Source organism: Salmo salar, chromosome 16, assembly GCF_965601325.2.
Source record: "Salmo salar chromosome 16, fSalSal1, whole genome shotgun sequence".
Taxonomy (NCBI): Eukaryota; Metazoa; Chordata; class Actinopteri; order Salmoniformes; family Salmonidae; genus Salmo; species Salmo salar.
Genome location: NC_138306.1, coordinates 4898776 through 5017238, shown reverse-complemented (window position 1 = coordinate 5017238; position 118463 = coordinate 4898776). Strand labels below are relative to the sequence as shown.

At 42.4% G+C, this 118463-nt stretch overlaps 2 protein-coding genes and 1 long non-coding RNA gene across 8 annotated transcripts; 2 read left to right on the top strand and 1 right to left on the bottom strand.

Annotated features, from left to right (window-relative positions):
• Positions 1 to 18984: 18984 nt before the first annotated feature.
• Positions 18985 to 82960, top strand: LOC106573057 (cyclin-dependent kinase 17). 2 transcript variants are annotated; one of them, XM_014147707.3, is made up of 16 exons: positions 18985 to 19369; positions 41212 to 41360; positions 54271 to 54444; positions 54756 to 54889; positions 74681 to 74806; positions 75828 to 75884; positions 76914 to 77123; positions 77502 to 77564; positions 77899 to 78022; positions 78297 to 78417; positions 78743 to 78840; positions 79377 to 79482; positions 80221 to 80263; positions 80699 to 80789; positions 81127 to 81204; positions 81432 to 82960. In XM_014147707.3, the coding sequence occupies exons 1-16, from the start codon at positions 19314 to 19316 to the stop codon at positions 81467 to 81469; spliced, it is 1668 nt and encodes a 555-aa protein (XP_014003182.3). In that variant the 5' UTR covers positions 18985 to 19313; the 3' UTR covers positions 81470 to 82960. The 2 variants fall into 2 exon arrangements, with proteins under 2 accessions (XP_014003182.3, XP_014003184.3); XM_014147709.3 differs by having other exon boundaries at positions 18985 to 19381.
• A 327-nt stretch (positions 82961 to 83287) lies between these two features.
• On the bottom strand, positions 83288 to 94896 carry elk3 (ELK3, ETS-domain protein). Of its 3 annotated transcripts, none has more exon segments than NM_001140444.1 (5): positions 83288 to 84319; positions 85647 to 85769; positions 87262 to 88119; positions 88781 to 88989; positions 94536 to 94649. In NM_001140444.1, coding segments are annotated over 4 exon segments (1287 nt in total). In that variant the 5' UTR covers positions 88988 to 88989; positions 94536 to 94649; the 3' UTR covers positions 83288 to 84220.
• Positions 94897 to 100152: 5256 nt separating this feature from the next.
• On the top strand, positions 100153 to 110494 carry LOC106573147 (uncharacterized). 3 transcript variants are annotated; one of them, XR_014380830.1, is made up of 5 exons: positions 100153 to 102725; positions 103463 to 106225; positions 106708 to 106726; positions 107444 to 107546; positions 108609 to 110494. It is a non-coding gene; the product is annotated as an uncharacterized LOC106573147 (long non-coding RNA). The 3 variants fall into 3 exon arrangements; XR_014380832.1 differs by having other exon boundaries at positions 107897 to 110494; XR_014380831.1 differs by having other exon boundaries at positions 107892 to 110494.
• The last annotated feature ends 7969 nt before the right edge of the window (positions 110495 to 118463 follow it).

Genomic DNA, 118463 nt, shown 5'->3' with positions numbered 1-118463 from the left:
CAATGCTGCAGAAATGTTTTGGTACCCTTCACCAGATCTGTGCTTCGAGACAATCCTGTCTCTGAGAATTCCGACAATTCCTTCAACCCCATTGCTTGGTTGTTGCTCTGACATGCACTGACATGCACTCTCAACTGTGGGACCTTATATAGACAGGTGTGTGCCTTTCCAAATCATATCCAATCAATTGAATTTACCACAGGTGGACTCCAAGTTGTAGAAACATCTCAAGGATGATCAATGGAAACAGGATGCACCAGAGCTCAATTTTTTGTCTGATAGCAGATGTTAAGATATTTCTGTTTTTTATTTTTAATACATTTGCAAAAAATGTTAAACCTGTTTTCACATTGTCATTATGGGTATTGTGTGTGGATTGATGAGGAAAATGTTTTATTTAATAAATTTTAGAATAAGGCTGTAATGTAACAAAATGTGGAAAAAGACAAGGGGTCTGAATACTTATATCATCAGCTCTTGAAGAGTATAGTCAGAACTACAAATGTCTGATTATTACATGCAAAACACTTGCACATATTTATCTCTATCAGAGTTATACAGGAACTAACTGCATGCTTTTCATGATCATTAAACATCAATTTATAATTTCTTTTCAGATAAGCGACAGTAGCCTATCCATTTGGTATATGGCATGAAGCTAGCTAAACAAACGATATGTCATTTAGCTTTTGGAAGAGTTTGACATTGGCAAGTCCTCATCCTGGTAAAGTTTTCAGTCAGACAACTGTCATTGGTATTTTATATTTTATTAGGAACCCATTAGCTGTTGCGAAAGCACGAGCTACTCTTCCTGGGGTCCACACAAAACATAAAACTTGACATAATACAGACATTTAATAAACAAGAACAGCTCAGAACTACATAAATAAAAAAACAGCACAATTAGCTTACATATCAATACATACAAACAACATATCTAGGTCAAATAGGTGAGAGGCGTTGTGCCATGAGATGTTGCTTTATCTGTTTTATGAAACCAGGTCTGCTGTTCACTTGAGCAATATCAGCTGGAAGGGAGTTTCATGAAATAATGTCTCTATATAATACTTTACGCTTTCTTAAATTTCTTATGGATTTGGGGACTGTGAAAAGACCCCTGGTGGCATGTCTGGTGGGGTAAGTGTGTGTGTCAGAGCTGTGTGTAAATTGACTATGTAAACTATTTGAAATTTTCAACAAATGAATGTTTCTTATAAAAGAAAAAGTGATAAAGTCAGTCTCTCCTCAACTCTGAGCCAAAAGAGACTGGCATGCATAGTATTTACATTAGCCCTCTGGTTACAATGACGAGGAAGACGTGCCGCTCTGTTCTGGGCCAGCTGCAGTTTAATAACCTGAAACAGATTACAGGCACTAGTCATCACCACTATAGATGGCAAGCAGATCAAATAATATTTGTTTATCCCCTGAAAGTTAACTTGTTAACTAGCCATATTGACGTGATCTGTTATTAGCCAGCTAGCCAATTTGACATAACTTGTTAGTCAATCAATCAATGTAGCCTATCATGTCTGACAGCAGAAATCGTGATTAAACACTCTTAAAAACAATTTTGAAAAGGGAATAACATTAGCTAGCTTAGCAAGGTATGCCTACGTTAGTTGGAGAAAAAAGTACATTAGGTCTGCTTACCACTATGTTTAGTCAACTGTATAAAGTTTCTACCGGTATCTTGCTAAGTAAACATTATCAGCTTGTACATCAGCAAATGCGCCCTTTGGCTTCTTGACAGGCATAGCCCACAAAGGATGGGAAATTAACCTAAACCACTCATACTTCTGAGGTATCGTTCACTTTTATTTTATATCACTCAAATATCCAATTTATGGTGGCCAATATTGAGATATATTGTGTGTCGGTGTCACGTTCGACGTAATGATTGGACCAAGCCGCAGCGTGAGTAGTGTTCCACATCTTTATTATAACGTGAAACTTCAGCAAAATACAAAAAAACTATAAATGATAAAACGAACCGTGAAGACAGTGAAGTGCAAATAGGCACCTACACAAAAACAAGATCCCACAAAACACAGTGGGGAAATGGCTGCCTAAATATGATCCCCAATCAGAGACAACACTAAACAGCTCCCTCTGATTGGGAACCATACCAAGCACACCAACATAGAAATAAACAACATAGAACACCCCCAGTCATTCCCTGACCTACTATACCACAGAGAACCAAGGGCTCTCTATGGTCAGGGCGTGACAGTCGGCTATCCTCACGTATCTGAAATTACATCATCAGTTGATGTTTACTGATCATTAAAAGCATGCAGTTACTCTGATAATAGAGTTAAAAATGCGCAATTGTTTTGCATGGAATAATTGGACATTTATAGTTCTGACTATGCTCATCAAGAGATGATGATATTACAACCAAATAGTTACCATTTATTTAACAATCCATTGGAAATGGCACATAGTTGTCAATGGTTTTAGAGGAGCTGGGGGTCTCCTTGCCCCACAGCAGGCAAATCCAAGGCTCTGCACCTTATCGTGATGTTTTATTGATAATGACCTATATAGCCCCAAAAAGGGTTGAATTCATCTCCCAGTTTTTGTACTCTGTACAGGCTTCTTACTCTGTCAATTAGGTTAGTATTTTGGAGTAACTACAATGTTGTTGATACATAAACACGGGCACTCTCATAGATATCATCCTGACCAACCTGCCCTCTAAATACACCTCTGATGTCTTCAACCAGGATCTCAGCGATCACTGCCTCATTGCCTGCGTCCGTAATGGGTCTGCGGTCCAATAACCACCCCTCATCACTGTCAAACGCTCCCTAAAACACTTCAGCGAGCAGGCCTTTCTAATCGACCTGGCCCGGGTATCCTGGAAGGATTCCGTCAGTAGGGGATGCCTGGTTATTCTTTAAAAGTGCTTTCCTCACCATCTAAAATAAGCATGCCCCATTCAAAAAATGTAGAACCAGGAACAGATATAGCCCTTGGTTCACTCCAGACCTGACTGCCCTTGACCAGCACAAAAATATCCTGTGGCGTACTGCATTAACATCATATAGCCCACACGATATGCAACTTTTCAGCGAAGTTAATAACCAATATACACAGGCAGTTAGGAAAGCAAAGGCTAGCTTTTTCAAACAGAAATTTGGATCCTGTAGCACAAAGTCAAAAAAGTTCTGGGACATTGTAAAGTCCATGGAGAATAAGAGCACCTCCTCCCAGCTGTCTACGTGACTGAGGCTAGGAAACACTGTCACCACCGATAAATCCACTATAATCGAGAATTTCAATAAGCATTTTTCTACGGCTGGCCAAGCTTTCCACCTGGCTACCCCTACCCCGGTCAACAGCTCTGCTCCCCCCACAGCAACTTGCCCAAGCCTCCCCCACTTCTCCATCACCCAAATCCAGACCGCTGATGTTCTGAAATATCTGAAAAATCTGGACGTCTACAAATCAGCTGAGCTAGACAACCTAGACCCTCTCTTTCTAAAATTATCCACCGCAATTGTTGCAACCCCTATTACTAGCCTGTTCAACCTCTCTTTCGCATCGTCTGAGATCCCTAAAGATTGGAAAGCTCTTCAAAGGGGGAGACACTTTAGATGCAAACTGTTACAGACCTATATCTATCCTACCCTGCCTTTCTAAAGTCTTCGAAAGCAAAGTTAACAAACAGATCAATGACCATTTCGAATACCACCGTACCTTCTCCGCTATGCAATCTGGTTTCCGAGCTGGTCATGGGTGCACCTCAGCCACGCTCAAGGTCCTAAACGATATCATAACCGTCATTGATAAAAGACAATATTGTGCAGCTGTCTTCATCGACCTGGCCAAGGCTTTCGACTCAATAGCCTTGGTTTCTCAAATGACTGCCTTGCCTGGTTCACCAACTACTTCGCAGACGGAGTTCAGTGTGTCAAATCGGAGGGCCTGTTGTCCGGACCTCTGGCAGTCTCTATGGGGCTGACACAGGGTTCAATTCTCGAGCCGACTCTTTTCTCTGTATACATCAATGATGTTGCTCTTGCTGCTGGTGATTCGCTGATCCACCTCTATGCAGACGACACCATTCTGTATACTTCTGGCCCTTCCTTGGACACTGTGTTAACAAACCTCCAGACGAGCTTCAATGCCATACAACTCTCCTTCCGTGGCCTCCAACTGCTCTTAAATGCAAGTAAAACTAAATGCCTGCTCTTCAACCGATCGCTGCCCGCACCCACCCGCCCATCTAGCATCACTACTCTGGACGGTTCTGACTTAGAATATGTGGACAACTACAAATACCTAGGTGTCTGGTTAGACTGTAAACTCTCCTTCCAGACTCACATTAAGCATCTCCAATCCAAAATTAAATCTAGAATCGGCTTCCTATTTCACAACAAAGCATCCTTCACTCATGCTGCCTAACATACCCTTGTAAAACTGACTATCCTACCGATCCTTGACTTCAGTGATGTCATTTACAAAATAACCTCCAACACTCTACACAGCAAATTGGATGTAGTCTATCACAGTGCCATCCTTTTTGTCACCAAAGCCCCATATACTACCCACCACTGTGACCTGTATGCTCTCAATGGCTGGCCCTCACTTAATTTTTTGTTGCCAAACCCACTGGCTCCAGGTCATCTGTAAGTCTTTGCTAGGTAAAGCCTCGCCTTATCTCAGCTCACTGGTCACCATAGCAGCACCCACCCGTAGCACACGCTCCAGCAGGTATATTTCACTGGTCATCCCTAAAGCCAACTCCTCCTTTGGCCGCCTTTCCTTCCAGTTCTCTGCTGCCAATTACTGGAACGAATTGCAAAAATCACTGAAGCTGGAGTCTTATATCTCCCTCACTAACTTTAAGCATCAGCTGTCAGAGCAGCTTACCGACCATTGCACTTGTACACAGCCCATCTGTAAATAGCCCACCTAACTACCTCATCCCCATATTGTTATAATTTTTTTTGCTCATTTGCACCCCAGTATCTCCACTTGCACATTCGTCTTCTGCACATCTATCACTCCAGTGTTAATGCTATATTGTAATTATTTCGCCACTATGGCCTATTTACTGCCTTACCTCCCTAATCTTACTACATTTGCACACACTGTATATAGATTTTTCTATTGTGTTATTTACTGTACGTTTGTTTATCCCATGCGTAACTCTGTGTTGTTTGTGTCGCACTGCTTTGCTTTATCTTGGCCAGGTCACAGTTGTAAATGAGAACATGTTCTCAACTGGCCTACCTGGTTAAATAAGGGTGAACAAAAAAAAAACATCCTCAGTTTTGTCCTATCACAGCCATTAAACTTTGTAAATGTTTTAAAGTCACCATTGGCCTCATGGGGAAATCCCTGAGCGGTTTCCGTCCTCTCCGGCAACTGAGTTAGGAAGGACGCCTTTATCTTTGTAGTGACTGGGTGTATTGATACACCAACCAAAGTGTAATTTATAACTTTACCATGCTCAAAGAGATATTCAATTATTAATATCATTATCTTATTTTTACCCATCTACCAATAGGTGCCCTTATTTACAAGGCATTGGAAAACCTCCCTGGTCTTTGTGGTTGAATCTGTGTTTGAAATTCACTGCTCGACTGAAGGACCTCACAGATAATTGTATGTGTGGGGTACAGAGATGAGGTAGTCATTAAAAAGTCATGTTAAACACTATTATTCCACACAGAGCGAGTCTCTGCAACTTATGTGACTTAAGCAAATGTTTACTCCTGAACTTATTTAGGCTTTCCATTACAAAGGGGTTGAATACTTATTGACTCAAGACATTTCAGCGTAACAATTAAAAAAAAAAATGCACTACTGTTCAAAAGTTTGGGGTCACTTAGAAATGTCCTTGTTTTCCATGAAAACATATATGAAATGAGTTGCAAAATGAATAGGAAATACAGTCAAGATGTTGACAAGGTTATAAATAATGATTTGTTTATTGAAATAATAATTGTGTCCTTCAAACTTTGCTTTGTCAAAGAATCCTCCATTTGCAGCAATTACAGCCTTGAAGACCTTTGGCATTCTAGTTGTCAATTTGTTGAGGTAATCTGAAGAGATTTCATCCCATGCTTCCTGAAACTCCTCCCACAAGTTGGATTGGCTTGATGGGCACTTCTTACGTACCATACGGTCAAGCTGCTCCCACAACAGCTCAATAGGGTTGAGATCCGGTGACTGTGCTGGCCACTCCATTATAGACAGAATACCAGCTGACTGCTTCTTCCCTAAATAGTTATTGCATAGTTTGGAGCTGTGCTTTGGGTCATTGTCCTGTTATAGGAGGAAATTGGATCCAATTAAGCACTGTCCACAGGGTATGTCATGGCATTGAAAAATGGAGTGATAGCCTTCCTTCTTCAAGACCCCATTTACCCTGTACAAATCTCCCACTTTACCACCACCAAAGCACCCCCAGACCATCACATTGCCTCCACCATGCTGACAGATTGCGTCAAGCACTCCTCCAGCATCTTTTCATTTTTTCTGCGTCTCATGAATGTTCTTCTTTGTGATCCGAACACCTCAAACATAGATTTGATAGCACTTTTTTCCAATCTACCTCTGTCCAGTGTCTGTGTGCTTTTGCCCATCTTAATCTTTACTTTTTATTGGCCAGTCTGAGATATGTATTTTTCTTTGCAACTCTGCATCCCGGAGTCGCCTCTTCACTGTTGACGTGGAGACTGGTGTTTTGTGGGTACTATTTAATGAAGCTGCCATTTGAGGACTTGTGAGGTGTCTGTTTCTCAAACTAGACACGCTAATGTACTTGTCCTCTTGCTCAGTTGTGCACCAGGGCCTCCCACTCCTCTTTCTATTCTGGTTAGAGCTAGTTTGCGCTGTTCTGTGAAGGGAGTAGTACACAGTGTTGTACGAGATCTTCAGTTTCTTGGCAATTTGTCGCATGGATTGCCTTCATTTCTCAGAACAAGAATAGACTGACGAGTTTCAGAAGAAAGTTATTTGTTTCTGGCCACTTTGAGCCTGTAATCGAACACACAAATGCTGATGCTCCAGATACTGAACTAGTCTAAAGAAGGCTTCTTTAAATCAGCAAAACAGTTTTCAGCTGTGCTAACATAATTGCAAAAGGATTTTCTAATGATCACTTAGCCTTTTTAAAATTATAAACTTGGATTAGCTAACCCAACGTGCCATTGGAACACCGGATTGATGGTTGCTGATAATGGGCCTCTGTACGCATATGTAGATACCCTATTAAAAGTCAGCTGTTTCCAGCTACAATAGTCATTTACAACATTAACAATGTCTACACTGTATTTCTGATCAATTTGATGTTATTTTAATGGATAAAACATTTGCTTTTAAAAAACAAGAAGATTTCTAAGTGACCACAAACTTTTGAACGGTAGTGTAATTCCACTTTAACATTATGGGGTATTGTGTGTAGGCCAGAGACCAAAAATCTCAATTTTAATTCAGGCTGTAACACAACAAAATGTGGAAAAAGTCAAGGGGTGAGAATGCTTTCTGAAGGCACTGTATACAGTGCCGTGAAAAAGTATTTGCCTCCTTTCTAATTTTGAATATTTTTGATACTGAATGTCAGAACAGATCTTCAACCAAAGCCTAATATTAGATAAAGGGAACCTGAGTGAACAAATAACAACAATTACACACTTATTTCATTAACAAAGTTATACAACACTCAATGCTACTGTGTGAAAATGTAATTGCCCCCTATAGTCAATAACTGGTTGTGCCACCTTTAGCTGCAATGACTCCAACCAAACACTTCCTGTAGTTGTTGATCAGTCTCTCATGTCGCTGTGGAGGAATTTTGGCCCTCTCTTCTATGCAGAACTGCTGTAACTCAGCAACATTTGTGGGTTTTCAAGCATGAACTGCTCGTTACAAGCACATCTCAATAGGGATTAGGTCTGGACTTCGACTAGACCATGCCAAAACTTGAAAGGTATTGCTTTTTAGCCATTTTCATGTAGACTTGATTCTGTGTTTTGGATCATTGTCTTGCTGCATGACCCAGCTGCACTTCAGCTTCAGCTCAGACAGACTGGCCTGACATTCTCCTGTAGAATTCTCTGATACAGAGCAGAATTCATGGTTCCTTGTATTAAGGTAAGTTGTTCAGGTCCTGAGGCAGCAAAGCATCCTAAAACCATCCCACTACCACCACCGTGCTTGACTGTTGGCATGAAGTTCTTACTGGGGAATGCAGTGTTTGATTTTCACCAGGCATAATTGGATCCATATCGTCCAAAAAGTTATACTTTCAAATCATGTCCATAGAACATTCTTCCAAGAGTCTCGATGATCATCCAGGTGCTTTTTTGGCAAACTTGAGTCAACTTTTTGGACGACATGGTCCCATTATGTCTGGTGAAAACCAAACACTGCACTCCACAGTAAGAACCTCATACCAACGGTCAAGCACGGTGGTGGTAGTGTGATGGTTACGGGACTGCCCCATGACACAGAGGTGGAGGTGTTTATAAAATTATTGTAATATTTACCACAGTAGCAGTTGAAATGGCATTTTAAACAAATAGGAGAATGGTGAAAATATCATTATTTAGAGACCCCCCCCCCCAAAAGTTGGACTTTGTTGCATTTAGGGGGACTCACGTCTCATTCATCGTGTCTGAGACCCCTCTGGCCCCCCTGTCATTTGCACTCTGATTACTGGTCATGGACACATGCAGTCAGGTGGCACAAGGAGAGGTGGACTCGGTGGAGCTCATGACATGGGCCTCATGGGTCCATGAGTTCAATAACTACAGGCAGATGTGAGATGCAGCAGGATGGCAATCTTCTCATACTGAGTAGCCTACAGAGTAATATCAGAAGAATGCAGTTGCTGAACATACGTAGATAGTCTAAACAAAGTGTTTTGATAACTTTCAAGTATAACAGTTCCATGAAGAATAAACCATCCTTCACATACTACAACTGTAGAAGCAGTGTGCTAATATAACGTGCAAATATTACTCTTGTCTTTCATCTTCTATTGTCATTAACAGCCGATACAGATACTGTACCTGCTGTATCAACATTTTGTCTGGTGGTGCTAGGGCTACCTTGCCGAATATGTTAGTCGTCATACCTTCCTGTAGGGTATGTGTCCCGTCCCCCCATTGATAGTACCATTCGATTTAATAATAACAAAATACAATAAACATTAATAATGTGTTTCTTATCATTTTTATGCTGAGTAGAAGGTCTTTCCCAATTCAGGAGTTGATGAGTGAAACATGTATTGAAAGGGTGGTGTTATCTTGTCCTATATTTAGTTTTTGTCCGTCTGCAAACTCTGCTTATTGTGGCAGCACTATTTTCCTGTATATGCAAATGTATTTGGCCAAAAAAAGGTGATTCTGATATTACTAAATCATTCTGATATTACTAAACACTTGTGATGACCTCTCTTATTAGTAATCCCATTTGTCCCTTCTGAGGTGTTTGCCAGTGCCAGTAGATCAGCTAGGGGGAAATGCAGGTTTTAACTAATTAAATAACAAAGAAAGTGATCTAAACTCAGCAAAAAATAAACATCCTTTTTCAGGACCCTGTCTTTCAAAGATAATTTGTAAAAATCCAAATAACTTCGCAGATCTTCATTGTAAAGGGTTTAAACACTGTTTCCCATGCTTGTTCAATGAACCATAAACAATTAATGAACATGCACCTGTGGAACGGTCGTTAAGACACGAACAGCTTACAGACGGTAGGCAATTAAGGTCACAGTTATAAAAACTTAGGACACTGACTCTGAAAAACACCAAAAGAAAGATGCCCAGGGTCCTTCCTCATCAGGCGTGAACATGCCTTAGGCATGCTGCAAGGAGGCATGAGGACTGCAGATGTGGCCAGGGCAATAAATTGCAATGTCCGTACTGTGAGACGCCTAAGACAGTGCTACAGGGAGACAGGACGGAGAGCTGATCGGCCTGTTGGAAAACGAAGAGGTAGGCCTGTTGTAAGGCAGGTCTTCACCAGACATCACCGGCAACAACGTCACCTATGGGCACAAACCCACCGTCGCTGGACCAGACTGGACTGGCAAAAAGTACTCTTCACTGACGAGTCGCGGTTTTGTCTCACCAGAGGTGATGGTCAGATTCGCCTTTATAGTCAAAGGAATGAGCGTTACACCGAGGCTTGTACTCTGGAGCGGGATCGATTTGGAGGTGGAGGGTCTGTCACGGTCTGGGGCGGTGTGTCACAGCATCATCGGACTGAGCTTGTTGTCATTGCAGGCAATCTCAACACTGTGTGTTACAGGGAAGACATCCTCCTCCCTCATGTGGTACCCTTCCTGACATGACCCTCCAGCATGACAATGCCACCAGCCATACTGCTCATTCTGTGCGTGATTTCCTGCAAGACAGGAATGTCAGTGTTCTGCCATGGCCAGTGAAGAGCCCGGATCTCAATCCCATTGAGCACGTCTGGGACCTGTTGGATCGAAGGGTGAGGGCTAGGGCCACTCCACCCAGAAATGTCCGGGAACTTACAGGTGCCTTGGTGGAAGAGTGGGGTAAAATCTCACAGCAAGAACTGGCAAATCTGGTGCAGTCCATGAGGAGGAGATGCACTACAGTACTTAATGCTGCTGGTGGCCACACCAAATACTGACTGTTACTTTTGATTTTGACCCCCCCCCCCTTTGTTCAAGGACACATTATTCAATTTCTGTTAGTCACGTCTGTGGAACTTGTTCAGTTTATGTCTCAGTTGTTGAATCTTGTTATGTTCATACAAATATTTACACATGTTAAGTTTTCTGAAAATAAACGCTGTTGACAGTGAGAGGACGTTTCTTTTTTTGCTGAGTTTACATGCTCAGTCTATGTGTGCAAAATAAAAAGTGCTTAATGTGAACCTAATTCACGGCGAAAAAATTTTAAGAAAGCAAACCAATGTTATTTGTTGCCTAAACTTGACAGCAAATGACACTCAAGTCTTGAGAAAAAAACAATACACTAATATTGCAGTTAGGCATGACAGCCTTTATAATAGAATGCTTGTGACCACACACACATCTAAATATTGCACTTGGGAAAAAAACATCTTAAAGTAGAAATAGAATGAAACAAACAGGCCTTCTATTTTTGCTCTATTATAGTGGTCGCTATAGTAGACATCGATCAAGTGCACAAAAATTATGTTCACCAAGTAAAAACAATTACAATCCCCCCCACACACAAGTGGTACTGTCAAGTTCAATACAGCAAAAGCAATATTTTGGGGCTACACTGCAGGTTATTACATTATACACTTTTTGCCAGTGGACATCGGTTCTACAATGTGCCAGCAGCATAGTATGAGACCCTTTGTTGGCATAATTGATCTCTTTCAGGCAGAGAACACCTTTTATCCACTGTATTGAAAAAGTGAGAAAGAGGGAAAGTGTGTTGTGTTCCATTCCACTATATTGTGGCATCCATCTTAAGCCAGGCCCAGCTCCAGCTACACTTGATCCCAGAATCCACTTGTTTAACAAGCAATGCCTCATTTTCACCTAATTCTCTCATTCGGAAAATTAACCACATATTGTAGAGGGAAAACATTAGTTCACTGATAATAGTTAGTTCATTAGCTAGTTAACTAGTCAACATTTCACAGATTGCCAGGGTCCAGTAAGCAACTAACGTTAACGTGTTATAACTTGAGGAACGGCAATGAGTAGTAACGTTATACCAGTTAATACTATAGCGAATTGGTTAGGTTACTAATGTCAGCTCATCTGATGTTGTAACGTTAGCTAGCTAAAGTTAGCTGTCTGACTTTATTAGCCAACTCGTTTTCACAACACGAACTCAATTATTTGATCAGTTAAGTTTGCTAATGTTGCTCAACATTTCTCTGGCTAACTAACGGATAATTCGATCCAGGAAGCAAGATAACGTTACTTCATTTCGGTTACACCTCATGAACCATTGTTTTTCGGTTACACCTCATGAAGTGCGCTTCATCACCTTCTCAGTCAGGCTTCTCACCTACCTCTTCGTTTTCCTTCAGGGGACGTGCTGCTGTAAATGGCAAACTGCATTTCTACTGTCTTTCAAAAGCAAAAGACAAAAGTCTTTCAAAAGAGAAATGAGCAATTTTATGACAAATTTAATTTCTGATTTTAGCATTTGGAATATACATGTTTTTTTCTGTTTTACAGCTACTTTCCTGCAATTCTACCCGTTTTTCCATTGGGTGGAGAGAAATCTTTACAGTTTTAAAGGTACAATTCAGACGTTTTTATCTCAATATCAAATCATTTTTGTGTAACATTAAACGCCCACACTAGTAGAAATCCACATTTTCGAGCTGAAAGACGATGACTAGAGCTTACCCATGATTTTCCACAACTATTTAAATCAGTAAGTCATAGATTTAGTCAAAGTACGATATATTTGGCCTTGAAGTGACACATCCAAACTGCCCACTTCGTGCAAATCTGTGTGAATATTGTGTCTTTTCTTATGATATTCTTTTCAGTCAAACGTTTTGTTTCAGGGCTGGGTTTTATTTGAATGTTACCACCCACTAGCTAGTATGTTATTGTTTATTAATCAGAAACAACTGTAAACATAGTCACTTGAAATTGTACTACTTTGTTAAAAAGTGGTTTGAAATGTTCTGGTATAATGGTATAAAAAAACAAGTTTATAGGTCTAACTTCATTAGATTATATACATACAGTACCAGTCAAAAGTTTGGACACACCTCCTCATTCAAGGTTTTTTCTTTATTTTTACTACATTGTAGAATGTATTGTAGAATAATAGTGAAGACATCAAAATGATGAAATAGAAATCATGTATTAACCAAAAAAGTGTTAAACAAATCAAAATATATGTTATATTTGAGATTCTTCAAAGTAGCCACACTTTGCCTTGTTGACAGCTTTGGACACTCTTGGCATCATAAAAAAAAAGTAATTTAACTAGGCAAGTCAAAGTATGGCCTACCCTGGACGACTCTGGGCCAATTGTGCACCGCCCTATGGGACTCCCAATCACAGCCAGATGTGATACAGCCTGGATTCATACCAGGGACTGTAGTGACACCTCTTGCACTGAGATGCAATGCCTTAGACCGCTGTGCTTCTCGGGAGCCCCACATAACGCTTTCGACATAAAGGGGTTTCTATGAGAATTACAGGAAGGGGACGTTTAACCCCAAATTACCCCAAATTGAGATCCCTACTGAGATCCCCCCCCCAAAAAAAAAAAAAAATATATGTATTGTTTCTTTTATATGTTTGTCACTGGCCCTGTCAGTGTCGATACTTATATGCTGGAAAGAAAAGCAGCGCTGCTCTCGGATCAGCTGTCACGCCCTGGCCTGAGAGAGCCTTTTTATGTCTCTATTTAGGTTTGGTCAGGGTGTGATTTGGGTGGGCATTCTATGTCCTTTTTTCTATGTTTTGGTATTTCTTTGTTTTGGCCTGGTATGGCTCTCAATCAGGGACAGCTGTACATCGTTGTCGCTGATTGGGAGCCATACTTAGGCAGCTTGTTTCCTTTGAGGTTTTGTGGGTAGTTGTTTTCTGTCTTGTGTGTTCACCTGGCAGAACTGTTGACTTTTGTTTTCTTGTATAATTTAAAGTGATTCATTAAAGTTAATATGAGCACTTACCATGCTGCATCTTGGTCCCCTCTTTCAGATGATCGTTACATCAGCTTTCAACATTCAAATCTCACTTTAACATTACTCCACAATACTGACGACGGATTAGCATCAACTCGTAGATCTAGAGAGATAATAAACTACCGCCTATATAACCCTGTTTCCATCCACAGTTTTTATGCAAGTAGTCATACCATATCAAAAAATCACCACAGCTGTGATGGAAATAGGAAGTTTTGGGACACATTTATAAATGCCTACAGATAATTTGTTGGTGGAATCTTTTTGTGTCTGTAAAATTAATTATGGCTGTGGAAACTTCTTTAAGCGCAAATATTGATATTGTTGCGACCTTAACCCAACACCTAGTGACCTCGTCAAAAGATTTGGACTTCTTGGCATAGCGATAAAGGTGTTGGTTTGACAGTCGCTGGAACTGGGTTTGAGTCCCGGTCGGGGCTATCCCCTGCATTTGCTACAAAACAAAAACCTTTTTATCGAAGTTAACTTGGAGTCATGAGATGATATGGCGTGTGGTCCTCCCACTACGACTCAGGAAACCATACAGATTATTAGGCTACAGATAAAATAACATGATGAACTTCACAGGGTGGTGAAAGCGCATGGTGAACTTGATGCTCCATTCCAATAAATATCAGCCACTTGCTGACAAATAAAAATATTATCTTCCATGATAATCTTATCATGTAGACTAGAGCGCAGGTGCCAAGACCAGAGTAGGCACATTTGCTATTTAACGCAACAGTTTTTGTGAGAAAACTGACCGAGGTAAAGTTGGTTTTATATTCACACATTCGAACATTCAACAGACATTCAACCGACATTCATCAGACATTCGCCAAAAGACATTTATTTATTAGGTACAACCTCCTTTGCATCTGGAACAGCGTGAATTCAAAAATTGTTGATGAAACTCGGAAAGGAGATAGACTGTTCAAGTTTTTAAGTCCAGTTGGAGTTTATTATTGTCAGTACAAGCTGAGTGTTGGAATTATTAGAAAACAGTTTTGAAACTTTTCTGAATTACAAAAGACCATCACAGACCGTGCTGTCATTTTGCACATTCTAAAGTTCAAACAAACTGTAACAGAATACCTGAATACTTCTCTGCATGCTTTAGTGTCTAGCAAGCCAAGACCTCTGGACTTGGTATATGAAGAATCAACTTATTTTCGTTAATAGGGTGGTGAACCTAATAAAGTGGCAACTGAATGTAGATATCACAAACAACTCCTTTTGAGCAGTTGATGAACGGGTATAATGGTAAATCTGATCCCCAAGGTCCTCATATGCTCACTTTGATATATAGAGTTGGAGGTAAAGAAAAAAATATGAAACTAGGACATTAAAACACTGGAAGAATTCTTTCATCCACATCCATTCACATAAAATATGTATTTTAAAGTATAAATACCCTTCTTAGACCACTGTCTTTCTGGATGTTTTAAAAGATTTGCTAATAGTTATTTTTGCAAGGAATGTGAATTGAAAGGGATATGGTAATACCTATGTAGGTGACATAGTTTCTACACTGGTATAGTGGGTATAATGTGTAGAAGTTGCACACCTCCCTGCTGTTATTATGTAGAGCTGATTTGGGACAGTTTATATATTTTTTCAGCATCTTTTGTAAAAAAACTGCGGCTTTGTGCTAGCAGTTGAAAAGAGAAAAAGAGAGCAAATAGCATAGGGACAGCCTAGATGAAGTCCTAGTTTTTAATGGTTAGTGGCAGTAGCTTGCGGAGGGGTTGCGGAGGCAAATCATAATGTACAGCCGTGGCCAAAAGTTTTGAGAATGACACAAATATTAATTTTCACAAAGTCTGCTGCCTCAGTTTGTATGATGGCAATTTGCATATACTCCAGAATGTTATGAAGAGGGATCAGATGAATTGCAATTAATTGCAAAGTCCCTCTTTGCCATGCAAATGAACTGAATCCCAAAAAACATTTCAGCCCTGCCAGAAAAGGACCAGCTGACATGTCATTGATTCTCTCGTTAACACAAGTGTGAGTATTGACGAGTACAAGGCTGTTTTACCTAAGAACACAGCCATGAATAAAGAATGGTACCAACTTGTGGTCAATCCTCAAGAGGCGGGTGGACAAACAAAACCCACAAATTCTGACAAACTCCAAGCATTGATTATGCAACAATGGGTTGCCATCAGTCAGGATGTGGCCCAGAAGTTAATTGACAGCATGCCAGGGCAGATTGCAGAGGTCTTGAAAAAGAAGGGTCAACACTGCAAATATTGACTCTTTGCATCAACTTCATGTAATTGTCAATAAAAGCCTTTGACACTTATGAAATGCTTGTAATTATACTTCAGTATTCCATAGTAACATCTGACAAAAATATCTAAAGACACTGAAGCAGCAAACTTTGTGAAAATTAATATTTGTGTCATTCTCAAATCTTTTGGCCACGACTGTATACATTCAGCCCAAAAACCAAACATGTACCGTCTACTTCTTATATTATTGCTTTTTTTTGTTATCCACCCTCTGGTATCTTTCAATTCCCATGCTAATATATATATATATATATATATATATATATATATATATATATATATATACAGAATATACATATATTATGGTTCACTCTTACTTTTCCTTATCTCCACTGTGGAATGTCCATGTTGATCCTCTTGGTTATCTTGGTCCTCTTGATCCATCCACCTGTCTTCTTCGTTAGTCAGGCCTGACCCCTTCGTCCCATAGTTTTTTCCTGTAATCTAATTTAAAATGACTGAAGATGTCAAATCTTCTGCCAGGCCCCTTCTAATAGGGTATAACAGACTTGTTAGAACCTTGACCACATGCCCTCTAGACAGACTACATGCCCTCTATAAAAAAACTGAAATTTTTCCTCAAACCAAAGGTTGTAAAAGTTTTGCTAGACATTTATAGAGTAAATCATACCTAGTTTGATGTTGCTGTGACAAACAGTGAATTTGTTATTGATTTATACCGCTTTAAATTGCATCTTATAGATTTTATGTATTTATATCAAATAAAAACTGGAATTTGTCATCAAAACAAAGGTTGTAAGAGTATGCTAGACATTTATAGAATAAACCATACCTAGTGTCACGTCCTGACCTTAGAAAGCTGTTATTTTCTATGGTAGAGTAGGTCAGGGCGTGACAGAGGGGTTTTCTAGTTTAGTTTTTCTATTTTGTCAGGTTCTAGTTTTGTATTTCTATGTTGGGTGTTTGGGATGATCTCCAATTAGAGGCAGCTGGTCCTCGTTGTCTCTAATTGGAGATCATACTTAAGTAGGGTTTTTTTTCCACCTGGGTTTGTGGGAGATTGTTTGTTGAGTAGTGTATGTTTCAACTCTACGTCGCGGTTTGTTGTTTTGTTCTTCAGTTTATGTATTGCATAGTTTCACAGTGTGAATAAAATGTGGAATGACACACATGCTGCACTTTGGTCCGCTCCTCCTTCCTACGACAGCCGTGACACCTAGTTTGATGTTTCTGTGACAATCAGTGAATTAGTTATTGATTTATACTTCTTTAAATGGCATTTTATAGATATGTATTTCTATAAAATCTAAACTGGAATTTGTCCTCAAAACAAAGGTTGTAAAAGTATGATAGACATTTATATAAAAAATCATATATAGTTTGATGATCCTGTGACAAACGAACAAAAGTTAGTGATTTTTAAATGGCTTTTGGCAAACGTCTGAATGTCTGTTAAATGTCCGAATGGGTGACTATAAAACCAACAGAAAAACCAAAAAACCAACAAAACTCAGAAAGAAGTCGACCAAAAATAGAAATTGTTACCAACAAGTGAAGAATACAAAGACGCTTCCAATGAAAACCCAGATGACTGCATTTAAAACCCAGATGACTGCATCTAAACTTCAATGTGTTTCCATTGGAAGCGTCTTTGTATTCTTCACTTGTTGGTAACAATTTGTATTTTTGGTCGACTTCATTCTGAGGTTATTTGCTGTCAGTCAGAGGAGGTCTTCTGTGACTAAAAGTGACGTTGACGAGCAAAGAAGCATCTAATGACCAGTGGTGGAAAAAGTACCCAATTGTTATACTTGAGCAAAAGTAAAGATACCTTAATAGAAAATGACTCAAGTAAAAGTCACCCAGTAATTTACTACTTGAGTAAAAGTCTACAAGTATTTGGTTTTAAATATACTTAAGTATCAAAAGTAAATGTAATTGCTCAAATATACTTAAGTCTCAAACGTAAAAATCACTTCACATTCTTTGTTAAGCAAACCAGACGGCACCATTTTAATTGTTTACATTTTTTTAGTCTGTCAGATCAGAGGCAGTAGGGATGACCAGGAATGTTCTCTTGAGACGTACATTATCGTTCAAAAGTTTGGGGTCACTTAGAAATGTCCTTGTTTTTGAAAGAAAAGCATTAAAATAACATCAAATTGATCAGAAATATCTACATAGGCGTACAGAGGCCCATTATCAGCAACCATCACTCCTGTGTTCAGATGACACGTTGGGTTAGCTAATCCAAGTTTATCATTTTAAAAGGCTAATTGATCATTAGAAAAACATTTTTCAATTGTTAGCACAGCTGAAAACGGTTGTCCTGATTAAAGAAGCAATAAAACTGGCCTTCTTTAGACTAGTTGAGTATCTGGAGCATCAGCATTTGTGGGTTCGATTACAGGCTCAAAATGGCCAGAAACAAAGAATTTTGTTCTGAAACTCATCAGTCTATTCTTGTTCTGAGAAATGAAGGCTATTCCATGTGGGAAATTGGCAAGAAACTGAAGATCTCGTACAACACTGTGTACTACTCCCTTCACAGAATAGCACAAATTGGCTCTAACCAGAATAGAAAGAGTGGGAGGCCCCGGTGCACAACTGAGCAAGAGGACAAGTACATTAGAGTGTCTAGTTTGAATAACAAACGACTCACAAGTCCTCAAATGGCAGCTTCAATAAATAGTACCCGCAAAACACCAGTCTCAACGTCAACAGTGAAGAGGCGACTCCAGGATGCTGGCCTTCTAGGCAGAGTTGCAAAGAAAAAGCCATATCTCAGACTGGCCAACAAAAATAAAAGGTTTAACATGGGCAAAAGTACACAGACACTGGACAGAGGAACTCTGCCTAGAAGGCCAGCATCCAGGAGTTGCCTCTTCACTGTTAACTTTGAGACTGTTGTTTTGCGGATACTATTTAATGAAACTGCCAGTTTAGGATTTGTGAGGCGTCTGTTTCTCAAACTAGATTTTTTTTTTTGAAACAGTTCGGTAATTTAATGAAGTTTCTAACAATGAACTGGCGATCATAGCGAAGTGGGTGGCGCTATTTCCCCTAGTGATCAGGGTTGAAATTCTTCTGTCGGAAAAAAATACGTTCGATGACAAGCCGGTGGCGGCACCGTCAGCAAGCAGTAGCCAGGCAGGCACACACAGCTGAGCTCGCACCCCTCAAGACCGATCCATCGTCGTCATCGGTTTCTCACGCTGGCATGTTCTCCAACCGAAAAGGGAACAGTTCACTCGCTACTGCCCCCCACCCCCCCATAAAGGTTCTAACTTCGAATCCTCGATAGCCATGGTGGGAGCAACATCCTCGCGGATTTAGGTGACATTATTGGAGATAAGAAACTACTACATCGAGACAACAAAGCATTCCTCTTTTTACATCGGGACGGCATCCGGCATGAAAAGAAGCTCCGGGGACGGGGACACCGGTCGGAACAACGCACATCGTTTCTGGTGAGCGCTATGGTAAAAAAAATTCGGATGGGTCCTTAGGAAATTGACGCAAATGCATATACTGTGCAAGTGGCTTGATGATAGCAACCAGTTGTGGCGGCCACAACAAGACACATTCCACCCCGCGTTGTCACAAAATGGGGTAACAATGTTGCAATGTTTACTTCACAGCGCTCCCCTATGTATGTGTGTGTGTGTGTGTGTGTGTGTGTGTGTGTGTGAATTGCTTTCTATCGTGGGGGACAAGCTGTTTCTATTCAAATTGGCGTTGTCCCGGCCTGCCTATTAGGCTGTGGAAGGTAAACTGGATACTCTTCACACAGAATAATGAAACATTTAAAAGGTACACAGACAGGAGCTAAGCCACTGCTGTCATGTTTAAAAATATATATATATGGGATAGATAAGCGTGCGCTATTTGGAAGTGCTGAATTCGCAGAAATACTGTATGTTGTCGTTTAATGAGGAAACAACAGGGTTTAAGAGGAACTAAACGAAACTATTAGTTGAAAATAGTAACACCACATTGTCCCTACTAGTTATTGTACACTACAGTATGCAGGCTTATGTATGATTGTATCGACTTGGCTTGTATTCCCTATTGTAAAGTGATACCCCAAATTAATTTACTGACCTACATTTCAAATCCATCTACATGTTTGTGTTTTCCAAAACATTTCTAGAACAAAGTAATCTCTGCTGTAAACCAGGCTTGGAATATTTTTAAGTTACATAATGGGGGGGATTTGAATGAATTAATATTACATTTGACCCATAGTATATATCCCCATATATCCCCAAAAGGATTTACTAGTTAACATATCACAGGAAGCTATCACAGTGGTATTCAATGGATTGCAACCAGTATCCATGTATTTATTCCTTGTGTTATTATTTTTATATTTATTGTTGGGAAGGGCCTGTAAATAAGTATTTGAAATAGTAGTGATTCATTTGACTTGAAAACCTTTGAATTCTATTTGGCGTGAAGGAGCCTTGCCATTTGGCAGACAGAACCCTGTAGAGCAGGTTTACAGCAGACTACAGGAAAGTGTTTGTGGGTTCAAGGGTGACGCAAGTGGTAGTCAGTTGTTTTCATGGTATTCCTTCCTTTTGGTGGGATTCCTCTTCCTTTAATGGTTACTGTTTGACTGTGCTTAACCCGTTATACGACCCTCTCTGTGTGTGTGTGTGTGGGGGGGGGGAGGGGGGGGGGGTTGTCCGGATGTCCTGAAGGAAGACGTCATTGTTCTGAATGCGAGCTCACTCAGCCTGAGGAACAGTACACACACGAACAGACTGCTGACCCAGAGCAGCCACTAGCTGCAAGTTTAGTTTAGCCTGGAGCTGATCATTATAGTGTTATTGATTACCGGCATTGTAGAGTTGTAATAACCAATGTGTATATAGTTGTAGTCCTTCTCAGTGGCTGGTTGCAGTGGAAGTTGTAGTTTCTCTCATGTCAGCCTGTGATTCAAACGTTAACTCATGTTTAGATCTGGTTGTGGGGCTGTTTCTTCTTTTTGGTTCAGAAATGTCAAGCTTTTGTGTGTAAATACCCCTGTGTGTTACATGGTGCCCCACTGAGGTTGTAAGGAGATGGTTACCACCAAGGTGGAGTTGAGTCTTTCCTGTGTGTGTGTGTGTGTGTGTGTGTGTTTGATGTCGTTGTATTACCTTGGTGAAGACCTTTGGGATGGTGGTGGAATTGTAAGGCACGCTAACATGACATTCTGTGAAACAGCTGTAGCCACGCAGCACTGATCCCCACAGGGTAGGGTAGGATATATCAGATGGCTTGTGAAGGTGTGTATGCCATCACACTTGTTTTTTAAGTAATGTAAAAATACAAATCTGAGCGGTAGATCTCGGCTTGCATTTTGACTCAAAGTGATGTTGACTCAGAAAAGGTTGGTGACTACTGTTTTCGAGTTTTCCCTATTAACACTATCGACGTTTTCCTTCGGTAATTGTGATCGAATCAATGCAATATTAGGCACTTTCAATGCAACATACCGAAACAAAACAAACTGTGCAAGAGATGTTGTAGGCAGAACGTATAGGAGTGGGATTTAAGATGGCGCCGGAGCAGAAGGCAAGACGTTTTACGTGCCCCCAACCGATTGTGTTTTTTCTGTTCGTTTACCTGCGTTGTTTGTAACTGAATTTTTTTACTCATTTTGTACATAATGTTGCTGCTACCGTATCTTATGACCGAAAATAACTTTTCTAGATGTCAGGACTGCGATTACTTACCATGAACTAGCAGAATCCTTTTTCTTCTTTCACGACTCTGACGAGCCCGAGGCGGAGGATATAGGGCTCCCTCGGGAACAGGCCTCGACCCCCGTGATCTGTGTGAAGAGGAGGCGGAGAAAGAGAGGCCGGAGGGCGGGCTGCCTTTTGAGAATTCGTTGGCGATCGCATAAACCCCCACTTCCCTCAATTCTGCAAGCAAACATGCAATCTTTGGACAATGAAATCGACGAGTTACGGGGAAGATTAAACTACCAACAGGTCATTAAAAACTAACATCTTATGCTTCACGGAGTCGTGGCTGAATGACGACAATATCAACATATAGCTGGCTTGTTATACGATGTACCGTCAGGATAGAACAGCGTCGTCTGGTAAGACAAGGGGCGGCAGACTATGTATTTTTGTAAATAACAGCTGGTGCACTATACCTAAGGAAGTATCGAGCTATTTCTTGCCTGAGGTTGAGTATATCATGATAAGCTGTAAACCACACTTTCTACCGAGAGAGTTCTCATCTGTATTCTTCAAAGCTGTTTACATACCACCTCAGTCAGAGGTTGGCACTAAGATAGCATTGAATGAGCTGTATTCCGCCATAAGCAAACAAGAAAACGCTCACCCAGAGGCGGCTCTCATAGTAGCCGGAGACTTTAATGCAGGGAAACTTAAATCAGTTTTACCAAATTTCTATCAGCATGTTAAATGTGCAGCCAGACGGAAAAGATTTCTGGACCACCTATACTCCACACACAGAGACGCATACAAAGCTCTCCCTCGCACTCCATTTGGCAAATCTGACCATAAATCCATCCACCTGATTCCTGCTTACAAGCAAAAATTAAAGCAGGAAGCACCAGTGACTAGATCAATAAAAAAGTGGTCAGATTAACCTGTTAGGGCTAGGGGGCAGTATTGACACGGCCGGATAAAAAACGTACCCGTTTTAATCTGGTTACTACTCCTGCCCAGTAACTAGAATATGCATATAATTATTGGCTTTGGATAGAAAACACCCCAAAGTTTCTAAAACTGTTTGAATGGTGTCTGTGAGTATAACAGAACTCAAATGGCAGGCCAAAACCTGAGAAGATTCCATGCAGGAAGTGGCCTGTCTGACAAGTTGTGTTTCATCTTGGCTCTTTTTATTGAAGACTGAGGATCTTTGCTCTAACGTGACACTTCCTACGGCTCCCATAGGCTCTCAGAGCCCGGGAAAAAGCTGAACGATATCGAGGCAGCCTCTGGCTGAAACACATTATCGCTTTTGGCAAGTGGCCGATCAGAGTACTATGGGCTTAGGTGCGTGCCCGAGTCGACCCCATGCTTTATTTTCTTTCGTCTGTTTACCTAAACGCAGATTCCCGGTCGGAATATTATCGCTTTTTTATGAGAAAAATGGCATAAAAATTGATTTTAAACAGCGGTTGACATGCTTCGAAGTACGGTAATGGAATATTTAGAATTTTTTTGTCACGAATTGCGCCATGCTCGTCACCCTTATTTACCCTTTCGGATAGTGTCTTGAACGCACGAACAAAACGCCGCTGTTTGGATATAACTATGGATTATTTTGAACCAAACCAACATTTGTTATTGAAGTAGAAGTCCAGGGAGTGCATTCTGACGAAGACAGCAAAGGTAATAACATTTTTCTTATAGTAAATCTGACTTTGGTGAGTGCTAAACTTGCTGGGTGTCTAAATAGCTATCCCTGTGATGCCGGGCTATCTACTGAGAATATTGCAAAATGTGCTTTCACCGAAAAGCTATTTTAAAATCGGACATATCGAGTGCATAGAGGAGTTCTGTATCTATAATTCTTAAAATAATTGTTATGCTTTTTGTGAACGTTTATCGTGAGTAATTTAGTAAATTCACCGGCAGTGTTCGGTGGGAATGCTAGTCACATGCTAGTCACATGCTAATGTAAAAAGCTGGTTTTTGATATAAATATGAACTTGATTGAACAAAACATGCATGTATTGTATAACAATGTCCTAGGGTTGTCATCTGATGAAGATCATCAAAGGTTAGTGCTGCATTTAGCTGTGGTTTGGGTTTATGTGACATTATATGCTAGCTTGAAAAATGGGTGTCTGATTATTTCTGGCTGGGTACTCTGCTGACATAATCTAATGTTTTGCTTTCGTTGTAAAGCCTTTTTGAAATCGGACAGTGTGGTTAGATTAACGAGAGTCTTGTCTTTAAAATGGTGTAAAATAGTCATATGTTTGAAAAATTGAAGTTTTTGCATTTTTTTGGTTTTTGAATAACGCACCATGGGATTACACTGGCTGTTACGTAGGTGGGACGATTTGGTGCCACCTACCCTAGAGAGGTTAAGCAGATGTTACAAGACTGTTTTGCTAGCACAGACTGGAATATGTTCCGGTATTCCTCCAATGGCATTGAAGAGTACACCACATCAGTCATTGGCTTAATCAATAAGTGCATCGATGACATCGTCCCCACAGTGACCGTACATACCCCAACCAGAAGCCATGGATTACAGACAGCATCCGCACTGTGCTAAAGGCTAGAGCTTCCGCTTTCAAGGAGCAGGACTCCAACCCGGAAGCTTACAAGAAATAATGCTATGCCCTCTGACGAACCATCAAACAGGCAAAGATTGAATACAGGACTAAGATCGAATCATACTACAACGGCCCTGATGCTCGTCGGGCTTGCAAACCATTAGACTACAAAGGGAAGCACAGCTGAGAGCTGCCCAGTGACACGAGCCTACCAGACGAGCTAAACTACTTCTATGCTCGCTTCGAGGCAAATAACACTGAAATATGCATGAGAGCACCAGCTGTACCAGAAGACTGTGTGATCACGCTCTCCGCAGCCGATGTGAGTAAGACCTTTAGACAGGTCAACATTCACAAGGCCGAAGGGTCAGGTGGATTACCAGGACGTGTTCTGCGAGCATGCGCTGACCAACTAGCAAGTGTCTTCACTGACATTTTCAAACTCTCCCTGTCCGAGTCTGTAGTACCAACATGTTTTAAGCAGACCACCATAGTGCCTGTGCCCAAGAACACTAAGGTAATCTGCCTAAATGACTACCGACCCATAGCACTCACGTCTGTAGCCATGAAGTGCTTTGAAAGGCTGGTCATGGCTCACATTAACACCATCATCCCAGAAACCCTAGACCCACTCCAATTTGCATACCGCCCCAACAGATCCACAGATGATGCAATCTCTATTGCACTCCACATTGCCCTTTCCCACCTGGACAAAAGGAACACCTATGTGAGAATGCTATTCATTGACTACAGCTCAGTGTTCAACGCCATGGTGCCCTCAAAGCTCATCACTAAGCTAAGGACCCTGGGAGTAAACATCTCCCTCTGCAACTGGATCCTGGACTTCCTGACGGGCTTCTGTGGATCTGTAGCACTTCATGGCTACGGACGTGAGTGCTACGGGTCTGTAGTCATTTAGGGAGGTTGTCTTTGTTCTTGGGCACAGGGACTATGGTGGTCTGTTTGTAACATGTTGGTATTACAGTCTCAATAAGGGACAGGTTGAAATGTCAGTGAAGACACCTGCCAGTTGGTCAGCACATGCCCAGAGCACACGTCCTCGTAATCCGTCTGGCCCCGCAGCCTTGTGTATGTTGACCTGTTTAAAGGTGTTACTCACGTTGGCTACGGAGAGCATGATCACACAGTCGTCCGGAACAGCTGATGCTCTCATGCATGCCTCAGTGTTGCTTGCCTCGAAGCGAGCATAGAAGTGATTTAGCTCATCTGGTAGGCTCGTGTCACTGGGCAGCTTGCGGCTGTGCTTCCCTTTGTAGTCTGTAATAGTTTGCAAGCCCTGCCACATAAGACGAGCGTCGGAGCCGGTGTAGTATGATTCCATCTTAGCCCTGTATTGACACTTTGCCTGTTTGATGGTTCGTCGCAGGGCATAGCAGTATTTCTTGTAAGCTTCCGGATTAGAGTCCCGCACCTTGAAAAGTGGCAGCTCTACCCTTTAGCTCAGTGCGAATGTTGCCTGTAATCCATGGCTTCTGGTTGGGGTATGTACGTACAGTCACTGTGGGGACGACGTCCTCGATGCACTTATTGATAAAGCCAGTGACTGATGTGGTGTACTCCTCAATGTCATCGGAAGAATCCCGGAACATGTTCCAGTCTGTGATAGCAAAACAGTCCTGTAGTTTAGCATCTGCTTCATCTGACCACTTTTTTATAGACCGTGTCACTGGTGCTTCCTGCTTTAATTTTTGCTTGTAAGCAGGAATCAGGAGGATAGAGTTTTGGTCGGATTTACCAAATGGAGGGTGAGGGAGAGCTTTGTACGCGTCTCTGTGTGTGGACTACAGGTGATCTCTAATTTTTTTCCCTCTGGTTGCACATTCAACATGTTGATGGATATTTGGTAGAACTGATTTAAGTTTCCCTGCATTAAAGTCTCTGGCCACTAGGAGCTCCGCCTCTGGGTGAGTGGTTTCCTGTTTGCTTATTTCCTTATACAGCTGACTGGGTGCAGTCTTAGTGACAACATCTGTCTGTGGTGGTTAATAAACAGCCACGAAAAGTATAGCTGAGAACTCTCTAGGCAAGTAGTGTGGCCTGCAATTTATCACAATATACTCTACTTCAGGCGAGCAAAATCTAGATACTTCCTTAGATTTTGTGCACCAGCTATTGTTTACAAATATGCACAGACCGTCCCCCCCCCCTCGTCTTACCGGAGTGTGCTGTTCTATATTGCCGGTGCAGCGTGTATCCCGCTAGCTGAATATCCATGTCGTCATTCAGCCAAGATTCCTTGAAACATAGGATATTACAGTTTTTTATGTCCCTTTGGTAGGATATTCGTGATCGTACCTCATCTAGTTTATTGTCCAATGATTACACGTTGGCGAGTAATATTGACAGTAACGGCAGCTTTCCCAGTCGCCTTTTCTGGGTCCTGACCAGGCATCCGGCTCTTCGTCCTCTGTACCTGCGTCACCCCCTCTTGCAAATAAGGGGGATGTTGGCCCTGTCGGGTGTTTGGAGAATGACCAAGGCCCTTCTCCCCCGATTGTTCAGTTTGGCCAGGCGGCAAGGTCTGTGGGACCTTAATATAGATAGGTGTGTGCCTTTGCAAATTATGTCCAATCAATTGAATTTATCACAGGTGGACTCCATTCAAATTGTAGAAACATCTCAAGGATGAACAATGGAAACAGGATGCACCTGAGCTCAATTTCAAATTGAATAGCAAAGGGTCTGAATTCTTATGTAATAAGGTATTTCAGTTTTTTTAAAAAATATAAATTAGCAAACATTTCTAAGAACCTGTTTTTGCTTTGTCATTATGGGGTATTGTGTGTAGATTTATGAGAAAAAAAATTATTGAATCAATTTTAGAATAAGGCTGTAACGTAACAAAATGTCGAAAAAGTCAAGGGGTCTGAATACTTTCCGAATGCACTGTATGCAAATAGACCATTGCCATATATGGAGCTGTGCCATTTACTTTGAACTGGACTGTGTTTACAGAATGATTGTGCTTGTTTTGAGATCAAATGTGCTTGTTTTGAGATCAAAGCGAGAGCTGCATGTAGCCACGTGTAGACATTTTGTGGATGTCCTTTGCTAGTTAGTGAGATATTAGTCCAGTTATAGATCATTTGTACTTAGGGGAATGATTGCTTCTTACAAGAGCACAAAACGTGTACATTTCTAGACATATTTGAAAAGCAAGTCATGTAAAGAGATTTTGGTTTTTGTCTTAAAGGGGCAGTGTTGTATTTTGAGACAGTCTTGAATAAGCTAAATAGGCAGTGGGTAGAATAATTTGTCTGATTCTCTGTAATAATGGTATGGGAATAATGCATTTTATTTTGTAAAGTGTTTTTTTGCATCAAACAACACAACATGTTCAGTCACCTCCTTGTCTGAAGGACAAGTGGATAAACAGGTTAATGTCAAGCCCTATATTTAAAAAAAAAAGTCTCATGGAATGTAGGCCTGCATTGAACACCACACATTGGCTGCTACTGTAGGCTGAATGATAGAACAGCTATTTCCATGTTAAAATGTTATGGGATGCATTTTCTTCAGATTATTTTCTGGTAGGCCACTCTAGTAGGCCTACATTATGATCAAATAGCCACAGAAGCCATTTGGCCACGGTTAAAACTGTAACTTAAAGCGGGTACATCCTCAGTGTTCACAGTAAACACACAATGTTCAAGTTTGCGCTCAGCAGACCTGAAATTTGCTCGGTGCCTAATTTTATTTTAGGGAACTGTGTGTGTGTGTGTGTGTGTGTGTGTGTGTGTGTGTGTGTGTGTGTGTGTGTGTGTGTTGAAATGCCAGCAGTAAGTGCATATATGCATTCTGTGAATGCATGTTTGGGTACCTTCCTGTGTGTGTATGAGCATAACCGTGGGGGTGTGTGTGGTGGACAGGGCTCATGTTTAAGCGACCAGGCCAAGGACAGCTGGCTGAAGGTTAGTGTCCGCCTCTCCCTAGTCCTCACTGAGCAGCTGCCATGAAACACACTCACACAGAATCCACACCACACACTCCCCCGTCCCGTAACTCTGGTCTATACATAGCCATTCATACAAACTCTTCCTCTTTCTCTACGGTATTAACATAGGAATTCTGACACTCATGCTCCGAAAGCAGCCCCTCTTGAAATGCAGTTGCGATAGACAACACATGCTAGTGTAAGCAAAATTTGTTTGCTGGCCTAATAGTGGCCTCCCGAACTCTCACCGAACTCTTTTTTTTTTCTTCTCACTTTACAGTCAGGCTGAAAGTCTCACTCAGCATACAGCAGCCACCCAGCAGTCGGAGGGTTAGGCTTCGGGGTGAAGTTTCCCCTTAAGTACAGATCTAGGATTAGCATTCCCTCTGTCAATTCTCACCTGAAGCATTATTGGGGGAAATGGAAAACTGACCCAAGAACAGCGTTTAAGGATAACTGCACCCTACACCGAGTGTCAGCTGATTAAGACCCTATTTGGTTAGGGAGGTTAGATGGATGAATGTAGACATTACACTCAATGATTCTAAGGTATTATTACATGTTAATAATATAGATATTGTCTATGGTTAATATAATATTGTTTACACTATTGTAAATACAGTGTTACTACACAGGTACAAGAGTGCAGTGTTAGCCTTTCCACTGTTTTTGCACAAGCATTAAGTATGCATCCCAAATGGCATCCCAAATGGCACCCTATATAGTGCATTACCTTTTATCACATCGCTATGGGCCCTGGGCAAAAGTAGTGCACTACATGTACATAGAGAATAGGGTGACATTTTGGACACAGACTAAGTGATCATGCAATGTATGACTTTTATTTATATATATATATAAATAAATATAAATAATGAAGTCGGAAGCTTACATACACTTAGGTTGGAGTCATTAAAACTCGTTTTTCAACCACTCCACAAATTTCTTGTTAACAAACTATAGTTTTGGCAAGTCAGTTAGGACATCTACTTTGTGCATGACACAAGTAATCTTTCCAACAATTGTTTACAGACAGATTATTTCACTTATAATTCACTGTATCACAATTCCAGTGGGTCAGAAGTTTACATACACTAAATTGACTGTGCCTTTAAACAGCTTGGAAAATTCCAGAAAATGATGTCATGGCTTTAGAAGCTTCTGATAAATTATGTCAATTAGCCTGAGTCAATTGGAGGTGTACCTGTGGATCTATTTCAAGGCCTACATTCAAACTCAGTGCCTCTGCTTGACATCATGAGACAATCAAAAGAAAGACCTCAGGAAAAAATATTGTAGACATCCACAAGTCTGGTTCATCCTTGGGAGCAATTTCCAAATGCCTGAAGGTACCACGCTCATCTGTACAAACAATAGTACGCAAGTATAAACACCATGGAACCACGCAGCCATCATACCGCTCAGGAAGGAGACGCGGTCTGTCTTCTAGAGATGAACGTACTTTGGTACGAAAAGTGCAAATCAATCCCAGGACAACAGCAAAAGTGTGAAGATGCTGTGAAGATGCTGGAGGAAACTGGAGGAAACAGGTACAAAAGTATCTATATCCACAGTAAAACGAGTCCTATATCGACATAATCTGAAAAGCCGTTCAGCAAGGAAGAAGCCACTGCTCCAAATCCCACCATAAAAAAAGCCAGACTATGGTTTGCCACTGCATATGGGGACAAAGATCGTACTTTTTGGAGAAATGTCCTCTGGTCTGAGGAAACAAAAATAGAACTGTTTGGCCATAATGACCATTGTTATGTTTGGAGGAAAAAGGGGGAGGCTTGCAAGCCGAAGAACACCATACCAACCGTGAAGCATGGGGGTGGCAGCATCATGTTGTGGGGGTGCTTTGCTGCAGGAGGGACTGGTGCACTTCAAAATAGATGGCATCATGAGGAGGGAAAATTATGTGGATATATTGAAGCAACATCTCACGACATCAATCAGGAAGTTAAAGCTTGGTCGCAAATGGGTCTTCCAAATGGACAATGACCCCAGGCATACTTCCAAAGTTGTGGCAAAATGGCTTAAGGCCAACAAAGTCAAGGTATTGGAGTAGAGGTCGACCGATTAATCGGAATGGCCGATTATTTGGGGCCGATTTTCAAGTTTTCATAACAATCGGTTATCTGCATTTTTGGACCTTGATCATGGCCGATTACATTGCACTCCACGAGGAGACTGCGTGGCAGGCTGACTACCTGTTATGCGAGTGCAGCAAGGAGCCAAGGTAAGTTGCTAGCTAGCATTAAACTTAACTTATAAAAAACAATCAATCTTAACATAATCACTAGTTAACTATACATGGTTGATGATATTACTAGTTTATCTAGCTTGTCCTGCGTTGCATATAATCAATGCGGTGCCTGTTAATTTATCATTGAATCACAGCCTACTTCGACAAACGGGTGATTTAACAAGCGCATTCGCAAAAAAAGCACTGTCGTTGCACAAATGTGTACCTAACCATAAACATCAACACCTTTCTTAAAATCAATACACAAGTATATATTTTTAAACCTGCATATTTAGTTAATACTGCTAACATGAATTTCTTTTAACTAGGGAAATTGTGTCACTTGTCTTGCATTCTGTGCAACAGAGTCAGGGTATATGCAGCAGTTTGGGCCGCCTGGCTCGTTGCGAACTGTGTGAAGACTATTTCTTCCTAACAAAGACAGCCAACTTTGCCAAACGGGGGATGATTTAAAAAAGCGCATTTGCGAAAAAAGCACAATCGTTGCACGACTGTACCTAACCATAAACATCAATGCCTTTCTTAAAATCAATACACAGAAGTATATTTTTTTAAACCTGCATATTTAGTTAAAAGAAATTCATGTTAGCAGGCAATATTAAACTAGGGAAATTGTGTCACTTCTCCTGCGTTCATTGCACGCCGAGTCAGGGTATATGCAACAGTTTGGGCCGTCTGGCTTGTTGCGAACTAATTTGCTAGAATGTTACTTAATTATGACATAACATTGAAGGTTGTGCAATGTAACAGGAATATTTAGACTTAGGGATGCCACCCGTTAGATAAAATACGGAACGGTTCCATATTTCACTGAAAGAATAAACGTTATGTGTTCAAAATGATAGTTTCCGGATTTGACCATATTTATGACCTAGGGCTCGTAATTCTGTGTGTTATTATAATTAAGTCAATGATTTGATAGAGCAGTCTGACTGAGCGGTGGTAGGCAACAGCAGGCTCGTAAGCTTTCATTCAAACAGCACTTTACTGCGTTTGCCAGCAGCTCTTTGCAATGCTTCAAGCATTGCGCTGTTTATGACTTCAAGCCTATTTACTCCCGAGATTAGGCTGGCAATACTAAAGTACCTATTGGAACATCCAATAGTCAAAGGTATATGAAATACAAATGGTATAGAGAGAAATAGTCTTATAATAACTACAACCTAAAACTTCTTAGCTGGGAATATTGAAGACTCATGTTAAAAGGAAGCACCAGCTTTCATATGTTCTCATGTTCTGAGCAAGGACACGTTGCTTTTTTACATGGCACATATTGCACTTTTACTTTCTTCTCCAACACTTTGTTTTTGCATTATTTAAACCAAATTGAACATGTTTCATTATTTATTTGAGACTAAATAGATTTTATTCATGTATTAAGTTAAAATTAAAGTGTTCATATCTATCTATCTATCTATCTATCTATCTATCTATCTATCTATCTATCTATCTATCTATCTATCTATCTATCTATCTATCTATCTATCTATCTATCTATCTATCTATCTATCTATCTATCTATCTATCTATCTATCTATCTATCTATCTATCTATCTATCTATCTATCTATCTATCTATCTATCTATCTATCTATCTATCTATCTAATCATAATCGGTCGACCTCTATATTGGAGTGGCCATCACAAAGCCCTGACCTCAATCCTATAGAAAATTTGTGGGAGGAACTGAAAAAGCGTGTGAGAGCAAGGAGGCCTACAAACCTGACTCAGTTACACCAGCTCTGTCAGGAGGAATGGGCCAAAATTCACCCAACTATTGTGGGAAGCTTGTGGAAGGCTACCTGAAACGTTTGACCCACAGTTAAACAATTTAAAGCAATGCTACCAAATACTAATTGACTGCATGTAAAATTCTGACCCACTGGGAATGTGATGAAAGAAATAAAAGCTGAAATAAATAATTATCTCTACTATTATTCTGACATTTCATATACTTAAAATATAGTGGTGACCTAACTGACTTAAGACAGCGAATTTTTACTAGGATTAAATGTCAAAAATTGTGAAAAACTGAGTTTTTAAATGTATTTGGCTAAGGTTTATGCAAACTTCAACTGTATATTTGATCGTTAAGCCTGTCATCTACCTCTGTAAAGTCCAAAGCATTAGTCTGCATAGCTGGTCATATTAGGATGCTTTGGTGTAGTTACTTGTTTTTACGCCTAAGTACTTAGTAATTACATAATAATACCAAGACAAAGTCAGTGTGCTCTGGTTATTAGTGGAAACTGGAATCCCCTTCTCAGAGTGACTCATCAGGTTCTGTGTAATAATGGATCAGAATGTAGAACCTAGAACCGTGCCAGCTACACAGCGCTGGTATTGTGTAGCCGACTGTAGTAACAACCAGAGAGGAGTTATATTATCTAACTACTGTGTAAGTAACAGTATTGATGTATTGATCTTATACAATGTAGGCTTATTTCATCAGGGGTGAATGTAATGGAAAATGAATGTAGAAACTAGACCCATGCCGACTTGGGTTGGGCGATGTCTGGAATGACATCGTCCTATTGTCCTGTTCAAACAGCGTTGATATACGATTGTATCGTGAACATTTTTTGGGGGGGGATGCGGTTTTGTGAGGAGATGTCAATTGGATGGAAGAACACAGTATAAAGGATTTGTCTTTATACAGATTCAGGATGTCATTACATATCTTGGACCTGCCTATGAGGTATCCAGAGACAGCTATGGTGGTTACAGACAGTGTTGTCATGGCCATGGCTATTGGCCCACTGCTGGAGCTGTGTCTGTCTTCTCTGATAGTAGAAGTCTGGTTGAAGACCCTCTGACCGATGGTGTTACTAGGTCACAAAGGATGGCTTGAGAGCGAGGAAGAGAGAGAGCAGTCTGTGTCCAGACAGGCGACCCTAGCTGTCACTCAAAGTGGCCATTGTCATGGCAGCGGTGTTAAATCAACGTTGAGTCTTATTGTGTTTGATGTTCGTATAGAACCCTGTCTGTCATCATCTGTCCTGCTGGCCACACACGCATGGGTGCTCTCTCAGGTGCCTACTGTCATCCAATTTTTGCCAAAACATCAGCACGCTTAAGCACGCTCAAGTACAATAAACATACATAGTATTTATTGTCCCCTGAAACTCATTCAGTATTGGGACACTGTAGCAGTACAAACAGAGGTTGTTGTTCATCTCCAGTCAAGCTCCTTGATTACCCTCACTTCATGCGCAATGCCAAGCGTTGGCTGGAGTGGTGTAAAGCTCGCGGCCATTGAACTCTGGAGCAGTGGAAACACGTTCTCTGGAGTGATGAATCACGCTTCACCATCGAAGTCCGACAGGTGAATCTGGATTTGGCGGATGCCAGGAGAACGCTACCTGCCCCAGTGCACAGTGCCAACTGTAAAGTTTGGTGGGGGAGTAATAATGGTCTGGGCCTGTTTTTAATGGTTCGGGCTAGACCCCTTACTTCAAGTGAAGGTAAATCTTAACATTACAATATACAATGACATTCTAGACAATTCTGTGCTTCCAACTTTGTGGGAACAGTTTGGGGAAGGCCGTTCGACGAGAATGTGTCAACATACTTTTGGACATGTGTGTGTGTACTAGCTTATATGGAGCAAGTAATTTCTATGTAAAAGCACCCATGAGCACTAAGTTAAGTTTATAGGAGCATATCAAATTTGGTTTCAAATGAGAGCTAGGAGTCTATTTTTGGGAAATTAAATCATTGATACATTTTTCAACCATTTCCAACCTAAAAATGTGGAATAAACAAAGGCTTTGATTTCTGGTCACACAGATGGAAAAAGGTTGTTAAAAAACGTCTCCTAGAAAAAGTATTATGATATTATAAATGCATCAAAATACAATAATGTTGAACATTTCTATTTAGTTTTGCAGATAATGAAAAGTTCACAGAAGTAAGAAGTTAAGGTAGACCTACCAATTAGTTACTGTTTTTATTCATAACAATTTTGTTTATTGTACCATGTGCTTAGCATGGAACACCAACAACCCAACTGACCACTGGGACTAGATTCGGGAAGAACAGTAATGAGATTAGCATAGAAAGATTAGACTAAAGACCGAGATATAAAGTTTAGAGAGAGTGCTAATGCTGGCATGTTTATTTTATAATAAAATAAATTGTAGTTCTCAACAACAAATTCACAATAATAGTATTTCACAATAAATAAGCTCAGTAATCTATGGATCTATTTCAATACCTCAGGTAAAATCAGTTCTACCTTCTATAGTATCAATTATCACCAGTAAAGTTCAATTCAGAAAACAAAATTACATTCGAATACAGATTCAATATTTCACAGTTGGGGGTGATCAGTCCCAACAAACACAGTAAAGCTGTGGAGAATAGTGTATTTAAGTGTCCTTCAAGAAAAGGTCCTCTTGAAGAGATTTTACAAAAGGAACACCTATGTGAGAATGCTATTCATTGACTACAGCTCAGCGTTCAACACCATAGTACCCTCAAAGCTCATCACTAAGCTAAGGATCCTGGGACTAAACACCTCCCTCTGCAACTGGATCCTGGACTTCCTGACGGGCCACCCCCAGGTGGTGGGGGTAGGTAGCAACACATCTGCCACGCTGATCCTCAACAATGGAGCCCCCCAGGGGTGCGTGCTCAGTCCCCTCCTGTACTCCCTGTTCACCCACGACTGCACGGCTAGGCACGACTCCAACACCATCATTAAGTTTGCAGACGACACAACAGTGGTAGGCCTGATCAATGACAAGACAGCCTATAGGGAGGAGGTCAGAGACCTGGCCGGGTGGTGCCAGAATAACAGCCTATCCCTCAACGTAACCAAGACTAAGGAGATGATTGTGGACTACAGGAAAAGGAGGACCGAGCATGCCCCCATTCTCATTGACGGGGCTGTAGTGGAGCAGGTTGAGAGTTTCATGTTCCATGTGTCCACATCAACAACAAACTATCATGGTCCAAACACACCAAGACAGTTGTGAAGAGGGCACGACAAAGCCTATTCCCCCTCAGGAAACTAAAAAGATTTGGCATGGGTCCTGAGATCCTCAAAAGGTTCTACAGCTGCAACATCGAGAGCATCCTGACTGGTTGCATCACTGCCTGATGCGGCAATTGCTCGGCCTCTGACCACAAGGCACTACAGAGGGTAGTGCGTACGGCCCAGTACATCACTGGGGCTAAGCTGCTTGCCATCCAGGACCTCTACACCAGGCGGTGTCAGAGGAAGACCCCAAAAATTGTCAAAGACCCCAGCCACCCCAGCCATAGACTGTTTTCTCTATTACTGCATGGCAACTCTCTGTTTATCATATATGCATAGTCACTTTAACTATACATTCATGTACGTACTACCTCAATTGGCCCGACCAACCAGTGCCCCCGCACGTTGGCTAACCAGGCTATCTGCATTGTGTCCCGGGACCCACCACCCACCAACCCCTCTTTTACATTACTGTTACTCTCTGTTCATCATATATGCATAGTCACTTTAACCATATCTACATGTACATACTTCCCACGCCTGACTAACCGGTGTCTGTATGTAGCCTCACTACTGTATATAGCCTCGCTACTGTATATAGCCTCGCTACTGTTATTTTTCACTCTGTTTTTACTGTTGTTTTTATTTCTTTACTTACCTAATGTTCACATAATACCTTTTTTGCACTGTTGTTTAGAGCCTGTAAGTAAGCATTTCACTGTAAGGTCTACACCTGTTGTATTTGACGCACATGACAAACAAACTTTGATTTGATTTGAAATGCATCTTTAGTGTTACAATATTGTTCACGTGGAAAAAGTTTTTTTACTTCTACAAAAGTTTGCTTAGCAATTAGCATAAATGGCACAATTTATATTCACTAACATATAGAAAAGTTAGCATTGGACTGCTAATGCAGCGCTAATACAGTGGCTTCAGTCATGAAAAATACATCTCACCAAGTAAATGGTCCATCAACCCATTCAACCGCTTCTCAAGACGATGCGATGAATGGACCATCAATTGTCAGTGTTTCTCTGAAGATATGTCTAGCTTTTATTTCTAGCTTTAGCGCCGTTTTCTGACTTCACAACCAGGAGAAAGTTTGTCATAAAAATGCCGCTTCCTCTAGAAGGCTTGCTCGAGATTGCAACGATTGAACCGTCGAAGGCGGGACCTAAAGGATTTGTGCACTTTTGATTGGCTGATATTCTAGTTGGTCGTTTCTCTCACATTTCACACGATTTTTAACCCATTTCTTGACCTGGGTTACATGATCAATTATTAAGTGATTAAAACGCGTCGCTCTGCTACCACATCGGTAACAGAGTTCCAAAAAAATCACTACCAGAATGACTTCAATTGAATTGGCCACATCGAGAAGTCATAGTAGTCACAAACCACTGTTGCAGTAGAGCACAGTACAGTAGAGAACAGAAAAGTAGTGTATAGTTCAGTAACGTAGAGTACACATGAGTAAAGTACAATATAATACTACTCTACTGGACTTTTCTGTACTGAACTATACTTTTCTGTACTGTGCTCTACTGTACTATATTCTACTGTATGGAAATATACTATTTTCTTTGCTGTAGTCTACTGTACTGAACTATACTATACTTTTCGCTACTGTGTTGTATTGTGATGTCCAAACTTGTGAAACATAGACATCTATGATTGGTACAGATTTGTTCTGGTCCGGACCAACCAAATTTGGTCTTGTTTGGGGTGGAGCTCATTAGAATAATAGCCAGTGTGTAGAATAATACTCCAGTATGCATTTCTGTAGATCAGGGACCCATGATGTCATTCTGTTACCGGGTGTTGATCCACTTCACTAACTGTATATATACTTTTTGTGTTCTTTTGTTCTACTGTATTATTGACTGTAGGTTTTGTTTATTCCATGTGTAACTCTGTGTTGTTGCATGTGTCGAATTGCTATGCTTTATCTTGGAAATGTCGCAGTTGCAAATGAGAACTTGTTTTCAACTAGCCTACCTGGTGAAATAAAAAAATAAATAAAAAAACTGTAGTTTAATAACCCAAAGAAAAAAATGTTTTACTCAAAGGGTCATATCATAGCCGACACACCATTCTTTCTGCAGACATCTTTTAGTCTTAACTCGAAGTAGATATGTAAGTGTTTTTGGAAAACGGGGTCATATAAAAAAACGTAGGGAGATTTTACTGTCATTCCGTTACTAAACTTTGCATCTGCACTATTCTTCAAGTTAATGTTTGAGTAAAATGTCCAGTGGAAATTGTTAAAAGTAGACTTCTGCATATAGGTGTATGGTTTGTTAAACTTTGCAATCAATGGTTTTTGCTTGTCATACATTTTAAAGTGAGTCTCCGCGTCACTCTGTTACCTTGGAATTGCCCGACTTGCACTATATATGGTGATGCTGTTATGTTTGAGATGCAAGACAAATTTCCTGAAAGGGACACAGTAAAAATAATAGTTGTGTGCCTGGTGGCAAGTTTACGTACCACATATTTGTCGCGTAAGGCCCGGTCTTATTGAGCTGCTTAACCTACTTCTACTCTCTGCTTACATCCTCTTCTTCCTCCTCTCCCTCCTTTACCCTGCTTTTCTTAGTCTTTCCCCTACCCCCTCCTATCCCCACTGTCCATGCCAGCCACACTTATGTGTAAAATGCAATTTTGCATACAGCTGGAACTATCAGTTTGTCCATCTGGGGAAATCATGGTTAACTATGTGTGTGACCACAGACTGTAGTGTGTGTGTGTGTGTGTGTGTGTGTGTGTGTGTGTGTGTGTGTGTGTGTGTGTGTGTGTGTGTGTGTGTGTGTGTGTGTGTGTGTGTGTGTGTGTGTGTGTGTGTGTGTGTGTGTGTGTGTGTGTGTGTGTGTGTGTGTGTGTGTACCGTAAGCCAGGTGGTTTGATAAAAAGAGACAGAGTATCATCCTATCCTCCCGCAGGGACTTTACATTTAGACATTGGGGGAAGAATGTTGCCTCGGCAACAAATCCGAATCAGTGCTTGAATGTGACTACTTCTTTGACCTTAACCCAGTGGATCTGGAGCCCAGTCCTCTGCACGGCCTACTTACTCATGGGAGCAGGGATCACATCCAACTCTCCAGGGCTCCAGACTAGATCACAGAGCCAAGCCATTGAAAGGGGACAGAATGGGCTGGGGGGATGGGGGGGGGGGGGGGGGGGCGCGAACAAGGACGGGATGGGTTAGAAACTGCCATCAAAACTCTAGTCAAATTCATTCATTTACTCTGGTGAAATTCTTTCATTCATCCAGCCATTTATTCTTCCGCCCTTCATCCATCCATCCATCCATCCATTCATTCTCCATGGAACACAGTGTGCTCCGAGGCTGAGCTGTACCCTCAACTGTACAAATGAGAAGAAGGCTATGAGCTGTTCTGTTGGCAGTGATGACTCCAGAGTCCGACCGACTCCCTCATCTCCTCTCCGCTGTCCTAAAATGGCCTAAAATGACCGGAGGAGCTGGCTGTAACATTCCAGAAGAGTTGTCAGAGCTAAATCATGGAGCAATAGAATGCGGAAGAAGGGCAGGAATCGTCACCGACTATCCCTGATCAGTGAATGAATGGGGAGCTATGTGTCAGACAGTGAAAAGATGGTAGCTTAGTTTAGTAGCTCTGCTCTTTCCTTCAAAACAACTTCCCCCCCCCCCCCCCTGCCTTACTGACATCTCTCTCCAGCTCCTGAGCGATGTTTGGGAAGACAAAGGCTTGTAATGGAGAGCGTTAGTCAGACAGACAGACCTTCAGGGCCTAACTCATGTGGCTTCATGTCTCTTATTACTCATCCCCAGCACAGACAGACAAACAGACACATGTCCATATCTGTAAAAGTGTGGTAGTGTTGTAATCTCCCCCTCACTAAGGTCAGATAACATTGGCAGGGAGGGCGATATCTGAAACAGCAGGTTGAAAGACAACCTCATTTACTTCTCTCTCACCAGTGTGTCCTTTCTTTTCCACTCCCTTCTCTGTCAATTGTTTTCTCTCCCAGTCTTTTGCTTTCACTTTCTCTCACACAAATACACTTGAATTCTTTCCGCTCGCTCTCGCTCTCTCTCTCACACTGAATGGTGATGCAATGTGACTTGAACTGGATGCAGCCTATGCTAGTTCTGTTCTCCATTCTCTCATAAATCCCCTGCTTTACCATCTGCTAACACAGTTCATATGGACTGTGCCATCACTCCATCCATCTCTTCAAATACATCACGTTTTTCCAGTGTAGGAAATTCATTAGGCTATTTTACTAATGTCAAAATTATGTATTTTCCCTGAATGTTGATAGGTTCTTTCTTGTTCGCTCCAGTTCACATTAATTCCATCCCCTATGAATAAAACATATATCTCTCCCAATACATCATGTTTTTCCACCGTTGGAAATAAGTTACGAGGACTGTTATACACTGAGTGTACAAAACATTAGGAACATCTTCCTAATATTGAGTTGCACCCCCATTTGCCCTCAGAACAGCCTCAATTCGCCAGGGCATGGACTCCACAAGTTGTCGATAGCGTTCCACAGGGATGCTGGCCCATGTTGACTCCAATGCTTCCCACAGTTGTCAAGTTGGATGGATGTCCTTTGGTGCGTTGCAGTTCTTGACACACTCAAACCAGGCACCTACTACCATACCCCGTGCAAAGGCACTTAACATATTTTTCTTTCCCATTCACCCTCTGAATGGCACACACACACAATTCATGTCTCTGTTATCTCAAGGATTAAAAATCCTCCTTCAACCGGTCTCCTCCCCTTCATCTACACTGATTGAAGTGGATTTAACAGGTGACATCAATAAGGGATCATAGCTTTCACCTGGTCAGTCTATGTCATGAAAAGAGCAGGTGTTCCTAATGTTTTGTACACTCAGTGTATCGCTGGTCTAAATGACGTGTGTATGTTTTGATCTCTGGGTTCTTCTTCACACTAGATTAGTTCCGTCCCGGAGCTACGTGAATGATTATCTCCCCCAATACATTGTTTTTCCAGCGTGGGAAATTCATTAGGCTCTATATTACTGACTCCTAAATTAGGCCTGTTTCCTTGAGTGTTGATAGGTTCTTGTGTTCGCTCCAGTCAGTAGCTATAAATTTTGTGTCCTGCAATGTCTTCTTTTTGTCTTCATTTAACTATAGATGTGGGATTGCTAGGATATTTATCTTGAGGTAGTTTGACGGTTATTATTTTTAATAAACTCATTTTACTATAGATATGGAATTAGTATGTATAGCTTGAGGTGTGTTTGATGGCTGTACTCGTTGTGAAATCTTTGAAAGCTATATTTATTAGGGGACCTGCCCAGGAACATGCTGGGACCTGCTCAGACCGCACTCACACAGGGAGTGCTTTTCAAAAGAAGCACACCTTTTGACACGCACACTTGTATTACAAGATACACATATTTGTCACGCTTTCTCAACCACAAGTAGTACTGGCAGTTATCGTCAAAGAAAGACACACTGTTTACCCTCTGGTTCGCTTTTGAAGGCCTTATATCATGTTCCAGGGCTGATCAAGAAGAACTCCCAGCCATATGTATTCTAATACTTTATCGTCCCTCTTTTTTTGAGAGTGTGTCCTCAGTAGCTTTTCTTCACTGCCTCTCTGTGTCCGACTCCTCTCTCCGCGTTAACATTCCAGTCAACAAAATAAACAGTGGGACCATTTAACAGTAACGGTGTGTGGGGTATCATTTTCCTCTTTGATGAATCTGGCCTCTCCCAAGGCCTGGTGTGTGTGTGTGTGTGTGTGTGTGTGTGTGTGTGTGTGTGTGTGTGTGTGTGTAACTGACTGTCCCCTCTTCTCTCCATCCCCAGGCCTCCCCTTCCCGAGAGCTCCATGGAGAAGATGAAGCGGTTTAGAAGGAGGCTGTCCCAGACTCTGAGAGGTAGTCAGACCATCGATGAGTCTCTGTCTGAACTGGCTGAACAGATTACTATAGAGGAGAACGGCATCAAAGACAGCGGTGAGGGGGTGTGTGTGTGTGTGGGGGGGGGGGATTGAGTGAGGGAGAGAGTGTATATGTATGAATGTGTGGTTATGTGGATGTAATGTACAGTGCATTTAGAAAGTATTCAGACGCCTTCACTTTTTCCACATTTTGTTACGTTACAGCCTTATTCTAAAATGTATGAAATCGTTTTTTCTCCTTATCAATCAATCAAATGTATTTATAAAGCCCTTCTTACATCAGCTGATATCTCAAAGTGCTGTACAGAAACCCAGCCTAAAACCCCAAACAGCAAGCAATGCAGGTGTAGAAGCACGGTGGCTAGGAAAAACTCCCTAGAAAGGCCAAAACCTAGGAAGAAACCTAGAGAGGAACCAGGCTGTGAGGGGTGGCCAGTCCTCTTCTGGCTGTGCCTACACACAATACCCCATAATGACAAAGCAAAAACAGGTTTTTAGACATTTTTGCAAATATTCAGACATTTACTCGCACCTTTGGCAGTGATTACAGCCGTGAGTCTTCTTGGGTATGACACTACAAGCTTGGCACACCTGTATTTGGGGAGTTTCTCCCATTCTTCTCTGCACATCCTCTCAAGCTCTTTCAGGTTGGATGGGGAGCAGGTTTTCATCAAGTATTTTGCTCTGTTCATATTTCCATTCATTTCTGACTAGTCTCCCAGTCCTTGTCGGTGAAAGACATTGCCACAGTATGATACCGCCACCACCATGCTTCACTGTAGGGATGTTATTGACCAGGTGATGAGCGGTGCCTGGTTTCCTCCAGACGTGATGCTTGGCATTCAGGCCAAAGAGTTCAATCTTGGTTTCATCAGACCAGAGAATCTTGTTTCTCATGGTCTGAGAGTTCTTTAGGTGACGTTTGGTAAACTCCAATTGGCCTTCATGTGCCATTTACTGAGGAGAGTCTTCCGTCTGTACCATCAAGGCCTGATTTGGTGGAGTGCTGCAGAGATGCTTGTCCTCCTGGAAGGTTCTCCCATCTCCACAGAGGAACTCTGGAGCTCTGTCAGAGTGACCATCGGGTTCTTGGTCACCTCCCTGACCAAGGCCCTTCTCCCCCGATTGCTCACTTTGGCCCGGCGGCCAACTTTAGGAAGAGTGTTGATGGTTCCGATCTTGTTTCATTTATGAATGATGGAGGCCACTGTGTTCTTGGGGACCTTCAATGCTGCAGAAATGTTTTGGTACCCTTCCTCAGATCTATGCTTCGACACAATACTGTCTCGGAGTTCTACTGATAATTCCTTTGACCTCATGTCTTGGTTTTTGCTCTGACATGCAGTGTCAACTGTAAGACCTTTATATAGACAGGTGTGTGCCTTTCCAAATCAAATCCAATCAATCCATTTTAAGTCTCAGAGCAAATGAGTTATTAAATAAGTCATTTCAGTTTTTTTGTTGTCTAAAAACCTGTTTTTACTTTGTCATTATGGGGTATTGTGTGTAGAGGGATGAGATAAATATGAATAATATTCATTCGTTTGAGAATAAGGCTGTGACGTAACAATGTGGCAAAAGGGGCCTGAAGACTTTGCGAATGTTCTGTAAGTCAATGAATAAGACTATGTCTGGCTGTGTGTTGTTTCACTGCACCCAGCAGATACTTTCTTCTCTTTAACCTCCGGAACACGCACACGTCATCAGTGTTACTACTTCATGTTAGAGTCCGGTGAAGGTTGTAGCCGGCGAGGCGTCAAAACAAAGATAAGGTGACGTAGCTGGTTAGTTATCTCTAAGCTTGGGATGGTCTAGCGCCTGGTGTTGACGGTGGCTGCCATGACGTTGCTGTGGTGCTGCCTGTTCAGGGTCTGGAACATTCTAGAGTTTCCATGACAATTGCCACGGCGACTTGGAGGACTGTGAAAGCAGCTGGGCGTCCTCCTCCTCCGTTGTATCTCTTTATTCCTGTCCTGGCTTTCTTTAAGGTTTTCCCCAGATCCCCTCTCCTTAAATTCTTCAACAGCTTCAGCTTCCCTCTCCTTTTCCCTGGCTCCCCTCTCCTTTTGTCCTACAGAGGAGGATGTTTTGTGTGTGTGTGTGTGTGTGTGTTCTCTTTTTGTGTGTGTGATTTGCGTTTGCCCATCAGCATGGTGTACACACCTGTGTATTCTGTGCGGAGAGGGATTGCGTTGGGCAGTCTGCAGTGTGTGGGACAGTACGAGTCTCAGAGAGAGAGGAGACCGAATGGAGTGGCCAGATAGATGGGATCAGACGAACCCACCATGATGTCATTCATTGGGATGAATCCTAATATCTTAGCCTTGATCTGATTGTGTAACACAACAACATAACAGCAGCACACAGCAGTAGTAGTGGGATAAGAGCTTTAATGTGTGCGTCTGTGTGTGCGCGTGAATGGCAAAGAAAACTGGCAAAGAAAATTGCAGAACAAGCTCTATTTTGGTGGCCTCTGGTACACTCTAATGCCTCGATTCCATCCGAAATACACAGCTATATTATTGAATACTTTGAATAACGGCTTTACCTCCCGGATTGGTAAAATTAGTTGTGATATTGAATAGAATGTTTTTGACAATTAAAATGACAGAGAATGTATGGATTCAGTGTGTTAGTTCTTTTGGATATTGCCTAGGTCTATATGATCAGGACTATAGATATCACCTTTTTAACATTAAACATGGCCGATTGAAGTCATATTTACAGTTTTAGGTTTTAGTTCTAAGATATGAATTGCTACAATGATGTTTGTTCTTCAAATTATGTATTTTATCAGCTGGGCTACTATGTTCGCTTAGGGTAATTTTGTAATTTGAGTGAACTATCCCTTTAATAGTTATGTCAATCAATCACTGTGGGTGGGATTGTCAGGTGTGGGGGCAGAATGTGTGTGAGTCGCAGAGTTGGTACGGTTTCAGACCTGTCAATCATTCTCTGTGGGTGGGACTTTGAGGAAAGGCGGTGTATTAGTAATCTAGTAAGAAACACATTTGTCTAGTCTACTCTTTCAGTTGAGTTTATTGTGTCTAAAACCTAAGAAAAAAGATTGTGTTCTGTCAAGTAAACATGGATTCTCTGTTGAGAAACAATATACACGGAAGAAAAATATAAACACAACATGTAAAGTGTTGGTCCCATGTTTCACGAGCTAAAATAAAAGATCCCAGAAATATTCCATACGCACAAAACACATTTTGGGCACAAATTTGTTTACATCGCTGTTAGGGAGCATTTCTCCTTTGCCAAAACAATCAATCCCCCTGACAGGTCAAATCAAATTTTATTGGTCACATACACATGGTTAATGCGAGTGTAGCGAAATGCTTGTGCTTCTAGTTCCGACAGTGCAGTAATATCTAACAAGTAATCTAACAAATTCACGACGACTTCCTTATTCACACAATGTAAGGGGATGGAATAAGAATATGTACATATAAATATATGAATGCGAGATGGCTGTGCGGCATAGGCAAGATGCAATAGATGGTATAAAGTACAGTATATATATATATATATATATATGAGATGAGTGATGTAGGATATGTAAACATTATTAAAGTGACATTATTTAAAGTGACTAGTGATTTGAGTCAGTATGTTGGCAGCAGCCTCTCTATGTTAGTGATGGCTGTTTAACAGTCTGATGACCTTAAGATAGAAGCTGTTTTTCAGTCTCTCGGCCTCAGCTTTGATGCACCTGTACTGACCTCGCCTTCTGGATGGTAGCGGGGTGAACAGACAGTGGCTCGAGTGGTTGTTGTCCTTGAGGATCTTTTTGCCCTTCCTGTGACATCGGGTGCTGTAGGTGTCTTGGAGGGCAGGTAGTTTGCCCCTGGTGATGTGTTGTGCAGACCACACTACCCTATGGAGAGCCTTGCGATTTGAGGGCGGTGCAGTTGCTGTACCAGGAAGTGATATAGCCCGACAGGATGCTCTCCATTGTGAGTTTCTCCATCTGTAGAAGTTTGTTTGGGTTTTAGGTGACAAGCCACATTTCTTCAGCCTCCTGAGGTTGAAGAGGCGCTGTTGAGCCTTTTTCACGACGCTGTCTGTGTGGGTGGACCATTTCACTTTGTCCGTGATGTGTACGCCGAGGAACTTAACTTTACACCTTCTCCACAACTAAATTTGTATAAACTGCCTTAATTTTGCTGGACCCCAGGAAGAGTAGCAGCTGCTTTGGCAGCAGCTAATGGGGATCCATAATAAATACAAATGCTGTCCCGTTGATGTGGATAGGGGGGTGCTCCCTCTGCTGTTTCCTAAAGTCCACGATCATCTTCTTTGTTTTGTTGACATTGAGGGAGAAGTTATTTTCCTGACACCACACTCCGAGGGCCCTCACCTCCTCCCTGTAGGCTGTCTCGTCGTTGTTGGTAATCAAGCCTACCACTGTAGTGTCATCTGCAAACTTGATAATTGAGTTGGACTGCATGACGCAGTCATGGATGAACAGGGAGTACAGGAGAGGGCTGAGAACGCAACCTTGTGGGGCCCCGTTGTTGAGGATCAGCGGGGTGGAGATGTTGTTTCCTACCCTCACCACCTGGGGGCAGCCCGTCAGAAAGTCCAGGACCCAGTTGCACAGGGCGGGGTTGAGACCCAGGGTCTCAAGCTTAATGATGAGTTTGGAGGGTACTACGGTGTTGAATTCTGAGCTGTAGTCAATGAACAGCATTCTTACATAGGTATTCCTCTTGTCCAGATGGGATAGAGCAGTGTGCAGTGTGATGGCGATTGAATCGTCTGTGGACCTATTGGGGCGGAAAGCAAATTGAAATGGGTCTAGTGTATCATGTAGGATGGAGGTGATATGATCCTTGACTATTCTCTCAAAGCACTTCATGATGATGGATAGTCATTTAGTTCAGTTACCTTAGCTTTCTTGGGAACAGGAACAATGGTGGCCATTTTGAAGCATGTGGGGGCAGCAGACTGGGATAGGTGTGGCATATCAAGAAGCTGATTAAACAGTTGATTTAAACAGCATGATCATTACACAGGTGCAACTTGTGCTGGAGACAATAAAAGGCCACTCTAAAATGTGCAGTTTTGTCACACAACACAATGCCACAGATGTCTCAAGTTTTGAGGGAGCGTGCAATTGGCATGCTGACTGCAGGAATGTCCACCAGAGCTGTTTCCAGAGAATCGAATATTAATTTCTCTACTATAAGCTGCCTCCAACAGCATTTTAGAGAATTTGGCAGTACGTCCAACCGGCCTCACAACCATCAGACCACGTGTAACCACACCAGCCTAGGACCTCCACATCCGGCTTCTTCACTTGCGGGATTGTGTGAGACCAGCCGACCAGACAGCTAATGAAACTGTGGGTTTGCACAACCAAAGAATTTCTGCACAAACTGTCAGAAACCATTTAAGGGAAGCTCATTTGTGTGATCGTCGTCCACACCAGGGTCTTGACCTGACTGCAGTTCGGCATTGTAACCGACTTCAGTGGGAAAATGCTCACCTTCAATAGCCGCTGACACACTGGAGAAGTGTGCTCTTTACGGATGAATCCCGGTTTCAACCGGGCAGATGGCAGACAGCGTGTATGGCGTCGTGTGGACAAGCTGTTTGCCTGATGTCAACGTTGTGAACCGAGTGCTCCATGGTGGCGGTTGTGTTATAAGCTATGGACAATGAACACAATTGCATTTTATCAATGGCAATTGGAATGCACGGAGATACTGTGATGCTTGTTGCGTTTATATTTTTGTTCAATATTGAATTGCAGGTTTCAAAAATGCTAAAATGTTCAGGGGGGAAGACCCCTGCCAGATTGTATAAAAGTGGGGGAGCACAATGTCAGGCCCATGAATAGACCTACAGGTATGATTGAAGAATGATGCAGGTGTTAAACATGGGTTTTGCTACACAGAAAGCAGCAGTTGACTACTCCATTGTCAACATTTTAATCAAATCGGTAGGCCTATATAAATATATTTAATAATACTATATAAGTATCATGACATCAGTGGCGGTCTGTGCTGTTTAAGACTAGGGAGGACGATTTTGTTTTTTAATGAGCGTTGCCTAGTTTCTACTATAGCATATTGGATGACTGTCATTCATATTCCATTCACCCAGCTCAAAGTAATATTGATAGGTTTAGGCTCCTAATTTATACTTACATTTTCCCTATACCCATCATGAGGTTCCTACAACCTAGCATACAAATGAAAGTTTATAATGTAGATGCATAGGTCGAGAGACAAATTGAGTAATCAAAGTGACAGACACTGACACACACATTCAATACTGCCTTGCACACTCTTGCCTGCATTTAGCTGATCTAGTGTGTAACCGTTAGTCCAAACAGTTGCAAACATGAGTTTCTATTGGGCAAATTCATTTTGGTTTATCCCCGTTCCATTTGCTTCCGTTTTAAGAAATGTTTTCAACAAAATCAGATGAATGAATAGACCCCTGATCACCCGCACGCACAGTTCACTTTCATAGCAGCCACATACAAACAGCATCATCACTTTGCTCGTTGTATAATTCCTTCTCACATCAACACGTCTCTACTCCTCTCACCTTTCCCCACTTCAGTGCACACCACAACAGCTGTCTGTGACCAGGCAAAAAAAACTTTCCAAGCCAAACCTTCATACCATAACTGCTACACAGCCTACATCGTTGTCACCATATTAGCTAAAGTAACGTCATAGTCAACATAGCTAATAGAACTAATGCGTTAGTAAACCCGCTACAATCACGCAGTACAGTCTACAGCAAACAATTTAGCACTTACACTGGCAGGCCTCGGTGTTAATAAATGAATAAAACCGACTTGGAAAAGTTCCAGTGTTGGATAGCCTTAGTCAGCTAGCTATCATGAATAGCATTCCTGTCTGTTTGAGCCAAGTATTTTGAGGAGACTAAATGAAAGTGAGAAAAAAATGATACGAAATAAAGCCATCTCTCGCTCTTCTGCTTTTTGAGTTAACTACTCACCACATTTTATGCAGTGCTAGTTAGCTGCAGCTTTTGCTTTCAGTACTAGATTCAGGAGTCGATGAAGACGCATCATACTCTTCCTCCGCCATGAAAATAAATGAGACTGCAGCTAACCAGAGGGCACACAAATAACACAGGAACTGAGAGGCAGGACAGACAGCAGACAGACAAACCAGCACTGTTTCGTTTGTGACTGACATGCGTCTGTCCTATCAGTAGATCATTAGAAGATGTGTATATAGTTCATTCTAGTGGGGGAAGGCTATACAGACTTTTCTGACTAGCGAATGACATTTTTTTTTCATGAAAAGAAGACCAGTTAATTAACCCAATGAGTCCCACCATAATGCCACCGCGTTTTGGACTTCCAACCCCCTTTAAACATTGTGTGTTTGAGCTACAGACTTCTGGATTGTACAATTGGACTCGTCTATTTCTTCTGCACCCGTAGATGACAACCACTAGTGTGATTAACGGGAGGTAGTGGTTTTTGTGAGACGAGGGAGGATCTCAAAGGGTCCTTTCACAAAAATGTCTGTAGAGTCCGAACTATTGAAAGCTATCCATGGACAGCTGAGACTCATGTAAAATGTTTTGCTCTATGACGCTCACAAGCTACACGAGTCGTTAGAAGGTATGGGGTTCTTCTACGTAGATCATAGGAAATCCCAAGACATAGTGTCTATAATACTGTAATAAGCTCACAAAACGCTAAACTCCTCCCAGTTGTCGCTGACTAGTATTCATTTACCAGTGATCAAATTATTTCTGTACTTACAGCATTAATATAAATTTGTATCCGATTTATTTTATTGACATTTGTCAGTAAAACTTATGAGTAAAACAGTTTTTCATTGTTTTGTGTTCTACTTCTAGCCATGACTGTCCTAATATTTTTTTTTTTAAATGTCATTTTGAGGCTAAATTCAGTGCCTTCAGAAAGTATTCCCACCCCTTGACTTTTTTCACATTTTGTTGTGTTACAGCCTGCATTTGAGATTTTATGTTTTTAGAATTTTTTACTAACTAATTAAAAATGAAAATCTGAAATGTCTTGAGTCAAAAAGTATTCAACCGCTTTGATATGTCAAGGCTAAATTTGCTTAACAAGAGACAATAAGTTGGGCCTCCCGAGTGGCGCAGCGGTCTAAGGCAATCCCAGACTGTGTCACAGCCGGCCGTGACCGGGAGTCCCATTGGGCGGCACACAATTGGACCAGCGTCGTTCGGGATAGCGGGGTTTTTCGCCGGGGGGTTTTCCTTGGCTCATTGCGCTCTAGCGACTCCATGTGGCAGGCCAGGCGCCTGCAAGCTGACTTCAGTTGAACGGTGTATCCACCGACACATTGTTGCGGCTGGCTTCCGGGTTAAGCAAGTAGGTGTTAAGAAGCAGCGCGGGTTGGCGGTCATGTTTTGGAGAACGCATGACTCGACCTTCACCTTTCCGGAGCCCATTGGGGAGTTGCAGAGATGAGACAATATCGTATCTACCATTTGGATATCACAAAATTGGTGAGAAAAAGGGGGTAAAAATATAAAATAAAAGACATAAGTTGCATGGACTCATTCTGTGTGCAATAATAGTGTTTAACATGATTTTTGAATGACTACCTCATCTCTGTACACCACACATCTGTAAGGTCCCTCAGTCTAGCACTGAATTTCAAACACAGATTCAACCACAAAGTAATGTTTTCCAATGCCTCGCAAAGATGGGCACCTTGAATATCCCTTTGAGCATGGTGAAGTTATTAATTGCACTTTGAATGGTTTATCAATACAGTCAGTCACTACAAAGATATAGGCGTCCTTCCCGACTCAGTTGCCGGAGAGGAAGGAAACTGCTCAGGGATTTCACCATGAGGCCAATGGTGACTTTACAGAGTTTAACCTCTCTAGGATAGGTGGCACCAAATCGTCCCACCTACGTAACAGCCAGTGTAATCCCGTGGCGCGTTATTCAAAAACCTCAAAAATGCAAAAACTTCAATTTTTCAAACATATGACTATTTTACACCATTTTAAAGACAAGACTCTCGTTAACCTGTTAGGGCTAGGGGGCAGTATTGACACAGCCGGATAAAAAACATACCTGATTTAATCTGGTTACTACTCCTGCCCAGTAACTAGAATATGCATATAATTATTGGCTTTGGATAGAAAACACCCTAAAGTTTCTAAAACTGTTTGAATGGTGTCTGTGAGTATAACAGAACTCAAATGGCAGGCCAAAACCTGAGAAGATTCCATGCAGGAAGTGGCCTGTCTGACAAGGTGTGTTTTATCTTGGCTCTTTTTATTGAAGACTGAGGATCTTTGCAATAACGTGACACTTCCTACGGCTCCCATAGGCTCTCAGAGCCCGGGAAAAAGATGAAGGATATCGAGGCAGGCTCTGGCTGAAACACTTTATCGCTTTTGGCAAGTGGCCGCTCAGAGTACTATGGGCTTAGGCGCGTGCCCGAGTCGACCGAATGCTTTCTTTTCTTTTGTCTGTTTACCTAAACGCAGATTCCCGGTCAGAATATTATCGCTTTTTTATGAGAAAAAAGGCATAAAAATTGATTTTAAACAGCGGTTGACATGCCTCGAAGTACGGTAATGGAATATTTAGAAATCTTTTGTGATGAATTGCGCCATGCTCGTAACACTTATTTACCCTTTCGGATAGTGTCTTGAACGCACGAACAAAACGCCGCTGTTTGGATATAACGATGGATTATTTTGAACCAAACCAACATTTGTTATTGAAGTAGAAGTCCTGGGAGTGCATTCTGACGAAGACAGCAAAGGTAATAACATTTTTCTTATAGTAAATCTGACTTTGATGAGTGCTAAACTTGCTGGGTGTCTAAATAGCTATCCCTGTGATGCCGGGCTATCTACTGAGAATATTGCAAAATGTGCTTTCACCGAAAAGCTATTTTAAAATCGGACATATCGAGTGCATAGAGGAGTTCTGTATCTATAATTCTTAAAATAATTGTTATGCTTTTTGTGAACGTTTATCGTGAGTCATTTAGTAAATTCACCGGCAGTGTTCGGTCGGAATGCTAGTAACATGCTAGTCACATGCTAATGTAAAAAGCTGGGTTTTGATATAAATATGAACTTGATTGAACAAAACATGCATGTATTGTGTAACATAATGTCCTAGGGTTGTCATCTGATGAAGATCATCAAAGGTTAGTGCTACATTTAGCTGTGGTTTGGGTTTATGTGACATTATATGCTAGCTTGAAAAATGGGTGTCTGATTATTTCTGGCTGGGTACTCTGCTGACATAATCTAATGTTTTGCTTTCGTTGTAAAGCCTTTTTGAAATCGGACAGTGTGGTTAGATTAACGAGAGTCTAATCTTTAAAATGGTGTAAAATAGTCATATGTTTGAAAAATTGAAGGTTTTGCATTTCTAAGGTATTTGAATAACGCGCCACGGGAGTACACTGGCTGTTGAGTAGGTGGGACGCAAGCGTCCGATTTCAAAAAGCCTTTACAACGAAAGCAAAACATTAGATTATGTCAGCAGAGTACCCAGCCAGAAATAATCAGACACCCATTTTTCAAGCTAGCATATAATGTCACATAAACCCAAACCACAGCTAAATGCAGCACTAACCTTTGATCTTCATCAGATGACAACCCTAGGACATTATGTTATCCAATACATGCATGTTTTGTTCAATCAAGTTCATATTTATATCAAAACCCAGCTTTTTACATTAGCATGTGACTAGCATTCCCACCGAACACTGCCGGTGAATTTACTAAATTACTCACGATAAACGTTCACAAAAAGCATAACAATTATTTTAAGAATTATAGATACAGAACTCCTCTATGCACTCGATATGTCCGATTTTAAAATAGCTTTTCGGTGAAAGCACATTTTGCAATATTCTCAGTAGATAGCCCGGCATCACAGGGATAGCTATTTAGACACCCAGCAAGTTTAGCACTCACCAAAGTCAGATTTACTATAAGAAAAATGTTATTACCTTTGCTGTCTTCGTCAGAATGCACTCCCTGGACTTCTACTTCAATAACAAATGTTGGTTTGGTTCAAAATAATCCATAGTTATATCCAAACAGCGCCGTTTTGTTCGTGCGTTCAAGACACTATCCGAAAGGGTAAATAAGGGTGACGAGCATGACGCAATTCGTGACAAAAAAAATCTAAATATTCCATTACCGTACTTCGAAGCATGTCAACCGCTGTTTAAAATCTATTTTTATGCCATTTTTCTCATAAAAAAGCGATAATATTCAGACCGGGAATCTGTGTTTAGGTAAACAGACAAAAGAAAATAAAGCATTCGGTCGACTCGGGCACGCGCCTAAGCCCATAGTACTCAGATCGGCCACTTGCCAAAAGCGATAATGTGTTTCAGCCAGAGCCTGCCTCGATATCGTTCAGCTTTTTCCCGGGCTCTGAGAGCCTGTGGGAGCCGTAGGAAGTGTCACGTTAGAGCAAAGATCCTCAGTCTTCAATAAAAAGAGCCAAGATGAAACACCACTTGTCAGACAGGCCACTTCCTGCATGGAATCTTCTCAGGTTTTGGCCTGCCATCTGAGTTCTGTTATACTCACAGACACCATTCAAACAGTTTTAGAAACTTTAGGGTGTTTTCTATCCAAAGCCAATACTTATATGCATATTCTAGTTACTGGGCAGGAGTAGTAACCAGATTAAATCGGGTACGTTTTTTATCCGGCCGTGTCAATACTGCCCCCCTAGCCCTAACAGGTTAATGGCAGTGATAGGAGAGAACTAGGGATGGATCAACAACATTGTAGTTACTCCACAATACTAACCTAATTGACAGAGTGAAAATAAAAACAGCTTGCAACAAGGCACTAAAGTAATTCTGCATAAAATGTGGCAAAGCAATTACCTTTTTGTCCTGAATTCAAAGTATCTTGTTTGGGGCAAATCCAATAACACATTATTTAGTACCACTCTCCATATTTTCAAGCATAGTGGTGGCTGCATCATGTTATGAGTAGGGTATACTTGTAATCGTTAAGGACTGGGAAGTTTTTCACGACTAAAAATAAACAATGGAGCTAAGCACAGTCAAATCCTGGATTAAAACCTGGTTCAGTCTGCTTTTCTTCCACCAGACACTGGGATTAGTTCAACTTTCAACAGGACAAAAACCTAACACACAATGCCAAATCTACGCTGGAGTTGCTTACCAAGATGACAGTGAATGTTCCTGAGTGGCCGAGTTCCAGTTCTGACTGAAATCTGCTTGAAAATCTATGGCAAGACCTGAAAATGGTTGTCTAGCAATGATCAACAACCAATTTGACAGAGCTTGAAGAATTTTGAAAAGAATAATGGACAAATGTTGCACAATCCAGGTGTGCAAAGCTCTTAGCTCTTAGACCCAGAAAGACTCACAGCTGTAATCACTGCCAAAGGTAATTCTAACATATATTGACTCATGAGATTGATTACTTATCTAATAAAATGAGTTATATTTTTTTAAATAATTTTTCTTCCACTTTGACATTACAGAGTATTTTGTGTAGATCGTTGGCAAAAAAAAAAGACAATTAAATCCATTTGAATCCCACTTCATAACACAACAAAATGTGGAAAAGGTCAAGGTCTGTGAATACTTTCTGAAGGCAATCTGTAAGGGCTGGACATTCAGATAAATGAAAGTCAGATAAATAAAAAGTAGATTTTTGCTGGGGTTTCGGGACTGATTAATGAGCCGGCTGACAATGACTCTTATTTAGCAGACGGCCGGTGCTTATGAAAAACACTGAATACCTACCTCCACGATTACACCTAAAGGCCCTGTGTTTTTTCTGACCGTATGACCTGACTTAAACAGGGTGTAGCCTCCTGACCCTACCTACAGTATGATTAGATGGTGCTCCAAGCCAAGGTGTCTGTATTGTATGTACTGGACTGAACTGAACTGGTTGTCACGTAGTACTCTCTCTCCCCCCCTCCACAGAGCCCATGGTGAGGAACGGTCATGGTCTCCCCCCCTCAGCCCACAGTGTTAACTCCTTCCTGCAGCAGTACACTGGCCCCTTTAAGAAGCCCCCGCTACGGAGACCTCAGAGTGTCATAGGAGGAGGAGGGCTAGGGTCTCTCATGGCTATGCCCCGCAACGGCAGCCGCCTCGGTGAGACACACACACAAACACACAGGAGTGGACACACAAACACACACAGTGTCACTTGAGTCAGGGGAGAGGGCAGGACAGTGGAAACTAACCAGGGAGTGGCTGCTGTACTTCCCAGCAGCAGCAGCTGTGGATGACTTCAAGTTGAGTTGATGGAAAGAATAACCTCACTCATATGTTTATGGGCCCCCTGGTCTTATCAAACACTGATTGTACAGTTATCCAGGGCTTGCATTTTTTAAATGTTGACTTCATGTAAAAATCTGTCTCTCTGTCTCTGTCCCGCCTCCCCTTCTCTCCCCCTCTCTCAGACATTGTCCATGAGAACATGAAGATGAGTTCTGATGGAGAGAGTGACCAGGCGTCAGGGACGAGCTCAGACGAGGTGCAGTCTCCCACAGGGGTATGTCTAAGGAACAGGGGCAACCGACGCATTTCCGCAGAGGTGAGTTTGACACCCCCTTCATCCCTCTATCACTACATCCCTCCATCACTTCTTCACCAACTCATACGGAGGAAAGGAAGTGTATTTGGGAGAGATTCATACACTTTTGGAGTACAGGTTTTTAATAATTTCAAATGTTTTTAACAGTAGCATTTTTTAGTTAGGGTTTGTTTTATCTGTCATTAGGATGGAAACATTTTTGATGAACGATTTTGTTAAACACTTTTTTTTTAAATGAAATATCCTTGTAATGTTCTAACATTCACTATAATGTTGTGCACAACATCTGTTACAACCACCACAGAACATTCCCCAAATGTTCTCATTAGCTAACCAGGTAATGTAATAAATCAAATCAAATTTTATTTGCCACATACATATGGTTAGCAGATGTTAATGCGAGCGTAGCGAAATGCTTGTGCTTCTAGTTCCGACCATGCAGTAATATCTAACAAGTAATCTACCCTAAATTCCGGACGATAAGCCGCAACTTTTTTCCCAGGCTTTGAACCTCGCGGCTTAAACAATGACGCGGCTAATATATGGATTTTTCCTGCTTTCAAATTTTTCCCTCCAAAAAAACACATTCTGTGACGTGCTCAGTTTTTTGGCGGCATGAAGCTTTCATTAGACCAATGAAATTGCCGAACGGGTTAAGGTCAAACAACTTTTTTGTTTACTGTTTAGATTAAATCGAGCGCTCTCAAACTTCCCATCATTCTGATTACGGTAGTCATTTTGTCACCCTCATCATGGCAATGACACGGAGAAATGCATATGATGCAGCTTTCAAGTTGAAGGCGATTGATCTGGCTGTTGGAAAAGGAAATAGAGCTGCTACACGGGAGCTTGGTCTTAATGAGTCGATGATAAGACGTTGGAAACAGCAGCGTGAGGAATTGACTCAGTGCAAAAAGACAACTAAAGCTTACTGCTAATTTTCTTTTTTTGTTACAAGCCGTGTTTCGTTAAAGCCTATTTCATTTTTGTTACAAGCCGTGTTTCGTTAAAGCCTATTTATTTTTGTTACAAGCCATGTTTCGTTAAAGCCTGTGTAAAGTTCATTTGTTTCAATGTACCGGTAGGCACCTGCGGCTTATAGACATGTGCGGCTTATTTATGTTCAAAATAATATATTCCTTTTAATTCAGTGGGTGCGGCTTATATTCAGGTGCGCTTAATAGTCCGGAAATTACGGTAACCTAACAATTTCACAACAACTACCTTATACACACAAGTGTAAAGGAATGAATATGAATATGTACATAAAAATATATGAATGAGTGATGGTATAGAACGGCATAGGCAAGATGCAGTGGATGGTATAGAGTACAGTATATACATATGAGATGAGTAATGTAGGGTATATAAACATTATATAAAGTGGCATTGTTTAAAGTGGCTAGTGATACATTTATTACATCAAGAGGCAGTCGATGGTATAGAGTACAGTATATACATATGAGATGAGTAATGTAGGGTATGTAAACATTATATAAAGTGGCATTGTTTAAAGTGGCTAGTGATACATTTATTACATCAATTTATCCATTATTAAAGTAGAGTAGAGTCTGTATGTTGGCAGCAGCCACTCAATGTTAGTGATGGCTGTTTAACAGTCTGATGGCCTTGAGATAGAAGCTGTTTTTCAGTCTCTCGGGTCCCCGCTTTGATGCACCTGTACTGACCTCGCCTTCTGGATGATAGTGGGGTGAACAGGCAATGGCTCGGGTGGTTGTTGTCCTTGATTATCTTTTTGGTCTTCCTGTGACATCGGGTGCTGTAGGTGTCCTGGAGGGTAGGTAGTTTGCCCCCGGTGATGCGTTGTGCATACCTCACTACCTTATGGAGAGCCTTACGGTTGTGGGCGGAGCAGTTGCCGTACCAGGTGGTGATTGTGCATCTGTAAAAGTTTGTGAGTGTTTTTGGTGACAAGCCGAATTTCTTCAGCCTCCTGAGGTTGAAGAGGCGCTGCTGCGCCTTCTTCACCACGCTGTCTGTGTGGGTGGATGTCATTTCCTGACCATGGTAAGCTGTTATTTTCTATGGTAGAGTAGGTCAGGGCGTGACATGGGGGTTTATTCTATGTGTTCTATTTCTATGTTCTTAGGTTCTAGTTTTGGTATTTCTATGTAGGTTTGTTTGGGATAATCTCCAATTAGAGGCAGCTGGTCCTCGTTGTCTCTAATTGGAGATCAAACTTAAGTAGGGGTTTTTCTTCCTGGGTTTTGTGGGTGATTATTTTTGAGTAGTGTTTGTTTCTCCTCTGCATCACGGTTTGTTGTTTTGTCTATTCAGTTATTTGATGTATTGCATAGTTTCACAGAGTAAATAAAATGTGCAACTACACACACGCTGCACCTTGGTCCTCTCCTTTTGACAGCCGTGACAGTGGACCATTTCAGTTTGGAAATAATAACACAATGTACCAGTAATGTTTTCCCAGCAAACCAACATTTGTTCTGTGAAAGTTCTCAGAACATTTGTTAGGTTGCAGCAAATGTTCTCATAACACAAAAACTGTCCAGTCATGCTGATGATTAAACAATGTTTGTAAACCTTTAAAGAACAAATTAAATGTGTTCTAGGAACGTTCTTGCAACGTCAGGTGAATGTTTTATACAAACATTTTATAATCATCAGCACGACTGGACAGTTTTTGTATTATGAGTACATTTGCCGTGACCTAACGAATGTTCTGGGATCTTTTACAAAACCAATTATGGTTTGCTGGGACACCACACATATGTCCTCATATCCCTCATGAAGCTATCCATGTGACAGACAGACCAGACTATTACTGTTTATCATCAAACTATCCAGATGTTCTCAGCTTAACATGGGGTGGTTTCAAGTCTTCCTATTGCATGTGGATGTTTGGCTTTGAAAAACATTAGACTATAAAGTGCGTATGCTGAGGGATATCCGCAAGGAAAAGAGATTGGTGATTTTCCAGCCAAGTACATAGCAACAAGACCTGCCTTGGGAACAAACAAAAAACTGAAGAGAAAAATCAATGGGCATTCACACAACATCAAAAGCCTCTGGTGATTATTCTCATGACGTCAACACATGATGTATTGGCTTTCATACTGTAGCATATTGACAGAGAGCACATCTATTCTCTATTGATTTACTGTATGCATACAAAGAGGTTTGAGCCAGGACTAGACACTGGGTAATCAAATCTTCCCATCTCTGCTCAGTTTGGCACTCGTCATGAACAGCTACAGCGGTATACACATTCACACAGCAAGTCTTATTCTTAAACTGGGCTCGTTGATGGAACAGCTGATTAATAACTGAGCTTGTGGTCGGATGTTTATGGGTGTGTGTGTGCGTGCGTGCAGGTGGGTGTATGTGTGGAAGGGGAGAGGTGTGTATATTAGAGGTCGACCGATTATGATTTTTCGATGCCAATTATTGGAGGACCAAAAAAAGCCGATAACGATAATTTTTCAATTATTATATATATTTTTTTCATGTATATATTTTTGTAATAATGACAATTACAACAATACTGAATGAACAATGAACACTTATTTTAACTTAATATAATACATAAATAAAATCTATTTAGTCTCAAATAAATAATGAAACATGCTCAATTTGGTTTAAATGATGCAAAAACACAGTAAAAGTGCAATATGTGCCATGTAAAAAAGCTAACGTTTAAGTTCCTTGCTCAGAACATGAGAACATATGAAAGCTGGTGGTTCAATATTCCCAGTTCTTCAATATTCCCAGTAAAGAAGTTTTAGGTTGTAGTTATTATAGGAATTATGACGCGTCGACTATTCCTCTCTATACCATTTGTATTTCATATACCTTTGACTATTGGATGTTCTATTAGGCACTTTAGTATTGCCAGCCTAATCTCAGGAGTTGATAGGCTTGATGTCATAAACAGCACTGTGATTCAAGCATTGCTAAGAGCTGCTGGAAAACGCAGTAAAGTGCTGTTTGAATGCTTAAGAGCCTGCTGCTGCCTACCACCGCCCAGTCAGACTGTTCTATCAAATATCAAATCATAGACTTAATTATAATAAAATAAACACAGAAATACGAGCCTTTGGTCATTAATATGGAAAATCTAGAAACTATCATTTCGAAAACAAAACGTTTATTCTTTCAGTGAAATACGGAACTGTTCCGTATTTTATCGAACGGGTGGCATCCCTAAGTCTAAATATTGCTTTTACATTGCACAACCTTCAATGTTATGTCATAATTATGTAAAATTCTGGCAAATTAGTTCGCAACGAGCCAGCCGGCCCAAACTGTTGCATATACACTGACTCTGCGTGCACTGAACGCAAGAGAAGTGACACAATTTCCCTAGTTAATATTGCCTGCTAACATGAATTTCTTTCAACTAAATATGCAGGTTTAAAAATTATATACTTCTGTGTATTGATTTTAAGAAAGGCATTGATGTTTATGGTTATGTACATTCGTGCAACGATTGTGCTTTTTTCACGAATGCACTTTTGTTAAATCATCACCCATTTGGCGAAGTAGGCTGTGATTCGATGATAAATTAACAGGCACCGCATCGATTATATGCAACGCAGGACAAGCTAGTTAACCTAGTAATATCATCAACCATGTTTAGTTAAGTAGTGATTATGTGAAGATTTATTGTTTTTTATAAGATAAGTTTAATGCTAGCTAGCAACTTACCTTGGCTCATTGCTGCACTCGCGTAACTGGTGGTCAGCCTGCCACGCAGTTTCCTCGTGGAATGCAATGTAATCGGCCGATTACCAGTTGTTATGAAAACTTGAAATCAGCCCTTATTAATTGGATGAGCTATACACCTTCTCCGCCTGCTTCGAGGAAAACAACATCCGTGGCCAACGTGAGTAAGTCATTTAAGTGTGTTTACCCTAGCAAGACTTCCAGCCCAGACGGCATTCCAAGCCGCGTCCTCAGAGCATGTGCAGACCAGCTGGTCCTGACTGTTTACGGACATATTCAATCTCTCCATATCCCAGTCTGTTGTCCCCACTAGCTTCAAGATGTCCACCATTGTTCATATACCCAGAAAAGCGAAAGTAACTGAACTAAATGACTATCGCCCCATAGCACTCACCTTAACTAGAGGTTGGTGTAGTACCATATCACCTCCACCTTACGACACCCTAGACCCACTACAATTCGCATATTGCCCCAACAGATCCACGGACAACGCAATCGACATTGTTTATCGACATTGTCCACGGACAACGCAATTGACACACTTCCCTATCCCACCTGGATAAGAGAAAATACCTATGAATGCTGTTCATGGACTACAGCTCAGCCTTCAACACAGTAGTGCCCTCCAAGCTCATCAATAAGATCAGGGCCCTGGGTCTGAACCCCGCCCTGTGCAACTGGGTCCTGGACTTCCTGACGGGCCGACCCCAAGTGGTGAAGGTAGGCAACAACACCTCCACCATACTGATCCTCAACATAGTGGCCCCACAGGTGTGCATGCTCAGCCCCCTCCTGTACTCCCTGTTTGTGGCCAAGCACGTCTCCAACTCAATCATCATGTTTTCGGATGACAGAGGCCTGATTGGTGGTAGGCCTGATTACCAACAACGATGAGACCGCCTACATGGAGGAGGTGAGAACACTGGCGGAGTGGTGCCAGGAAAATAACTTCTCACTCAACACAACAAAGGTGCTGATCGTGGACTACAGAAGACCGCAGAGAGAGCACGCCCCCATTCACATGGACGGGGCCGCAGTGGAGAGGGTCAAAAGCTTCAAGTTGCTTGTCGTGCACATCAGTGACAACCTGAAATGGTCCCTTCACACAGAAAGTGAGGTGAAGAAGGCACATCAGACTGTTAAACAGTCACCACTAGCCGGCCTCTGCCCAATACCCTGCCCTGAACCTTAGACACTGTTCTACCACCCGGTACTCTACCCTGCACTTTAGAGACTCCTGGCCTATGTACATAGAACACTGATCACTTAAATAATGTTTACATACTGTTTCACCCACTGTTGAGACTTCTAGCTCACTCAGGAAAAGAGAAAAAAAAATAGATAAATAGATAAAAGAGAAGCAAATGGGTCTGATGTGTTCAATTAAATGGGGAACGAGTGATTTCTTTAAGTTTCTTAGATGCTCAGATATGTTACGTTGTTCGGCGCACTCTGCTGGTTTCTGGTAGCGGTGGTGATAGCGGTGGTTTGGTTCGGTGATCCATGGTGGAGTGCCGCATTATGTTGCGTTTGTGAGTGTGTAAATCCTTTGGACGAGGCATGTGGTGGCATGGGTTCTGTGTCCTGTGACAGCGTCCATAGCAACCTGTGACGGCAGAGTCACTGTGCGCATGCTCCTCTGGCGCTGGGCATTCTGGGTGATGTAGTCGGTGCTGTTTTAAGCCAGATTTGCCACATCTTTGATGGTGTTGCAGGCTGTTTGATTTTCATTATTTACATTATTATTATATTACTTGAATAATATATTAGATGTTAATAATATATTGTCATTATTTGTTTGTTGTATTTCAGGTTTATTACCTGTGGTCATTTGATTTAAAATAAAATTAAGGACAAAACACGAGTCATGACATTGTGTGCTTCCTGGTGAGCCTTTTCGGAGGGCTAAATAATGAAAAATCCGAACAGTCATAAACCACGGTTCTCCTTTACATGGATAATGCAAGGGCTAGAACATTCGTCACGAGACTAACTTCTGATAAGCAAACAGTCCACCCATAAAGCTGTCTGCTCATCTGTTGACTTACTAGGCAAATCATTAATGAGTGAAAGCCAAGAATAAGGATAGAGTCTACAGTTAAAGGACTACTTAAACCCAGTTGGCAGAAAACACTTGAGCTTGAGTTAAACGCTAGAAAAGTTGGCAAGATGGCAGCATCAGAGGAGGAGCTGGAGAGGCTAAAACAGAAGCGGTCAGCAGCCCAGACTGCGTTCACTAGAAGAGCCAATTACTTCACCTCCAGAGCTAGTGCACTGGGGGAAAGTGAAATGAGAAGTGAGTGGAGGAACTTTAAAGTGGATCACTCCAGAGTCAGAGATGCAGGGTTTGAGTATGCCACGGCCCTGAGAGAAGTGGACGATGATGAAGCCAAAAAGAAGGAGGAAAACATTGATGGAAAAACAGCAGAATGTGACTGTAAGTTTGATGAAACTGAACAAATCATCCTGATCAGCTTCTGGACAAGGTTCGCTGAGGCAGAAATTACCACCCTCACTGAAGAGGCTGGATCAGCCATGGACCAGGCCGAGGACACCGATCACCACCATATGACCAGGAGGGAATGTGAATTGATTCATAGGAACCTGGAACGGGAGGTCAAAAACTTTGAACGAGGATTGGATGAGTGGAAAGATTTGATCCCTCGGTCCAAGGCAAGAGAGTCAAAGGACCAGATCCGGAAGTTGAAGAAAAGGCGTGAAAAACTGTGGGATGAGTGGGCATGGAAAGGCGGTTCTCAATCCGACGACGAAGAGAAACTGGGAAAAGTGAAAATTGTGGAGCAGGAGGAGCCAGTTGGGACTTACAACTACAGGCCCCAGATCAGCCTAGAACGTGCACGCTTGCCCATGTTTGCTGGTAATATGAGGGATTACTACCGCTGGAAAGCTGAATGGGAGGACTTGCAACGTCTGGGAAACCCTCATGGATTGGAAAATGTGAGAAAATTCCATCTCTTGGGAAGCCTAGATGAAAAAGTCAAGAGGGACCTCGTATTGTCCAGCTGTGGATCCGCCAACGACGTGTTCATGCTCCTGGACAACAAGTATGGAAATAAGCCAAAAATAGTGCTGCTGATTGCACAAGAAGTGCAAGGACTTTGCCCCATCAAAGGAAACCATCCGAGGAAGACAATCGAACTGATTCAAGCCGTGGAGAGAGCTCTTCGTGACCTACAAGTCTTAGGGGAGGAAGATGCTGTAAAGAACCGAGTGGTTGTGCAGTCGATTGAAAGTAAGCTTCCTGACTCCCTGAAAGAAAAGTGGTTAACACACAAAAATGACCCTGGAAGCGGGTTTTCACCACGCAACCACTTTGACTGTCTACTAAAATACTTGAAGAAGCAGGAGGACATTCTCGAGGAGCTAGACCAGCTACAGCCTAGCCCGGCGGACAATACTGAGGTCGAGCGAAAAGAAAAAGGAAAGGAGGGCATTCACCAGAGCCACATCAGGAAACACCCTAAAGGGCGCTCAACCAAGCTCATGCATCACATGTGGAGACAACGAGCATGGAGGTAGGCTGTTCGCCTGCAAGGTCTTCAAGAAGCTCAATCTGACAGGCAAGAAGGCTCAGCTTAGGAGAGCAGGACAATGCTTTAAGTGCTTGCGCCTTCATGGTGACGATGGCGGCTGCACACAAAAGTATCTATGCTCAAAGGATGACTGTCAAAAAGAGGGCTCTTCAGACCACAATTACTTGCTCTGTCCAAAGTCACAGATCAAGAAGAAAGAGGAAAAGAGCGGAGGGCAGAGCGATGCAAAATTGGGGAAAAGGGGGCTTGGACTAACCAACAAACAGGAGGAGCTCCTTGCCAAACTTTCTCCAGAGCTGCGAGCAGAGTTCAAAGAAGCCTTTTCAAATAAGATCACGACAAAAGTGTGTGCTAGCATTGGTTGTGAGCCAAAAGAGTGCCCTGTCATAATGATGCTGTTGGATGTGACGACAAACTCTGGCCAGCTAGTCGGTACGTTGATTGATCTCGCTTCAGATACTAATTATATCTCTAATAAAGCAGTAGAGCGTCTCAAGCTAAATGGTGAGAACATTAAGTTGATGGTCCAAGGTGTTGGAGGGATGGAGAAAACCATTACTACCATGAAGTATACCCTGAGGCTGAGAGTAAAAACTCCCAGAGGTACAATAGCAGAGCACAAACTCCTCTGTTATGGCTTGGAAGATGTTGCGAAGGTGAACCAAGCTGTCACGCCACAGCAACTGCAGAAGTTCTTTCCAAATGTTCAACTCAAGGACTTGGTCCGGCCCAAAAAGATCGACCTGTTGATTAGCCACAGAGAGGGTCGCCTTGTCCCACAGCCAGTCAGAGTAGTTGGAGACCTCGTCCTCTGGGATGGTCCCCTTGGGAAGGCTGTTGGTGGAACGCATGCTGACCTCTTTGAAGTGATAGACCTAGCAGTGCACAGGTCTGAAATGCATTTCGCTAGGTCAATGAGAACAGCTTCAAGGGCATACAAAGAGATTCTCGTGAAGACGGGAGGACCCAGTGGAGTTTCGGTGGAAGAAGACGCAATCCTCCGAAACACTGGAACTACCAACAAAGAAGTTTTTGAATGGTTCAAGTGGGACAGTATTGGCGCCGCCTGTGATCCTCAGTGTGGTGGCTGCAGATGCGGTAGGTGCCCCCCTGGAGGCAAGGAAATGACCCTAGGAGAGGAAAGAGACTTGGAGAAAATAAAGGAATGTCTGACCTACGTGCAAGCTGACAAGCACAGCGAATCCCCTCACTGGGACGCAGCTTACCCGTGGAAAGGAGACCCCACAACGCTACCTGACAATCGACGTGCATTGGAAGCAACCTTTTTAACCTGTTATGGCTAGGGGGCAGTATTTTCACGGCTGGATAAAAAACGTACCCGATTTAATCTGGTTACTACTCCTGCCCAGTAACTAGAATATGCATATAATTATTGGCTTTGGATAGAAAACACTCCAAAGTTTCTAAAACTGTTTGAATGGTGTCTGTGAGTATAACAGAACTCAAATGGCAGGTCAAAACCTGAGAGATTCCTTTACAGGAAGTGGCCTGTCTGACCATTTCTTGAACTTCTTTGCCATCTCTATCTTTTACAAAGGATCTCTGCTCTAACGTGCCACTTCCTACGTCTTCCATGGCCGCTCAGAGCCCGGGAAAAAACAGAATGTCGTCATCCCAGCCCCAGGCTGAAACACATTATCGCCTTTCTCAAGTGGCAGATCAAGGGACTGTGGGCTTAGGCGCGTGCCCTGGCCGCCCCCGTCTTTGTGATTTTTCCTCTGTTTGCCGAAAAGGAGATTCCCGGTCGGAATATTATGGCTTTTTTACGAGATAAATTGCATAAAAATAGATTTTAAACAGCGGTTGACATGCTTCGAAGTACGGTAATGGAATATTTAGAATTTTTTTGTCACGAATTGCGCCATGCGCGCGACCCTGATTTACCATTTCGGATAGTGTCTGGGACGCACGAACAAAACGCCGCTATTCGGATATAACGATGGATTATTTTGGACCAAACCAACATTTGTTATTGAAGTAGCAGTCCTGGGAGTGCATTCTGACGAAGACAACAAAAGGTAATCAAACTTTTATAATAGTAAATCTGATATTGGTGAGTGCTAAACTTGCCGGGTGTCTAAATAGCTAGCCTGTGATGCTGGGCTATGTACTTAGAATATTGCAAAATGTGCTTTCACCAAAAAGCTATTTTAAAATCGGACATATCGAGTGCATAGAGGAGTTCTGTATCTATAATTCTTAAAATAATTGTTATGCTTTTTGTGAACGTTTATCGTGAGTAATTTTGTAAATTGTTAGCAAATTCCCCGGAGGTTTGCGGGGGGTATGCTAGTTCTGAACGTCACATGCTAATGTAAAAAGCTGTTTTTTTATATAAATATGAACTTGATTGAACAAAACATGCATGTATTGTATAACATAATGTCCTAGGTGTGTCATCTGATGAAGATCATCAAAGGTTAGTGCTGCATTTAGCTGTCTTCTGGGTTTTTGTGACATTATATGCTAGCTTGAAAAATGGGTGTCTGATTATTTCTGGCTTGGTACTCTGCTGACATAATCTAATGTTTTGCTTTCGCTGTAAAGCCTTTTTGAAATCGGACAGTGTGGTTAGATAAAGGAGAGTCTTGTCTTTAAAATGCTGTGAAATAGTCATATGTTTGAAAAATTGAAGTTTTTGTATTTTTGAGGAATTTGTAATTCGCGCCACGCCTATCATTGGATATTGGAGCAGGTGTTCCGCTAGCGGAACGTCTAGATGTAAGAGGTTAAACACTGAGAAATGACTGGAGAGGGAGCCGGAATGGAAGGCTGCGTACAGAGAGCAAATCCACGATATGGTCTCAAGAGGGGCTGCCGTTAAAGTCACCCAGGAGGAAATCGATAGCTGGAAGGGACCTAAGTGGTATATCAGTCATTTAGTTGCTCCTAATCCTCACTCAACCACTACCCCTGTAAGAATTGTCTGGAACAGTAGCCAAGAATTCATGGGAATAATTTTAAATGACCTACTGTACAAGGGTCCTCATGTCCTAAATCAGATAATTAGGCGTGCTTCTGAGATTCAGAACGGGGTTGTACGCCGCCCTGGGCGATGTGAAAAAAATGTACAACTCTGTCTGGCTAGAAGACAAAGAAGTACACCTCCATCGATTCCTCTGGAGAGACAATCCTGAGGAGGTGATCGAAGTCTTTGCTGTCGTCAGGGTCAACATTGGCACTAAACCTGCTGGTTGTATCGCCCAGGTGGCAATGAGAGAAACAGCCAACCTGCCCCAGTTTGCAGCCATGGTTGAGGAGCGCAGAGTTGTGGTAGAAGATAGTTATGTGGATGACATCTTGACGTCCCACAATGACTTGCAGATACTGGAGAAAATCACCAAAGGAGTGGAAAAGATCTTAAAGGCTGGAGGCTTCTCCCTTAAGCCATGGGTCTTATCAGGCCAAAGTGGGAGGTCCACAACCACAACTGATGCCAGTATCAGTAAGACAACTGTGAGTGTGCCCAAAACGCTGGTGTTACCCAACCAGATGCGGGACGAAGAGAGCAAAGCACTTGGAGTCGGCTATGAACCAGAGACCTTCGTGTGATGACCTCTGTAAATTTCTCAAAGAAGAGAGGAAAGATGAGAACAGGAGTCGATTTGCGCGAAGAGGAAGTCAGAGGTAAAACTCCAAACCCATTGACCCGTCGGATGCTGCTAAGCCAGATCGCTGGATTCTACAACCCCATTGGTCTTGCCACACCCGCAAAGCAGAAAGGGGTTATGCTTGTGAGAGAAGCTTACCAAGAAGCGAGTATAAGCAGTCCAGTTAAGGACACTTGGGATGACCCACTCTCACCAAAACTACGGGAGGCTTCCATAAGACTCCTCGAAGAATATGTGAGACTTGCCCAGATCAGGTTCAAAAGAAGCCTCACACCAACTGGAGCCATAGGCCATCCAATGGGAGTCACGTTTTCAGATGGGAGTGAGGCTTCCTACGGCGTGGTGCTCTATCTCCGTTGGGAGACGCAGAAGGGGGTCATAGTGAGGCTGGTTGAGTCAAAAGCAAAGCTTACCCCTCTCAACCAGAAAGGAGACGTGATTAAGGCAGAGGTATGTGATGCTGTCTTTTCGATCCGCCTGAGAAAATACCTTGTAAAGCACTGCCGCATCAAGGTCGCACACTGGGTCCACTTCGTGGAAGCCAAACAATCCTGGGAGCAATTCACAAGGATAGCTATGGCTACCAAACTTTCTTCGCTAACCGCATCGGAGAGATCCAGAAGGCTGGACCAGTGGAAGACTGGAGGTGGATTGAGGGCAACCTGAACATAGCAGACATCATCACAAGGGGAGCAACTCCTGAGGAACTCGATGAAGGGTCAGAGTGGCAACAAGGCCCAGAGTTCCTGAGTTGGCCTGAGGCTGAGTGGCCTGTGAAGACGGCCAGTGAGTTAGTGACCAGCGTGGCTGATGACGTTAAAAGGTTGCAGAGAAGAGCGTTCTCAGCTGTAGTCACCAGGTCTCAGGCAGAAAAATTGTCAGGCCCCAGCAATACTGATGTTGGGGCAGACTTGCAAGACTCCGCACCGCGACCACAGATGAAAGACCAAGGTCCAACTCCAGCAGTAGAGAGGCCAAAGAGGAAGCCCTGGGGTGTAGCTCTAGTGCGCCTTGTCGGGCCCGAACGATTTAGTAGCTTGTCTAAATTGTGTGGAACAATCGCCTGGGTTCGAAGAGCGGCAGAATCCTGGTTGAGGACAAGCTACCAAGCCTCGAGCTCAGCAAACTGGGAGGTGAGGGGCCCCAGGCTGTCTGTGGGAGCGAGAACAGCGGCTTTCCAAGACCTAGCCCTTGCAGCCCAAGACGGCGTGAACTTTCAGGATACGACCTTAAACCGCCTTGTTGTGATGAAAGATGACAACAATGGACTCTTACTTTGTGGTGGTAGAGTCCAGTCTTGGAATGAAGACGGAACCGCAGTACCTTTAATCCCGTTCCGGTCGTGGCTGGGGGCCTTGCTTGCGAGGGAAGCTCACGAAGCGAATCATGAAGGGGTGGCTGCCACACTGCTGCACACTAAAAGAAAGGCCTGGGTTGTGCAAGGTCGGAGGACAGTGAAGAAGGTGGTCAACAGGTGCATCACTTGCAAGAAGCAAAGAGCCCGGCTGTGCCAGCAAGTGATGAGCGCTCTTCCTCAGGAACGTACCAGTAGAGCGAACCCATTTGAGTATACTACACTAGACCTCTTTGGACCCTTTGAAATGAGGGACGCTGTTAAGAAAAGAACCAAGAAAAAGGTCTGGGGAGTCATGTATTGCTGCATGACTTCCAGAGCCGTCCATGCTGATCTCATCGACGACCAGTCTTCTGAGAGCTTTCTTCAGGCCTACTCCCGGTTCACTGCTCTGAGGGGGCATCCCAAAAAGCTATGGTCAGACAGAGGCACAAACTTCTTGGGAGCCAGGCCTGCTCTGAGAGAGCTACACAAGCATCTGACCTGTTTGCAGAAGGCATCCGTTGAAGACAAGGCTGCCAGAAATAGCACAGAGTGGCAATGGGACTTTCATCCTGCAGACTCGCCACACAGGAATGGAGCAGCAGAGGCAGCTGTCAAGCTCCTTAAAAGAGCTCTTAACAGTCTTGGTGGAACAACTGGCTGCTACACCTGGGGGGAGTTCCAGACCCTTCTCTACTCTGCAGCCAACTTGACTAATGAGCGACCCATCGACGCCAGGGCACAGGAACAAGAGGACTCAGTGGAGTACTTGACCCCCAACTCCCTTATCCTGGGGCGCACCGGACAGGGAGGAGACATACACGGAATCGACATGGAAACCCGCTCTTGGTGCAGGCTGAGGGCTGTCCAGGCTGGAGTCGACAGGTTCTGGAAGAAATGGAGCGAACTGGCAGGACCAAACTTGTTCATAAGACACAAGTGGCACCGAGCAGAGAGAAGTATCAAGGTTGGAGACTTAGTCTGGATTGCGGACCAGCACGCTCTGAGGGGGCAGTTCTGGCTCGGCCGGGTTGCTACAACATATCCAGACGAGAAGGGGGTTGTCCGGGATGCGGACATAACAACCTGCATGGGTCTTCCTGCTCCCATGGTTCCCAGGGCCCGGAGAAAGGACTCTACCATGCACACGAAAATCATTCGCAGGGATGTGAGGAGGTTGGTGATCTTGATTCCTGCAGAAGACCAAGAGGAGGTAAGATAAGTCCTCGCCATGGGTACCCAAAGACTGTGACTCTGTGTTCTTTGCTTAGCTAGCGGGTAACCCTGGGAGGCAACTGAGTGCTTCGAGGGCAAACCTACACTCAGTAGGAGGAAAGGTGGTGGAGCCTACCTCCTTAGTTAATACATGTTTGTAAATGCCTACAAAAACTGGACTTTAGTTTGAAATTCTCACTGAGAGACTCAAGAGACTGTGCCCTCCTTGGATCTTCGATCAGTCGGCCAAGTGGGAGGTGTTGAGACTATATATATATATATATATATATATATATATATATATATATATATATATATATATATATATATATAGATAAAAGATAAGCAAATGGGTCTTATGTGTTCAATTAAATGGGGAACGAGTGATTTCTTTAAGTTTCTTAGATGCTCAGATATGTTACGTTATGTGCGCATGCGCAGCTTCACTAGAGACATAAATTACAACACCTGGTAATCACTTGACCGTAGACAATCATCAGGAGCACACAGCCCGTTGGTATGTAACTGCGAACTATTCAGTCTAGCATTAATGTTTAAGTCACTTATATGTTTGTGCACTGAACGTTTACCTCACTGTGTCGGTGTTAGTTGGCCGGGAGTAACTTGTAGCTCGCTGGGTGCGGTAGCTCAGCGACCCAGATGCTATATAGCATTAGGCTATTATTATCAGCCATTTGCATTGTGCTGATTGTTCGGAGCACTCTGCTGGTTTCTGGTAGCGGTGGTGATAGCGGTGGTTTGGTTCGGTGATCCATGGTGGAGTGCCGCATTATGTTGCGTTTGTGAGTGTGTAAATCCTTTGGACGAGGGATGTGGTGGCATGGGTTCTGTGTCCTGTGACAGCGTCCATAGCAACCTGTGACGGCAGAGTCACTGTGCGCATGCTCCGCTGGCGCTGGGCATTCTGGGTGATGTAGTCGGTGCTGTTTTAAGCCAGATTTGTCACATCTTTGATGGTGTTGCAGGCTGTTTGATTTTCATTATTTTCATTATTATTATTATCTTACTTGAATAATATATTATATCTTAATAATATATTGTCATTATTTGTTTGTTGTATTTCAGGTTTATGACCTGTGGTCATTTGATTTAAAATAAAATTAAGGACAAAACACGAGTCATGACATTGTGTGCTTCCTGGTGAGCCTTTTCGGAGGGCTAAATAACGAAAACTCCGAACACCCACTTTATATGTGTATATACTGTACTCTAGTCATGGCTCATCCTATATAACTTATTTTGTTCTTTTTCTGAATTGTCCGTATTGTTTTATTTATTTTCTATTGCTAGGTATTACGGCACTGTTGGAACTAGAAACACAAGCATTTCTGATTTCTTGCAAACCTGTGTGAGCGACTAGAAAACTTTAATAAGATGCATTTATTAGATTTTATATCAAAATAGTGTAGTATGACAGTACAGAGCGAGAGTATTATCTGTCAATGTACTATATGACCGGTTTGAGTCTGGTTGTGCGGTGCGCTGGTTAAACTCTGAGACAGGGAAGCCACCGTATGTTCTTTACGACTTGCTGGGCCATCACCAGGGTGAGGTTCGAGGGGGAGCGTCTGATTGGATGTCCACTCCAACTGTGTTTATTGGTTGTTTTGACCACAGGACCTCTGGAGATCTGTCAGGGGCTCCCGTCACTGCATTCAAAATACCAAGGTTGGATTCCAAATGGCACCCTATTCCCTATAAAGTCCACTATATGGGCCCTGGTCAAAAGTGCTGCACAACATCGGGATTAGGGTGCCATTTGGGATGCAGGCCAAGTGTTCAGGCCATATTAAAAACAACCAAACCCCCCCAAAAAATGTTAAGCAGCTTATTTCATGGGGGCTACACTGTAACGTGAAACACCACAAACTCTACCACCTGTCTCTCCTGTCTGCCTCCTGTAGGTGATCCACAATAGATTAACTAGCTCCTGTCGTAATCTACTCACAGAGTCCTGCTTTTTGTGTGTTGGTTTGAGCCGTCCGATTGGCTCCCTTCAGGCAGCACAGCTTCAGCCCAGAGCACCACAACACATCACATGCCCTGGTGAGTGGCGAAAGTGTCATTAGGGAGAGCGAAAGGAGCTATACATAGTAGGAGCCGTTCTGTCCCACTGCTCCATCAATAGCAGATCCTTACAGTACACACTGCTGTGCTCCCTGGAGCCTATCACACAGCTCATACCAGCACGCCGGGGTGACGTTGCCTGTAAGGCACAGAGGAGAAGAATAGAATATATTATCCACCATACAAAATGTATAAAACATCATACACTAGTCTGAAATCCAGAAACTGTTTTGCTAACATTTCACTCCAAGGAGTGGCATGGAGTGGAATGATGACTTAAACAGACTGGTACCCAGGCTGATCATATACATCATCCACACTTAAAACACATAGCGTCCAAATGGCAGGAGGGGATTCCCTGTTCTCCGTGACTGAGCCTCCACCGTGTCTGTGGCAGAGTATGCGAGTGGAGCTGGAGCAGAGCGAGGAGCGTGCCCAATTTGACTGGGGCACAGAGCGAGATTCCCAAAGGCTGGAACGTTGGCCTTCTCGGCCGCTCCAATTTCGCTCCGATAGCACCCCAGTAGCGCTCACTTCACCAGCTCAGGGCGTGCCCAGTCCAGCATGCATTTCTAGTGTACTTGTGTGCTGCCAATAGCCCCTTGCTTTAACTACTGTCATGGAGTTCGCTAAATATTTTCATAAAGAAACTGATAACACACACACAGGTGCAAAATAAAGGATACCTACAAAGATGAGAACCAAGAGCCATTTCTTGTGATGTGACTAAAGAATGATTGTGAAATCTGAAAAGAAATCTGAAAAGACACATATCCCGAAAGCATAACGGAGGATTTACTACAGTCCACGCTACAGTACATGCACCTGCTAAAAGACAGGAACGAGGTGGGTAGATAATTAACTGTCTCATTAGAAACCAAAAATCTGATCTCTTAAAAGTTTCCTTCATGTTTGTTCTATTATCTATACAAAAGGCCATAATTGATTTTGGCCCAATAGGCCTGGCATATTCCAACTTTCATGGAGCTTTACGTGTTGATTGGGTTATTTTGCCTAAAAACCTTTATGGCTACATACAGTATATATATATTTTAAAAAAAGAACTCTGCATTCCTGCCCAGCCTGGCAAGAGTGGCATAAAGGGTGTTTAGCATCCCCAGTGGTTCTGCAAGTGCTGAGAGGGTATTCTCTGCTGCTGGCCTGATCTCCAGGCACCATCACATGAGCCTGAAACCCACAGACTCTGGCAAAACTCGTTTTTTTTATCTAAATGAATTCAAAGGCACTGTTTTGTTTAATTTGTATTTCATTCTAAGTAAGTCACAGCCTATATGCACAATTTATTTACTATAATGATTTCATAAAATAAAATGTTGCGCTTAATATCCCTGACTTCCTACCAGCCTACTCGCAAACGCTTCACAATATATTTCTTTGTAGGCTAAAGCCTTGAAATAATTGAGATAATATAGCCTTCATAATTCATTTTCGTTCCTTAGTATCCCTGTCTGGCTCCTGACCTATTTAGAGTGTTTATATGCTGTTTAATATGACATGTAGCCTATTTGAATTTATGAACACTTCTTACATTCACCTTTTCATGTTTATTCAAATACTTTTCGTTCAAATCATATGGTTTGGTTTCAGTACTTCAAAACCAAATGGTAGGTCGAGGTAGTCACAACAATAGATGGGTGTTGGTTAAATTGTGATTTTAATAAATGGAGTGAATTTGGAGCAGCAGTTTTTTTCTTTTCTTCCTGTGACCGTGGAGCGGTTTTTAGCAGAGCTGTTGGAAAGGACTTTGAGCGCTGAGCGGGATTTCTTACCCAACTCCTGTAGTGCTAGACTAGGGAGGAAGCATGGCTGTTTTGGGATTACATCACTGCCTGGGATTACAGACTGTAATACGTTCCAGATGGGCACCGTTGTACAAGATTAGGACCGGCTGATTGGACGACTGGAGAGGGTGGGGGGTTCAGAGGTCAACACCCCCTCCCCCCAATATCGCCAATCCTGGCATTGGAGGGATCAAATTAGACCAATAGGATTCTGTCATTTAAACAAATAGAATGGCAGTCCAGGAATAGCAGCAATAACACTTACCTAAGGCATAACCATACTGATATTCTATTAACATATGGAGTATAAATCCACATCCTGCAAGTCACAACATACAACCAAAGGTCAGATGAGGTCATAGTCACGTTCAGTGAGACAAACACAAAGGGTCAAGTCAGTCAGTGTCTAAATAGTATATATAGGAATCAATGCCAATAAATTGTAGATTATCTCAACACTAGGTTTATATGAGTCAACACTGGTCATTTGTTGAAAGTTCAGTATTTATAGTGTCGCGTACATGATGCAGTTGAATGTTTCCCGGTGTGACTTCGGTGTTGCTTCAGAAGGGGTGGGAGTGGATTTAACACAGCCAAAGATATTAACATTCAGTAATCTAACAAATAGAGGAATTGCATTATGGGAAGTTATCCAGGGTGGGTGGGTGGGTGTTTAGTCGTTTTTATATAACACGTCATCAGGCTCATGTTTTGGGACATGGCGCCTCTGGGGATAACATGATCCCATGTCTGTTACACAGCCTCAGGGGCCACCCTTCATGATGTACGTACACACACACACACACACACACACACACACACACACACACACACACACACACACACACACACACACACACACACACTACTACAGATTTTCCCAAACTCGGTCCTGGGCCCCCTTCTGGGTGCACGTTTTGGTTTTTGACCGAGCACTGCACAGCTGATTCAAATAACCAACTCATCATTAAGCTTTGATGATTTCAATTAGCTGTGTAGTGCCTAGGGCAAAAAGCAAAACGTGCACCCAGAGAGGGTCCCCAGGACCGGGTTTGGGAAACCCTGGGCTAATGGAGTCTAAAGTAGCTTGTTCATGGGGCTAGCAGCGGTTGTGTTGATCCAAGGGTCTCTTCCACCATTTAGTTTAGGGTTCACAGTATTTGTTTGGAGCTTGCTCTGTTTATCTAAGGTTTAACACTGTGTGTTCAAGATTTACACTAGCATGTTTACTCACTGTTTTACACCGTCTCTTTCTCTCTGGCTGTCTGTTGTTTTTTCTGTCCGTCTCTGTCTCTCTCTCTCTCTCTCTCTCTCTCTCTCTCTGTCTCTCTCTCTGTCTCTCTCTGTCTCTCTCTCTCTCTCTCTCTCTCTCTCTCTCTCTCTCTCTCTGTCTCTCTGTCTCTCTGTCTCTCTGTCTCTCTCTCTCTCTCTGTCTCTCCCTGTCTCTCTCTTTGTGTGTGTAGGACCTGAACAAGCGTCTGTCCCTGCCTGCTGACATCCGTATCCCAGACGGTTACCTGGAGAAGCTACAGCTGACGAGCCCCTCCTTTGACCAGCCCCTCAGCCGCCGCTCCCGAAGAGCATCACTGGTGGGAGACACACACACACACACACACACACACACACACACTGGGGAGATGGGAAGGATGGGGAAGATGGAGAGAAAGGAGAGACATATATATAATATATAAGCCCCTCCTTCGACCAGCCCCCGAGACGCCGCCTCTAGGAGAGAAACCGAGCGAAAGAGAGAGAGAAATAGACAGACAACATGTAGATGAAAACTGTGTGAGAGAAGACTGTTAGTCGGTCAGAGAAAAACAGATTGAGAGAGACTTTTTGGGGGGAGAGCGAAAGAAAGAGACCCAAGAGAGACTGACGATGAGAGAGGGCTCACACCTGGACTGTCTCCTCTACTCTGCCTGTTGTCATCTGTTTACATCTAGCCTCAGAGTGACCTGCGTCAGCACCGCTCCATAACTGTGCTCCATGTTAGTGTTTATGCTTCGGGCATCTGTCAGCGAGCACACTGCATAATTGTGTTCTGTGTGTGAGTGTATGTGTTAATGCTTTTGCCTCTGTCAGGATGAGAATAGAGGAACAGTACGGTTCTCTGTTCTGTTGAGCGAATCACATGCTTCCACTCACATGCACCAAACTGCCTCTCCTCTGCTCCCTCTCGTGCCATAAAGGCTAATGGTCCGTCCAGTGTTAGATGGAATTAGCCACAGTCAGTGGAGGAAGGGATCGGATGGAAACATATAGAGCACACACATGCACATACATGTGCAAGCACTCACTCACTCACTCACTCACTCACTCACTCACTCACTCACTCACTCACTCACGCTCTCTCTCTCGCACAACACACACACACACACACACACACACACACACACACACACACACACACACACACACACACACACACACACAAACACACACACGTGAGGCCGTTAGAAGGATTTGTGAAGTGTGTGTGGTGTGTGTGTGTGTGTGTGTGTGTGTGTGTGTGTGTGTGTGTGTGTGTGTGTGTGTGAACCCGTCACTGCTAACGAGGACATAAGCCTCGTTAATAATATTGTTTACTCCTCTCTTTTTCTCTCTTAGTCAGAAATTGGATTCGGCAAGCTGGAGACCTACATCAAACTGGACAAATTAGGAGAGGTGTGTGTGTGTGTGTGTGTGTCTATCTGTGTTTGTGTGTGTTTCCGCTCTTGTCTTCTCCCAAATCTCCCGCTATCTTAAAGGCCACACCTGCCAGTGTCCCATGGTCATTAATTAGACTTAGACACTCAGTCATTGCACCTTCACCTGGTCATTGAATTAATAGAGGCCTTGACCTCTACTCTTAGCTGAACATCAGTGTGTGAGGGGATCAGTTTGAGCAAAGCACAGAATTTCAATCGATCTCGATCACATAATGATTAGTTAAAGGGGCAATCTGCTGTGCTGCGTCCATTTTTGGACGTTTAAAATAATGATATAGACATTGATTCTAGGAAGAATATAACTTATAAATGCCTCATGAGCTCAGTTCAGCTGTCGTACCCCATCAGAACCTAAAATATATGGTTGTTTTACTCCACTGTTCGTAAACATTGTAATTGTATTGTAAACCAACTCTGTATAGCAAAATAATAATAATTCAAATCATGGATGGTCAGTCTTTGCATTCATAACTCTGTCTATGAATTTGAGTGGCTACATTTTGCCAGCCCCGTCCCTCACCTTTTTTCCAGAATAGTTTATTGTTTGAACTGCACATTTCCCCTTTAATGAGGATGCAAGGTGATTAGTAGAGCCGTAATTCTGCGCAGTCCGAATGTCATATAGTTCATCTCAAACACGCACAATCGCTTGTCTGCCCAATTGGATCTGTTAGTTCTTTCATCCCTCTTTCCCTCTCACTCCCTTCCTCTCTCTCTCACTCACTGTCATCCTTCTCCCTCTCTGTCTCTCGAATCGCTCATCCCTCTTGTTTTATGGGGGCCGGCGTGTAATGTGGTGTTTAACCCTAACCCCTAAGTGAGGTCTCACTCAAAAGTTCAAGTTTCTCACCCATCTCTCTATCCCTCCCGCTCTCCCTCCAGGGGATGTGTGCTGACAGTGTTTAAGGGGGGAGTAAACTGATAGACAACCTCTCTCATCCCCCTCGCCCTCTCTCATCCCTCTCTCTCCCGTCTCTCCCTCCAGGGGACGTATGCTACAGTGTTTAAAGGAAGGAGTAAACTGACAGACAATCTGGTGGCTCTGAAGGAGATCAGACTGGAGCACGAGGAGGGAGCACCTTGCACTGCTATCAGAGAGGTGTCCTTACTGAAGGACCTGAAACACGCCAACATAGTGACCCTGCACGATATCATCCACACAGACAAGTCCCTGACGCTAGTCTTCGAGTACCTGGTGAGAACAACAACCTCTTTCTGACGCCTCATATCACTGAAGGTAGAATAGGATGTGACAGCACATGATAGTTTCAGGAACGGTACAGCCTGGTCAAATCAATCAAATCAAACGTTTTTTTCTCACATGCTTGGTAAACCACAGGTGTAGACTAACAGTGAAATGCTTACTTATGGGACCTTCTCGACAATGCTGAGAGAAAAATAAAAAAATAAAGAATAGAAAGACGTGGAATAAATACACAATGAGTAACGATAACTTGGCTATACTCACAGGGTACCTGTACCCGAGTTGATGTGGAGGGTACGAGGGAATAGTGTTGTGGTGTTTCTGTGTCGCTGCTGTGTTCAGTGACTCATCTCGCCTTCTCTCCTGCAGGACAAGGACCTGAAGCAGTACATGGACGACTGTGGAAACATCCTGAGCATGCAGAACGTCAAGGTGAGTGTCTACAGTACACTACAGGCTGCCTGCCAAGGCCTCCCTGTCTCCACAGAGACCAGGCTCCTTCTGCAGTAGAAAACATCCTCACTCTGCTCTCTGCTGGTGACTAGCGCAATGTCAACTCAAAGAAATGAAATGTGTCACACCACAAATGGAAGTTCTCTCTCTGGAAAAATAAAGTTATTCTTATCTAATGGAGATTTTAGGGAAACTACTACACCCTTTTTCCCCACTCACATAGCTTAAGATAATAATACTTTTGCTGGTGTTCACACAGTTGCAAGTATCTGACTACCTTGAGAGAGCTGACGTCTTTGTTGTTTTGGCTCAGATATTCTTGTTCCAGATCTTGCGAGGGCTGGCGTACTGTCACAAACGGAAGGTTCTTCACAGAGATCTGAAGCCTCAGAACCTGCTCATCAACGACCGAGGAGAACTCAAACTGGCAGACTTCGGTGAGAGATCTGTTCTCATTCTGCCCTGGGTTCTAGGGGTTGAAAACGCTGGTTGTTCCTCAAATACGCTTTTCACACTATCGTGCTAACCTGAACTGTGCTGAGCTGGCTCGGATATTTTCTTTTCACATGATCTGGTGCCAGCAACTATGGTGGAGGCGGAACCAGGCCAGCGCAGTCCGGGTCAGCTTGGCTCAGTTTGGCATGATTGCTGACATTGAGTCCGATTCAGTAAAGTCTGACTGAAATGTCCCTCGTTGTTATTTTGTTCCAGGTCTGGCCCGGGCCAAGTCAGTCCCCACTAAGACGTACTCCAACGAGGTGGTGACGCTCTGGTACCGGCCTCCTGACGTTCTACTGGGCTCCTCGGAGTACTCCACACAGATAGACATGTGGTGAGTGGGCTGAGGTGATCCAGAACCATGAGAGAACCAACATAGAACCACGAGCGTTGCTTGAGGGTTATAATGAGCCATGATCTTTTAATCTAATCTGAATGATATATGCAAAACTGAAAGCCATCTTGACCCCTATATCTATCACACTTTTGCCGGTCCATATGTTACCCCTGAATAATGAGAATAGCCATGCACCTCATTTACAGTGAAGGGCAGGAAAAGTGAAGTGAAAGGGGGGGGGGTGTATAGTCTCCCCTAATAAAGACAGGTATTGACTTGTTTTACATCTATTTGAACCCTAACCTAATCCATCTGACCCCAGGGGTGTGGGGTGCATATTCTATGAGATGTCTGCCGGGAGGCCTCTGTTCCCTGGTTCTACTGTGGAGGACGAACTGCATCTCATCTTTAGACTGCTGGGTGAGTGCTGCCATCTGGTGGCAGGAACGCAATACGACATGCTACGATTAAATCGATTTGCTCTCTGCTCTCTCTTACATATGTCATTGAATTATTAATCATTATTAATCATTTTAGTTTGCTTGTATATGTCACAGCACCACACATACAATTGTCTTTGGAAAAGTAGTTCATAGGCAGTCATTTATGGTTAAAGCACCAATGCAGCTGTTTTTATCTCAATATCAAATCATTTATGGGTAACAATTAAGCACCGCACTGTGATTGTTTAATTTAGCTAGGACTGTCTTGGACTGGTCTGAGTGAGGAGAGGAAAACAGAAAATTAGCTGTTGATGGCAAAGAGGTTTCAGGCTGTCTTTTCAAACAGCTCTTACACTAAAAGGGCATTATCATAATTCTCACAATTTCACAGTATTATTCCAACCTCATAGTGTTGGAATGTATATAAAGCACAGGGAAATCATGTTTTTGACTGCACTGGGTCTTTAAGCTCTCCTGTATGTCTGAAAATCTTCTCCCCCCCCCCTGAAACAGGCACACCTACAGAGGACAGCTGGCCTGGGATCTCTTCCATGGATGAGTTCAAGTCCTACAAGTTCCCCAAGTACAAGACACAGCCCCTTATCAACCATGCGCCCAGGTACATAGGGCTGCCTGCCTGGGGTTGGAGCTGAGGGGGTTAATATGAATCAATATGGTCCTAACAACATCCACTGATGTTCTCAAATTGTCATCAATGCATGACGACGTGAACATTTGACTTGAATCTAAGTTAGGATTTCACCCCTTATCAGACACCTTTTCCAAAGCGATTTCCCCAGATTCCCACAAACAAGTAGCTACACCAGATGTCTCTTGTCAGCTCTTTTCCCAAAGTAAATGGCTTATGTGTAAAAATCCAGGTGTTTCTTTTTTTAGTGAAGTACCTTGGCCGTTTTGCTTTCAAAAAAGGATTTTGTAAGAGAAAGGTTTTCTAAAAGTGTGTGTGTTTGCTGTGCTTTTGTGCTGGGCTGGTTTCTGTGTGTGTGCGCTTCACTTCCTGTGAAGTAAATCCTGTGGAATAGTCGACTCTGCTTCCTTCCTATAGTTTGCTACACCACCATGAGTCACTCCCACTGATCTAACACCCCTCCCTCTGTTCTCTACCTCCCCCCCACTCTCTCTGTGAATCTCTCTGTCTCTGCCTCTCTTTCCCTCCCACCGTCTATCTCTCTCTGTTTCTCTCTCTCCTATCCATCTGTTCTCTCCCTTGACTCTTCCCCCTCTGTATTTCTCTCTCTCTCTCCCTGTTTCTCTCTGCCTCTGTCTGTCTTGTCTTGTCTTGTCTTGTCTGGTCTGGTCTGGTCTGGTCTTGTCTTGTCTGGTCCTCTGTTCTCAGGTTGGACACTGACGGCATCGACCTGCTGCTTTCATTTCTAAAAGTGAGTTCCAACGGATAAAAACACATTAACTCAATGAATTAACAATCATCCGAAGCGCTGCACCACTGTTCCAACATTTGTATCTGAAAAACAGCAACATGTTGTTGTTACATTGGGACAATGTACTTGCACAAAACTGATAGAATTGTAAGGGAAAACTTAGTGAAAATATGGTCTATAGTAACTTCACCAGAAGGCAGATGTGTACAGTACCTTATTTAATTCATATTACTTACTATTTAGCTTCCTGTAGGCAGGAGTTGATTTGCAGAGTGGTGATGTTTGTCTGTCACAAGTTCTCCAATAGAGGGACACACACACACACACACACACACACACACACACACACACACACACACACACACACACACACACACACACACACACACACACACACACACACACTGTTAAGTTTCTCTGTCGTTGCTTTTCCAGTACGAGTCCAAGAAGCGGATGTCTGCAGACGAGTCAATGAGACAGCCCTACTTCAGGAGCCTGGGGACGCACGCATACACACTGCCAGAGAGTGAGTGATGAGATGGAAGCAGGGCTGGAGACTTGGCAGGCTCTGCTTACCGTTCTAGTGATATTAGTCCGCAGTCTGCACACTCAAGTAGTCAGCTGCAACTGTGTAACAAAGCTCTGAGTGTTCTAAATATGGAAATCTAATTGTTCTGGCTATGGTAATGCTGTTCTGCGGGGTGTGGGTTCCTTATCTTTTTTCCTTTTCTCTCTTTTGTGTGTGTGTGTGTGTGTGTGTGTGTGTGTGTGTGTGTGTGTGTGTGTGTGTGTGTGTGTGTGTGTGTGTGTGTGTGTGTGTGTGTGTGTGTGTGTGTGTGTGTGTGTGTGTGTGTGTGTGCCAGGCATATCCCTATTTACGCTGAAGGAGGTCCAACTGCAGAGAGATCCTGGCTATAGGAACTCTAACTATCCCGAGTCAGGTGAGTGGAGTCCCCCAGGGATCAATATTAATACTTATTATGTTTTCCATTTTTCAAAAACAAAAGACAATTACAAATATTTAAATAGACATTAATACCCTGAAAAGGGTGTTTATTTATTATCACCTAATAGTCTTCATTTACCTAGTGGTTTATGATAAAAATCCAAACCACAATAGTCCCCTTAAAATTATTAATTTGTGCTTTGCTTTTGTTTATTCCCTCAGGCAACGGCAAGAACAGAAGGCAGAGCATGGTCTTCTAGGTTCCTGTTCAACAGCTAACTGTATAGTCATACAGTCAGAGATAGTTCAGTCCCAGAGACGGTTTGGCCCCTGGGGTTTTGGCCCAGTGAAACTGGCCCAATAAAAGAGACGTTTATACATTTATATTTATTGGGGAAGAGAGAATTTGCTGCTAAAAATCCAACTACTGTCTAGAAGATTCTAACTGGCTCAGTCACTTTAAAAAAACATGCAATGTGTATAGATTTTTCATTATTTTGAAGTGGTGTTTTGTTCTTTTTGTGGTTTTGTCATCATTCATTTCTATTATTTCCACCTCATAAGTGTGAGTGTCAGACAGACCCCGACCGACCCTGACCGACCGACATCTTCGCTGTTGCAGTCTGACCTTTTTGGATTTTCTCTTATCCGTTGACGTGCATGGTGATGTATTCAAACATCATCCGTATTTCTGGACCTTTCATTTCACAAGATACTGTTGAGGCCAGTTCAGCCCTGACCATATCCACCTGCTGTCAACCTGAAATACTGTACCTCCATTTTGATAGAAGATATGGAAGCAGTGGTTGGCTTGGTGAAAACAGGTTCACATAGTTGTTAGTGGGTATAAACAATGTAGAACTGGAGCTTCCACCATACTGTATTTTTGAATTTACAGTAAATCTATCAATATGACCTGACAATCTAATACCCTGCACAACGTGACTACAGTGTACAGTAGGCGACCTGGAACACGTCTATTACCACCGCATGATGACAACTCTTCTCTCTATTGCACCAAACTTCATGTGTCTGCCATGAAGGGTGTGTGAGCGGAGCTGAAATCCCACTGTACTGTCCAACCACTGTCATCCATCCATCCATTCCGACCCTCCTTCAACCATCTGTAAAATGGTTCCTTATTTTGGGTTGCTTTCATCATAATTGTGTTGCATGCATGCTCTGTATGGGAAAAGAAGCACACATACAGTCACTGAACTTCTCGGTTGTTTCCGAAATAGCATCCTACTCCTTATATAGTGCACTTCTTTTGACCAGAGCCTATGGGCTTCTAGTCAAAGGTAGTAGAGTATCGGGTGCTATTAGTACTAGTCCACGGCCCATATTTATGAAGCATCTCAGAGTAGGAGTGCTGATCTAGGATCAGTTATACCTTTTATGATCATAATGAATAAGACTCTGGGTACTCGGCTCTGCGCGCTCCAGCGGCTCGGAGAAGAGACTATGAATAACGTTACATGGACTGGGAGGACCTGATCCTAGATCAGCACTCCTACTCGGAGACGCTTTATGAACACAGGCCCAGTTTTCCTAGTGAATACAGTACTGACTTTGCATACGGTCTACTTAACAGTGTTACCTGTTACCTTTTATGATACTATTACCTTAAGTTTATTTGTGGATCATTGTTATTATGGGTGTGGCATATTGTTGGGATGCCCTCCTTTTATTTGAGATAGATTTCTTTTTTTTTTTCAGAGAAAATACAATTAAACGGAAGATGAAAAATACTTCTACTTCTGATGTGTTACTTCTGTTCCTCTAGTTAGCCTCTATCACAGACAGACAGACAGACAGACAGACAGACAGACAGACAGACAGACAGACAGACAGACAGACAGACAGACAGACAGACAGACAGACAGACAGACAGACAGACAGACAGACAGACAGACAGACAGACAGACAGACAGACAGACAGACAGACAGACAGACAGACAGACAGACAGACAGACAGACAGACAGACAGACAGACAGACAGACAGACAGACAGACAGACAGACAGACAGACAGACAGACAGAGAGCTATTGTATAATATGAAGACCAGAAGGCAGAGTTGCAGCATTCAATGCTTCAGGTTTATTCAAAACAACAGAACTTTTCACCAATATAAAATGATACAGAATATATACTGCATAACAAAAAAACATTACAAAGTGTTACAAAAGCTTTTTCATTGATTTGGAATCTCCTCTTTATAGAACTTTTTTTTTTTTAAGGAGGAAAAATCGAACATTTTGAAAAGGCACAGCCGGTACTATTTGAAAAGCACACTGCATATAATACAATTAAATTCAATGGAAACAACGTTTCACATTCTGTTATGAAAATCATAAAAAAGACGACAAGAAATATACTTTTTTTACAAGAGTAAAACAACCAAGCCCTGTGCTTGGAGAGGGAAGTTGGTAGCTGACATGTGGATCCTGTCTTACGTGTTGTTAAACATCGCTAAGCTATGCTTAACTAGCCTGGTCCTAGACCTGTTTGTGCTGTCTTGCCGGCTTCTTCATTGTCACACCATTGTCAAGGTGGAACAAACAGACCTGGAGACAGGCTAACCCTAACCACTGTCCACTTGGACAGGGTCCTGCTGTGGAAATGTACTTAATTATAACACGCCAGCGGTCTCACAGACCTCATGGTGTATGGCTTTAACCAAGTGCTTTCAACGACACAACTGGAATTTTAACCAACTTAAGTGCAATAAAAAGTGAGGTCAACATGCCATGTAATGCAGAGTCAATCGTGAATATTTACACCGTAAAATAATTTTGCAGAAACTGAAGGCTAATGACGAAGATGATGATGATAATACTACTACTTATAGAGGTGGATGATGTGGAGTTTTTGAGACCCCAAATCATAAGCAAGTTTGCATGAAAAATAAACAGAAGACTAATGATGATTTCTAGTCCTTGAGAAGAGATGCTTGATGAAGATGGTCAAAGTAGAACCAACAGGCTGGTTTGGGTTTTGAGAGTCTGAATCAGGACTTGTGATTGGCAGGGGACAGGAGCAGGGGGGAGGGGGACCCATCCAGGTTTGGCAGGGGGACCGGGAGGTGTCCATTCATTAGACTGGGAAACTGTGGAGAGAGGGGGGGGTCGGTTCAGCCAATGCTACTGAAGTGTCAGTATGCTGTACTAGTGTTTGTCAAACAGAAGTGTGGATGAAGAATAAAGAGGCCTGTACACTGTACACCCTCCAGTGCTTTATCCTTTCCAACAAATTCACAATTGTTCACTTCACAGAGGCCTTTGCCAGGTCTCTCTGCCAATGCTCCTATCACGAGAGGAACTGTAGTGTTTTCACTGGTCCAGTTTCCTGTTGTTCTATGCACTGTGTGCCTCTTCCTTCCCTCCCTTCTCACTCCTTTCTGGTCGTTTCTACCACCACAACAGGCTGTATAGAGGGAGAAGTGAGGGCATTGTACATAAAGAGGCCACTTAGGCTTGTGTGCGTGTGTTGATGGGAGCAGAGGGGGGCTAGCTAGCAGCCTAGCTGCACAAATGAGGAGCAGGACTACGTCCCAAACGACACACTTCCCTACATAATGCACTACTTTTGGCCCATAGGGCTCTGTTCAAAAGTAGCATACTATATAGAGGATAGGGTTCCATTTTGGATGCAGTCCAGGATCCGCCCCCCTCAGAAACCTGTCCACACTGTTCAGTCTGCCTCGGCTCCCTTGGGCTCAAACAGGAAGTATTCACAGGATATCCTCTCCCTCTCTGCATTTGCAGAGTCCTGAAACTGGACACCTTCGGAACCGCTGGACTGAGGTATACTGACTGAGAGACGAGAAAACTTCCAATGTAACCTCGCCAGGTCAGACTCTTGTTATTGCAGTCAAACTCAGTCAGTAACAAAGATTGCTCATGTCGCCTCATCTTGTCGTCTACTTTATACACACACTAAGTACCCCATAATAGAACATCTTAAAATGACCTGGAATGTAGAATTACAGGTAAGCGTACTTAAGATCAAATGGATAAAGAGGGATGTGGAAAACGTTACGTTTTAATATTACCAGGGCAGGTCAAGGGTTTTGACAAAGGGAGACATGGAGAGAAATGCTAACACTTATTCTACCTGACACACATTTTGCATACATTATGCTGTTGGATGGAGAATGTCAACGGATAGAGGAACAAGTCTTCAGGAGTAAACAAACAAGCTTCAGTAAACAAACAGTCCATTCAGCACTTCTCTATTCTTCCCCTAATGTTTCCCTCCCTCGCTCTCTCTCTCTCTTGCTTACCTGGAACAGTGATCAATGTCCGTGCAGCCGTGCAGGGCTCAGAGTGGCTACGGGACACAGACTGCTCTCTCCCTTCCTTTATCTCTCTCGCTGTTTCCCTCTCCCTCCTCCTCTCCCTCCCTCCCTCCCCTCTTTCCCTTCTCTTGCTTACCTGGAACAGAGATCCGTGTCCTTGGAGCCGTGCAGGGCTCAGAGGGGCTATGGGACTAAGACTGCTCCAGAAGTGGATGCCTGATAACAGAGGGCTGTGAGCCAGCAGCAGGCCAGACGGAGTCTAGGGAGGGAGAAGGAAGAGGGGGAGGGGGGATGCAGAGATAGTAAAGAGTATGTGAGATTTGGATCAGTGATAATAACCGCAATGACAACTGTTTGAATAATACATTTTGAAAGTATTATTCACTTTTTTATAAGGTACACTATAAGGATGACTCAATGTGAAAACATCCTGAAATTTAAAATGGTAATTTCTCTCAGCTTGGTGTTATTATGAACAGCAAAAACAAATGTCTGTGGTTTTTCCTTTTGATACAGAGGTGAGGTAGTGGGGAGAGGGGTGATTGTTGTGGATTAGGGTTTCACTCCTTAGGCATCGCAGCCCTTCCTTGGAACGCTTGTAGAGGCTAGAGAGCACCATATGTTCAAATCAATTCACCTCCAGAGAGAGAAATAAGCCTGTTTTATTGGGGGAGCAGAGCAGAGGGACCCTGCCTGGTCTGCCTGCCTTTTCCTTCACTATTAATGGAATGATTGGAGCATATGGCATCAATTAGGGCCTCTTCCCCTCTTTCTTTGTCTTTCTCATTTTTCTCTCTTTCTCGCTCCCTCTCTCTCTAATGAGGACAGGATTTGTGTAAATATCGGGTTTTTCCTCTGATCTCACTTTGCACCGCAATAAACTGTTGATGTTGTTCAGCTCTGTTGTTGCTGTATAGCAGGGTTCCCCAACTGGCGGCACGCGGGCCGAATTTGGCCCGTGGGTGTTTTTATTTATTTGGCCCATGGGTGTTTTTATTTATTATTTGTAGTTGTTCTGGCCCACCCTCCATCCGCTCATGAGAAAATCGGCCCGCGGCTGAATCTAGTGATGATCCCTGCTGTATAGGCAATATCTCACTGTGTGCAGAAGTTTTCTGTTCTGGTGTAATGATGATGCAAATGTGGTCTAGCAGGGATAATGATAACTTTTTAACAAAAAAAATACATTGTAAAAAAATGTGTCTTTGTGATGTGGATTTTCACTGCTGCTTGAGTTGGAATGCAACTTTTTAACAGAGAGTACGCTCAATAAAATTGTACTGAAGAGTGGTCCATGATCTTCCATGGCCCATATCATCTATAAGTGTTTCCAGAGCCAGACTATGACCAGTGGCAGAGCCTTGCTACTTTAGCTGGGCTTTGGGGAGACTGATGACCTCAGGTCTGGATAAGATCCATGGCCCTTTCTCCTCTGTCTAAAAAATCTGTCCTCTCCTCGTCTCCTTTCCTTAATCTACACTGATTGGAAAGACTGAAAACAATAATATTGGAAAGTCATTATTAGAACAAAAGGTGATCCCTAGAACCTAATAGTGTAGGCTGGCTTCTACCTGGTCAGTTTTTTTCAGTTATTTTTTGACAATTGAGAAAAATATATAGCCCATCCCCCCATGGCCAGGCAGGCAACAGTACAGATGAGATGGAAACATAAAATCACTGCAACACTATACGCTTTAGATAGAAGCTTCTGCCAAGTAGCCTATAACATGCTATATAGCAGAAGAATTCACCTGTGCAGTGAAGAAGGCTGGGGTGAGGGACCCGGACGGCAGGGCGGGACTGTTAAGTGCTATGGAGCCAATGTCACTTCCTGTCAGGAGCAGGGAGGGGGCAGGGATCTCTAGGGCTTTGGGCTTCTTTGTTTTGGGTGGGAGTCCATGTTCCCTGTCTCCATGACTACTACCACTACCCCTACTACCACCACTGGTCCTCTTCTCCGGAGGCTGCAGGGCCCTCTCTCGCTCTCTGTGCCCAGAGGAGAGATTCAAGGGCTGGGCCCCCTGGTCAGAGTCCTCCCCCTCTTCCTCTTCAGCCTCTGGGCTCCAGCCTCCTCGCCCTGGTCCCGGCTGGGGGTTAGGGCTGGGTGGGGAGGAGGACGGGGAGCGCCGGTGGTGATGGTGGTGGAGGGGGGAGGGTTTAGATGGACTGTGGATGCTGAAGGATTGTGATGAAGGCTTGATGAGGGAGGGTGAGGGTGGAGTTCTCTCTGTGGTACCAGCCCCGAAGCGGATGACTCCGGACCGGGCTTCGTCCTGCTGTCTCTCCTGCCTCTCCCTCAAGGCTCTGAGCAGCTCCTCTGGAGGATGATGGAGGGAGCTGACACTGAAGGAGGAGTAGAGACCAGAGCGGAGGTAATCGTTACGACACGCAGCCTGCTGAGCCGCAGCAGCCGCCCCCAAGGCTCTCCTCTGCTGCTGTGCCTCCTCCTCTTCCTCCTCTACGTCTATGTCCTGGACGTCATCCTCATGGAGGGTCACCCTGCCGGACGTCAAGCCCATCTCTACCGCCGCAGGGTCCATCTTCAGGATCTCCGGGAACGAGACAAACTTGTAGACAAACTTCTGGCCGATCACTTTCTTGATGATGTTCTGGAACAGAGAGGGTGGGATTAGTGTGCAGGTTGAACCTTACAATGACCCCCTGATTTACCTAGTATTTTCTTCATACATCCTATTCCTTCGTTAATAATCAAAAGCTCTATTACACATTTATAAGTTGATAACAACAATATACATTTTAATTTCTGTTGTCAATGAATAACAGAACTTGGAATGTTCAGTGTTGATGGGGCCAATTTGATTTCAACACATTTCTGTCATAGAAATATTCTACCAAAGTCACCCAAAATGATTGCAAAATGGCCCTTACATGTGTATGAGAGATGCATCACTGTATATGGCTGTGCTGTTGGTAAGGTGAGAAGTGGAAGTGGAACTATCTCCCAGTGGGGATCTTCGGTTGAAAAAGAAGAACAACTAAGTGAGATTGTCCCCCATGTGAGAGTGTTTAACACTGATGTGAATGGGCTCACTCAAGTAATGTTTTGAGAAAGGTCAAATCGACCAAAATGAAAAAAATTAAATAAAATTAAATAAGTTTTAGATACTTGTGTGTGCTTGAGTACACTGTTCGAAAGAAAGGTGCTACTTAGAACCAAAAAATAATCTGGATGAAAGAACCTGTCCAAAGAACCTTTTGGGAATCCTTTTTTGTAGAAGAAGAATGTATTGTGATATGATTGTATTCTACCTTGTCATAGTAGTATCTCAGAGCTCTGCTCAGCTTGTCGTAGTTCATATTGGTCTTGTTCTTGCGGAGCCCCCACAGCTTGGCCACCTCCTCTGACTTGAGCAGTTTGAACTCCCCATCAGTGGACGTCCAGCAGATCAGGTGCTTGTGGCTCTGGTCCAGGAGAAGTTGCAGCAGGAACTGCCACAACGTGATGGCGCTGTCCATACCTACAGCAAGGGTTATAAGGGCTATGGTTAGAAGAACACAACTGACATCATCAACATGGGACCAGGGTTATGGTACTATTCATGGGCGGCGGTAGCGTGGAGGTTAGATAAGCCGGCCAGCCACTGGAGAGTGACGGCCAGCCACTGTATGATTAAAATACAATTTTCTGTTGTTTCTATAATGGATCAATAAACATTTACTGTATTGTACACCTAAAGTATTACCAAATATTTCTTTATAACTAAAACAAGATAGACCATAACCTGTTGTTTCCAATGGGAACAGTGGGCAGAGCCAAGCACGAGCTGGCGAGATCCTATTGGCGCATTTTAACATGTGTCTGTATATTTCCGTTAGGGAACACCTCTGTGAAGATCCACGTGTGCAATAACTCAATTCGCCTTTGCACACCTAAACAACACGATTTTTTGCAAAGGGTAAAGTCTACAAAAATTAATCCACTCTGTTCATAACAGATTTTTGTTTTGGGAACAGATGACTGTATTGAGATCAACTGTTTCATCGATGAGAAAATTTGCAGAATGTCGGCCAAAATCCATCTCGTTCCATCTTCTCCCACTGCCGACCACTGGGCTTCCTATCGCTACCATATTTGGTAGTGGGTGGAAACGCCAAGCGGATGCTTCACATTTTTACACCCGGTGAAATATCTCTCATTGTTCTATCGGTGGTATTACATTGTAGTAGCCTGTACTGTGATATTTGTAATGTAAAGAAAAGTCGTAGTGTGGAATATAACAGTACTGATTAGTGTGTAGTGTAAAGTAACAGAGTAGCAGATGAGAGAGAGAAAAAAGAAAAAGAAAAGCAGGAACCACAGTTCAAACCAGAAGTATATGCGGTCCAACCTGGCTGAGGCTACAGGAAGTATGACGGGCCCAGAGAGAGAGAAAGAGAGAGAGACCAGGGTGGGTTTGTCGTTTAGTAAAGGAATGTGTATCCCTATGAGCTCCTGTCTGCCTGGTAGAACCGAGACTAGCACACAGACTAGTCTGATCAGAAGTGGTGCACTTCATAGGGAATTGGGTGCCATTTTGGACATTACCTGGGAAATTGTTCTCGTCTGTCTCTCTTTCAACATCTGAGACAGGCAAACTCAATGACTGTTGTTGTGATGAGAAAAGTGAAATGTCAGTGACCCTGATCAATTAATGCCTTATCAACTATACACACACGTTGTCACGTTTGTCGTATGATGAAGACCAAAGCGCAGCGTGTGTATCGTTCCACATTTTATTATAACTGTGAAACTATGCAAGACATACAAATAAACTACTAAACAAAAATAACAAACCGCGACGAAGAGGCGAAACATACACTACCTCAAAACAATCTCCCACAAAACCTAGTGGGAAAAACAACAACTTAAATATGATCCCCAATTAGAGACAACAATGACCAGCTGCCTCTAATTGGAGATCATCCCAAAAAAACAACAACATAGAAATACAGAAACTAGAACCCCACATAGAAATACATAAACTAGACAAAAAAAACAACATAGAAAAAAGAAACTAGAATCAACATAGAAATAAATAACCTAGACAAAACCCCCTGTCACGCCCTGACCTACTCTAGCTTTCTATGGTCAGGACGTGACACACGTACTGTACACCTACACACGTACACATGCACACATACGTACAAACAAACGTACATACACATGAACATAGTACACACACACATTTGTACACACACGTATACTCACACGTTCATAGTACATACAGTGCCTTCAGAAAGTATTCATACCCTTTACTTATTCAACATTTTGTTGTGTTACAGCCTAAATTCTAAATGGATTAAATAGATGTTTTTGTCACCCGTCTACACACAATGCCCCATAATGTCAAAGCGATAAATGTTTGCAAATTTATGAAAATGAAATACAGAATATCTCATTTCCATAAGTATTCACTCCCCTGAGTCAATACTTTGTAGAAGCACCTTTGGCAGTGATTACAGCAGTGAGTCTTTCTGGGTACATTTCTAAGAGCTTTCCACACCTGGATTATGCAACATTTGCCCATTATTATTTCTCAAATTCTTCAAGATCTGTCAAATTGGTTGTTGATCATTGCTAGACAACCGTTTTCAGGTCTTGCCATAGATTTACAAGCAGATTTAAGTCAAAACTGTAACTCGGCCACAACTCGGGAACATTCACTGTCTTCTTGGTAAGCAACTCCAGTGTCGGTTTGGCCATGTGTTTTAAGTTTTTGTCCTGCTGAAAGGTGAATTCATATCCCAGTGTCTGGTGGAAAGCAGACTGAACCAGGTTTTCCTCTAGGATTTTGTCTGTGCTTAGCTCCATTCTGTTTATTTTTATACTGAAAAACTCCCCAGTCCTTAACGATTACAAGCATACCCATAACATGATGCAGCCACCACTGTGCTTGAAAATATGGAGAGTGGTACTCAGTAATGTGTTGTATTGGATTTGCCCCAAACATAACACTTTGTATTCAGAACAAAAAGTGAATTGCTTTGCCACGTTTTGCAGTATTACTTTACAGGATGCATGTTTGGGAATATTTTTATTCTGTACTTCCTTCTTTTCACTCTGTCAACTAGGTTAATATTGTGGAGTAAGTACAATGTTGTTGATCCATCCTCAGTTTTCCTCTATCACTGCCATTAAACTCTGTAACTGTTTTAAAGTCAACATTGGCATCATGGTGAAACCCCTTAGCGGTTTCCTTCCTCTCCGACAACTGTGTTAGGAAGGACGTCTGTATATTTGTAGTGACTGGGTGTATCAATACACCATTCAAAGTGTAATGAACAACTTCACCATGCTCAAAGGGATATTCAATGTCTGCTTTTTATTTTTTTTACCCATCTACCAATAGGTGCCCTTCTTTGCAAGGCATTGGAAAACCATGGTTGAATCTGTTTGAAATTCACTGCTAGACGGACGGACCATACAGATAATTGTACGTGTGTCGTACAGAGATGAGGCAGTCATTCAAAAATCATGTTAAACACTATTACTGCACACAGAGTGAGTCTATACAAATTATTATGTGTCTTGTTAATCACATTTTTACTCCTGATCATATTTAGGTTTGCCATACAAAGGGTTTGAATACTAATTGACTCAACAGTTCAGATTTTCATTTTTCATTAATTTGTAAAAATGTAGAAGAACATTATTCCACTTTGACATGATGGGGTATTGTGTTTTGGCCAGTTTCATTCATTTTGAATTCAGGCAGTAACACAATAAAATGTGGAAAAGGTCAAGGATTTTGAATGCTTTTTGAAGACACTGTACACACACACACACACACACACACACACACACACACACACACACACACACACACACACACACACACACACACACCACACACACACACACACACACACACACACCCAACCTGGTCTCAAAGCATTTCGTATTATTCTGTATGTAAATCTGAGACACTCCATTTAGTAAATATGTTACGTTTTGTATGGTTACATAAGACAGATGGTTACTTAAGGCAAAAACGAAAGTATGGTGGTTGGTCGGGGTGGATAGGTGGGCATATAATGCGAATGTCTAATGAGTTCGAATCTCATCACGGACAACTTTTGCATTTTAGCTAATTAGCAACTTTTTAAGTACTTACTACTTTTTAGCTACTTTGCAACTACTTAGCATGTTTACCATTTTAGCTAACCCTTCACCTAACCCTAACCGTTTTAGCTAACCATTCCCCTAACCTTAACCCTTTAACTTAACGCTTAAACTAAACCCTAACATTAACCCTAACCCCTAATCCTAACCCCTAGCCTAGCTATAGGTACCACCTAGCTAGAATTTGTAAAATATCATACGTTTTGCAAAATCGTAACATATCTTATGTTTCGCAAATTCGTAACACATTGTGCATTTTGCAAATCTGCTGCATAATACGAATTGTAATTCGTAACATATCATACGAAATGGGTGATGGACAGCCACAAATTAATACATACCATACAAAACAGAACATATCATACTAAATGGCATTTCTCAGATTTACATACAGAGTAATATGAAATGCTCTGAGACCAGGTTGAAACCGTCCCCCACACACACACTGTCAAAGCTGATTCAACATGTTTCTGGCACAATCGATCCCTAGTGTTTTCTATCTGCCATGTGAAACCCACAAAACTGTCAAAGTCAGGACTTCCTCCGATTCTACTTTCAAGGGCATATGTATGGTAGGGAGGGGGGGGATCCCACACTATGAGGCGCATTTCCCCAATCCTCTTCCGACTCTGCCTGGGTCATGAGATCAAGTCAAACTGTCCTCCCACTCCACCCCTGGGACATTTACTGAGACAACACATTACTGTTTGGTAGGGTGTTCTATGTTCAAGGTTATTTGAGTTGTACTTTCCACATCACCTCAGCACTCATTACAACACATCTGACATCTGTGTAATAAGAATCATGCTCTTGCTGGTTAGTCAGAGTTCTTGTGTACTAAATTAATCGTCTTTTATTTCACTTTTGACACTAATGACATGTTCTAAAACGCCCCTGTACCCCCTCCCTTTCTTTCTCTGTCTTCCTCTCTCTCTCCCATGCCTCTCCCTCCTGTCTCCCAGTCTCTCTCTCTCTCCCCCCGTCTCTGATGCGACAATTGCGACAGCCAGCCCCTGTCCCTTCACCCTAGCCCCCCCCCCCCCCCCCCCCACATAAAGCTGTGAGTTGTGAATTTCCTTTGCAGATGCTCAAGAGTGTCGCCTACGATCGAAAAGTCACACTGCTGGTGCGCCGCCGTACAAAGCCATCCAGTGTTTGGGGAACGGAAACTCCTAATGTGATTAGGTGCTGTGCGCAGACATTACTTAGCCATGACTAAATCTGCTCTCTTCCTGTTCACATTCGCAGTCCGTTGCTGGAAAATCCAACCAGACATGGCGAGCAAGCGCCGTAGTCTTTGCACAGCTTCAGAAGGTGAAGCACAAGCTGCTGTATGTTCAGTTGAATCTAGGTAGCGCTGTTGTACCCCATTTTTATAAATGATCTATTTATATGTCTGTCTGTCTGTCTCGTTCTCTTCCTTTAGAATAGACTATTAAAGTATAATTCACAAGGGAGATGGGATTATACGGAGTAGAAATAAGCAGACTCTCCAAGACTGTCTATTTCTTTTCCGGCCTTACTGATTCATTTTCAAGATGTTCACTACCAGACAGATTCAAACCGGAAGCTCTTCGAAATGTGGTGTACTCCATACCAGACAAACCAGAAACTTTTCCCCTGGCACATTTGAGTTTACAGTTGAATAAATATGAATACACAGCAATATGAATAAACAGCAACAATACGTACGAGTTTGTGTCCGTCGAACTTTGGTTAGGCTACAAACTGTGTCATTCTCCGACTCACACCAAATATAGGCTATCATATACAATAACAGAGACCTCATACCTAATTCAATCACTCACATTCAAATATATGTCCCCTTTTCTCTATCAAAGCCATCCATTAAAAAAACATAATAACCTAATAATAAACGCAAATCCCTTGTTTTCACATTACCTGCGATATCTTGTTTGCCTTTCCTTCCCCTCCTTGCAAAACTTTTATGATTAAATTGGTATGATCCCTTGTTTTTCCATGCTGACTGTCGTCTAGCTAGGCTATACAGCTCTGCTAGACTGAAATAAGATCCTTGCTTTTTTTTTTGCAGGAAGTTAAAGCAGGCAGACAGAGAGCCGGCCGACTTCCTCTCCCCTACGATTCCCCAGGCGGTTTACCGTCTGTGTAAACACGCTTTTACTCTCCTCCTTTCTCTCTCTCTCTCTCTCTCTCTCTCTCTCTCTCTTTCTCCCTCTCCCTCTCCATCTATCTACCCGCCGATGGCCAACAAACAGTAGCTTTCGATCATAACACACATGGCAATATTGTAACTGTCCAACTCCTCTACATTTGATGTGACGTCATGGCTCATTCTAAAGCGTATCGAGTGTGTGAGAGAGAAAGTTACTGAGGCTAAACGGGATAGTCTGTAGTGAACAGATTGTTGAGTTAGGCCTTACTCTTTACTATTGGCACTGATTTAAAAGTAACACGTGAACACAATGTCCGCTGCTCCAGGTTGTGTGCGTTAATGGTGCATTATTGTCAGGGCAGATCCATTGGTTTTAGACCAGAGTGGGTGCATAGGGCAAATGTCTAGTCATCCTCTGTGACGAACATCGAATTAATACGTGACAGCAAGCCTATTAAAAACCATACATTTGAAGAAATCATGGTTAATGGGGTTTGGAGTCAAAGCCTGATAACATATTCCCTGTAAGCCAGTTTTTTTCTTCTCACAAACAGAACCTATGTGCAGATAGATGGAATAGGAATACCGGCAAGATAACCCTCAACTATGATATGTTTATTTAGCAAGAACTTGACTGACAAATAAATAGGTGTCAATTAGAGACACCTACAAACGAGAAAAATGGCTGCAATGCCTACAATTTCAACTGACCTGTTGATAAAGTGACCATGGTGTTTTTTGTTATTACATGTAAGCTACAGCCATTGGCAGTAGCACGGATCTATGGAAAATATACAGCACACCAAACGTTTCTTTGAATCCAGTAAATTCCACCGCACCATGGAGAAAGGTAAACAATGAGGCGTGATTTCTTGTTGCCTTTTGCCCCCTGAACCTGGTACCTGGGATAGCGACGCTCGGGAGTCATTTTACTACAGTAACGGAATCCTAAGTGACGCGCCTCGCTATGCTGTTCACATTCGGGACGAATGGCTGACGATTCCCTGTCGGGACCCGACCTACACCATCCAATGTCTGGGGTATGAGGCGCTTAAACGCTACACTAAGAACATGCCGGGCAACGGGGGCATGAAGGCGGTGAAAGACATTCGCTACCTCGCAAGGAGGTGCAAGGCCAGGGGCTGTTGGACGGTGATGACACCATCCATCAAATATGTCCTCGAAGACAATGACTTTATAAAAATTGGTAAATAAACTAAAAACCCTTATCAAATAGTTTGTTGCGTATCAATTACAGTTGTTGTGAAAATGACTAAAGAAGGTATAAAAATGGAATAGAACAACTACTGTACATATCCCTAGGGGAAACGAAAACATGACCCTGTTCCACGTGTCCTAATAAAATTAATGCGATATAGAAAATTGTTGGGGATAGAGCCAATTAAGCCAGCCAGCAGGGTGTGTTTCTTTTGAATATTGTCTATGACTGATATTATCTGTTGTGTAGTTCATATTGTTATAATACAATTTATACAATCTATTTGTAGCCATCGAAAGGGATGACATGTCTCCAGACTTTGCTTGGAGTTTCACACCTGTATCCTTATTGTGCTTGATCAACTGCTGATGTAAATAGTCATTTTGGGTTGATATTATATACAGTGCATTCGGGAAAGTATACAGACCTCTTGACTTTATATTACAGCTTAATTCTAAAATTGATTAAATAAAAAAAAAAATCCTCAGCAATCTACACACAATACCCCATAATGACAAACCGAAAACAGGGTTTTAGACATTTTTCTAATTTATACATATTTAAAACAGAAATACCTTATTTACATACAGTATATAATGAACCTTGCACTTATTTTAACATACTTTAGCATATTCAATACACTGATGGTAAACACCAGATTTGCCACGCCTTATCCCGCTCCCCCTTCCTGGCGCTCGAGGGCGCCAGGCTGCCTATCATTACGCACACCTGTCACCATCATTACGCGCACCAGCGCGTCTTTGGACTCACCTGGACTCCATTACTTTGTTGATTGCCCCTCCTATATCTATCTGTTCCTCGGTTTGATCCCCGTGTCAGCATTATTGTCGCTATGTTTCCCCTGTCCAGACGCTGTCCTTGTTTGTTTCTTGTCGGTTATTCATTAAATATCCACTCCATGTACTTGCTTCTCGTCTCCCAGCGTCTGTCCTCACAAGATTAATGTCACGTCCTGACCAGTAAAAGGGGTTATTTGTTATTGTAGTTTGGTCAGGACATGGCAGGGGGTATTTGTTTTATGTGGTTTGGGCTGGTTGTGTAAGTAGTTGGGTGTTTGATTTATTATTCCGGGTTTTGGGCACTGTTCTATGTTAATGTATTTCTATGTTTAGTCTAGTCATTTGTATTTCTATGTTTAGTTAATTGGGGGTTGGACTCTCAATTGGAGGCAGGTGTTTTCTAGTTGCCTCTGATTGAGGGTCCTATAAATAGGTATGTGTTTGTTAGTATTTTGTGGGAGATTGTTCTTGTTTAGCTATGTGTACCTGACAAGACTGTCAAGTTCGTGTTTTGTATACGTTTTTGTTGTTTTTCCTTCTTCACATAAATAAAAGAAGATGAGTGTACATTTTCCCACTGCGTCTTGGTCTCAACCTACGACAACCGTGACAATTAAAGCTATCCTGGGTATAGAATGCAACAAATTCCACTGTAATCAGAGAATTAACCTATATGCAACCATCTTTCTGTCTCTCTGATTGTCTATGGAACCACTAAAGGGTTTGGCATATTAACTCGGACTGTCATTCCTGTCCACAAGCTCAAGTACAGTACTCTCTCCTTTTTCACAGAATATTTTCTGATGATATTGGTGCATTGTTTGCTTACTATGTGGCCATGTGTTGTATTCCCATAGGGAGCTATAGGAGAATCTGGTGCGATCACACTCTGCAGGTTAGTGACCTAATATATAACATAGCTACAGTAGATGTATTGATATCTAACTGGCCCAAGTTTCCCACTAAGAAAGCACATACCTCAAAAACCTGATTTCAATTCATGCAAATTATGTATTTTTGTAATTCTTGTATATTCCATATGCACGTTACCGTTCTTATATATTCACTTTTATTTTCACTGATATGGTCTATACCATGGACATAACATCAGTGATTTTAAACTTCCCCATTCCACTCTGGTGTTTATGTGTGGGCAACCCACTTAACCCAGAGAGGACCAGGATGTTGTTGGCTCTGAGGATTAATGTCCTTGCTAAAGGATACAGTGGAATCTCCCTGGAAACCCTGCATAGAATGATCCAGGCCTTCAATGGTAAACTCCTTAACCCTGACTTTCACCTCAGTCTGACCTCAGGGGTAGCCTACATTTCATTGGTTCCATTGGTTTTATTGGTTCTGTTGGTTCCATTAGTTATTTTGGTACCATTAGTTCCATTGGTTTTATTGGTACTGTTTGTTTAATTAGTTATATGGGTTCCATTGGTTCTAATGGTCTCATTAATTATTTTGCTTCCATTGGTTCCATTGATTCTATTGGTTCTATTAGTTATTTTGGTTCCATTGGTTCAATATATTGGTTCTATTAGTTATTTTGGTTCGATTGGTTTCATTGGCTCTATTGGTTCCATTGGTTCTGTTGGTTCCTTTAGTTATATTGGTTCCGCTGGTTCCGTTAGTTATTTTGGTTCCATTGCTTCCATTAAATGGGTCAGGAAAGGATCTTTGTAGATTATGCCATTGAATAAAACAAACTTTGTTGAGTGAAGTCTGTCTCTAACATCTCTGTTTGTCCTCGTAGCGTCCTGCCTGTCCTTCGTCCCTGAGAAGGGCACAGTTGGTGCCAGTGGAGATCTGGCCCCCCTCTCTCATTTGACTCTGGGAGAAGGCAAGATGTGATCACCCAAGAGTAGATGAGCCAACGCCAAATACGTAAGCCACATCACCGTAAGATGGCACCGAAGAAGAAGGCAGACTTTTCACATGCCCCCAGCTGATTGTGTTTTTTTGTTAGTTTATTTGCGTTGTTTGTAACTTGTGTTTTTTACTTAATTTGTACATAATATTGCCCCTACCGTCTCTTATGACCGAAAATAACTTCTAGACATCAGGACTGCAATTACTCACAACAGGCTAGCAGAATCCTCTTTTTCCTTTCATGACTCTGATGAGCCCGATGCGAAGGATATACTGCTTCCTCGGGAACAGGCCCAGATCCCCGTTATCTGCATGAACAGGAGGCAGAGAAAGAGGGGCCGAAGGGCTGGCTGCTTTCTGAGAATTTGTAGCCGATCGAATAAACCCCCACTTCCCTCCATTCTGCTAGCAAATGTGCAATCCTTGGAGAATAAAATTGCCGAGTTACGCGGAAGATTAAACTATCCACGGGACATTAAAAACTGTAACATCTTATGCTTCACAGAGTCGTGGCTGAACGACGACAATATCAACATACAGCTGGCTGGTTATACGATGTACCGACTGGATTGAACAGCGGCGTCTGGTAAGACAAGGGGCAGTGGACTATGTATTTTTGTAAATAACAGCTGGTGAACGATATCTAAAGAAGTCTTGAGCTATTGCTCGCCTGAGGTAGAGTATCTCATGATAAGCTGTAGACCACACTACCTACCGAGAAAGTTTTACATTTAAAAAAAATGTTTTTGTCATTTAGCAGACGTTCTTATCCAGAGTGACGTAAAGTAGTGAATACATACATTTCATTTTCATTTCATTTTCATTTCATACATTTTTTTGTTGTTGCACTGGCCCCCGTGGGAATCAAACCCACAACCCTGGCGTTGCAAACACCATGCGTTGCACACCAACTGAGCTGTGTTACATACCACCACAGTCAGAGGCTGGCACTAAGACAGCAATGAATGAGCTGTATTCCGCCATAAGCAAACAAGAAACCGCTCACCCAGATGCGGTGCTCCTAGTAGCCGGGGACTTTAATGCAGGGAAACTTAAATCCGTTTTGCCAAATTTCTATCATCATGTTAAATGTGCAACCAGAGGGAAAGAAACTCTAGACCACCTTTACTCCACACACAGAGATGTATAAAAAGCTCTCCCTCGCACTGCATTTGGCGACTCTGACCATAATTCTATCCTCCTGATTCCTGCTTTCAAGAACAAATTTAAGCAGGACGCACGCATAGTCACTTTAATAACTCTACTCTACCTACATGTACATATTACCTCAATTACCTCGGCACCGGTGCCCCCGCACATTGACTCTGTACCGGTATCCCCTGTATATAGCCCCGCTATTTACTGCTGCTGTTTAATTATTTCTTATTCTTATCTCTTACTTTTTTGGGGGGTATTTTCTTAAAACTGCATTGTTGGTTAAGGGCTTGTAAGTAAGCATTTCACTGTAAGGTCTACATCTGTTGTATTTGACAAATACAATTTGATTTTCTCCATTTATTAAAGTGGCCAGTGATTCCAAGTCTATGTACAAAGGCAGCAGCCTCTAATGTGCTAGTGATGGCTATTTAACAGTCTGATGGCCTTGAGATTGAAGCTGTTTTTCAGTCTCTGTTTGGCTCTGTTCCATTTATTCCATTCCAGCCATTACAATGAGCCCGTCCTCCAATATCTCCTCCCACCAGCCTCCTCTGTCTTTGATGCTCCCAAACATGGGTCTCCAACTCCGACTTGGTTTGTTGATGGGATAATACACCAGTGTTTGACTTGTCAATAGTACACAAGTGTGTCTTGTGTTGGATCAATGTACTCTCTTCAAGTCAACTCTACCCATTCCCATGTTACTCTGTACAACATTCCCATGTTTTACAACATTCCCATGTTACTCTGTATTGAGCTATGTGATTCACTCACTGCTCCTTTCTTATGGCTCCACTCCTCTCTATCCCTCTTTATTCTTTGGATCGCCATTAGCTGATGCCTTATGACCTCTAGTCTTCCTGAGGTCCACAAAAAAGGCATTATAATCACAACAGACATTACAAATTACATGACAACCAATGTATATTATACAGTTGTCACAATTGACATTACAGAACAGGGGCAGTGACACAAGAGAAATCAAAGAAACACAAGACTTGCTGGACATCATCGCTGCTATCACCCTGGAAGTGCTCAAGGGGACCTCTAAGGCCTTCGACAGCGGTGAGTAGGGAGGGTTATGGATGCTAAGATGCTGCTGAGATGCTAAATCGGACCAGTGAGTACAGTGAGTGAATACTACGGTTGAATATTTTCCATGTATTTTACAAATGTTCCATCCCGAGAATAGATCACTCTTCTCCTGGGTAACCCAGAATTTCCTGCCAAAACCAGAAATGTCATTCCAAAGCATATAAATAGACCTATGTCTGGATTTGATTAGAGCTTTGATCGGACATTCAAGCCTGATGCTACCTGAGCCTGATGCATTAAATACATTTTATGAGCCCTACATTAAAGACATTTTATGAGCACAAGCCCAAAAAAGCACAAACGGTGACTGTGCCTTTATCCAATACATACTGTGTGTTATATACTAGCCTTATAGGCCACCGCACATTACCCACGAAAGAAAAACATAAAAGCCCATAGATTTAGCTAGCTATATACTCTCTTGGGTAAATAAATGAAACTAGCTCCAGTAGGCTAATCTTTTTGAGTGTGAACTGTATTACTGTAATGTATTGTATTATACTGTATTATATGAACTGGAATTATGCACCTTGTTCAAACCATGATAAAGCTGAGAGAACATGTGATTCTGATGCAGCACATGTGGCCTACAAAATTACAAGTTTATGCTAGCAAATTAGATTTTAATTTGAAATATAATAGGGTCTATTTGTATAATTAATGTTCTTAGCCTACCTCCTTTCTCTCTCTATTGTTGCTCATTCCTTCCTCGCTTTCAACAGTTAAATTAAATACGTTTTGTTGTCCTTATCTTGATCATTCTAATGACATGGTTAAATAATATATGACTAGAATTAGATGCAGACGGCTTTCACTTCTCTTCACGAAGATTTGAATGGGTCTGAGTAAATAACTGCTATAGCTTACCGCCATCGCATGTTCGCTCTTCTTTCAAACTACCCGTGAGTTCAGTTGGCTGCTGTAATTAACATTCAGAAAACAAGAGCTTGCGTCCCTTTTCGAATAGTCTATTGGTATAAGAAATGCTAAAAAACAAGAATGTCCAGCAAGCTATTCTAGTCTAGCTTTTCCTGCATGGGACTCCAAGAGCTAAGGAGCGTTTTTTTTAAAGAGAGAGGCCAGCAGATCACAGATGCGTGCGTATTGCGCAAGAGACAGAGACTAAGTTAGAAGCTTATTATGCGTAACCCATCATTCATTAGCTAATTATAAGGCTAATACTGCATTGAATGTATTACCTGAAAGAGGTCGGCTAGGACATATATATATACATTTTGAACAGGATTATCTATTTCGGATGCAATTTGAATGGAATTGATGGAGAGAGAGTGCTCGCGCATGCTCTGATTTAAAGCAACAATGTTCAAGTGATAGGCTGTTTTAAAACTCTGCAGCTGCAATTAAAACGATTATCTTTACAATAAAAAAAATGGTAACCCCTGATAGCCAGATGGAGATGTGTAAATTAGACCCACATTCGGTTATTATATTACTGTAGCATAGGCTATGCTGCAGCAAATGTAGCCCTACCGGTCACAAGAAGAAAAGGTTACCATGATGAGATGATAGGTCTGCATGCATTGAGAACTGCACTCCATTCCGAAACGGGCTGTCTGTCCCCACCATGAGCGTTGATGATTGATCATGCAGAGAGAAGGCTGTAGAGAAGCTACATTTAGACATTTCATATCATTTAACAAGGGGCGCAACTTTCACTGGGGACAGGGGGGACATGTCCCCCCCACAATCTAAAATTTCATTTTTGTCCCCCCCAGTTTTATCATTGGATTGTGATACAAAACAAGGCAACGGTGTGCTTTAGGACCATGCGGACGCCTCCGAGCAGTCGGGTAGGCTTTTCAGAGTGTTTATCCAACTGGATAAAAAAATCCACTGCATTTAACACGTCCATTTCATGTCATGCTGTTGATATAAATAATTTATTATAATTTATTGGTTTCTCACAGTTACTTACCCCGGGAAAAGGGAGTGGTTTTAGGTGGTAAATCTTGGTAAATATCGGTAATCGGGTTTCCGCCATTCAACCCTAGTGCATACACTTTTAGACTATGAATCAATCAGAACCAACGTTGGTCTACAGCCGTATAGCGTATGTTTCGGCAGTGTTGAGGGTGTCACTGTGGTATGAGCTGTGAAATCGTTGAGAGTCTGCTCTTGTGTGTCAGCACTCCCTTCCTTATTATCCCTACCTCGTTAGAAGTTCAAAACGTCAATCGAAAGTGTAGGCTCTGTTGATTAAATAATGCATGTTTCCATGTTAATTTTAATGGGAGGATTTATATATCAGTCTAATCGAGGTAAGGTGCGATAAGGTAATGCAAGCATTGTGAATTTGACAGCTCTAGTGCAGTTCCACCTCCGACACCGCCAAAACAACCGCTATGTGAATGTCGGTTAGCATGGATCTATAGAATCTAGCCCTTAGTGTGTGTGTAAGTAATCACTGCGGGACATAAACCCACAACATTGGCATTTCTAACACTCTTACCAACTGCCAACCACAACAGCTGATCGAAAAGAGACTGATGTTCTTATGCTATGCTAACTCAGTCCTCCATCATTCCAGATATCCACGCCCTGTGGCCCCATCCAGGACAGATAGAAGTGGCCAGGAGGTTCCGCACCCTACTGGACTCAGACCACCACCCCTCAGAGATCGCAGGTGAGTGAATGGATTAGGGTGCTGTAATACGGCAGACCCTCTGCTCCGACCTCTCCAATCTGTGTGTGTGTGTGTGCCTGTGTTTGTGTGTGTGTGTGTGCGCGTCCGTGTGTGTCTTTTAGAGGAGTTAGGATAAAGTAGTCATTGGACAATAAAGTCATATTTTTCTTCGTCTTTCTCTATGCAGAGAGCCATCGGTTCTGGTGTCCAGGATGCCTACACTATACTCCTCAGGTGACTTAATATGGGGGTCAGAGTTCAACCAATAGAAATAAAATGACTAGAATGGCTAGAATATCCCATTCTATTTCAATGTTTCAACCTTGTCTGTATTCTCTCCTTGCGTCCTAGTATTCCCAGTACGGTACTGCCAACAACACAATAGACTTTGCCCAGAAAATGATCAATACAGAGATCAACAGCGCCACTGCCAACAGCGCCACTGCCACTGTCCTTCGCTGTGTTGTGCGTGTGTGTGTGAACTATTCACCAACTATTCCCCAAACCAAATTTGACAATTCTTACCTTCAGTGCTAGTTTTATCCTTAATGTCTGAATCAGATAGAGAGGGGGTTTGCAGAGAGAGGGGAGACCATCTCTGGAGGGAACTTCCTTCCTTTACCCAGTAAAGGTATCAAAGGATTCTGGTGGACCTAGTTCTGAGTTTTTCTGTGTTTTAGAACTAAGTGAGACGATAGAGGACATACAGTTGAAGTGAGAAGTTTACATACACTTAGGTTGGAGTCATTAGAACTCGTTTTTTCAACCACTCCACAAATTTCTTGTTAACAAGCTATAGTTTTGGCAAGTCGGTTAGGACATCTACTTTGTTCATGACACAAGTAATTTTTCCAACAATTGTTTACAGACAGATTATTTCACTTATAATTCACTGTATCACAATTCCAGTGGGTCAGAAGTTTACATACACTAAATTGACTGTGCCTTTAAACAGCTTGGAAAATTCCAGAAAATTATGTCATGGCTTTAGAAGCTTTTGGTAGGCTAATTGACATCATTTGAGTCAATTGGAGGTCTACCTGTGGATGTATTTCAAGGCCTACCTTCAAACTCAGTGCCTCTTTGCTTGACATCATGGGGAAATCAAAAGAAATCAGCCAAGACCTCAGAAAAAAAATGTGGACCTCCACAAGTCTGGTTCATTCTTGGGATCAATTTAAAAATGCCTGAAGGTACCACATTCATCTGTACAAACAATAGTATGCAAGTATAAACACCATGGGACGACGCAGCCATCATACCGCTCAGGAAGAAGACGCGTTCTGTCTCCTAGAGATGAACGTACTTTGGTGCGAGAAGTGCAAATAAATCCCAGAACAACAGCAAAGAACCTTGTGAAGATGCTGGAGGAAATCGGTACAAAAGTATCTATATCCACAGTAAAACAAGTCCTATATCAACATAACCTGAAAGGCCGCTCAGCAAGGAAGCCACTGCTCCAAAACTGCCATAAAAAAGCCAGACTACGGTTTGCAACTGCACATCGGGACAAAGATCGTACATTTTGGAGAATTGTCCTCTGGTCTGAGGAAACAAAAATAGAACTGTTTGGCCATAATGACCATCGTTATGTTTGGAGGAAAAGGGGGAGGCTTGTAAGCCGAAGAACACCATCCCAACCGTGAAGCACGGGGTGGCAGCATCATGTTGTGGGGGTGCTTTGTTAAAGGAGGGACTGGTGCACTTCACAAAATAGATGGCATCATGAGGGAAAAGTATGTGGATATATTGAAGCACTGAAAACGCGTGTGAGAGCAAGGAGGCCTACAAACATGACTCAGTTACACCAGCTCTGTCAGGAGGAATGGGCCAAATTTCACCCAACTTATTGTGGGAAGCTTGTGGAAGGCTACCGGAAACATTTGACCCAAGTTAAACAATTTAACGGCAATGCTACCAAATACTAATTGAGTGTATGTAAACTTCTGACCCACTGGGAACGTGATGAAAGAAATAAAAGCTGAAATAAATAATTCTCTCTGCTATTATTCTGACATTTCACATTCTTAAAATAAACTGGTGATCCTAACTGACCTAAGACAGGGAATTTTTACAAGGATTAAATGTCAGGAATTGTGAAAAATGAAGTTTTTAAATGTATTTGGCTAAGGTGTATGTAAACTTCTGACGTCAACTGTGGTATATGCCTTTCTTTTTAACCACACAGCTGCCAAAGTTGAGATTAATACAGTTAGCTCCAAAAGTATTAGCACAGTGACACATGTTTTGTTGTTTTGGCTCTGTACTCCAGCACTTTTGATTTGAAATTATACTATCATGTTTTAGGGAAGACCCAGATGCAGTATCAAATGTTTACTACTAGAACAGGTCAAAGGCAGGCAGAGGTTGGTAATCCAGATCAGAGTCCAAACGGTAGATTATGGCAGGCAGTCTCAGGGTCAGAGTAGGCAGAGGTCAATAATCCAGTGTGATGTGACAAGGTACAGAACAGGAGGCAGGCTCAGGGAAGACAGAATGCTCAAAACCGGGAAACCAGTAACTAGAAACAGACATGCGCAAGGGGAAAACTGCTGGTAGGCTTGACGAACAAAACAAACTGGCAACAGACAAACAGAGAACACAGGTATAAATACACTGGGGAAGATGGGCGACACCTGGAGGGGGTGCAGACAAGCACAAAGACAGGTAAAACAAATCAGGGTGTGACATATACAAACAGGAAAAATAAGGAAATATTTTCATTGGTTCTAGTCTGGGCTGGGGCATGTCTGCACAAGGTTTCAATTAATTGTTGAATAGTTTTCCCGTTCACGAGCTGTGAGTATCAAATTGATCACTCATTCAAAACCAAAACGTTATCTGCTTTTGATCATGAGTAGTATTATGGTAATGTAAATAGTGAGCAGCAAAAAACTGGAAGCTAATGAGGCTCATACTGATGTTTACATAGTTGAAGGGTTGTTCAGCTTAGTCTGAATTGGGAAACATTGATCCAGTTATTTTGAAAATGTCCTAGGCTTACTTCTACTGACAGTGGATATTCTCAGTATGTAACTTTACAGTGATTCTGACAACAGCAGTAGCGGAGTTCATACAAACAGAATAAATTACAGAGTTAAAATACTTTTTATTGTTCTCTATTTTTGTCACGATTGTCGTCGGTGAAGGAGGACCAAAACGCAGCAGGTATGTGTATGCTCATCTTGCTTTTTAATAAATACAAAATGAACACCAAAATAACAAAGAACGAACGATCAACAAAAACAGTCTGGTAAGGCACAAGGCTAACACAGAACAATCACCCACAAATCACAAACAGCTCTGATGGCGGGCAGCTCTGATGACGACTGTTGACTGGCGGGCAGCACTGATGACGACTGTTGACTGGCGGGCAGCTCTGATGACGACTGTTGACTGGCGGGCAGCTCTGATGACGACTGTTAATATATGGGACTCTCAATCAAAGGCAGATAGACAACACCTGCCTTCAACTGAGAGTCCCAACCCCAATTAACCAAACATAGAACCAGACATACTAGACTAAACATAGAATACATGGAAACCAAACAGTGCCAAAAAACCCCGGAATACTAAATCAAATGCCCCTTCAACAAACACACCACCCCGAACCACATAAAACGAATACCCTCTGCCACGTCCTGACCAAACTACAATACTAATTAACCTTTATACTGGCCAGGACGTGACAATTTTGGTATATTTCTGTGCGTTGACCATTAATACAAAATGAAATAAGAATTGTAGTACATTTTATCCTGTATAATAACTTGTATAGTACTCTTCCGGATGATCCACATCCAATCAGAAAAAAACGTCTTAATGTGAATGATGTGTTATTCTGTGATGAATGGTCGTAACCTGTCCCTCTACCTCCCCCTACAGTTCTTGCTATGGAGCTGCCTGCCAGGGCATCGAGTTCTTCCACCCCCTGCTTACCACAACACCATTGGAGAAGGTCTATGACCTTGTACGTAGTGTAACCAAAGTAAGTCAAACAGATCGGGCCAGAGTGTACACACTGTAACGCACATCTCAGTCCCCTGAATTTATTTAGCACATTGGTTAATATTTATCCAATGTTCCTCTTCTTCCTGTGACCCCTCTTCTCATCGTTCTCTGGCTCCTGCTCCCCTGACTCGCTCCCCCTTTCTGCGTCCACCTCTTCTCCTACACCATCTGCCTTCCGTCTCTTCTCCTCCCATCAATTCTCCTCCCTCTTCTCCCCCACCCTCTGCCTCCATGTCTTCTACTCCACCCTCTGACTCCCTTGTTCTCTCCTCACCCTCTGTCTCCCACATCGTCTCCTCACCCTCGGGCCTTATTGCTTAAGTATAGGATGGAGTTCCTTCCTGAGTCCCGCCCCATCTCTCCTACTGCCTTCTCATCACCATGGAAACGAGTCCGACTCGAGTGAAATCATCGTTAATATCATCTTTGACTAAATGTATTGTCTCTCTGTATTTCAGATAAATGTTTTCTTCCTTCCGCAACCCCAGCCACTGCAATAATAATTATTTATTCTATATTAGTTTTGAATAAGGAGTTGTCGGATAACTCCTGCATTGATTTTTGGCTAGACAGTAGATTTGTAATCTTATTCGTCACCGAAACTATACTGAACAAAAATCAGTATCTGGTGTGACCACCATTTGTCTTATGTAGCGCGACACATCTCCTTTGCATAGAGTTAATCAGGCTGTTATTTGTGGCCTGTGGAATGACGTCCCTCTCCTCTTCAATGGCTGTGTGAAGTTGCTGGATATTGGGAACTGGAACACGCTGTCGTACACGTCGTTCCAGAGCACCCCAAACGTGATCAATGGGTGACATGTCTGGTGAGGCCATGGAAGAACTGGGACATTTTCAGCTTCCAGGAATTGAGTTCAGATCCTTGCGACACGGGGCTGTGCATTATCATGCTGAAACATGAGGTGGCGGCGGATGAATGGCACGACAATGAGCCTCAGGATCTTCTCACACCAGATACTGATACTTTGTGCATTCACCTTGCCATTGGTAAAATGCTATTGTGTTTCTTTGTCTGTAGGTTATGCCTGCCCATACCATAACCCTACCTCTACCATGGGGCACTCTGTTCATAACGTTGACATCAGCAAACCGCTCGCCCACACGATACCATACATGCTTTCTGCTATCTGCCCGGTACAGTTGAAACCGGGATTCATTTGTGAAGAGCACACTTCTCCAACGTGCCAGTGGCCATCGAAGGTGAGCATTTGTCCACTGAAGTCGGTTACGACGCCGAACTGCAGTCAGGTCAAGACTCTGGTGAGGACGACGAGCACGCAGTTTGTGCAGAGATTCTTCAGTTTTGCAACCCACAGTTTTATCAGCTGTCCGGGTGGCTGGTCTCAGACGATCCCGCAGGTGAAGAAGCTGGATGTGAAGGTCCTGGGCTGGCGTGGTTACACGTGGTCTGCAGTTGTGAGGCCAGTTGGAAGTACTACCAAAATTCTCTAAAACAATGTTGTTGGCTGCTTATGGTAGAGAAATCAACAACAAATTCTCTGGCAACAGCCTTGGTGGACATTCCTGCAACCACGCCAGCTCCCTCAAAACTTGCGACATCTGTAGCATTGTGTTGTGTGACAAAACTACACGTTTTTAAAGTGACCTTTTATTGTCCCCAGCACAAGGTGCACCTTTGTAATGATCATGCTGTTTAATCAGCTGATATGCCATCCCTGTCAGGTGGATGGATTATCTTGGCAAAGGAGAAATACTCACTAACAGGGATGCAAACAAATTTGTGCACAAAGCTTTTTGTGCGTATTGAAAATTCCTGGAATCTTTTATTTCAGATCATGAAACACTTTACATGTTGTGTTTATATTTTATTCTGTATAGATAGAGCATGATTTAATGTATTCAAATTTAATCAATTACTCACATAGCAATGTGAAATGATAAAAACATTTACACAGAAGTTACTTTGTAATTAGAGTGAGGGCTGGATTCCATCCTTATCACGTAATTGTTGTGGAAGATCCTAAATAAGTTTGAACGTAATTTCCAATTGAACCATGAATGCAGTCTGCGTGAACATTGTTTTCATTTCAATCGAACTATAATGGGGATGTTCCGCGATACTTCCACGATACGGATTGAATCTATCCCTAAATAAGGAATTCAAACCTTCAATGTCCACCTGAAGAATTTAAAACAGTAAACAAATATGTTTTCAATCGGCACTGAAAATGGATTTGGTTATTCTATTTTGCATTTTTACACTGGTGTTTCCCCGTAACTGAAGATAAACCGAAAATTCGGAAGATTCTTACAACATTAGGCCTACATGTCCACACTGTATTCTTCATGTTTATGCAAAATATGGATTAATGTATGGGGCAATATACAGACGTTTTTGAGAAAGATAATATGAAGGATATATTTACTCAATAAAATTGTATTTATTGGTTCATTTTCATTTTGATAAGAGATGAAAATGCAATGAATTGTAGGTCATTCGTTGATGTAACGATCTAAATGTGCAGATTGAAAGGCTGGGTCATTAGATTTGGGGTGGGGTCGCAATACATTTGTTGGGGAAAAAATGGGGTCCCCAGAAATTCTAGTGGAAAAGAATTGGGTCCCCGTGAAAATGTTAGAATACCACTGCTTTGGCACTCCATAAATGAGTAATCACATGATAATGTTATAGTAATACAATGATCCATTGAAATTCTACAATAAATATCCAACAACTGGATTTTTATCACTCTCACTCAAGTGGATTTGGGAGTTGGTGGTAGAACAGGTTTACTTCAAAAGAAACACACTAGGGGCCAACTGTCAAACACAGGAACTGTGTAAATATGTATTTTCTGAGAAATGCAACTGAATAAGTTTCTGTGCAAGACATAATGCTGTACCATGCTATTTTATGGCATGGAGAGAAACCACCCCATTGCACCCAATTGAGTGTGATTAGAATACAGTATGTAAATGATATTTACATGAAATTAGGTAATATTATCCACACTGGTAAATTGGCACTGGTTGTAATTTAATTTCAAGAGAAAAAATGTAGGCCTAAGCTACTTCTGTAGGGATACATGGTGGAAATAGAAGATTGAGTTTAAGTTATACAAATCAAATCCAATTTTATTAGTCACACCTTACAGTGAAATTCTTACTTACAACCCCCTAACCAACAATGCAGTTAAAAAATATATGGATAAGAATAAGAAATAAAAGTAACAAGTAATTAAAGAGCAGCAGTAAAATAACAATAGCGAAACTGTATACAGGGGGGGTACTGGTACAGAGTCAATGTGCGGAGGCACCGGTTAGTTGAGGTAGTATGTACATGTAGGTAGAGTTATTAAAGTGACTATGCATAGATGATAACAACACAGAGTAGCAGCGGTGTAAAAGGGGGGGGGGGGCAATGCAAATAGTCTGGGTAGTCATTTGATCAGGTGTTCAGGAGTCTTATGGCTTGGGGGTAGAAGGTGTTTAGAAGCCTCTTGGACCTAGACTTGGCGCTCTGGTACCACTTGCCGTGCGGTAGCAGAGAGAACAGTCTATGACTAGGGTGGCTGGAGTCTTTGATAATTTTTAGGGCCTTCCTTGCGGTCGGAGGCCAAGCAGTTACCATACCAGGCAGTGATGCAACCAGTCAGGATGCTCTTGATGGTGCAGCTGTAGAACCTTTTGAGGATCTGAGGACCAATGCCAAATCTTTTCAGTCTCCTGAGGGGGAATAGGTTTTGTCGTGCCCTCTTCACAACTGTCTTGGAGTGCTTGGACCATGTTAGTTTGTTGGTGATGTGGACACCAAGGAACTTGAATCTCTCAACCTGCTCCACTGCAGCCCTGTCGATGAGAACGGGGGCGTGCTCGGACCTCTTTTTCCTGTAGTCCACAATCATCTCCTTTGTCTTGATCACGTTGAGGGAGAGATTGTTGTCCTGGCACCACAGGGCCAGGTCTCTGACCTTCACCCTATAGGCTGTCTCGTCGTCGTCGGTGATCAGGCCCACCACTGTTGTGTCATCAGCAAACTTAATGGTGTTGAAGTAATTCGCAGCCACGCAGTCGTGTGTAACTAGTGTGAAATGTTGCATGAATAGTTTACATTCGAAACGTGTGTCAATGATTTCATTCTCATGTGCAGAGATTGGAACAAATCAAACATTGAGGATTCAGGTGAAAGTTTGACATTTCACATCGGAAAGATATTTAGATACAGTTCAGGTAAGTAGGCTGGATGAAAATCAGACCCCGGGGATCTAGGCATTATTCTGTATAAATCAATAACCACACTGTAGCCTACATTTGTTAGCAAACTTGCAGCTAAACTGAATTACAATGCAACATCAGATTCCTATTCAGACAAATGCAAAAATCAAACATTTTGAAGACAGAGTCGGTATTGGCTTTTTCTGACTGCAAACTCAACTTATTTGTAATCGATTCCCTCAGGTATGAATTATTGTAAGGTAGCTTATAGCACCTCTTCTGAACACAAAATGTACATTCACTCCCCTCTTCACTTCCCTCTGAGAATGCCTGATATAAAGTTGCATTTACTGCTGTTCATTTGTTGGAAATATTCAAGCAGATTTATACCAAAACATTATTTGTTGACATTTTATGATACCATCAATAGCAATGTTTGTATTTTATGTTCTTTCAGTGAAGATAAAAAGGGCAAAGACGTCAGTTCAACATAACATTTTACATTTACATTGAGTTGTCAACTAACGTGAATTCGACGTGAAAAGAAAAAATGTCACCATGTCAATTGGATTTAGGTTAAAAGTTGTGAAAAATACGAAATGCCCTTATGTTGATGACTTTCTGCAAATCCAATCAGTTTCCCACATTAAGTCAACATCATCGAATAGATTTATGTTGGTATAAATTATGTGAAAACTACATTAATTCAACCAGTTTTTGCCCAAAACACTCCTGCTGCTGAATACACTATATATACTTCAAATCTGTGGACACCCCTTCAAATCATAGAGCCATGACTACATGGAACTATTCAACATCAAGTAACTGACGCAAGCAGTAAAATTAGATTTAAAAAACGGATAAAAAAAACACCTTATGGAACAGCAGGGCCTGTGAAGCAACACAAACATTGGCACAGACAGATGCCTACACACACACACACACACACACACACACACACACACACACACACACACACACACACACCACACACACACACACACACACACACACACACACACACACACACACACACACACACACACACACACACACACACACACACACACACACACACACACACACACACACACACACACACACACGATGACATACACACTATATACACACATGGATTTAGTAATGTAGATATGTGGTAGTGGTGGAGTAGGGGCCTGAGGGCACACAGTGTGTTGTGAAATCTGTGAATGTATTGTAATGTTTTTAAAATTGTATAAACTGCCTTAATTTTGCTGGACCCCAGGAAGAGTAGCGGCTGCTTTGGCAGCAGCTAATGGGGATCCATAATAAATACAAATACAACATTTGTGGATTTGGCTATTTCAGCCACACCCGTTGCTGACAGGTGTATAAAATTGAGCAATCTCCATAGACAAACATTGACTTGTTGGAAAGGTGGCATCCTATGACAGTGCCACGTTGAAAGTCACTGAGATCTACAGGAAGGCCATTCTCCTGCCAGTTTATAAAATTTCTGCCCTGCTAGAGCTGCCCTGTTCAACTGTAAGTGCTGTTATTGTGAAGTGGAAACGTCTAGGAGCAACAACGGCTCAGCCGCGAAGTTGTAGGCCACACAAGCTGACCTGTCCAATGAGCCAAACTGATTCAAGAATCCTACAGTGCCCAAACACCCATTACAAAAAAAGATTGCAGTTTTGAAACTGCAGTAAAAGTGCAGTAACTACAGTCGACTGTGGTTTTTTGGACGCAGTAATTGCAGAGTAACTGCAGTGCAAAATTACTGTGGTAAAAAAACGGTGTTCTGTTGACACAGTATTTGCAGCATATTGCAGTTATAGTGCATTTTAACTGGAGTTATACAGCACTCTGACTGCAATCTTTTTTCATAAGGGACCTTCTCTCTCTCACACAGTACAGTATTTACAATCCATAGAGCAGCTTTAAAGGGGAATGGAAGCACTTCAGGAAGTAAAGCTAAGCAAAGAGATGTATTCAAACATGTGCATTTATTAACATAAAAGCATCTCTATATTTAGTATTTTGATTGTCAACAGGGTTTATTGAGCTGTGGTCAGCGCCACTTTGTGTATCACCTCCAGCAACTAGCAAGCAACTCAACTGCAACTAAAATTGCAACACAGTTTCTCTGTGTAGCCCTGTTATTAGATAGCTAGCTAGCTAGCTAGCTAGCTTCCACCTCAGATAGTCAGTTAATACATTTTGCTGAAAGATTTGTTTTTGGCATGCTTTGTGGTCTCCACCTCCACCTCACAATCAGTATACAACCGAGTCCTGCCCCTATCCGCCACAGATGGAGCTGACAGAGAGAGCGAGTGAGATGAGGGAAGACCAGGATCCACTGTATGAAACTGAGAGCTCAGAATTACAATCATCACAGTGCGAGCCATGAGATACTATCGAAGAGTGTGTGCAAGATCCGAAATATAGCATGCTGAAGGAGTTGTTCATGAGCCAGGATGTCGAGCAGGTGTCATCAGTTCATCCCTGAAAATAAATGGTTTTTCCATCACCATAGAGACCGAGTGTGTTGCGGACCACAGGAGGAATTTGGAGTCCCAGACCAGAGTGGGAAATGTTTGCAGGGAATCTGTTGGTGCCATCACTGGTCTTCCTAACTGGCGGGCTCCCACTCCACATTTGTGGAAACGTTGCCTCCTCAGCCTGGCGTCCATGTCACTGCGACAGTTTGCAAACCAACCTCGCATCTACATTGTGCCAGAGGTTAAACATGTGGACCCGGCACACAGAGACGCACGGCGTGATTCGCCAGGCCACCGTGCCTTCTTTGGCACTGACACCATCCTGATCCTGCCCAGGAGACTGTGCATGTGACCCAATTGAAGAATGGCTACTGGTTGGACAGAGGGATTAGTGAGATGCCTGCAACACATTCTTTTTTTTATTAACCTTTATGTAAACATTGAGATAAAACTCTTTTACAAGAGAGCCCTGTTTACGTTTACAAATAAAACACAATACATAAATAAAACACGATAAATAAATAAAACACAAGCTCAACAAAACACACTCTAGTAAAACACATAATACACAACATTAAACATATTTAAGAAAAACAATCGCATGCTGAAACATAAAAGTTATTTTAAAATCATTTTGAGGTAAGCTATAGCCTAACCTATATTTTGTAGCTAGCCTAAGGGCTGTAAGTGTGTATTTGGTGGATGTACGAAGAGGTTTCAGGTACCTTTTTAGTAATAATGCTTTTATTATTTTCCTAACAGGCCCATGGATGCAGTATTGAAACCATGGCCACTGACAGTCATCCACATGAGCTTTGGCACATTGCCTAAGGTGTGAGGAAAAAGCTGGTGGCCATCGGGAAGCCAGAGGTCCTGTCATATATTTGATAGTAAGATCAGAACTATATGATCATGATGATTCAAGTCAGCGACTCAGGTGTCTCATTTATTCCCTGTCTGTCTCAGGTACTGCCATGGAAGAGGGCATTAACGCACCACTTGCGGTACTGTGCTGCCGCTGCTGGTGGGAGCAGTTCACAGTTCACCACGTTACGAATGAGCACCAGTGGGTCACTGGAGATACACTCAACTGCTGTGAGCACCCAACCCCCCCCCCCCCCCCCCCCCCCGAGATTGTTGAAGGATCTCCAAGGTAAATAAACTCTAAACTATTTCTGGACATATATTGCAACATTTTTAGTAAATTAAAAAGCGCATTTTTCAAACCTTGTTTTAGTTACTTGTGCATTCCTATGTGAACAACTACAACCAAAGGATTGAGTATCAATTGGTTGTGGTATAATTGTAGTAGCCTACTTATTCACCTCCAGTTACATTCATTTTCTATTGTAGGTGACGAAGTGTGTTCAGATAGGTGAACTTGAGAGTGTACATGCCCTGTACACTAAATACGTGCCCAGGAGGAACAAGTTCGGCCTACAGGGGATGTCGCAAGACTCCAGGTGGCTGCCTTATACCACAATTATTCGGTGGACAGACATCAGGCTACAACAAATGAGGGAATGCTCCGTTTCAAGCGAGAGTTGGCCAAGGCTGCCGGGACATTTGTGGTGAAACCCATCAAGGGGAAGAAGACATGATGTTTCAGGTCTGAGCTTCTAGACTGCATCGTTGACCGCTGTGCCAATGGGAAGTGTGCTATATTATGTCAGATGTAGACATAAGAATAGTTGACAATATGGGGTGAAAGAAGTTTATGCACATAGCCTTGTGGTCAACAGTACAGATGGTACAGTCAGTTTGTGATGGTAGTTCCTCTCTGCTGGCTGAGAGGAAATTACCTAAAATGATTTGTGTAACTTATATCTAGGACCATCCCAGCAGACTCTCTTGAGTGCCCAAAAAGAGAGAGTGGCGGTCACCTTGGGGAAGCGGACTGGGGTTCCAATAATGGAGAAGGGGCAGGCCATTCAAACAGCGAATTCAAAGATACACCCATCCATAGAGGGAATCGGAGTGGAATTGCTTTTCCACAGATTTATTTGACCTGTTAAACGGACGTGCTTCCTTGTCTCGGACCTGCTGTTTCGACTCTCTCTCCCGGACCTGCTGTCTCGACTCTCTCTCCCGGACCTGCTGTCTCGACCTCTGAATGCTCGGCTATGAAAAGCCAGCTGACATTTACTCCTGAGGTGTTGAACTGTTGCACCCTCTACAACCACTGTGGTTGTTATTATTTTGATGTAAAAAGGGCTTTGTAAAATACATTTGATTTATTGATCGCTTGCTATGTATTAACTGTCTGAGTGATGGGACATTTTTATAGTATCTGTAACATATTTTGGTGTGTATTTAATCTGCAACTTAACTTCTTAAAGCGGCAATCAGCAGTAGAAACGATAACAAAGTGTTCTCCATGCCCCTGATTCGGTAAAAAGCTCAGGGATGGGGCTGGAGAAATTTAATAGACAGAGCAATCGGTGGAAGGACTGGCCATCCATGATATCAAAGTTATAGTTTTAACCATGTTTTGGGGCTATATTGTGTTTGTTTAAATGTTCTTTTTTTAAAAAAAATTTTTTACAAACGTTGGAGTAAAACAAGCTCATATTTTGGGTTCTGATGGGGTACGACAGTTGAACTAAGCTCATGAGACATTTATAAGTCATATTCTTCAAGAGTCAATGGGTACATTTCATTCATTTATAAGTGCAAAAACGTATGTAGCAATTGCTGTTTGCTCCTTTTAGGTAAGCTACAGTTGTAGTGTCTATTGATCTTGTGCATGAGGCAAAGACTTGCAACCACAGCCTTTCACTGCCTTTCCTGTGAATCCTCTTCTTGTTACATTGGAACTTGTAATAACCCTGTCATTTACTATGCATTGTAATCCTCTTTCTGTGATCTGTTTCCACTACCGTGTACCCAGTTCGCTTTGGATAAAAGCATCTGCTAATATTATCAGTCTTCTTTGAGTCTGCCAACAAGCTGCCCAGTGTAGTTACCATTGATTGACAATAGATGGCAGCCAAAGCTAGTTTAGTTTAACATTTACATTTTACATTTAAGTCATTTAGCAGACGCTCTTATCCAGAGCGACTTACAAATTGGTGCATTCACCTTATAATATCCAGTGGAACAACCACTTTACAATAGTGCATCTAAATCTTTTAAGGGGGGGTTAGAAGGATTACTTTATCCTATCCCAGGTATTCCTTAAAGAGGTGGGGTTTCAGGTGACTCCGGAAGGTGGTGATTGACTCCGCTGTCCTGGCGTCGTGAGGGAGCTTGTTCCACCATTGGGGTGCCAGAGCAGCGAACAGTTTTGACTGGGCTGAGCGGGAACTGTGCTTCCTCAGAGGTAGGGAGGCGAGCAGGCCAGAGGTGGATGAACGCAGTGCCCTTGTTTGGGTGTAGGGCCTGATCAGAGCCTGAAGGTACGGAGGTGCCGTTCCCCTCACAGCTCCATAGGCAAGCACCATGGTCTTGTAGCGGATGCGAGCTTCGACTGGAAGCCAGTGGAGAGAGCGGAGGAGCGGGGTGACGTGAGAGAACTTGGGAAGGTTGAACACCAGACGGGCTGCGGCGTTCTGGATGAGTTGTAGGGGTTTAATTTCACAGGCAGGGAGCCCAGCCAACAACGAGTTGCAGTAATCCAGACGGGAGATGACAAGTTTAAGTCACTTGTCTTGCGACAGGGCCAGAGGGTAAAGTGCACGAAAGTAGTTGTATCTTCCAAGCAAGTTTCTCTGGTTACACTTGAACTTGTTGTTATAGTGGACGAGCTAACTAATACCATTTTTTACATAAGGCGCTGGCATTAGATCTGTGTCTTGAAATGAGTACAGCAGGCTAGATTTACTAAATTAACTGGCTTTATTTAAACTCAAACCCTATGTAGATGCCACTTGCTTCTGGGTATGTGCGCCTTATGGAAGTGACCACACACACAGGGATTTGCTGTACACCTTATCCAAATATCCCGTGTGCACATAGGGTGAACTGGCGGTAAGCAGCCAGTCTGTATGCTCTTCAAACAAAATCACAAGTTAGTCTGATACCGAAACTAAATCACAATGTATTTATGTTCAGCACTCTCCTATTATGCAGACAATGCAGTCTAGCCTATCTCTAACTATATACAGTATTTTGCTGGTAGCCTATTTACACAGTGTACAAAACATTAAGAACACCTTCCTAATATTGAGTTGCACCCCCTTTCCACCTCAGAACAGCCTCAATTCATTGGGGCA

Bases quoted from the DNA above. Each gene is read 5' to 3' on its own strand.
- elk3 (XM_045696633.2), bottom strand. From the start codon at position 88,987: ATGGACAGCGCCATCACGTTGTGGCAGTTCCTGCTGCAACTTCTCCTG. The intron at 85,770-87,261 runs GTGAATTCTTCT...CTCCCTCCCTAG, and splicing joins CAGCCTTCTTCACTGCACAG to ACTCCGTCTGGCCTGCTGCT. The intron at 85,026-85,646 runs GTAAGCAAGAGA...CTCGTCTCTCAG, and splicing joins GACACGGATCTCTGTTCCAG to TCAGTATACCTCAGTCCAGC.
- LOC106573057 (XM_014147707.3), top strand. From the start codon at position 19,314: ATGAAAAGAAGCTCCGGGGACGGGGACACCGGTCGGAACAACGCACAT. The intron at 78,023-78,296 runs GTGAGAGATCTG...ATTTTGTTCCAG, and splicing joins ACTCAAACTGGCAGACTTCG to GTCTGGCCCGGGCCAAGTCA. The intron at 81,205-81,431 runs GTGAGTGGAGTC...TTATTCCCTCAG, and splicing joins CTCTAACTATCCCGAGTCAG to GCAACGGCAAGAACAGAAGG.